General features: G+C 49.2%; 7 protein-coding genes and 4 long non-coding RNA genes across 29 annotated transcripts; 8 read left to right on the plus strand and 3 right to left on the minus strand.

Moving 5' to 3' along the window:
• Positions 1 to 2,545: 2,545 nt before the first annotated feature.
• MPG (N-methylpurine DNA glycosylase) lies at positions 2,546 to 21,780 on the plus strand. Of its 6 annotated transcripts, none has more exons than XM_077187066.1 (6): positions 8,242 to 8,263; positions 8,606 to 8,708; positions 12,191 to 12,340; positions 12,935 to 13,160; positions 16,233 to 16,437; positions 21,261 to 21,780. In XM_077187066.1, the coding sequence occupies exons 4-6, from the start codon at positions 12,939 to 12,941 to the stop codon at positions 21,653 to 21,655; spliced, it is 822 nt and encodes a 273-aa protein (XP_077043181.1). In that variant the 5' UTR covers positions 8,242 to 8,263; positions 8,606 to 8,708; positions 12,191 to 12,340; positions 12,935 to 12,938; the 3' UTR covers positions 21,656 to 21,780. The 6 variants fall into 6 exon arrangements, with proteins under 6 accessions (XP_077043183.1, XP_077043180.1, XP_054499731.1 ...); XM_077187067.1 differs by having other exon boundaries at positions 8,248 to 8,263; positions 12,194 to 12,340; XM_077187068.1 differs by lacking the exons at positions 8,242 to 8,263; positions 8,606 to 8,708 and adding an exon at positions 2,546 to 2,648 and having other exon boundaries at positions 12,194 to 12,340.
• Positions 21,781 to 23,395: 1,615 nt separating this feature from the next.
• NPRL3 (NPR3 like, GATOR1 complex subunit) lies at positions 23,396 to 67,149 on the minus strand. 10 transcript variants are annotated; one of them, XM_054643743.2, is made up of 14 exons: positions 66,981 to 67,144; positions 65,178 to 65,247; positions 60,325 to 60,363; positions 56,829 to 56,958; positions 53,609 to 53,683; positions 51,438 to 51,591; positions 50,135 to 50,216; positions 43,842 to 43,979; positions 42,177 to 42,333; positions 39,828 to 39,934; positions 38,564 to 38,693; positions 30,506 to 30,695; positions 29,178 to 29,370; positions 23,396 to 24,072 (listed from the first exon to the last, which is right to left on the minus strand). In XM_054643743.2, the coding sequence occupies exons 1-14, from the start codon at positions 67,096 to 67,098 to the stop codon at positions 23,907 to 23,909; spliced, it is 1,749 nt and encodes a 582-aa protein (XP_054499718.1). In that variant the 5' UTR covers positions 67,099 to 67,144; the 3' UTR covers positions 23,396 to 23,906. The 10 variants fall into 10 exon arrangements, with proteins under 10 accessions (XP_054499718.1, XP_054499717.1, XP_077043175.1 ...); XM_054643742.2 differs by having other exon boundaries at positions 51,438 to 51,612; XM_054643747.2 differs by lacking the exon at positions 23,396 to 24,072 and adding an exon at positions 24,087 to 26,769 and having other exon boundaries at positions 51,438 to 51,612; positions 66,981 to 67,146.
• Positions 32,326 to 43,188, plus strand: LOC143695377 (uncharacterized). The gene is made up of 3 exons (XR_013184512.1): positions 32,326 to 32,569; positions 34,515 to 34,635; positions 42,500 to 43,188. It is a non-coding gene; the product is annotated as an uncharacterized LOC143695377 (long non-coding RNA).
• LOC129127243 (uncharacterized) lies at positions 51,571 to 65,195 on the plus strand. Of its 3 annotated transcripts, none has more exons than XR_013184510.1 (3): positions 51,571 to 52,988; positions 53,434 to 58,893; positions 61,840 to 65,195. It is a non-coding gene; the product is annotated as an uncharacterized LOC129127243 (long non-coding RNA). The 3 variants fall into 3 exon arrangements; XR_013184511.1 differs by having other exon boundaries at positions 53,434 to 55,022; XR_013184509.1 differs by lacking the exon at positions 61,840 to 65,195 and having other exon boundaries at positions 53,434 to 59,005.
• Positions 67,150 to 73,424: 6,275 nt separating the features above from the next.
• LOC129127116 (hemoglobin subunit pi) lies at positions 73,425 to 75,603 on the plus strand. Its single transcript, XM_054643522.2, has 3 exons — positions 73,425 to 73,605; positions 74,577 to 74,781; positions 75,354 to 75,603. Exons 1-3 carry the CDS (start codon positions 73,511 to 73,513, stop codon positions 75,480 to 75,482), a joined length of 429 nt encoding a protein of 142 aa, XP_054499497.2. The 5' UTR covers positions 73,425 to 73,510; the 3' UTR covers positions 75,483 to 75,603.
• LOC129127117 (uncharacterized) lies at positions 74,319 to 77,828 on the minus strand. Its single transcript, XR_013184438.1, has 2 exons — positions 77,532 to 77,828; positions 74,319 to 74,841 (listed from the first exon to the last, which is right to left on the minus strand). It is a non-coding gene; the product is annotated as an uncharacterized LOC129127117 (long non-coding RNA).
• Positions 77,829 to 77,883: 55 nt separating this feature from the next.
• Positions 77,884 to 78,776, plus strand: LOC129127115 (hemoglobin subunit alpha-D). The gene is made up of 3 exons (XM_054643521.2): positions 77,884 to 78,042; positions 78,146 to 78,350; positions 78,596 to 78,776. The coding sequence occupies exons 1-3, from the start codon at positions 77,951 to 77,953 to the stop codon at positions 78,722 to 78,724; spliced, it is 426 nt and encodes a 141-aa protein (XP_054499496.1). The 5' UTR covers positions 77,884 to 77,950; the 3' UTR covers positions 78,725 to 78,776.
• Positions 78,777 to 80,770: 1,994 nt separating this feature from the next.
• On the plus strand, positions 80,771 to 81,610 carry LOC129127113 (hemoglobin subunit alpha-A). Its single transcript, XM_054643520.2, has 3 exons — positions 80,771 to 80,928; positions 81,077 to 81,281; positions 81,383 to 81,610. Exons 1-3 carry the CDS (start codon positions 80,834 to 80,836, stop codon positions 81,509 to 81,511), a joined length of 429 nt encoding a protein of 142 aa, XP_054499495.1. The 5' UTR covers positions 80,771 to 80,833; the 3' UTR covers positions 81,512 to 81,610.
• Positions 81,611 to 86,808: 5,198 nt separating this feature from the next.
• On the minus strand, positions 86,809 to 88,741 carry LOC143695332 (uncharacterized). The gene is made up of 2 exons (XR_013184432.1): positions 88,222 to 88,741; positions 86,809 to 87,616 (listed from the first exon to the last, which is right to left on the minus strand). It is a non-coding gene; the product is annotated as an uncharacterized LOC143695332 (long non-coding RNA).
• Positions 88,742 to 88,975: 234 nt separating this feature from the next.
• PGAP6 (post-GPI attachment to proteins 6) lies at positions 88,976 to 106,625 on the plus strand. Of its 3 annotated transcripts, none has more exons than XM_054643919.2 (13): positions 88,976 to 89,120; positions 93,172 to 93,349; positions 94,791 to 94,998; positions 95,110 to 95,210; positions 95,571 to 95,836; positions 97,110 to 97,435; positions 98,108 to 98,201; positions 98,776 to 98,899; positions 99,530 to 99,666; positions 101,504 to 101,682; positions 102,506 to 102,652; positions 103,042 to 103,158; positions 104,008 to 106,625. In XM_054643919.2, the coding sequence occupies exons 1-13, from the start codon at positions 89,033 to 89,035 to the stop codon at positions 104,302 to 104,304; spliced, it is 2,262 nt and encodes a 753-aa protein (XP_054499894.2). In that variant the 5' UTR covers positions 88,976 to 89,032; the 3' UTR covers positions 104,305 to 106,625. The 3 variants fall into 3 exon arrangements, with proteins under 3 accessions (XP_054499894.2, XP_054499893.2, XP_054499895.2); XM_054643918.2 differs by having other exon boundaries at positions 89,018 to 89,120; positions 95,077 to 95,210; XM_054643920.2 differs by lacking the exon at positions 88,976 to 89,120 and having other exon boundaries at positions 89,257 to 93,353; positions 95,077 to 95,210.
• A 612-nt stretch (positions 106,626 to 107,237) lies between these two features.
• Positions 107,238 to 113,106, plus strand: MRPL28 (mitochondrial ribosomal protein L28). The gene is made up of 5 exons (XM_077186669.1): positions 107,238 to 107,593; positions 107,683 to 107,835; positions 110,461 to 110,595; positions 111,964 to 112,050; positions 112,667 to 113,106. Exons 1-5 carry the CDS (start codon positions 107,306 to 107,308, stop codon positions 112,748 to 112,750), a joined length of 747 nt encoding a protein of 248 aa, XP_077042784.1. The 5' UTR covers positions 107,238 to 107,305; the 3' UTR covers positions 112,751 to 113,106.
• The last annotated feature ends 434 nt before the right edge of the window (positions 113,107 to 113,540 follow it).

The following is a 113,540-nucleotide window of genomic DNA, read 5'->3' on the forward strand; positions in this document are numbered from 1 at the left end:
GTCATACCAAAATTTATTGAAGGATTCTGGTGGCACAGGAGCTCTGGAGGTCTCCTCTCCAACCTCCTGCTCCAAGCAGGTCTGGCTGCAAAGCCACAGCAAGTTGGTCAGTGCCTTGCCCAGCTGAGTTAAAAAATCTCCAGGGATGGAGGTCCCACCACCATCCCAGGCCTGTCTGGTGCATGGCAAGCAGAATTTCCTTGGTTACTACTAGTGGCTTCCTGCATTTATGAGGTCCTTGTAAGGTCCAGAAGCAGCTCAAGGTATGATTTGATCCCCCCTCCCTTACCTCCTCCAGGGTGACCAAAACCACTCTCCCAGTGGCCACTGAATTTTGTCCTTCTCTCTCCAGTACTGGTTGCTTTACTGTTCAGAAAGGGGGAGAGAAAAGTGAAACAAATGTGTTGACTGCAATAAGGCAGTTTTAAATTTTTCTTTCCCTCTGTAGACACACTGAAGAATTCTCCAGCAGTTCAGACCAAAAAAGAAAACCCCAAACCCCAACTCTGGTCATTTTATATACACAAGGAAGAATGCAGGAATTCTGACTTACTCCAAAGTATTTTTGGTTACTGTGTGTCACTACAAATTTGTTAAGAGTAGAACTAACCCACAATCCCACTAAAGACACAATTTCAAGTTTTGATTTAAATAGCTACTGCAGCCCACAAAAGTAGCAAGTCACAGCTCCTGCTGCACTTTCTGAAACACACCAGCAGAGAGAAAACAGGTAAGTAGGAAAAAGCCATGAGCTAGGCAAGTGTGATAAATTTTCAGGAAGCAGGAAGAAATAAATTGGGAGTTTAGCTCTTTTGAAAGTAATTCCTATTTTTTCAGTGAATATTTATATTGGCTCCATGTTCCTATCTTTCCAGTCAAAATTCTGTTTCTCACCACGTGATGATGAATTTTAACATGAGGCCAAAAGGGATTCATATTCCAGCTAAAGCAACATGGATGTGCACGTTGTACACACATGATCTGCCTTCAGTGAGGCTGCCCAGAGAAAGTTTCAGATCATTGCAAGCAGATGTGGTGTCCTCTCAATCAGACCAAAAAGGGAAACCAAGCTCTGATGGGCAGCAACCCACAGCAGGGAAAAGGGATTCCTGTTTGGAAAGAGAGCACAGTTTACATCCCCTATGGAAATTCCCATATTCTGCTATGGGAATGAAACCTGCTTCTGAAGCCAGTTCTTACATGTCCTCTTTGGCCACCCATGACACTGGAGCAGATGGGGAAGCAGCAGATTCAGCAGCACTGGTTAAATTGGCTGCTCCAGTTGTGTCAGGACCTTTGGTTAGGGTAGATATGCCCCAGGGAATTGCTGATTTCAGTAGAATCACCCCAAATTGAACAGTAATGCCAGGAGAGGCTGCCTTAGCTTTGCTTGGCAGAGAAGGTGTCTTGGGTTTAATCTTGGTAACTTAGACAAGGTCATCTGAAAGCTGGTTGCAGAGAGGCTTGGATGGCCCAAGAGTTGGAGTCCAGTCACCATCTTTGCCCAGTTTCAGGAGAAATCTCAGCAGAGATGATTCCTTAGGCACTTGATTGACCTCTGAAGCTGGATAAAATCCACTTACACAGAGATCAGGCTTATCCTGCCAAGAAGCATTCCTGGTTACTTTGGAGGAATTAGTACCTCAAAGAGGGTAAGATCCCTTAGCAAAGGGACTCATTTTTCATTATCAATTACATTTACACTGGGGCTTTCCCAACATGGTTTCTTTTTTTTTTTTTTTTGGTGAGAAAATGATATTTTCTTTCTTCTTTTTTTAATTTATTTTTTACATTTCTAAAGTAAAAGACAGCTTTGCTGTCTGGCAAAGCCACAACACAGACCCATCCTGACTGAAGCAGCGGGTGAGGATGGAGATGTTAAAAATGAGTGAGCACTGCAAAAAGCATTAGTGATTTACATGCAAAAGCAAACTTTACCTATATTGTATTTATGTCCCTAGACCCTTTTTTTTTTCCCTGGGAATATGTGAGTTCCCATCTCTTCAAAAGGAGGAGTTTGTTTTCTGTGGCAGTTCTTGGAACTGGAACATTAAGTCTGATGCCAACTGAAAAATTGATATGCAGAGGGTGCACCCTGCTGCTTTCCAGTTACTTGAATTCTTACCCTGGAGCCCTGGCTGCCTGTGCTTTTCTGGGAAACAAATAATCACATCAAACCTAAGGGATTTGTTTGAAGACAGATTTGAGCATTCAAGAACCCTTTTGTTTAAATGAGGCCTCAGACAGAAACTGGAGATCCTTCATGTTTAAGTTGCTCTTTGAGCAATGGAACAAAGTACAGTTTCCTAGGCTCCTCTGCCCCATTTCCTTTCCCTTCCTTTCCACAATAACCTCTGTCTCCTCTTGCTTTCCTGAGGACCTGGTGATGCTGACAGCTGCCCTGTCCCCAGCCCTCCCACACCATCCACCTCCTGTGTCCCACAGGCTGCATGCCAATGCATGCACTGGCTGGCCAGTTCTGATCACCCAGAACACTTCAAACACTGTAGGGAACTGCTGAGCACATTCTTGTTTCTTTTTGGAAGGAGGGCGTGATTCCAGATCTTCCAAACCCCTATCCCTCAGGTTTTATTACAGAAACTACAGGAACTCAACCTGCAGATTTAAAAGAGAAGGAGATAGACAAGGTGAGTGTGTAAATTTTCTTACCCTAAGAAATAAGGTTAACAGGGAAATGTAGCAGCAATTTAAGTGACAACAACTAAACTTGAAATACAGACCCCAAGAGAAGGGCTCTCTGTCTTCTGCTCTGCCTTGTGAGCTTAGGTGAGCTTCTCTCTTGCAGCATTTTAATTTTTCATTTAACCTAAGAGGACAAGCAGGATGGAGTTACAAATTACTGCAGCTATAATTAACTTGCAGTGTATGCAGAGCTAATCCTTGCATTGGCAGCACGGATACAGGCAGGAAAGCCTTTCTCAGACCAGGTCCTCTGTGCCAACAGTTCTGGTCAATGATTATCCCATGCAAAAAGCCTGTGACATACTCCCCCAGTCACCTGTTTACATCCCAAAGCTTCTCAAGTTCTGCTATTTCAAGCTTAACTCTTGTGACCCTACTCAATGCTATTCAATCCAAGTCTCTTTACCATATCCTGCAAGGCAAACAGCTTCAGGTCAGTTTTAGTAAGCAGTGCTATGTCATGCTTGTGCTCAATGACTCTAAGTATGCCCACGCCCATATGTTTCCTAAATTTGGATGTCTGTGATAGCAAACACCAGGGCCTGGGTGGGCAGTCCTGTTTCACCAAAGAAGAATTTGGGGCATTTCTGCTCTTTGAGCATTCTCTTTCACCTTCTGAGCATTTCCTGGATGAATTCAGATTTACTAGAAGATATCAGCTAAGCAGATGAGCAAACCAATTGTGACTCCTGCAAAATGTTTCTAAGAGGTGGATGAGTCAGACAACAGATCCACAGAGCAGAAGATATCCACCCCCTACAGCAGCAAACTGTCAAAGCTTACAGACAGTATGAAAACAGATCATGTATGGAGTAATATTTCTCCTAAATACTCCACCAGACCCAGTGGTTTGTGGCTCAGGGACTTCCTGAAGCAGAGATGCTGTCTGTCTGTCTGTAACAGCCTAGACAGACTTTTCTTCCTGGTATTTCTTCAATAGGTTCTTGAACCCAAACATTTCAGTACTCAGTGTCTTGTGGAAATAAGCTCCTCAGTCTAAGTGTAAATTGTCCCTTTCTTTTTGATCCTGGCACTTTCTAGTCCACTTTCTTTCCTTTTCAGTCTTTGCCCACTCTCCATGCCAAGTTTTGTAAAGAAACTCTGAGACAGAGGGTGAGCAAGCCCCACTCACTCCTTAACTTCTGGTCTCCTTTGGAAAATGCTCTGATGTTTTATCCCAGGGGAACCAGTAACTATGTGACCAATTTTTATCCCAGTACACTCACACACATAAGCATCATCTTTGAAAGTTCCCTCCCAGCAGCACTTCTGTATTGCAAAAGGTACAGGATTACTCCTGCAAAAACAAATTATCATCAGCAGCTCAACTGCATCCTAATTTGCACAGTTTTTGATCTGTTATGAGTCACTGGAGGAGCTTATCTGAACTGCTGCTGTCTGCTGGCATGCTGACATTGCACAGGATGCAGACAAATGGTGATTCCTCAGTGTATTACCCTGACCTCAGCTTGGCACCCCATTTATGCCTGTTTCTGCTCTTACTGCTCCAGGCCATCCATGTCAAAGGTGAGGTGTTGCTCAGTCCAGAGGGCACAGACACAGAGAAGGTTGTGACCCTCCTCCAGCTCAGGGCCCTGGTTTAAGCACAGCTCTGCACGTCACTGTACTGGTACAGTGGAGAGGAAACTCTTCTGAAGGAGAGGCAAGAATAAGTGGTTAGGGGCAAGGAGCCAGAGGAATTGCTTTAATTGGCTTTTTCCCTGCATCCAGCACATTCTGAGCACTGTCAGCAGAGGGGCAGAGCTGGAGATGGCTAACAGCTCTCAGGCCTGCAATGCTCTGACTGGACAGACATTTACATATTTCTCCACAAATCCCTCCAACACTCTCATGTCTACCCTTTCTCTGTTCCGACTATTTATAAGCATGATTGCATCTTGATCTAGAAAATACTGAATGAATTGTCTTTAACCCCTTCAGAACAGGAAACTAGCATGTTTTAAAAAGCTTGGCTGATTGTTGGTACAGCTCCATCTCACCCTTCCTCACTTCCTGCTGGTTTAACTGAGCCTTTGGTCTCACTCTCTGGCTTCCCATTGCTCCTGTGCAGTTAGGAGAGGCTCCCATGCATAGCTGTCAGTCCCACAGATGTAGGGAGCAGAGCCCAGCAGCCCAGCAGTTTGCCCTGCTCACCTGGGTTTTTAGCTTTTGTTCTTTTTTAATGGTTTGGGTTGGAAGGAACCTTACAGCCCATCCAGTTCCACCTCTGCCATGGGCAGGAACAACTTACACTACCCCAGGCTGCTCCAAGCCCTGTCCAACCTGGCCTTGGACATTTCCAGGGACAGGACAGCCACAGCTTCTCTGGGCAACCTGTGCCAGGGCCTACCACCCTCACAGGGAAGAATTTCTTCCTAGTATCTCACCTATTTGTTTCTCTGCATTGAGCAATCCTGTGAAGCCAACCATTTCTGTCTTGTCAGAGGACAAAAAAGTCTTTTACACAAAGCAAACAAACAAATAAGACTGAGTAGAATCCATTAATAGGTTACTGAATAGGACTTGCTTGCCCTCTCTGGTCCAGAGCTGAGGCTCACAGAAGCTGTGTTGCTTTACTGATTTTTCCCATTGCTTGCAGTGCACATGGAAGAATTCCCTGCATCCTGAGTGCAAAGCAGGTGGACCAGAACCTACCATGGATATCCCCAAATTTAGGAAAATACACACATATCTGCTTACATAACGAATTGAATGGGCTTGGTTTACAGACCTGGACATTTGATCTGTGGCTAAGCTTGGGTGTGGGAGATACCAAAGTAGCTACAAGCACCTCTCCCTCCTAGCACTGGGTTTTGGAGTGCTGCATGTACCTCAGACACTGGTTGGAAATAGCTCTGGATAAGACACACTGGCAGTTGCGGATAAGTAGGAAGCAGCAGCCAAGACTGGATGTCAGGAGAGGCCAGCAGGGGATGTCATAAAAACCCTGTGCTGCTTGGAGTGCTTTCATCCACGGGAATTCTTCAAGAGTTGGCTCATGAAGAGTTGCAGCTGTCCCGTGCTGCTGGCAAGAGCAGCGTGGCCACGTGAAGTGTCCGGGCGATGGCGGCTGGGGAATTCCGCGTCTCTTCCTAACGGGACAGAGGAGGCTTTCAGCAGACACTGCTGAGCTTCATTTGGCACCTTACAAAGAGAAAACTTGAAAATCTGCCCCTACTGCTTTGTCCTGCTTCCATGCTGCTCTGCTGTGCTGGCTGTAAAAGGATGATAAGTCAGGGCTCTGCACAGCCTGGGAGCTGTAGGGAACCACTCTGCAAACAGTTCTTGCTCCAAGAAAAGCCTGGCGCGCTCTGTGCAGCCATTGTGCCACAGAGCCCAGGGTCTCGACCAGCCAGATTTTCTAACCGCAGATTCCAAGTCATTCCTCTCACATTAAAAAGTTTTTGCCCCACAGGGAGGGGAACTTTAATCTTCTCAAACAGATCTGCTTTTACAGGAGGCTATTTTAGGCATTGATTCTGTAACAGTGAAGTTATTGGACAAATGAAGAACATGGCATATGCTGTCGCTTGGAGCAATTTGCATTCCTCAGGTGCTAAAAGCTTTAAATACTTCCTTTGGGCATGAAATAGATCTGCTGCCAAAGAAGCCAGCATCCTGAGAGTGCCTGTCCCACAGACTCCCACAGGGGAAATGTCTGCAGAGCTGAACTAGTCTGACCCCAGGAAATCCTCCCCACAGCTCTTGTTATTGCTCAGTTTCTCCTTTAAGTTTCATAATTCGCTGAAAGATCAGTCTGATGTTTGGTTATCTTCCTTTTCACGCACTTTCCAGGTCTTCCTCTTTTATATTAATACCACATTACAGCTGGGATGTGAACCATGCAAGTCAGGAAGTCCGAGATGCTCTTTCAAAGCCACTCAGTCAACATTGTTAATCATTTTTAAATGATTGTTTTCTTTGCTAATACACAAACGGCTCGCTTCAGACTGGAGCTAAACACATCTGTGCAGCCAGCAGGTAACCTCCCTCCAGGAGTTTCTCACTCTTGTAAGCTTATTTTTATCTATTTTAACTACAACATCATAGAGATCTCTAGTATCAATACCTTTAAGATTTATTCATGTTTCCTTCCCTTTTTGGTTTGTTTTTTACACCATTACAGTAGCAGTGCTATCATGCTTTACAATGATTTAAGGGCTTTTTAGTGCATTCCTGAAGTTACTTTGGGTTCCAAAGTGTATCAGCTGCTTTTTCATGGTCAAAAAGAATGAATATTGTGTAACAGACTCTGTGTTTGCTCCACTCATGGTTTGTTTGGGTATTTTTTTACACCTTCTTATTAAACTGGAATAGTAACATTTGGAAATTCTGGGCTCTGTTCATGGTTTCCAGGAATGTCAGAGTTTTTCCTCTGGCCTGCTCACATTTGAGCATGACTCCATGCTTAAATTAACTGGTTCCTATTTCTGCCTTCATAAGAACCTTTAGCTACTCATACTCCTGGCTGCACATCCAAAGCTGTCAATGTCCCCTAAAATTATAGTCAGCAATTTATCCTTCTTTCCAAATTCACAAAAGGGGTAGACAGTAAATACCTATTCTCTGCATCACTGGATCCTAGCTGGTGCTATCCTGGTATGAGTATTTTATTACAAAAATGGGAATAAATCCACTTGAATTCATCAGACTTTTTCTCATACCCTTTCTGCAAACACTTGTTTATGAATCAATGGCCCGAGCTTCATGTCCTCAGAATGTTGTGAGGAAAAATCGTATTTTGCCCCCATTTTTACCATATGCTCCATCTGGATAAAAGCTGAAGCCAAGAATTTTTTCTGCAGGCCAGATACTTGTTATTTGGGGAACTGAGGGAGTAATTAATGTAGCTTTCTGTAAAGCCAGCTTGTGACCATGCATGTTCATCAGAATGCATGCTCATGCCTTTTTGGAGTAGAACCACTAAATCATTTGGGTTGGAAGGAACCTTAAAGATCATTCAGTTCCACCCCCTGAATGGGCAGGGACACCCCCTGTTATTCCAGGTCCTGTCCAACCTGGCCTTGGACACTTCCAGGGATGGGGCAGCCACAGCTACTCTGGGTACCCTGTACCACGGCCTCTTCACCCTCACAGGGAAGAATTCCTTCCCAATATCCCCTCAGTCAGATTGAAGCCGCTCCCCCTTCTCCTATCACTCCAGGCCCTTATCCAAAGTCTCTCTCCAGCTCTCTTGAAGGCCCTTTAGCCACTGGAAGGGGCTCTGAGGTCTCCACATGCCTTCTCTAACCCAGGCCGAACACTCTCAACTCTCAGCCTTCGTATTGATGAACTAACGATTAACATGAAAAACCGAGGAGTGGATGCTGAAACCAGCGAGAGTTCAAATGCTGTTTTACAGAGGGTCTGTGCCCCAGAAAGCAACACCCACGAGGAGACAGCCCTGAGGAAGAAGAACCCGGAGCCGGCTCTTCCCCCTCACGGCCGCGCCTCTGCGCCCGCCCCGCCCCGGCCCGCCCCTCACGGCAGCTGCGGGGCTTCCGCGGGGCCGCGGCAGGGGCTGCGCGCGCCCCGCCCGCGGCGGGAACGGCCCCGGCAGGTGCGTGAGGGGGAGCCCGGGAACGGCCGGGGAATGGCCACGAATCGCCGGTGAACGGCCGGGGAATGGCCGGGGAATGGCCACGAATCGCCGGTGAACGGCCGGGGCGGGCGGAGGAGGGAGCTTGGGTTCCCGGGGTTCGGCCGCGGCCACGGCAGCTCCCGAACAGGCCCGGCCGGCCTTGCCCGGCACTGCTGGGCGCGCCTCCCGCTGCAGCCCCGGATTCCGCTCCAAATCACGAATGTACTCAACCAATATGTAATTCTGCTGAGAAGGCTTTTTTTATTTTTATTTTTTTGGTTTTTCGTCATTGCTCGTTGTTGTCTCCTTTATTCTTTACAGAAGGATGAGTTAGGTTTCATCCCAAAAAAGCTCAAGATGCTCGGTAGGGAGTATGAGCAAGGACTTGAATTGCAGGGAAATAAGATCCCCAGCACTTAGTAAGGTGAATAAAAGCATCCTTTTTGGCTTATTTTTGCAGTATTAGGGTTGCACGTGCTGTCAGAATCTGTCTGTGGAGAAATTGACTATATTTATGGTTATATTAGCTCATGCCTGCACTCATTTTTCAGTGTGGTTTTCTTTTTTTTTCTTGCTTCTGACACTGTTTTCCAGAAAACTATACATTATTATCTTATTTCTGGTTACTAATAGAGTAGACTAGACAGGAAAGGCAGAGAGACATCATTCATGCTGAGAACTCATTGAAGGATCTGCCTTAAAATGTCTGTTTAAGAGGTTATGGAACAAAAAAGACAGGAATAACTGGCAGGAATAAGTTGCTAAACTGGCAGAAACAGGCAGGAATAAACTACCAAACCAGATGCAGCCCCCTAGGACAGTGTTGCTAGTGATGGTTTCAGCAGCAAATGTGTCACTAATTTTTAAAGAGGGTTCCAGGGGAAATCCAAGCACTGCAGACCTGGAAGTTTGACCACCACCAAGTGAATTAATAGCACGTGTAGCAAAGTAGGATTATTGGAGAGCTGCATAAGTATCATGGGGGGAAAATCAATGTGGCTTCAAAGTCATGCCTTAAAAGAATGCTGGAATTTTCTTAGACCCAGGTCTAAGTAAGCATGTTGAGTTCTGGCTCCCAGTCTGTAGTCAGATTTCAGGAAGGTTTTAAACAGGAGCCCTTTACCTGGACATAATAAGGGAGTTCCCCTGTCACAAATACACAGCTGTTGCAAAGATAGCAAAGAGGATGTGACTAAATGGGCAGCTCTCCTGATGGCTGGAGGTCACCATTGGGGTGCTGTGGGGATGGTTTGTAGATGACATGGAAAATCAGTGTTTCCAGCTGGCTTTGCCTTATTGAAGGTGGTAAAGAGGGCTGAGGGTGGTCAAGTGCAGGTGTAAACTGATTTATATGGGTGGGGAGCAGTGCAAATTCCCCACACAAAATGAGGGAGTTTTTGGAGCAGTATTAACTGATTCTGTGATCTTTTCTTTCTTGGTCAAATCTCCCTTTGGCTAGTGTTACAGGGGTTCAGGGAAGACTTTGCCTGGATCAGAAGGGTCCAGTCCAGAGACATGGAGGATGTGTGGAGGAGCCCTGAGTGTTTATTCTGTTCTTCCCCAGGCTCCTGCTCTTGACCTGGGCTGGAGAGCAGGATGCAGGGAGAGGTGTCCTTTGGTCTGACCTAGCATCTGTTCCCACTGCAAATATGTACAACTGGGAATTGCTGTGAGGAATTCTCCAGAACTGGCAGTGTTTTATGTACTCTTCATTATTCTGGCAGAAAAATTGATGTACCTGAGGAGGGTTGTGCAGGTATCTGGACCTGGGAGCCAAAAGTACAAATGCCAATTTCCAGTGGGATATATATATGTATTTTTCCCTCCTTCTTTTCATGAAAACTCATTAAACACCTAAGGAAATGCCTGCAAATGCAGTCTTGTTAGAAGGATTGAAGAATCCTGTGTAGACTCTCTTGTGCCTTGAGTACAGTGGGTATCTGCTGCTGAGCTGGGTTCTGCACAGATTTGCAGTGTCTCTCCAATTCTGCCTTGCAGGCTTCTGAACCACTTGCCTGAGATGAGCCCAGCAGCCCTGAACACTCCAGGCACTTGTGCTGATTCTGCTCTTGATCCTCTTTTTCTGACTTCCATACCCCTTTTTTTTTTTTTTGTTATGTTTTTACCAGATGTGTTTAACAGCTTGTAGTTCATTTGGTTACAACAGGATTAGTAAAAAGTGATTAAACCCATGGCTCATTATTTGAGGCCCAGGAGTAGGATTTGTTTATTATCCAAGCAGGAAAATCTAGATAGAAATGAAGAGCTGCAGAATTTGTGTGTGGGTTTACAGAAGAGGTTGAGCCTCTTGCTTTCCAAATGCACAGGGCTTGGATCCATGGTATGTGTTGCATTCTACAGTGTCATTTTTCTTGGGCAAGAAGAGATTTGTATTTGCAAGCAACATCCTTTCCAGACAGTGTAGATAGGCTTTGAGACACAGAGCTTTGTGTTTCAGATCTTGCTATGAGCAAGCAGGGACACAGAGCACATTAGGAATGTGGGGGTTTTTTTCTGGGTTTTTTCTGGGTTTCTCAGCTGCTGTTGCAGCCCCTCACTGTGCACTGTGTTTCTGTCCTGACCCATTTCTCCTGGCTACAAGGCAATTTCCTGCTGCTGTTTCCATTGGAGATGCTGAGATGTGTCGAGGATCAGCCCAGAGCAGTGAAGTTGCAGTGCCCTGAGGCTGCTGTACCGTGTCAGTGAGAGCAGCTTTGGGAATGATTTAATTGGAAGTGCAGCAGGTGCCAGGCAGCTCAGATCCTGTTTCTGATGTCACATTCCATAAGAGCACAAATTACCAGAGGAGTTGATGCTCCACTCAAGTCAGCCATGTTTGCAGCAGGTCTTTCTGTGTGGCTGATGAGCTGGAAGCTCCAGTTAATACTGTCAGGGAAATCTGGAGCTATTGTCCTCAGTGGGAAGTGTGCCTTGAGTGTTCCAGAGGCTCAGGCTGAAATGGTGAGGGCTCCTCTGCCCCTTCCTTCCTGCAGCTCTTTCTCCTGACAGGACTCACTTGCCCAGGCCACCAGGCAGTTCTGTCTGAGGCAGGCTGGTGAGTTCTGACAAAAAAATGCTAAAAGCCACAGTTCAGAGCAGAGTACCCAGCATGCAGCTGTGGCAAGTCTCTGACACCACTGAATTATTGTAATAAAGAATTAGATGTTCAGAAAAAAATGAAACCATCCTACCTCTCTGCCAGTCATGCCAATGTGATTTGATTTTTTTTTCCTACCTATTTTTATATGTTTGTGTCTGGATTCTTCTGAAGTGAAACATAACACTGTTGGGGAATTGGCACTGGTGATTCAGATTGTAGCAATGCTGAATTTCACTGTAGTGAAAATAAACTGTTGCTGGTGGAACTTCATTGTGAGAATCATCAGACCAAGATAAAGATTGCTTTTAATATTGAAAGTTTTTGTAGTAATTTTTAAATGCTGATGATCTGGTGGAAAATGAGTGGCAACAGTTAATTACTTATGTATATACTTGCTTGCAGGTTCAGCTACAGGATTCTATCTCCATTTCTAAGGCTGTATGATACTGGACCCTTACATCTACATGGGGTCCAATTTAGAATTGGTGTCTTTGCATTCTCTTGTAAAAGTCCTTTTTTTGAGGCTGACACTTGCCAAATTTAGTGCCAATGGGGGCATTTTAAAAGTTTGGTTTCAGCTTTCTGTGTATTCAGTGTAGGAAAAGTTTATTCCCCACTGACTAACAAAGGCTTAAGAGCATCTCCAGCACTGCCCATCTGGGAGATGGGCTTTTTCTGGACCAAGAGAAAACTGCAAATTATTCTGGAGTTTGATCTAATGGTGCACTCTTGGTAGCAGATCTCCAGAATCTCTTGGGCTGTTTCAAAGCACTTTATCCAGTGAATAAATGCTTGTACCTGTTCAGCAGGTGTAAGGACTGCAGCACTGAAAGGGAAACACCAGCTTTGTGGAGCTCACATGGAAAGTGGTGCCAGAGCAGGAGAACAATTGCACAGTTGTGCTGTAGCTGCCTCAGTCCATGCTGTTGGCTGGAGCAGTAGGTTGAATCTTTCTGGTAAGTTGAATCATTCTGGGGAGATTCTTACACAAGCACTTGTACAGCATGATAAATAAGTTTGTGACTGTGAATAGGGCATCTCTAAATTTCCTGTGGAGGTTTAGATTCTGATCCAGTTACATTACCTTTGAAAATGATTGATACACAGCTTCTGTGGGCTTTCTGAGGCAGCACAATTTTTGAAGTGCTTGTTTTCTGTTTTTTCTGTCTGCTTAAAAGATTTTGTTAGCTTTGGGTAAAAAGTACAAAGTACTGGTTCATCTTTGCTTTTACTTTCTGAATTTTCTAACTTAACAGCAAACTTATTTCCAATGCTTAGTGGAGCAGAGTTGCTTTTATCTGCAGTCCTTAAAAGATAAATACTCAAACTGCTGGTTTCTGTTTGCTCATCAGGAGAGCCCAGTATTTGCCCAGCCTGGTGCAAACACAGCTAAATCTGTTACCTGCTGCTGCAGTTTGCACAGGTTGTCCATGTAGTCATATCTTTCAGATTCATTGTTCTGCAGGGATGTGTAAAAACAGAACTTTGTGGAAATGAGTTGCTTTTAAATAAGCTTTATAATCCTAATGATGCTTATATCCATTTTCTAGAACTATGCCAAGAAAAAGAAAGCTGTTGTCTCAATTAAGTGCTCTTCAGAACACCAGCAGCTTCCCTCAGATCAATGCTGTGGAGCAGCTGAACGCTACACCTGGAGCAGATCCTTCTCCAAAAAGCAGCAAATATTTTGTGATAGAGAAAAAAAATTCTCCTCAGCTGCAAGAAGATTTTTTCAACCAGCCCTGTGTTAGTCTGGCCAAGTCCTTTCTGGGACAGGTAAGGCATGAGCACTGGGATTCTTGCACTGGATTATGTGCTAGCTGATAACTTAGTGTGAAAGCATGAAATTCTTTTTTGCCATTTGACTCCTAGGCTTGGCTATTTTAGGAATACAGCTCTCATTCCTTCTCTTGCTAAGTGCAGTGGAATTTAAAGACCAGTAGCTGAATCTATTCTTGATGAAGTCAGAGGAGTAATTTTTCAGATTTAGTCTGTCACATTTTTAATTGGGGTTTTTTTGGTGGAGTTTTCCTTCCTTTTTTCTGTTTGCTAAAATGTGCTTAGCTACTTGTGGTTTGAAGGCTGTTTCAGGCCCATTATCTTCCTTTCAGCAATTGCTTTACTTGTTTTTGTTTCTTGCTTAGCCCAGTGGAAAGCAATGCTCACAGTCAGCAACATCTTCTTTGCCTCCATTTTACTGTCCTGTTATGCTAAGGATTGCACAGTCCCACAGTTAGGCTCTTTTCATGCCAAATATTGCAATTCCTGTCTTTTGTTTCTGAGTTTCCAAGTCATCACCTGTTCATGCAAGGACTTCTCCCTTAGCCCGTTGCATAAACTTTGAGGAGTCTTTGGCCCTTGCTGAAAGCCTTTGGAAATCAGAGTGGTGGAGATTGACTCTCCTGCTTAGTGAGTCCTTCAGAAACTCTCTGGTTCCAGGGGAGGGAGTTCCCTTAGTGTTTTCCCTATAAAAAGTTCCAGTCCTGGACCTGCTAAACTCAACTGCAGAATGTGTGTTCAGTTTCACTGCTATGCTCTTATCTTCTCTTTATACCTTTATTGTCTGCAGGGTGAGCAGACTCTGGGTTCTCATGGCTTTAGATAACTTCAGGAATTTGTTCCACAAACTGTTGGTTTTGGCCTGTTTTGCTGCATCCAGCCTTTTTTTTATTTTCTAAGGATATCTTGCTTGTAAGTGCTCTTTGCTCTGCCTTTTAGCCCTGCTGGGTTTCTTTCTGGCGTGCCTTCACCTCTCTGTGATACTCCACATGTGTTGCTATCTTTGCAGACATCCTGCTAGAGGCTTGCCTTTCAGGCCTTAACCTTTGGCTGCCTCTAAAGTTCTTCCCAACAAGCTCCCTCACTTTACATAGTTTCCTCTTTGTGCTGGTGGGCAGGACTCTGGTAGATTATTTTTGGACTTTAATGCTTGTGAAAAGACCCTGAACTTTATCCTTCACAGTCATGATACTGGGTTGTTTTTCAGGAATAAGTCTTTGGAAAAGACTTTGTGTTTTGCTCCAGATCTGAGAACTGAGTCTTTTCTCATGAGGTTCCTGATTCCTTGCTCTGCATAAAGTTTGATGGTGTCTAAGCAAACATTGCACATGTCCTGCTCTATCTGAGGATGCCTGAAGTCTCCCATTACTGATACATTTTTGTTGTCTTAATGGCTCCATCACCCTCATGCATTCAGTTACTTTGGGCAGATGATTTTTGAGTCCTAATTCTGTATTTTTCCTATTTAGGCCTAGTATTCCAAACTACGTGATTTCTATCCTAATTTTACATTTTCTTTAAAGTATAACCTCCAGTTTCCCAGCCTATGACCCAGCCTATTCTCTTATAAATGACCTCCAGTTTCCCAGCCTATGACCTCCAGTTTCCCAGCCTATGACCCAGCCTATTCTCTTATAAAGGTAATTTAGTTTTTCCTTCATTATCTTCATTCTACCAAATTTTGGAGGCATCTGGTATATTAATCTTGCTTATCATCATGATACCTGAGTTCTTGGAACCAAAAAAGGTCAATGCAATGAATGGCCTTTCAGAGGGAACTGCCATAACATCAACATAACATCCTCAGTGAGAAAAATAATCTTTATGAAATGGCTCATTGTGAGAATGTGTTCAGAATTATCACCATTTTTAAACTTTTTTATTCCACAGAACATTTGGTGTGTCTGAAGACAGGGAAATGCCTGGATGCTTTCAAACCCATAACCTAACCATTGATTTCATCATACTGAGGAAGAAGTGCAGCCACATGGATCTGGTTTTGGGGTGTTCCCAGGCACTTGCTGAACACCAATGCTTTTTTTTTCCATAAAAAATAATAAACATATTATTTTCAACAATTTGACAAGTGCTGTAGGGAAACTGTGGTATACTGGAGCTGCAGCTTTGGAAACCAACTCCTGGAGCTTCCATTATGGATCAGATCAATATCTGCATTAGCAATCCAGCACAAACATCTGTTAGGAATTAAGCTTTGTTTTCTGAAGGTCATTTTTGAACAGCTGCATAATTAAAGTGTTATAATTAAACTGATTGCTGGTGCCCAAACAAGACTGTGCTGCAGTATTTCATACACGTTAAGTAAAGCACAAAGTTTAGAAATCAGGTCAAACCACAAATTCCTTTGTACAAAGTTTAGTGGTTGTTTTATTTTCAAAGAGAATCTTTTGACTGTCATGTTTTGTTTCCCCTGCATCTGCTTTGTTTTATTTAAGGAGGTACCAGCAGCAAGAACACACTGTAATAACAAAGATCTGTTGTTGTCTGCCTGAAGCCAATTCCCATCTCTCCTGCACTGCCCTTCTCTGTGGTGCAGAAAATACTGAAATGGCATTGATGCCCTCTCTAGAGCTGATTATCTCTGTGATTTGGGACTGGGACTTGTTTGAAACATCTCTAGGGAGGGAAACTGTCTAATCATGGCAGTTGTTTAATTGTGCCACTGTCATATTTCTTCTGATCTAAGGAATATACAGTCATGATGCTTCAAGGTTGATATCAGCAGTGATTTTTGCCTTAAACCTGATGGATTGGAGTTACAGAAAATAACCACAAAAGCACCTCCATGGGTATATGTAGGATCATAAATTGGTTCTGTTTCATACTGCCTCATCTAGACACTCCAGGCATTTTGTGGGGTGAGAGACAGGTGGGAACTCCTTGTACTGGGCTCTGGAAGCTGAAAAAGTTGGAGTTAGCTTATAGCCTGCTCACTGGAGAGGATTTACTACCATCAGGTCCTTTCTTTCCAACTTCTCTGTTTCCACAGCTCTTGCTGTGGTTATTTTGTACTGAGGGCTGGTAACTGATGCACTCTGACCTCTCTTTCAGATTTTAGTTCGCAAACTTCCTGATGGCAGAGAGCTCTGGGGCAGGATTGTTGAAACAGAAGCTTATCTGGGTGGGGAAGATGAAGCTTCCCACTCGAAAGGTGGGAGGCAAACCCAACGGAACGCGGCGATGTTCATGAAACCAGGAACTCTGTACGTGTACCAGATCTATGGCATTTATTTCTGCATGAATGTTTCCAGCCAAGGTAAGCTGAGGCTGAAAGAGATGGAATGCCAGCAGGATGGGGCTGACATTTCAAGCTACAGGGGTGCTGCAGGTCACTTGTGAGCTCTCTGTGGGCTCTCTGATTTGCTGTCACCATCCTCCCTTGGGACCTGGCCTTTGCCACTGTGACCAGAGTGTACCTGTGGACAGCACAGCAGGCAGGGCCCATCTCCAGCTGCCCCATTTGTCCCAGCTGGGAGCTGTGGGAGTTGTTCAGGCACACAAAGATTGAGAAATGAGGGGAAATCTGCATAGGATGGAGCTTTCAGTTTCGATGACCTGGGCTGCTCCCTCAGTCATATGATACAGTGAACCTTGTTCCTCAAAAGTGGTGATGTAGAGAAAAATCCAGAGTCATTAATGATAGCCTAAATCTTGGTGTCTGTTGCCATGGCAGGAAACTCCTCTGTCTCCTGCCTTTATCTTCAGAGGCTGAATGAAGTGTTGGGGAAAACAAAAAGTCTGAGAAACAAAAGTGTTGGGGAAAACAAAAAGTCTGAGATGTCCTAAGCTTAAGCAAGGAGTCAGTGGCAGCATTTTAGCTGTCTAGCTGTATCTAAAAGCCAAAAAACCCACCCAAATCAAAATACCCAGACTGTTACAGAATCTTCAGTCTTCTATTATTCTCAAGAAAAAATAATCAAGCTCTAATTAAATTATTCTGTAATTGACTGAAACTGTCCTTCACATTTCAAGACTCTTAAGAAGCATTACTGAAAACTTGCTTCTTTTTTTCTGTCCTGTAAGAATGACAGTATTTGCCTTGCAATCAATCTCTTGTTTAATTAGACACCTTGAAATGGCAGCAAGTGTTTCCTAGGAAAAATCTCAAACCCAATTTATTTCTTTTTCACTATTTCAATGCTAAAGGTTAAAAAGCTTGTGTATTCCTAAGTGGAAAGCAGATGTAACTGTGACCATGAATGCTCAGGTTTGGCCTTTGGACAGAAGCCAAGCAGAAAAATGGTGCCACGTTAATGTGTGGGGGAAGAGCCTGACTTTGCAGCTGAGGGTCTGAGTCTGGTGGATGAACACATGTGAACTTCATTACAGTGGCTCTGCCACATCTGTTCAGATTATGAAAGCACATGGTTCATTTGTCAGGATGGGATTCTCGGTGATTAAAATATTAAGAGTCATACTTTTTATTAAAAAAAAATGTTTAGCCTTTGAATTCTAGAAAGATTTCTTTGAAATACACACTTTGGGAAATTTTTCCTTATATATCTGGTTTTAGCTTTGTAGCAAAGCAGTTAAAGGGCTCCCTGAGGTGATAGAATTCATTGCATTTTTTGTTACAAACTCCCTCCCCATGCTGTCCCACAGGAGTGACACCAGGCAGAGCTGTCCCTGCCAGCTCTGTCAGAGCCCTGCAGTCAGTGCCATGGCTGTGCACGTTGTGCACCCCTGATGCAGCCACACAAACTGGAGCTGCCCCTTCTGTATTTGCCCAGTGCAGAAGTGTTGAAAGAGAGAATCTGGGGAGGAATCACACATGAGATGTTTTTCTCCAGTTATTTATTGTGCTGTGGTTTAGTCTGAGGGAAGGATTGAGGGAGTCATTTTCACATCTTCACAGAGCATTTCATTCTCTGGGTATGGGATTTTCAAAACTTTGTTTCGACTCTGGCTGTGAAAAAATACAAAGAAACCCTGGCAAAAAAAAACCAAACCAACCAAAAACCATCTCTTGTGGCATAGCTTGGTCCTTCTGAAGACAAACAGCTCCAAGAGACAAGTGTATCCTCTGAAGCAGTGGAGCTGTGACTCTTTAGGGATCACTTGTTTTCATACACAACCTCAGAGCCTCTGACTCCAGGTGGAATAAACCTTCTCTGTTTATTGGTTTATGCTGAGGTTCAGGCTCCAGTATCATTCAGGGATGGGAAGATTGTGTCACCCACAGCCCTGGGTTCATAAAACCATAATGAGATGGGGGGGATCCAGTATTCTTTGTCAGTGAGGAAGGGGAAATCTTCATGCACATCAATGACATAAAGCTTCATTGTGGGGAATTTTACTGTGAGAGGTCCTCCCATCACTGAAATACTGCAACTGCCTGAAGCCACAGCAGGCATCACTACATTTGGAGAAATCATGGGTGGCAGAGGAGAAGAGCTTATAGAAAACATATAGCCAGAGTCCTTTACTGTGCATGAATCCTGCAGTATATCCTGAGCAGCACAATAATCTCAGTGCTAGGAGCTTTCCCTAGAGTCCAGAGACATGTGGGGCTTCCCTTGCCTCAGGAAGAGGATAAATGCCAGTCATGCCTCTCTTTGACTTAGCTGTGATCTGTTTCTCTGGAATTTGCCAAGGTCTGTATTTTGCTGCCAGATCTGAAAGAACAGCTTGTAAAATCAAGAGCCTGGTGATGCTCAGCCCAGGGTCACACTGCAGGGACTTCTCCCTAACTTTCAGCTCCTAGACTAGGATTTTGGAGGAAGTATTGGGGAGCACTGAGGTGGGTGAGTGAATGGAGGAGAAAATTCTCTCCAGTGGCCAAGAGCTGTTTCCAAACCTGGGAGCTGGAGCTGGAAGCTGCACTGTGGGGGTGTGGGACTCCACTGTCATGTTATGAATTCTAGCTGCTCAGGGAGAGAATTGGCCTCTGCAGTGTTGTTAGATCCCAGCTTTTAGCCCTGAATGCTGCTCATTATATGGAGTGACTCTTAGCAGGAGAGATGAATACTCAGCATCCCCAGCTGGCCCTGCTGCTGCTGCTGTGTGCACATTGGGCAGATGCTGAACTCGGGTGACCCTTGAGAATGAACTGCTGCAGGCTGGGAGGGGGAAGAAGCCAAGCTGAAGCACTCTACAGTTGACTCAGCCACTTTTTGGGAATTGAAATTAAATTTCTAATGTGGAGGTCTGCTCAGGAGGAACCAGAGGCATGAGGGGAAGAAGGCTCATCATGGTAACCCTGCACTCGTGTCCTGCCTGCTGTCTCCACCTCTTCCCAAGGCTGTTCTCTGGGCAGAGTGGGGTGTGTGTTGCACACAGCTAGAAAGAACCTGGAAACTTCCAGCTGGAAATGCAGAAAGAGCAGCCAGAGACAGAAATTGCCAGTACCCCCTGGCTGGGCTGTGCTGCTCAGGGAGCACCTGCAGATTTCCAAGTGTTCATCTCTCTTCATGTGAACTCCCAAGGACTCGGTTCAATTCTAGTGTGACCACAGTTTCCATTTGCAGTTGAGATGGGTGAAAGCAAGCAGTGTAATGAGAGATTGCTCAGAATCCTGCAAGTTGTTCCTGGCAAGGGAGGCAGCAACATGATGGGAAGGATGTTTCTTTGTGCATTGATAAAAAGCAGAATTAGGACATGGAACATGTTCTTAAAAATCTGAAATGACCTTTGAGCTCTAAATCACTGTTAGGCCAGGGAAGCAGCTTTTGGCTGCCAGATTAGCATCAATCCCCCTCCTTGGAGAAGGGAGTGCCTGGGAACAGATTGCTGACAGCTGTTGGAATCCAGGCTGTTGACTTCACCGAGCTGCAGTCAGGGGTTCTGAGATGGTTCAGGGCAGCAGGCACACCTCAGAGAGCCAGGAACCAGGCCCTCACTGGCAGCCCAGAGGGGTAATGTAGTTTGGGATTTGTACAAAAAATGAGAGGGATTCTATTTTGGGAAATCACATGTCCTTAGGGATCTGCCAGTGCCTACACAAAAAGCCTTTGCCAGGCATGAGTGTGGCTCCAGATGTTTGAGGCTGGAGAGGGAGAGGGGACTCTGGGGAGCAGCACTGTGCAGATGCTGGTGGGAGGAAAGCTGTGGGTGGCCAGCACAGGGGGAGCTGTGTGGGGCTGCACACAGGCCCTGTGCCAGTGCTCTCCTCACCCACCAGGGACAGGAGGAGACCTGGGCCCCTGCTGGCCACCAGGGAAACGTTTCTGTCCCACTTGGGCTGGAGATCCTTGTCTGACAGGGAATGTCTGCTCAGAGCTGCATCTTTGCTTTGCTGTCACCTGGCTGCAATAGCTGGGAGGGCAGGGGACCTAAGGCTTCTGACAGGGTGGCAAATCACATTTGAGAAAAGAATTTGTCAGTTTTGTTCAGTTTTTGTCATAGAAAGGTCTCTTCTGCTAAGTGCTGCTCCCAGGGCTGTGCATCCCACAGCCCTGTCCTGCCCCAGATTCCTGCCCTGGGAGATCTTCTGTGGCACATGTGTCCAGATCCCACTCTGCTGGAGCTGTGCAGTGACCCAAGGCCGTGCTCATCCCAGCTCTTACACCTCCAGAGGGACTTTGGATTGGTACCAGCCCTGGCTGCCTCAGCAGTGACTGCTCCAGTGCCTGCAGCTCCTTCCCAGGCTTCTCTTCAAGCTGTCTCTTTCTCTGGCAGCATCCAGACTCATTCCTCCTTGCCTTTGTTAGCTGGAGTTCTTGTAATCAGAGTTTATTAGAAATCCACTGGCTTTGGGAGCAGAGCTTTGGATACCTCTGCCAAAACTGAACCAGATGTATATTTATTCCTGAACATCATGCTGACATAAGAAAAAGTTCTTGCCCTCTGGCAAGCCTTGGAGCAGCAGCCAGACTTAGTTAGCAACATCAGGTGGAGCTGGGAAGAGCAAGTCAGCCCTGCAGAATGAAGGGCACAGAGCTACAGGACACTGGAGATTTGGAGGAGGAAGGGAGTGCCCCTGGAGCAAAGGACAGGCCCATGGTTGGGTGCACCAGGCCATTCCCTCTTCCATCAGGCTGAGCCACTGGCTCAGAGCTGAAGTGCTGCTGGCAGTGGGCTGAAGGGTGAGACATTGCCAGCAAACAGCCCCATACTAACCCCAGCTCTTGTTGTGCACAGGAGAAGGGGCTGCAGTGCTGCTGCGTTCCCTGGAGCCTCTGCAGGGCCTGGATGCCATGAGGGAGCTGCGCAGCGCCTCCAGGAAAGCACCCAGCAGGCTGCTCAAGGACTGGCAGCTCTGCAATGGGCCCTCCAAGCTCTGCCAGGCCTTTGGCATCGACAAGGCTTTTGACCAAAGGGACCTGACTCAGGATGCTGCCATCTGGATGGTGCCAGGACAGGACCCGCCGGGGGAGCAGGACGTGGTGGCCACCACCAGGATTGGCATTGGCAACAGGGGAGAGTGGGCACAGAAACCACTCAGGTTTTATTTACGAGGAAACAGATTTGTGAGTGTTGTAGACAAGAAAGTAGAGAGAGAGATGGCAGCAAAGGGACATTCCCCTGGCAGCTGACGAGTCTTGCAAGTGACCAGGGACCAGGACATGAGCTGTGCTCTGTACAGTGGCCTCAAGCTGCATCATGGCAGATAGAGGGGCCTGGGGGGTTTTTAACAATAAATGTATTTTGTCACAATGAATGGGGCAAGGTGGAGCTTTATTTGCAGGAGACTGGCGTGGGCCTCCCAGCCAGAACTGAGGCTGGTTTTGGACACTTTGGACACTGAAGGCCAATTTCTCCCTTGCCAACGGATCCAGGCTTAATTAAGGCAGGTGAGAGGAGAAGGGTCACAGCTCTGGGCTGCTCCCATCGCTTCAGCCCCCAGCAGAGGCCAGTGCTTGGCTGCTGCAGGGAAATAGTTTAAAAATTGGGTGGCAGCAGAGCAGACTGAAAGGATGGGAGCTGGGAGAGAAGGATGTAAAGGGAGGATCTTGCTGTTGTCTGCAGCTACCTCAGGGGAGGGCATAGAGAAGACAGCCAGGCTGCTCTCAGACAGGATGAGAGGCAACAGGCACCAGCTGGAAAACAGGAAGTTCTCATTAGCTCTATGGAAAAAATTTTCCCCATGAGGGTGGTCAAACACTGGAACAGGGGCCCAGAGAAGCTGTGGGCCATTCACACCTCCCCAGACAGGGTCCTGAGTGACCTGAGCTAACACCTTTCCTCTGAGCAGAGACCCCTTCCAACCTCTACCTATCTCTAATGCCCAGCTTGGAAAACAAGAATGGGGTTTTGTTCATTTTCCCAGCTCTTTTGAAACCAGTTCAGAATTTATCACTGTGTGAACCCCCACTGCACTGCCCCACTGGTGCAGCAGCCTGGCTTGAGGTACAGAGAGGAAAAACCTCCAGGATTCAGGGCAGGACCTGCAGGACTGCAGCCACACTGGCTGGGTGACAGGGACACACCCTCCACCCCCACCTTAAGGTTCACATACAATAAAAAAGCTCAAGTTTATTTTTAAATACTCTTGTCCCCATCCCATGAAAGAATTGGGTTCAGCCCCTTCTGGGCAGCCTTTTTTCTGATTGCAGTAGCTCACCTTGATGCTCAGGTGCTGGGGCTGCTTTAGACAGGACCTACAGTGGTGTTGATCTGAGTTTTAGATCAGATATGGCTTTTTGCTCTTCCCTACCATCCTGCAGCTGCAGGGCCAGACTCACTGAAGGGATCCAGAAGAAGCTTCCCCAGTGGCTGTTGGAAATTAAATCAGCTGAAGTTCCCAGTTCACCCAGTTGGTGTGGGCAAGTGAAGCTGCTCATGAGAGCCTGCAGCTCTGGGAAAAGCTCCAGCCTCACAGAGGCAGGGGTGAGCTGGCTGTCCCCAAGCCCTGGCATGTCCCAGGGCTCTTGCCTCTTGTTCTGGCCCTGGCATGGCTGGAGGAGCAGTCCCAAACCAGAGCAGGAAACACAGCCCTGTATCTCACTTTCCTGCTGGGTAGCTTTAACCCAGGCCAGGATCCCTGTGTGCAGCCACAGCCAAGCTTGTGGGAGAGGGACTGGAGGGACAAAACAAGCCCAGGGGGACAAGCCTGAGTGTCCTCAGCACCAGCCTCTGGGTGGAACAGGTCCCTGAACCTGCAGCTTGGCCAGCACCTTTCAGTCCTGCTCAACAAGCAAGCTCCCACCCCCAGGCACAAACTGGGAAACATGGAACCCCAGGAACACAGAGGCTGCTTGGTGAGAGCCCTGCTCCAACAGACACTTGGCAATAAGGATATTGGGGCAAGGAAAGAATGAGCTGTGACACAGTGACTGAGTCATTCATTCATGATGATTCCATGTTTACTTGTGATACTTTGCCTTCCCACCTGTCCTTGCTGCTGTGAGAGCAAACAGAATTCCTGGGTGCCCAGGGTCATTCCCTAGGAGCCAGGCCAGCTCCCCTGTGCCCTGGAGCAAGGCCATGCATGCTGTGCCATGGGGACAGGCTCTCGTGGCCGAGTGTCCCGTGCTGGAGAGCACAGGAAGCACTCCCAGCGTCCCCCAGAGTTCTGCCAGCAGTGCCACAGCAGAACCCTCCTGTCCCACTCTGAGGATCCCTGGGAAGGCTGTGAGTGTGGCAGGGCAGGGATCCAGGCTGAGCAAGCATGTGCTGTCCTGCAGCAGCCCCGGAGAGCAGCTGGCACAACCAGGCACCAACGGGGACAACCTGCTGTGTGTCACGTGGCTGGACAGAACTGAAACCACCTCCTGCAGTCTTTAGGCATCCTTTAGACTCTCAGCATGGAGAGCATGGCAGGCTGCCTCCTCTGTGCCAGCAGAGTCACTTGAGGAGCGACTGGAAGACGGAGATGACGGGGTCCTCGTGGCTGGTGACCACCAGCACGCTGCGGAACTTGTCGAACAGCATCAGCAGCTGCGAGCGCCGCATGTTCTCGTTGTACATGATCTCCTCCAAGTGGTGCCGCCCTCGGAAGTAGTGCAGCAGCCTGCAGGGAGCAGAGCAAGGCAGCACGTGGGCCAAAAGCAGCTCAAACTCACACTGCAACCCCCAAGGTCTCCTCTCCCATGGCATGCAAATCACAAGGTTGTTTGGGTTATGTCCCTCATTTGCATGAAAAGGGAATTAAATCATGCCTAGCACAGAAATCCCCTGGAAAAGGTTGGGACTTGCCCACTGTGTGGCTCTGCCAAGGTTCTCCTTGGATCAAGAGGTTTCCCAGTCTGGGGCATTTCCCAAGACTGTCAATTTTCGACTTAGTTATAATTCCAGAAAGTGAACAAACACAAGTGCCAACGAGCCTTGAGAAGTCAGGACATGGCAGATTTATTCTGTGCTCTCTTAGCTAAGCCTACAACTGCCCTTTGTCACAGCTCTCCATCAGGGGCCTTGGTACCTATAGTAGAGGAAATGTATTTGAATATCTGTATAGAGGCTTTGCCCCAGAGGTCCCGGTTGTCCTTGATGGGCTGCAGCTGTAACCAATGAAGATAACTGGGATAAAAGGGGGTGGGTTAGCCAGTCAGGGAGAGCCTTGAAGGAGCCCTGACCTGAGAGAGAACAGCATGCAGAAGAAGGAGTCAGTGAAGATCTGCAGCCATGAGAATATGCCAAAGAGGTATGGACTTTAGAAGTCTGATAATATCATTATGGGACTCTAGAGAAATACTAGAACAACAACAGGTACCTGCACTGCCTTTTAGAATTAAGAGCTATTTTCCCTCACAGCAGCCCTAGGGGCTTTGTAACTACAGGTTCTGCACTCAGGGTTTGGGCAGCTTGGGTTGGGTGGAGCAGTCACAACAGGGAGATGGAAATTTTGGTGCTAGGCACCACAGAGAAGCTGTGGGAGTTACAAATGCCCTGAAGCCCTAGCTCAAACCATGCTGGCTTCTTAAATTCCCTGTTTTCTTTCAACAAAGACAGCAGAGATACCCCTTTGATACAGCCATCAGAAAACCATGGCCCTGCACAGTCAGTCACAGTAGTCCATGACAAACAGCAGAACTCCCCAGAGTTCCCTCTGAGCCATAACACCAAGGCAGCCCCACATGAAGCCTGAGTTCACTGCTCAGCCTCTTGTCTCAACTCCCTCCCAAGTGTCACAGCCGTGCTGTGATTCAAATACTCCCCACTCTGTGAGGGCCCAAAGGCCAGAGTCCCTTCCCAGCTCCACAGCCAGCTGTGCCTGCACGTGTGTTCCACATCACACTCTGTGCTCCAGCAGCCTCTGCTCATGTTCCATTACCCAGCTGCAGCTTCATGCCAGCTGACTGTAAAATGAGTGGAGATTACATGATCTGTTTTCCAATGGATTCATACAGCCCCCGTGCAGGAACTGCCCTCAAAATATTCCCAATACCCACTGGAGCACTCCAGCCTGTTTTGGAGGATGGAGAAAAGCTCCCGCTTTCCCTGCAGGACCAACCCCTGCCTGGCTCCTGCTGCTGCTCAGGCTGGGCATTCCTGTCACCCACCACCCTCACAGGTGACTGGGAAGGAGGCACTGTGCTACAAGGGTCCCTCCATCACATGTCCCACTGCAGAGTTTCCACCTCTAGACCAGTGCCACGTGTGTTTCTCTGCTTCCCAACTTGCCACATCCCTCCTCTCCCCCACAGCTGTCTGTGGGCTCAGAGCAGGATCCTCAGTGGCAGCCTGGGGCTGGGCAGCCCCAGCTCCTCCTGCTGTTCCTCTGCCAGCTCAAGCTGGCACCAGTGTGGAGAAGGTCACTGCTGCCACTCTGTACCTGCAGCACAAGCTCCAGTCTTTGCTGTGTCTGGGCTGTGCCTTTTGCACTGTCTCCCACTGGGTACTGACATGAGGCTCACTGGGCACCCCCTGGGCCAGTGGCACCTGTGTGCACTGAGAAGTGGTCACTCACAGGGACAGTGTCAGTTCTGGGTCTGTCAAAGCCAGACTGTTCCCACAGGTGTGAACAGAAACATTTCTATTTTACAGCTCATCTCACAGTTCACAAAGGGATTTTGGGGATTCCCTATGCCAGGCTCTTGTGCCCATGTGCTCACACCCTGCCTCAGCTCTCTCCCATGCAAATGGTACAACCTGGCTTTCCACAGCAGCACAGACTGAGCAGTTTGCCAATAAATAAATCCATCTTATATTCAGAAAGAGTCTGGATTTGTAACTGGTCAAGACTAAATACTTTCCACTCCAATAAAAGCTAGAGAGGATATTAAAGAATATCACCAAAATGCCAGTTGGAAGACACCCCCAAAGTCTAGCCCAGCATCCTGCTCCAGCAGAAATATTGCTAATGCTGTGGAGCTTTTTCAAACCCTTCCAAGATGGAGATCCCTCCAGATGCTTGGGCAATCTGTCCTGGGCTGCACCACCCTGCTCCCAGGGAGGAGGCTTTCCCAAAAGTCCAACTAGAATCTACAAGGCTGTCCTTGGGGCTCACAGCTCCAGAGAAGGTGGGCACTGCCCTCACCTTTTTGGGCAAGGAACATTTATGGGACACAATCAGCATGAGATGGCACTTCTTGGGGCACCAGCACTGTGCTTGAGTCCCTCTGAAGCTGCACAGCTGCGTCTGCTGACAGATGTGCACATCCAGCTGCAGTGATGGAAGATTATTGCCTTCCATTGCTCATCATTGTTTTCCCCTCCTCAAGTTGCAAGAGCTGCCCCTCCAACAGCACTGTTGGAGTGTTCCTACACACTAAAAAGAAAAGAATTCTCTCAGACTAGCAATTCCAATAGAATTAGTTTGTTTCTGGCCAAGGAGATGTCCCTGCCACAGCACTGCTTGAAACCAGAGCAGAATTGTCCAGAGCTCAGTGCTGCCCATGAGCATTCCTCAGTGAGGGAAGGATCTCACCCCCCAATCTCAGAGCAAAACAAATAAACCCTGAAAGCAGCTCCACACCCATGGCTTGGGAGAGAAGCCATGAGTGAAGCCTCCAGCTTATCCAGCCTTCAAAAGCACTGCTAATGTGCAGTGAGGAAGGCTTGGTGTACAGTACTGAGGATCTAGCTCAAAAAGAACTTGTCTCCTTCTCCTGGATGGACATGCCAGCCCTCCTGTAACTGCAGCTTAGGAAAGAACTTGGATTTAAATTCCCATTCCATGTTAGGAGGGTTAATACAGCCAATGCTGGAGCCAAGCTTTAGTAATTCCTTATTTCCCCTTAAGGCTTCTGCCTTCAAACATGGGCTATGCAGGGCCCTGGCCAGGCACCAGCACTCTGGGCTGTCTGTGTAACAAGGGACAGGCACTCAGAGGCACCAGCACAGGAGAATGTGCCAGGCTGAGCTTTATTGCTGTGCTGGAAATAGCCCATCCCTCTGTGTGCACACACAGCATCCTGGGAAGGGCAAACACCACAGGATATTTGGGGCACCAGCTGTGCATTTCCAGCACTTTGCTCTGAGGCAGCTGTGAGAGCAGAGCTGCTGGCAGGGCTGGAGCAGTACCTGCATGAGGGTAATGAGGGAGATCAGCTCCTGCAGGCAGCTTCACCATGGCTTTTTCTCTTTCATTGAGAGCAACAGATTTACTCACTCATCTCTGATGGTTATGACACAAAAACAGAGGAAAATACACCTACAAGTTGTGGTGTGTAAAACCAAGAGGGTCTGGCATGAACATTCCTACATGTGCACTGCAGCATCTGCCCACAGGACCCATCTGTTTATTGTTTATTTACTGTTTAATCTGTTTGTCCCTCAATCTTGCCTCAGAGCTCTCTGCACTTGTCAATTCAATCTGTAGTAGACTGGAAATTCTGACCTGGTAAGGCCTGGGGATTTGCAAAAGAACCTGGGGCAGCAGCAAACTGCACAACAAACAACACTCAGCTGGTTTCACAAAGAAATCAAATCAGTCATTTCTTGCATCTGCAATTCCCAAGCTTCCAAATGGCTCTTTTACCCAGCTGAGGGTATGAGAGGGGAGCAATCACCACATCCTTTCCTCTCACTAGGATAACAGGCATAAGAATCTGCATCGCCCCTGAACTGGTCCAAGGAGTCCCCCACAAATTCTGTCTTAAGATATTAAATATGATTTTGTTGTTACTTTGCTTCCTCAGTGGTTTTGTAATGACTTTGCTGGTAATAAAGAGAAAAACACTTCAGAGTTCTCAAGTGGCCAATGTTGCCTCCCAGTCAGAGCATAATCTCTGAAGAGTTGCAGAAGATGAAGGACACAAATAATTCAGAGAGCAGTAACTACCCACAAGTTTTGAGAGCTCTGTCAAAGTCCCTCAGCTGTATTCTGCCATAGACAGGAAAGCATCTTCCTGCTATTACAATTTCCCTGGACTACCTCCCTGTATCCATCCTAGGGCAAGAACCAGGTTTTCAGAGAATCACCAACTGAATCCAAAATACAGAACAGCTGCAGTCCTTGCCTCAGGTGGTTTTCTGCCCCACAAGTATGAAAATCAGTGGAAGTTGCATTCCAGTGATGCCACTGAGTTTTGAAATCCTTTGGAAGAAAAAGTATTTCCCCCCCCTCCCTGCTTCCCAGATGGCTGCTTAGGAAGTCATTCTGCTTTTACCACATGCAGAACCACACAGTGCCTGCTTTTGTTGAGTGCAAATGTGTAACAACAAAATGTGTGCTACTGATCACACATCCTAATGCCTTTAGCTTAGCTAAGCTAAGCAGTGAGCTCTCATCACTGCTAAACACACCTTGGGACACTCTGGAAAAGTGTTCAGGCTGGCTCTGTGTCTCATGTTTCCATGGAGTTTACAAACCATAAAATTAAGGAGAGCTGGCTTGGAAATACCAATGGACACAAAATGGCAGCATCAGCATCCCTGGGTCTCTGCCTTGCCTGCTGAGATGGGTGTTTTAGGCTGTGCAGTTTTGTGCCTGCCATGTGTGGACAGTGAAGTCCAGCCCTACTCCCTGATGCTCCCTCACACACCCAGGACTCTTTTGTTACCAAGTGTTCTTGTGCCACCAATATTAGTTTGTATTACAGATGAAATCCAGGAGCAAACCCCAAAGAGTTTCTCCTCCAAATGCCCAGGCTAACAGGATTTGCTCAGACTCCACACCAATCCTTCCATAAAGCAGGAGGATAAGGAACAATGGTTGCATCCTGCCCTGCTGACCTTGCAAACATGCGGAGATCCTCTGGATTTTGGGCAGCTGGGACATTCAGGATGGCTTCCCTCTCGTGCTCCAACAGGCTTGCCAGGAGATTCTCTGTCATCCTCTTATTTAGGGGTGAGTCCCCACCAGGTATCAGCTCAGCACTGGAGTTATCCATGCTAGGGCTTGTCAGAGTCATGTCATCACTGCTGGCTATCAGGACAAGAGAGAGACACACATACACATGAAATTTTTGTATTCCTCAGCATAAGGATGCAAAGTTTATCAATTCAGGCTGTTTCTGTGCAGCCTTTCCAACTAATCCCTCTTCTCTGGAGAGCAGGAGAAAGTGGCTCTCCAAGTGCTCCATGAATCTGCAATTAGTCATATGACAACACAGCGATTTTCTCAATGGGAAATTCAAATGTTTCAACAGAGTCATCAATTTGTGTGGAAAACTGTATTTCTGGAGACCATAAACAGTCCATAAAAAACATTTGAAAAGAGAATTCCCAGACAGCTGTGCTGGAATACCGTGAAGTGGTAACATGAAAAGCCTAACAGCACAGAAGGTGGGAGCAGGCAGAGAGGCCAAGAAGCAATATCCTCTTGTGAGGGAGCCAGAAAAAGCAGATCACAGACTCATCTGACTCACTTTCCAAGATTTCTGCCCTAATTCATGACTCCTGTAAAGCTCAAAGTTGTACAGAGCATCTCTCCCCATATCCAAGCCCAGTGGTGTTCTGAGAAGGCTGCTCAGAACAGCCCAAGCAGGAAAGTTTGGTGATTTCAGCATTAAATCTGACTCATCCTCTCGAAAGAATGCTTTCCTGGAATCACCCTGAAAAACTGGCACTGAGGAGATTAAAGAAATGAGGGGATACAAACAGAAATCAATCATGTGTGAGAACAAAGCCAGCTCTGTGTCTCCTCAGGTGGCTCTAATGGCTCTACAGCCCACAGAAACCAATGCTGCTTGAACAAATTCTCTCATTTTCTTTCTGGCCTGAAAACCAAAATCTGCCAGAGGAACACAGGGGATAATTCTGAGTGCAGCAAGGGAGGACAAAGTTACTTTTAAAAACAAAGAAGTACCTCTCATAAAAATCTTTTACATTAGATGAGAATTTGGCAAATTACAAAGCATTACTTCTTTCTAAAAAGAAGCCCAATAGCCCCTAGAACTTTCACCAGTGTCCAGCTCTAAATTTAGGAAAGGCTGGACCTAATTAGCAAGTACTGCAGCAAGAGGAGATTCTCACTACCAAGGCTTGATGGCCTCAGCAGCACTAAGGGAAGCTCTAGCAGTGAGGTGGAGTCTGAAGAGCAGAGCAAAGTGTGCTCATACTTGGGGAGCCAAAGCTGAGAGCATTGGGGGTGCTCAAACTCCGTCCCCCAACCCTGGCAGTGAAGGGCACGTCCTCGTCCTGGGCTCGGAGCTCCTCCTCCTGCGGGGGCACCATCAGGCACACGTAGGTGTGCAGCTGGATCAGGAGCCGGTGCTGCAGCATCCAGATCACCATCTGGATCAGCTGGGTCTGCAGGGGGACAAACAAGGGGTTAAACACCTGGGAAAGGAGATACAGGAGGAGAACAACACACAGAGGGTACACTCAGTGAGTAAGGAGTCACATGGAAAATGCTTCTAGCCCCACGCTGAGTTTATTTTATGTCTTTTCCAGACACAAAACTTCCTCACACCCAGAGCCTCTGTGGGTGCTTAGGCTGCAGTGGAGCCTTTCATGATCCACATCTTTGTGCAGCACTGACCAGCACAGCCTGAAGGAGCCTGCCCTGCCCCCCCCTCAGCTCCAGACCTGGTTCTGCACAAGGGCCACTAAAATAAATCACCAAAGGGTTAATCCCACATGGTCAGACTGAAGTGCAGGCTCCTCTAGAGAGCCAGAGAGAGGGCAGGGTGATGGGGCAGAGCTGAAGCAACCAGGGGATGTGGCCAGGAGCCCTTTGCTGTCAGGTGGGAAACTGCTGATTAGCCATGGGAGAGCTCTGGAGATCAGAGCCTGACAGGGCTGGGCAGTACAGAAACTGCAGCAGCAGCACAAGCCCTGGCAGGGGACAGCAGCCTGAGCTGCCAGGAGTCCCCTCTCCATGCAGAGTCACCATCCCTCATTTCACCTCCCTCTGCTACACAGGCCAAGCTAATAAAGGCACCTGGGTTTCCAGGCAGGCAGAGACTCAAAAGCAATGAGATGCATTAAACATTGCCCAACACCTGCTGGAGACCTGCACCATGGGCAGAGAGAGGGACAAGGGTTTGGGGGTCTGCTTTCAGAAATCTGGGAGGAGCCTTCAAAATGCATCATTGTGTCTTGATTCCTGCATGAAAAGCCTTTTCATATCACTGCAGGCAACTCTCATAGCAAAGGGCTCAGAACACAATCCCTGACAAGGCTGCTTGGGGATTTCATAGCAACCAGCACTGTTTTGGTGAGACAAACACATGCAGCATGAGCTCAGGCTCAGAAGGAAGCTCTCCCTGCTGCATTAATCATCAGGGTACCCCGCCAAATCCCAATAAAAGCCCCAAACCCAAGTTCATCAGCCCACATAATTTTCCTTTTTCCATAAATCTGGTAATTCTCAGTTCCTCCTCTGCTATCAAATCTCAAAAGAAACCTCTCTGTTTGCAGACAGACCCACACCCTGTCTTTTCAGAGGTTACCACTTCTGGGGGCTCAGTGGATTTTAATCTTAAAACTTTTTATCTGGGATCGCCTTCAAACATCTATTTTTTGGAAAAGCCATAATTAATTTTACATGTTTAACAGAAAATCTACAGAAGAGGAAGGTTGGCAAAAGACACCAAAGACATAATGCTTTGCTAACATCTGAAGCCAGCCTGGAAGAGTGAGGTTTACTCCAGCAATTATGTTGCTGAAATCCTTCCTTCCAGATGCAGGTCTGGATGGAAAGATGGCTCATTTATTTTACTTCAATTTCCAACCTGTTGGCACGCAGCAATGTCTGATTAGCAAATGAAAGAGGTCTGCACGTTTCAGAGCACAAAACAACCCTGGAAAAATCCAAGGAGGCAGGAAGACAGGCTCTACCTGTCTACAGAGCAGTGGGTAGGGCCTGACCCAGACCAGCCTCCCCTGGGCACTCTGGTGGTTCCATGAATTACAAAAATGGCCAATTTCTTGTGCATGGAGAATCTCATCCTGCACGTGCACCATCACCTCCATACCCTCATGGAAATACCTGGAAAGCCACCCTGAGCCAGCAGCTATGGCCCAGTGGAACAAGAAGCCAGGCAGCAGTGGTGTTACAGCTTTACAGCCACAACCTTGTGCAAACAGCCCCAGCCAAACACCTTTGTGCCATCTCTGGGAGGGAGAGCTGGAGATCTGGGGCTACCCTGAGAACCAGAGGAAACTTCTTCCACCCTGAGGTAAACTTGAGCAATCATCCCTAGACCAGAGACTGATGATCCCTGACATTTTTCTGTACAAGCCAAACTTCAGCAGGAATTTGGTACCTCTGAAAACCCAGTCCTAGCAAAAGCCCAAGTGCTGCAGCATCGTGCACTGGCCCCTGCCCATGTGATGAGCTTTGTGCCAGCACTGCAAGTGCCTCACACCATTCCCACTTCCTCCAGGGTTAGACCCATTTCTTACCAAAGGCAGAGGTGTTTCCCAGATCAGCTCTAGCAGAGGCTTTGCACACACATTCTGCTGTCTGTGTTTCTGGACACCAGCACTGCCTTTCCACCCATTGTCCATCTGCTGCTCCCAAGCTGCCATGGAGCTCACCCAGGGCTGCAGGAGCAGAGGTTTCTCTGCACCATGTGTGCTGTGCTGCCTGAAATGCTGCTCCTCCCCACAGGGCCAGGGTTCTCCCTGTGCCTGCTCTCAGGGCACTTCCTTAGAGCTGGGCTCCTTGCTGAAGCCACGTGGGCTGGGAGCAGCTTTCCAGGCAGGGCTGTACTTCATCCCAGGACTGCTTGCCTCAGTCATGCTCTGGCACAGCAGGAACCAGAGCCAGCCTTTTTTGGCTGAAACACCAGGACTGTGATGGAAATATAAAGTGAAACATTTTCTGTTGCTTAATTTAACTACCAATTCAATCTAAATTTTATCCATGTTCCTTTCATGCTTCCTGTCTGCCCGTGCTGCCTCTTTCCAGCCTGCTCAGAGGGGGTCCTGTCTGCTGCAGCAGCCACATCTGGCCTGTTCCTGCTGGCACAGAGCAGCCCAGGCCATTCCCAGAGCAGTGCCAGGGTGCTGTCATGCAAGGCTCTGGTACAATGCCCTGCTCTGTGCTCACTGGCTTCCAAAAACACAGCACTGCACATCAGCCCAGCTGGGCACTTCAGGATGGCCAGAGGAAAGCTCAGCCCCAAGTCTTGGAGGAACAAGATCCAGCATTCCTTATTCTCTGGGGCCATTTGTAAAACTCTTGAGAAATGTGTTACATTTCCTGCAAGGATTTTTCAAGGCTGTTTTCTTTCCCAGGCCTAAAAAATTATGGGTAACTGGGAGCAGCAACAGGTTCAGGAAAGGGAAGGGAAAACAGCAGCCTAGAAGCACTAAATCCCAGTTTGTTTCTCACCATGTGAGGAGACAGTGAAAATACAGCTTGTTTTGCCTACTGAAGCACACAAGCCCCTTTTCTCCAGCCTGGATTATCCAGTTATTTGATACAAATCCTCTTCAAGGTCTGACTGGAGAACTGAGGGCTGCCTTGGCTCAGGATGATGACACCTTCAAAGCCACTGGGGTGCAGGGATGTTTGCTGAAATGTATTACCTTCCTTTAGCATTCAAACCATGCTGTTTCATGGAAAACACATAAGCTATGAAAACTTCTCCCTGTTTTACAGGAAACAGACTCTGCAAACTCCTCCTGATGCAGGATGAAACATTTACTGTCTAATATTGCCATTTTAATCATTAGTTAACAGCTGTGAATTCTCAGTTTAACCATTCCCTCCATTCAGGCCTAGCATGAGATATTCTTTTAACTTACTGTGCTAAACCCCTGCTTTTATACCCATCTTAATCCCACTTCCCTACTTCTGGCAAAAAAGCTGCCTGATGTCTCGCAGCACAGCAGCCCCACGTGCAGCATGGCTCCCTGAAGACACAGCTGCCCATTCAGGGTGTGCAGGCAACTCAGCTCCCCTCCCACTCCATCCCCTGACACATTTTCCTGCCTCATTTTCCATCAGCCCTGCACAAAGCTTGACATGTTTGCAGCAAGCACAAGGCAGAGGCCTCATCTCCCTGTGCCTGACTCCCAGACTGACTGAGACAAAAGTGAAAAGTTAAACAGATTTTGTTCAGCAGCAGCTGTCTTTGCTTTCCCATCTGTTGGGTTTGGTTTTTTTTCCTGCAGTTATCGACATCCCATCAAGGGAGAATAAAAGAACCACAACAATAATGACAATGTGCATTATGATAAAGGAGATGCAGGAAGGAAATGGGATGCCTAATTCACCTGGGAACACTCCTTACAGGTGAGAAGATCCCTCCTGCTAGTCCATGTTTGTTCAAGGCAGGGCACAGAGGTGTTGCAGCTTCTGAAGCAGATAAATTGGCTGAGGTTACAGTGCAGAGGAGGGGAAGCCACAATCATCATCCCTAACTCTTGGTTTGCAAAGCACCTTGTGCACAGTAGCTGGGTAAAGAAATTTGATGCTGGATAAAGAAATCCTTATCCTGAACAGCAGGTCAAAGCCTCCCCCTGCAGCAGCAGCAGTGCCTGGGACAGATCCTGCCAGTGAACAGTGCTGACCTGAAGGCTTTGGGTCACCAGGTGCTCCTGTGCTTTCCCAGGAGGTTTGGAAGGGGTGCAGAGCCCAGTGAGCAGCCCCAGAGCTGCAGCCCAGCGTGCCCTGCACTCACAGCAAGGCTGTGACACTCACAGGAGGAGGAGAGCACAGGGGCACGAGCCCACAGCCACAGGCAGCAGAACAAGGACAGCTTCTTTGGGCTCAGGGCAGGGGAGATGCAAAGTGCTCCTCTTCCAGCAAAAACACCACAAGGCAAGGTGAGTTCCCTTTGGTGTGAGCTCACACATCTCCCCACCCTGTGGCTGCACCCTGCTGAGATCCAGGACAAACCCAGGCACTGCAGCAAGGCCTGGTGACAAAGTCACAATGGAGCTAAGGGACAACTCCCTGTGAAATGAGGAGAACAGCTTCTGCTTCCCTCACCCCCCAGCTGCACAGCTCTGCAGAAATCACCTCCCTCCCTCTGTGCCAGCCCTGCAGCTCACTGGATGTGCCCAGGTGAATTCCACCTGCTCACCTGGCAGAACCCTTCTGCAGCTGGAACAGGTTAAATGAACAGAGGCCAGAGCTCTAGGAAAGGGAAGAGGGAAGGGAGGAAGGCTCACATGTGCACACACCTGGGAGGGGGAAGGAAGAGCAGGGCCTCAGCTCAACAGCACCGAGATCTCTTGAGGTCAGCTGAGCTGGGGGCATGGGCTCATCCTCACCCTGCTGCTGTCCCAGGGAATCCAAGGGAAACACAGAGAAAGGGAAGCAGCAGGAAGCACTGCAAGGATACCAAAACCTCAACTAACAGGTGCACACTGACCTGGGTTCCACTGCAATAACTGCTCCTCACCTCAGGCAAGAAAAGAGATCAGGATGACACAACCAAGACTTCCAGTCTGTGGCACAGGGCACACTGAGAGCACTGGCAGGCCTGGCACACACCTCTCACCTGACACCTCCCACCTACCTGACAGGCAGACAGCAACAGCAGCACACAGCCATGCACTCCCAAGGCAGCCCTGTCCTTCATCAGGTTGTTCACATCTCCTACCAGCCCAAAAATACCACAGCACACCAAGTAGAAAAATGAGTGTCACTTTTTTTCATCTACCCAAAGGAAGAGAGGAATTCCACTCATGTAATGGTAATTGAACAAAAATAACTTTGTCCCCTTTCAAATCAAGCAATATTTTTGTATAAAAACAGGAAGGGCTCTGAGAGCTCTCCTATTTCCTATGGAGGGCTTTATTAATGCCTTCTGTATTCTTTACCCATCCCAAAAGCAGGGAGCCAATCCCATGCTTAAGAGAAGAATCAAATGGGATGGATGCCATGGATGCCACGAGGCCACAGCAGTTTCTGAGGTTCACCCCCTGCCACAGCACTGCCCCTCAGCACAGTGACCTTCAGGAGCACAAACAGTGCCCTCAGCCTGATGAAAAGCATGAGATAACAGAAAACCACTGGAAATCTTTAAAGCTAAAAAACCTCACATCCCCTCCTGTGCACACAAAGAACAAAACTACAGAGGGAAGTCCCACCTTTGCTATTTTTTTTCAAAGGCAAAGTGAGTACATTTTGACAATATTTACAGTTCAGAGTACAACATCTTTTATCACAGCACAGTGGAACAAAAACCCACCCACATTTCATTAGATTAATTGCTGTATTGATTAGATCTTTTGTAATTACAACTGGAGCCTGAGCACTTCAGGGCAAGGATTGGAGTCACGTCTCTTAAAAGACTGAAAAATGAAAAAATAACACAAGAAATCCTACATAGGTAAATCAGAGTAGAAGAAAATGTACTGACTGTACATAAAAACTTGCTCTAATCTAAACTCCCCTAAGAACTGCCACACTTTGCTTTATCAAAAAGCCACAACTTTTCCCAGCATCATCCTCCACCCTTCCAATAAGGCTGAAAGGAGGATGAAAGCTGTGCTGGTGATCCTTAGGACCCCACCACACACAGGTGAGCAGCAGGGGGAAGGTACACACTCTAAAAAACACTTGAGCACTCCATCAGCTCTGGTAAGCATTTACTGCACCCTTGTTTCAAGGCATAACTGCAGCAGTAAGTGACAGACACTTATTTATGTATTTTAAACAAAAGTAGGGCGTCTGAGAACAACCAGAACTATTGAAGGAGAAGTATTAAGGCAAGTAATTAATTTTAAAAGGATTACTGAGAATGTCTCCTGAAGCTACTGCAGCTATAATAAAATTAATGCTATGACTTCAGCTTCAATTTTCAGGATACTTATTTGTCTGTAACTAGAGTGGAGTCCTGCTCTTCCCCTGCCTCCCAAGGTTGCAGCTGACCAGTACATGCTACTGGAATTAGACTTACATCATTACTTATTTTTATCTCTGATCATCATCTCTGTGAACCTGTAATTACAGCCAATTCTTCCCTCCCAGCTGTGCTGGAGTGCACAGGTGATGATAATCTCTATATCTGAGCAGGGGCTAAAGCCATGGAGCCACCAGGGCACCCAAGTCTGAAGGCCAGCAACAAACACCAGGAGAAGGCAGCCAAAGAACTCTGCCTGTGCTTCCTCAGCCACACTGAGGCACAGCCTCAGTCCAGGCTCCTCCATCTGGGAACAGAGCAGAGTCAGCCAGGAGACCTCACATTATTGAGCTCCTTCCTGTGTTCCACCAGTTCCCAGAAACGCCACAAGCCATGATCGATGCACAAGCAAAACAGCTCACAAATCCCAAATCCATATTTTATTAACACAGTTCTTTGCTTTCAGAAGCTAATGCAGTGACACATGGACTTCTGCTGACCCCATGCTGAGCCTACTTCCTCCAAAAGCCTTTTAACAATTCCACTTTTACAGCAAAACCAAGTGAACAGACAGATTGCTTTTAAAAACAGATTGTGAGCTTGGAGCAGATGGAATAGAATGAAATCAAATGTGATTGTGAGGAATCCACAAACTTAATTCAGCCCTACCAACTGGTAACAGCTTGGGACAGACCAAATGGGGTTTCAGTTATCACACCATGAAAAGAAGCATTCTAATATTTCTTTTAGGACTGTGCTTTTCCAGCACAGAGCATCCTCTCACCTTGAACATCCCCACAGCTTTTTGGCACCAGGACATGAAACAACAAATCATAAAGCTGGAAACACAGCAACTGGGAACTTGTAAATGTGCAACAGCAGGTTCCTGAGCCAGTGCTCCAGGAGCAACACCATCCCTGTGGGCAGCAGGACAAGGAGCCCTGGGCAGTGCCCAGCAGTGCCCAAGGAGCCCTGGGCAGTGCCCAGCAGTGCCCAAGGAGCCCAGGGCAGTGCCCAGCAGTGCCCAAGGAGCCCAGGGCAGTGCTCCAGGAGCAGCAGCATCCCTGTGGGCAGCAGAACAAGGAGCCCTGGGCACTGCCCAGCAGTGCTCCAGGAGCAGCAGAACAAGGAGCCCAGGGCAGTGCCCAGCAGTGCCCAAGGAGCCCAGGGCAGTGCCCAGCAGTGCCCAAGGAGCCCAGGGCAGTGCCCAGCAGTGCTCCAGGAGCAGCAGAACAAGGAGCCCTGGGCACTGCCCAGCAGTGCCCAAGGAGCTCAGGGCAGTGCCCAGTAGTGCCCAGCAGTGCCCAAGGAGCCCAGGGCAGTGCCCAGCAGTGCCCAGGGCAGTCCCCAGCTCAGTCCCCAGCTCACCTCTTGCATGGGTGGTGCCAGCGGGTTCTTGAACTCGGCCAGGGACACCGGGAGGGAGAACTTGGCCAGCATGGAGGGCAGGTTGTGACCCCGGAACTGACAGGAGAAGGCATCTGCCAGGGGAGAGTACCTGCAGCAGAGAGGCAAAGGCACAGATCAGCTCTGCAGTGCTGTCAGGGTAACTGGGATCCCATTGCAGAAGTGCCAATTCCCCAGGGTAATATTGCCTGTGATCCAGAAAACCCCAAGCATAGCTGATGGCATGTTGTGTCCTGCAGAAGGCAGCCAGGAGCTCATGCACTTTCACCTCAGCCTTACATTCAAGGCATGAAGGGAATCCAGAGGAGAAAAATGAAAGGGATAAAATTCCAGACCTGTGCAGCCTCTGGTGAAAGGGACAGAGCTTGGGCAGGGCTGGGCAGGATACACACTCGACCTCTGAATGTGCCAACTGCAGCTGCAGATGTGGCTGTGCCCCCTCCCTGTGCTGACAGGTCAAGAAATATGACTGAAGTGAAGGATAGACAAGTTAAATATCAGGAAAGCTGTCTGTCTTAGCATTTCCATCTCCAAAGGTCTTCAGGAACAGCACTGCCATATTTGACACAGGCACAGTTGTTGCTGAATGACCTCAAGGTCCCTTCCAGCCCTATTTTTATACTTCCATCACCAAAGTTTTGATTTAAAACAATTTTCCTATAACTGAGTTCCAACACAGAGTCTAAAAGCATCTCAAAATCCAACAGAGGAAGGGTTGCCAATCTTCAGCAGAGCAAAAATACCCACCCCTGCCTCCACATCTTCCTTGCAGTGGCTCTGCCTCTCTCCAAATGGCCATGGTGCCTTCTGTCTGTGACAAGGCACACAGCATGGAATGGCAACATGTGAAACAACACAATGGCAACTTTTCCTACTTTTGATTCATGTCAGAGAGCCCTATAAACCACTCCTTTAACTTAATCATAAAGTATTTTGGTTTGTAAATGTTCCCATATTGGACATTCAGTGAGCAGGACTACTAAAAATACTGACAGCAGCTCCACAGGGTAAATATTGCTTCCAGCACCACAGAGGAATATTGATCTGCTCTGCTGCTCCTCCCTGCCCACACTGGCTGTGCAAGTCCAGGCTCATGTAATGGTTTGTGTTGCACAGTCTCAACCAATTCATGAAGAAAGATCCCACTCTGTATCAGTCAGGGAAGGAAAGTGCATCTGCACTCCTCAGCCCTGGGCTGCCACCAACACATTTTCCTTCTACTTACAGGCAGACACTGGCATTTGGAGAAAGCATGTAGACATTGTTTTCACAAAGAGGATAAATAATAATTGCTTTGCCCCAGTAAACAAGATGTGCTGCAAGCTGGAAAACCTGTATGGAGAAAACAGGGAAAAATTAGGGGAGCAAAATCAATATACAAACTCTCAGCAAGTGTTGCATACAACAAAAAAGTCTTATTTGAGTTGAAATGAAAGAAAAATGTTCCATCCTTTCACCCAGCCTTCAGAATAAATTCATGGTTTACTATAACATGTGGCAGATCAAAAAGCATTTGACAAGGTTATGAATTTCCAGAGATTCGCTTCACATTTCTAAGCAACTTAGTATTTCCTGCCTCAAAGGAATTCCTCCAAACTGTATCAATACAAGTTAAGTTTATTTTCATGCCCCCCAAAAACTATTTCTCTTTATGCACAAAATGCATTGTTATACATGAAAAATAAAACAAAAGAATCAGCTCCTACTATGACAAAAACATAAAGGAAACCAACACTGCCTTTTTACTGCACAGAGGTATTTCAGTAATGAGCTACATAAAGTATTTTAATGTGTTAAACAAGTCAGTGGTTGCTAATGGCTCTGGAAAAGCCACATAAATAGTGTCTACAAGACATAAAATCCAGCCTGTATCATTAGATGCATTTAACTGTGCTTTTTTGTGGAGAACAAAACTACAGAAGCAGTAGGGAATTTCCAGAGTTCATCCCATAGCCAAGTAACACCACAGAGCACTGCAGGCAGACCTGGAGTTTTATTACAAAGCAGGACCTTTCCCTTGGAACAGGAGAAGGCCCTGCCCTATGACCAGGAGAACATGTGATGATGAGCTGTGTTTCCCCTGTCACACAGAGCACAGGTTGTGTCCCTGGGTCTGGATCGACCCTTAGGAGCCTGGAGCAGCCCTTCCCTCACTGGGATCATCTCATGTAATCATCCCAAATGATCACAGTCGTCCACAGGGGTCTCTCAGTGGCCTCACAACTCATGTGAGAGCCAGAGTCTCATCGCTCCACTGGCACAAACTTCCCTTTCCAAGGGCTCATCACATCACCTTCAGCAGTTCAGATTTGAGAGCTGGTTGTCACTACTGGAAGGGCATTTGGAAAGAGCTGCTGGCTTGGGGAGACTGGCTCCAAATCTGTGCCCAAGCCTAAAATAAATCTTCTTCCCATGACTGCCAAGTCTGTGCACTAATGGATTAAGGGAAATGGATGGGAAGGTTTGTACAGGCATTCACAAGCCTTTGGTAGAAAAGATCTTGGCAGCTCCAGGGGTATTTGGCCACAGCAGCTGTAAACCTGCACCTGCATTTTGGGTGCTTCATTTGCATGTAGACATCACTGAACAGGACCAAGAGAGGCCACTGTGGTGTCAGTCAGGAGTACAACCTGCTCTGGTTTTAACTACCAAACAGGAGACACAGAGCAGACAGAGCCACTGCCCTCAGAGGGACACAGGGACAGGTCCTGAGGCAACACACATAAGGAGAACAATGGGAAATTCCCCTTAGATAAGGGGAAAGGTTTCACTCTGATGCTGGTCAGGTGCTGGACCAGAGAGGCTGTGGGAGGCAGCCCTCACAATGAGGTGCTCACAATTTGAAGAGAAGTTTTTCATCAGCCTGTTTTAATGGACTTGTCCTGAGCAGTGGTGAGGACCAGAGAGCCCTGGGATGGGGACCAGACACCCCTGGGATGGGGACTAGAGAGCCCCAGGATGGGGACCAGAGACACTTGGGATGGGGACCAGAGACACCTGGGGATGGGGACCAGAGAGCCCTGGGGATGGGGACCAGACACCCCTGGGATGGGGACTAGAGACACCTGGAATAGGGACTAGAGAGCCCTGGGGATGGGGACCAGACACCCCTGGGATGGGGACTAGAGACACCTGGAATAGGGACTAGAGAGCCCTGGGGATGGGGACCAGAGACACCTGGGATGGGGACCAGAGAGCCCTGGGAATGGGGACCAGAGAGCCCTGGGGATGGAAACCAGAGAGCCCTGGGAATGGGGACCAGAGACACCTGGGGATGGGGACCAGAGAGCCCTGGGATGGGGACTGGAGACCCCCAGGATGGGGACTGGAGACCCCCAGGATGGGGACTCCCATCTGAGACAGGATGTGGCTGCAGGGCTGCCCAGCACTGTCCCTGCACCCCTGCCCTTTGTTTCTCCAGCCTCTCCCCAGGCTCCAGGGCTGGCACCTTCTCCCTGCTCTCTGCTCACACCAGGAGCTGCCATGCTCCAGCCCCACACGAGCCCAGGGGCACACAGGAGAAAACACCTCGTGATTTAAAAAGCTCTCAGCAGCTGCTGACAGCTCCCCATACCTGCAGCAATGCCAAGTCAGCATCTTGAGCCAGTTGCTGCAAATTCTTCACAGCAGAGGTAGTTTTAATTACTCTCACCAGGGCAGGAGAGCAGTCCAACGGGAGCTCATTAAGCAATGACTTCTCATCATTTAAAAGTAATAAGGCATGGTAAGGCCTGCAGAAAAATAGAATACATTTGCACAGTAAACTGCAGCTTTTCCTGAAGGCTTTGTTATTTCTACACCATGATACCTGGGGTCAATGTAATGGTAAAAAAAGAATTTCTAATATCATCCTTTTGCTCTAACTGGGTTCAAAATCAGCTTATTTTTATGTTACAGCATAAGAGGCTCCCTGTGAAAAGGAGACAGAGGGTTATATGGTAACTGGATACCCCAGTGACAAAGGAAAAAAGACTGCACTGCATTGGCACACAATTGAGAACAAGTCTGAAAACTGCTCATCTGCAATACTGAAATACAGAATGGAGTAGAAGAAAGGAAGAAAGCAGAAGTTAATTACTTTTGCAGGTAAGCAAACACAGGAAATAAGGTATCACAGGACCTGGGCTCTCTTTCCTCCAAAAGCAGAATTACTTCTGGGCCAACAGATTAAAATGAACACATAATTCCTGGCTGCAAACAGTGCAGGCCACTTCTGCAGCATCCCCTCAGTACAACCACCTAAAGAGAACACCAAGGCTGTGGCTTCCAACCACCATGAATCCAGCAGCCCCACAGAGCCACAGCAGCAGCTCCAGGGACAACCTGGGGACAGTGTGGCTGGACAGTGCTCAGGCAGAAAGGACCTGGGGGTGCTGGTTGACAGCAGCTGGACATGAGCCAGCAGAGTGCCCTGGGGGCCAAGAAGGCCAATGGCTCCTGGCCTGGGTCAGGAATGGTGAGGCCAGCAGGAGCAGGGAGCTCATTCTGCCCCTGTGCTCAGCACTGCTGAGGGCACACCCTGAGAGCTGTGCCCAGCTCTGGGCCCTCAGCTTGGGAAGGACCTTGGGACACTGAGCACATCCAGAGGGGGCTGGAGAGGGGCTGGGAACACAAACCCTGTGAGGAGCCCCTGAGGGAGCTGGGGCTGTTCAGCCTGGAGAAGAGGAGGCTCAGGGGTGACCTCATTGCTCTCTACAATTCCTGAAGGGAGGCTGAGGACAGGTGGGGTTGGTCTCTCCCACCGGGCAGCACTGACAGAACCAGAGGGCACAGTCTCAAGCTACAGCAGGGAAGAGACAGGTTGGATATTAGGAAGAAATTTTTCACTGAAAGAATAATAAAGGACTGGAATGCTCTTCCCAGGGAGGTGGTAGAATCACCATCTCTGGGTGTGTTTAAAAAAAGCCTGGACATGGCACTTGGTGCTACAGTCTGGGTGAGGTGTGAGGGCACAGGTTGGACTTGAGGATCTTAGAGGTCTCTGCCAACCTCATCATTCTGTGATTCTGTGTGATTCTGTATGATTCTGTGATTCTGTGATTCTATGATTCTGTGATTCTGTGATTCTATGATTCTGTGATTCTGTGTGATTCTGGGAGCCCTGTCTGAGCCCAGGCCCCCCTCCTCCACAGCCCAGTCACACCATCCCCCTGCCTGAGCCACCTCAGACATCTGCAGCACCACCCTTGGAACAGGAGCAAGGACTGGCCACACTCTGAGGGGCAGAGCTTGCTCTTACCTGATGGATTTCAGACTTCTCTCAATTGCTTCTGGGGGTATGAAGTTGGTGGCAACATAGTGGATTTTGTGAGGAAGGCAGAAACTCACTTCCAGCCAGTTGTTGATGTGTAAACGAACCACCCCTGTTGTGCAGAGACTAAAACAGGAAGGCAATCAATCCATACAGCATTTACCCTCAATCACAAATGAAAACTGTGGTCCAGGGTCACCCCTGCACAGAAATCAGATCAGGACAGGAAAAGACTGAATGCACTCTGTCTGTGCCCAGGCTGGCTGAGGACCAGCTGACAGCTGCACATACAGAGCACCATCCCCTACAGCATTTGAGGGAGATTTGAGAGACTTCACCACTGACCTTCTGCTCCCTCTGCCCTTAACATTGCAGCAGTGTCTCAAGTTAAAGTAGTTTATTCAAGATCTACTGCAAGGCAAAGGAAAATTCTCTAGGCCAAAGCTGCAAAGATGAACTGGGCACAGTTTTCATCTCCAATTTCCATCTTCTCCTCCAAGCAAAAAGAAAAGAGGATGTCTGTACTGGGCAAGGGCTGTTCCAAGCAGCACATTTCCACAATAACAGCCTCCTTGTCTTCTGCTTAGGTTGTTTGTTTCCTTACTAACCTGTCCCTGCTTGTGACATGAAATCACAAACGTGCCTGTTACATGGTTTCTTCACTCCAGGAAACCACAGGGACTAAGCTAAGCCCTTCAGCTGACTCCAGCCAACAGGACTGGAGTGGAAGCAGTGGATGTCCCAGGAATAATAAAGACAATAAAGTCAGACCCTGGCAGTCGGCCTGAAAGCAACAGTAAGCCTCTTTTACTTAAAAAAAAACAAAAAACAAAAAAACAAAAATAAACAAATAAAAACAAACAAAAAAACCAAAACCCCCCCAAAAAACAACAACAACAACAACAACAACAACAACAACAACAACAAAACTAAACAGAAAAGCTGGAGATTAGAGCCAGGATCATCATTCAGGTGATTTTACAGAAGTCTGCCAGTCCAGACAAGAGGTGGAATCCACCTCAGGAGGGAACTATATTTACTCAAAATGGGGAATGTACCATAAGAAGTTAAGGCAGCACCACCTTGCAAACCCTCACAATATTCCCATTCCACAGGCAGGGGATGCTGGCCTGGGAACAGCTGTGCTGGGAGGAAGCAGCAAGGCCCACCACACCTTTTCATGAGTTAGGAACACATAAACTTATCTATCTCAAGCTCTACACCTGAGAACTGAACTTGTCAATGCCCTTCAATTTCAAACTTTCTTCCCAAAGAACACTTTTTGGCTTAAAATCAAATTTCAAAGTTTGCACTCTGAAAACTCCAGCCTGAATTTTAAATTCAAAGTGTGTTGAGATTCGCAATTTGACTTTTATGTCAATAACTGCCATGAATTTCCCCCTTTACACAAAACAGATTAAAAAACATGCCAGAAACAGGCCAGGAGCAAATATACTGCTGGAAAAGTCTTTATGTGGTGGTTTAACCATTTTTAACCAGCATTCAACTGCAGGTCACAAACTAACATGCTCTTTTTCAAGCTCATCTGCTGTGGAGGGGGTTTGGAGAGAGCAGAAATTTCAGCTTTAAACAAAAACATTGGGTAGCTTTGGCTGCTGGTGCAACTACTCACCAAACCACAAGAGAGTGGTGAGGGAGCAAACAGCATCCCCTCCCACCTCACACATGATCAGACCCATTGGGAACATCTCACTGCAGACAGCACTTCCCAAAAGGTTTTGTTCTCAAATCTTGCATGGAACTCTGGAAAATGCTGATTTTTCAAGCTGCAAAGGGAGCAGATACTGTGTGTTTTCCTCTTTCTAAAAGGCACTGAGAGGGTGAATCCAGTGTCTCTCTGGCCCCACCAGCTCTGATCTGCTCAGAGGCTCCCAGCCCTGAAGGAACATGCAAAGCACCAACACCTCTGGTTTAGTTCATTAAATGCTGCAGCTCCAGTAACACTGCTTATCCACCACAAACAACTGACAGATAAAGCTGGATTCCCTCAAAATCCATCAGGGAAAAGGGCTGAAGCTGTGGTTATCCACACCATCTCCCAGGCCAAACCCTCACAAGGGGAAACCTGCCAATAAAGGAATGGGACAAGCGAGTCCAGAGACCACCTGAAAGCTCTTGGGGTTGCAAAAACAGGTTACCCAAGAGCAGCAGAGATGCATGAAAGCATGGAACACTTGCAGGGACATTTCCCCTGCAGAGTTTAACATTCACACAAAGATCCAGTTGGTTCCTTTCATTGTTTGGTCCAAGTGCACTAAGGCAAAAGGTTTAATTATATAATTACACTCTCCACAACATAATTTTGTCTGCAGTGCGCTACACAACAAGAGCCTAGAATTAAAGACAACAAGAAAACCAGATTTTCAGTTCTGATCTGGATCTTAATTTTATTCTTCTGCATTTGCATTCAGCTGTACAATTTCCAGCCTGCATTATAGCTTTATGAACACAATTTCTCCTTCACCTGCCCCTCCTTGGATGGAAAATAATTAAGTGTCTGTAATTTGACAAGGAACAAGCTGCACCCTCCAGCAGCAGCACTTGCAACTGCCCTTGGCCAGAGAGCAGAGTTAAATAATGTCCCCAGTGTAGACACAAACATTCAGGCAATAGGATATTAAACCCTCCAAGACATTTTATTCCATAAAAACTCTGTTTCAACACTTTTTTTAATCTCTGGTTGGTAACACCTGATGAATGATCTGAGGGATATGGCCAAGGATCAGGATGATCAGATAACAGAGTTTAAAACTGAGACAGGGAGAGGCAAACAGGAAAAAGCTGTTTAATGTCTCTCCATCATAAGGCCCATGAGACATCTCATGCTACAAGAAGTAGCAAAGTTCAGAAGAAATAGAAAGAAACACAAAAAGTAGTTAAAGCATGGACCTCCTTATCAGAGGATGCTGTGGTTGTTCAATATTTACCCTGGCTCACAGGACTGTGGGCTAATTCCAGGCAGTGACATCAGCTGAAAGCTGCAGAACGTACAGAAACCCCTCCAGAGCTGCAGGAAGCTGGGGAATATTTTAGGGGCTATCACTGCTCTTTTGCTCTCTTCTGCTGTGTCCTGAGCTGTGAGCTACTGCCTCAAAATGAGAACATGAAAGTTTGCCAGCATCTCCCAGAACTGCAGCCCTTTCCATTACTATTGGCAAAACAAAGAAATCCCACTTCACATTTATAAAAGAGTTATGAATTTTTACATGTCCACACCTCACATCACATCTGTCCTGTTTATATCAGAAATTAGCCCCATGTTTTTGAGTGTGGTGAGGTGAGCTTGTAGCTTTGGAGTTTGTTTTTCCTAGAGGTTGTGACTACTCAAGAGCTTTGAAATGATTTCACATTTCCTTATAAAGGACAAAGGGCTGTCCTTTGATAAATAACTGTAGTTGGATTCTATTTTACAGCACAGCCACAGAAATAACATTAAGTCTCATAGAATTATTCCCTGAGCTGAGATGGGCTAGATTTACCACACAGCTGAGTCTCACTAGGCTAAAAATTTATAAAGGCTCTTTCTGTATTAAAAAGAAGAAACAAACAATCCAAACCTCCCCAAAAACCTCTCCACACTTTTGCTTTTATTCCAGTGCAAAGCTAAGAGAAATTTGCTAGAACCAGACAGGCAGTTAGTATCTCTCAAGCTCACATATTATCTACAGTTGCAGATAAAACTATGTGAAAGCTCTTTAAAAGAGACACATATTGTAACACCAATAAGTTTTTCAGTGCTGAAGTCCTGAAAAATTTCTTGAGCCTAGAAACCATTGCTTTCTGTTCCACACCAATGCTTCAGTTTGGGGACAAGATGAATGAAGAGTCTCAATTTTCTGAATTAATCAAAAAGAAACATTCTAGTTCTCTCCATTAGAGACAAAATGTCCCAGGAAGCAGAAGCTGAAAGGCTCTGAGCTGTCACTGTAATACCACTCCATTGCTAGTCAAGATGTCCTGGGTACTGATCCTGCCTTATGGAACTCAGGCATCTCATTCAAAACCAAGGAACACTTTGAACAGCAGAAATATTCCTCTGCTTGTGGTTTTGCACAAACCAACTTGCTCAGGGACATGCTGGGTCCTGCCTGAAATACCTCAGCACCATCTACAGGAAGCCAAGGGCTCGACAGCACCTCTGGAGCAACCCTGGAAATTGGGCTGGAATTGCAGAAATCAGCAGGCACTTGGAAATGCTGGTTGGAGCAAATCTCAAACGGAGAGCTGGGCTCCATCTGCAATTCAAAGTGCTCTCTCCACTCCACTGGCTGCTCTCCCACAGCCAAAGGCTATGCCAGAAGCCTCTGTAAATTTAGAGCAGCACTTTGTCCCTGCATGCATCCAAAGGTTTACCCTTCCCAGCACTCCCTTCTCCTTTAAAAGCAACAGAGCAAATCTTTCCATCTTCCCTCTGAGGTCATTCATACTCCTCCACACTCTCTAGGTGGCCTAAATCCCTCTTGAAATGTGGTGTCCAAACTGGATAAAATATTCATTACAGCAGGAGTTTTACAACTGTGAGCAGGATTGGTGCCTATAGTACAGACAAGACTTATTTTATGAATTCTTGTCTATCTGGTTTCTTTTTGTAACCCCATGTCTAACTTATGACTAACCCTCACTTCACAGAAGACCACACAGACTTCACTCCAGAGCTGCTGCCACACAGGAATAATTAATTCATCCTGGAGAAAATTGTATTTCTAGAGCTTTTTCTACCTTACTAAAAAATAATTTTAAATCTATGTCTGCCTGGCAAGGTGCTGCAGCTCCTCTCAGCTGATCTGACTGCAGGTATAACAAGCATATTTCCTATGCTCTCATATGAAGTATTAATAGAAAAGCCCTGCAGAACATTTCCTTATCACCCAACAACACTGTCAGCTCCTTTTCAAGTACAGCTTTCCAATCAAGCACACAGGCACTTCAGATTTTTACCAACACCAACAAGGTCTCACATTTGCTTTTGACAGTGTCATACAGAAGTGTCAAAATCCAACTTGCACCACTTCTTCCCCACTCACAATGCCTAAATGAGGGAGAAACTGCCTTGTTTTACAGCTGGGGGCAGCACCAAAGTGCATTTCCCCATGGTCTGTTTATTCCTCCTTATCTCTGGGAAGGCTCACATCAGCACAGTCCATGAGCTCTGTGTTGCTACAGTCACAGCTAAATGCCACAAGATGTCACTGTGTCCCTAAAATATTTGAAAACATGATTAGGGTTTGCCCAGTCATAAATACATAGCCCTAGAGGGAGAGAAAAATATAACTGGAATATTAGAATTATAGGCTGCATAAAAACTGCCTTCCTTAAAAGTTTCGTACTTAAACTTGAGTACTTAGGTTTTGTGCAAGGTGTGTGGAACCACATACAACATTTCTTCAAACAAGATGAAATTCACAGCTCTGGAACACAAAGAGCAGCTTAGCAGAAGTTTTCTGATGCTCTTTGCTATCATGAAACCATTTAGGCTCCCAGTGCTTTACCTTACAGGGCTCTGATCCACAGCCCAGGGAGGATAAAGGGTTCCCTGAGGAACTCCAGCCTGATTCCCTGAATCCCTGACAAACACCCCAAGCAAGGGGCACAGCATCTTCCCCCACACTGAGGTTCTGTGTCCCTCTGTCCAGGCCCTTCCCCAAGCACAACCTGGCTGCAGGAGCCTCTGGGCCCCAGGAGGCAGCACTGACAGGCACAGGCTCCTGCTAAAGTTCAACAACAGCCCCACACTGCTTTGAAAGCTCTGCCAGAACTTCTAGCCCAGTCAAGAAACAGCATGTTACACTTTTCATTCTGCTGGAAGTCTCAGCATCTCATCCAAATTTGCTGTCCTGACATGCACAAATGGGGCCAGGCCAGTACCTGACTTGCCATCAGTGCTCCTGCAGCATTTTCCCCTTAGCTACAGGTTTAGAGCATTTCCCCAGTGCTGTGATGCCCTTGGTCAGTTCTACACTTCACTTGGCAATAGGTGGCCCTGTGCTAAGGAAGAAAATAATAATTCTTAAAGCTGTGACAGGCATCATCAGCTTTTAACAACAAGACAACAAAGACAGACCAAGGTTATGATTAGGATAGCAGTTCTGCAAACATTTCACCTGAATTCCAGGCTTCACATTGCTCTGCCTGGTTTAAAACCCAAATCCCAATGATTAACAGCATAAGGAAGTGGATAATATCCTTAGGAACAAAGCCAAGTGATTTCAATGAGAAACAGCATAGTATGAGCCAAGACTGAAGGCTAAAATCCAACTTACCTGTCATATGTCTCTTTGAGATCTCTGGCCAGTTTGCACTTGGGTAGGATGTGATGAAAAGGTGACTGGGGCCCTTCTGTGGCTATGGAAAGATTCAAAACAAGAAAGCAAATAACTGACTTCAAATCAAAGAGTTTCCTCTTCCCCCACTGGGTATCAACCTGTATCTTAGGGACAGAATTTGTATCATTTTAATCTACAATTATCTTTCAAATCTTTTACAATAGCTCAAGTTACACGTTAAAATGATAATAGTGAATTATTGCCAACTTTTGCTAAACCTCAACCCAGTAAAGCACATGTAACCAAATTGGACAAATGATGACTTTAAATGCTTTGTTTTTCTAGATGTTAGCTTTAATTTTTAATGCTTGCAGCAAGATAATGCATCACTGTCAGAGTTCACCTTAAATAGTACATACTGTTATGAGCATTACAGTTACAGAGCATTGTCCAAGTACAGTCTATAAAAATGCTCTGTAACTGTTTGCTAGCCAGGTAACAGCACATAAGAGTGAAGCTTCCACATAAGGAGTCTGGTGACTCAGCAGACAGCATTAAAGCATGCAAAACTTGCTCTAGGTTGGGTGAAGCTGGCCACACAGGAGCTCTTCCATGTCAGCCTGACAGGGAGAGGCAAACATGATGGCTCAGTGCAGTCTCCAGAGATTGTGCTGAACTTAACTAGCAAAGAAATCAAAGAAACTACTTCACCTTTGTCTCAGACATGTTTTATGAAAAATCCTTTCCTTGGGATTTTTTCTCCTGAGAAGCTGAGAGGCCTCAGGAACAAAATGTAACCAATGGTTATCTGCTGCTGTAAAATGCATCAGGTGCATCTGGGATTGGTCTCATGTGGTTGTTTTTAATTAATGGCCAATCACAGTCCAGCTGTTCAGACTGTCTCAGTCACAAGCCTTTGTTATCATTCTTTCTTTTTCTATTCTTAGCCAGTCTTCTGATGAAATCTTTTCTTCTATTCTTTTAGTATAGTTTTAATATAATATGTATCATAAAATAATAAATCAAGCCTTCTGAAACATAGAGTCAAAACATAGAGTCATTCTTGTCTCTTCCCTCATCCTGGGACCCCTGCAACACCACCACACACCTCTAAAAATCACATCTCTGCATAGGGATAGTGAACTTGGCTGAGGCAAAATGCAGGGAAAAGCTCTCAGAATGCTACAGAGCACCAAAACTTGTTCCCAGTGATCCGAGGCACGAGAGAAGCAAGAAGGCACAAGCAGCACCTCTCTGAAGAGCATTCCAGTGGAGAGCCCCTGCTGCTGAAAGCACTCACTCTCTGCCATGGCAGACACCTCGTCCTGGATGGCCAGGATGAGCTTGGCCTCGCGGGTCAGGTACTGGCAGCGGCGCTCCTCGTGCTGCAGGACGATGGCGATCCTGCGCGACAGGTTGTGCAGGCAGCTGATCACCGACGGGTCCGCGTTGGCCTGCGGGAGCACCAGCAGCCTCTGAGCCATGCAAGGACAGCCATGATGGGGAACAGGCAAATGGTTTCCCACTGAGACCAAAAATCAGCCTCTTGACTGGAAAGGAACAGAATTTTCTCTACCCACGAGCAAGCAGAAGCTTGGAGGTGTCCAAATGTGATTTGGATTTCTAAGCTCGTCTAAGGGTGTGAAAGGACCACCACACCTGGACAGGGATAGCTCTATCTGGGCTGTTTTTCCAGTTGTTAACAGGCCTTCTACCAGCAGAGAGAAAAGACCTCAACTTCACACAGTGAGACAAGACAGTGTCAAGCTTTTTGAAAAGGCAGAATATCCCAGTGTTCAGGTTAAACTCACTGGCAGCACAAGGGCTGCAGTGCCTTTAACATGTCCCATTAAATCCATGTTGCCACACTGGTGTTTGTCCTATGTACTGACAAGGCAGTAACTAGGTAACAATTACCAGCTCATGACCAATATTTTCATCCCAAATCTGAATTAATTTGGATTTATGCTCCCAAAAAATTCACAAATATAGCTTATTGCCAACACTGCATTTATGAAAGTCCCAGAAAGAAAGTGCTGGAAAAATCTATCACATCAGTACAGCTGCCAAGGGGGGTGAGGGGGAATTCACTAGCTCCAGCATGAGTCAGCAGCTGCTTCATGTTTGTTAAGACATTTAAAGGAATTTAAAGTTCTGGCAAGTGACCACTTGGCACAGAAACCAGCAAACTGTGACTCATCAGTTTTTTGACTCTGCTGTTCTTGCTGAGTCACGCCACGTTGGTAGCCCTGAAGCTCAAACACAGCAGGATCAGTGCTGATTATCACACTTGGGCCTTTGCCTGCTCTGTCTGCCCACTGCAGATGGACACTCATCTTTATCTCTGAGGGCCTCCACCCAGCTACTGCACTGCTCCATCCCAGGAAAAAATTTCCACTTGCTTCTTGCCCAACACTTTCCAGAAACCCAACTGCTCCCTGTGAACTAAGAGTGTCTCATTTGGCAAATGGATTTTGTGCTGCATCACACAGACAATTAAATCACTATCATCTCATGGCTGAAGGGCAAAGAAAGCAAGTTTTCCTAGAAGCACTAGAAATTAGATTCCAGAAAAATGTGGGCTAGTCTTCACTGTGAATGAAGGAGCATTGGTTTCCACACTTCTGCTGCCACATGGCTCAGTGTGCATCAATGTGTGCGTTTGCAGGTGCATCTACACAAGCAAAGCACAGGGCTTTACCAAATCACCAAAACAACATCTTTTAACATGAGAAATCTAAAATCAACTCCTCCATTGTAAATTCAGCACTCCCTGACCCAGCAGTGTCCTAAAGCACAGCAACATTGGATTGCCAGCAGAGCTCTGTAAACAATTTCTGGCTTGATTCAGGTACTTGTCCTGTGTGAAACCTTGCTCCTCATCTGGGGACAAGCCATGTCCATGTTACCACTGCAAAGCCAGTGGTAAGAAAAGTGCCAGTGCTAAAAGAAAAAAAATTCCTTTCACAAGCATGGAGCTGGAGGTTTTAAAATGATGACATTACATCCAGTTGAGCACAAATCAACCATTTCCACAAAGATAACTATTCCACCTCCCTCTTTTATTTTTAAAAAGGAAAAGAAAGCCAGAGCTCAGAAATCAAGTAATGCTTGAACATAATGAAATTTCTAAGGCTTTATACACCTAATTAGCCAAGCCAGGACCCCTTAACACCAGCACCTAGTTAATAGAGGATGCCTGAAAAAAATTCCAGGCAGAAACTATGTATTTGTTCTAGGTTTTTGCTGAGCATTGAAACCTCTTTATTCTTCACTTGTACCTTCTTCTCATTTAGCTGTTCAGCTGCTGCTCCCTGGCACTCTCCCTTTACAGTGACCTCACTGCTGAGAGGAGGCAGCTTTCAAACACTGGCCATTAATCACAAAACAAGCCTGGAGTGTGAGCCTTCTGCATTGTCTCATGCATCCAAGGCACATCCCTCTGTCAGATGGAATGGAGACAGTTCTTACCCTTAGTGCAAACACCACGTTGAACAGAATCATGGTGGGCATCTCTCTCTTTGGTGAGGGGTCAGTTTTGGATACCTGAAAAATATTTTTTAGAAAATCCCATTGGCTAGTGTCAGCTGGAGACAGTAACAAAGGGAAAGTAATGTAAAAAAATTTTTAAAAATATAGTAAAATAACAAGCTGAGAAAAGAGAGTAGACAAATCAATATATAACATCAAATATGACTGGCAAAACATAGAACTATGCTTTTGTTTTTAACTGGAGTGTCACAGTTACTCTACAACACTGCCTTTGGTGAGCAGCTGTGAAGACTTAAACCAAACACAAGCATGGAAATGAGGGTCAGTTAAGACAGCACTCTTACTTAGTGTCTCTGTTATTACATTTAGCACCATTAGAGACCTTAGGTTTAAATGTTTTAGCACAACTGTCAGATGTACTGTCAACAGAATTGCACAGATCTCAGGCCACACCTATTCCTTCCTTTCCTAAAATCCTCATTCAAATTCCATCCTGTTACAAGCTGCTGCTTTTATCACACAAAATATGCTCTAGAACAGCAGTACTAAACTAAAAGGTTTGATTTTTTCCCTTCCTGCAGGATTTCAAACACATTATCCAGCCCCTCTATTCTCTTAGTAGCACAGAGCTCCATTCCTAAGGCAGATTCAAACTTTCCAGTGAGAAGAAACAGCTGGAGCTGAGACAAGCAAGTGGAATTTGGACAGCCAGAGCAGCTCCAAAGGGAGCACGTGTCACCACAAGATGGAGCACAAAATGCAGAGGACATTCCCACCTCCCCTGTGGCTCCCTGCTCAACACCCACCCCATCCCCAGAGCAAACAGCTGGAACCTGCCAGGCCAAACAAAAGTTGGTCTCTACCCTAAGTATGTGCAGCACCTGAGCCAGGGCAAGCACAGAGCAGCATCTGCCCTTCCCCACAGGTTCCAAGCACCAGCACTGAACTGCTCAGGACTGAACTCCAAAATCTGACTGCTTTCACTCAGGAGGCTCTACATTTAGAAAACTAAGAGGTGATACATATTTTGGGGGTTTTTTTTGTCCTAAAGTGAAAATTACATTCTGTCAGAAAGGCAGTGATGGGAGAGTGGTAAAGGCAGTTTACTGTGTTAATCTGTTCTGGAGTTACAGGTTCCAGGACATCTTGTGAATTTCCAAGTGTAAGGACTGATCCTGGTCCTTCCTTAAAATCAGAGAAACAACCACCACTAACATCAGTTGGGATGCAGGCTAGATTTCATATCAACTCATGTCCAGAAAAAAAGAAGAAGACTGAGCTGGGAAAGAAAATGCTGAAGGAATTTGAAGAGTTCAGAACATTGCTACATAAAAAGCAATCTGGCACACAGGATTAAATGTTTGTGCTCTTGTAACTCCTGAATTTCATCAGGGTAAGAATTTGCTGAGCTGTCCTGTGGATTAATTTACTGCAGTATGAACTCTGAGGAAACTCAAAGCAGAGGCTGCTGGGTTACTCCAGACACTGCCTGAGCTCCATGGAAAAGCAGCTCCATCTGGTTCCTCCTAACTGCAGGAGGGTCCCAGATTTACACTGACACAAACCAGCAGAGATGGCTGCCACATCTCGAAGATTCTGGACTCTAGAAAGTTCTGGGGTGCCTCCTAGGGTGATGAGACACACCCAAAAAGAAGTTCCTTCAGAAGTAACAAAAAAGTGTTTACAGCTCCTTATAACTTTATTTGCCCAGATGCAATTTTATTTAGACAAACTGAAGTGACATTTCATGCAATTAGGATTAAAATGATTGGAAAGAATGTACAATAATAAGTGGTGAAAAAAATGCAAATACAAATTTTCAGCCTCATTTAGAGCACATTTAGGAAGCTGAACCTTTCAGATGAGATGAATAAAAGAAAGAAAAATTATCTGAGGGAGAACAGGCCACTGCTGTCAGAGCCTTGAGGGCACCACCTTAGATGGCCCTGGCCAGGACCTGTTCCCACACAACTTCCCCCCAAGTCCATGACCTGGGAGCCCCATTTAAGCTCAGCCCAGGGCCTGGAGCTGTGCTGTGTCCAGGATGGACCTTGGATCTGTGTCTGTCTCCTGGTTTAGTACATCCCACCCTTGTCCTGTCCCCTTCTGCTCCTGGCTGGGGTCCCAATACAGACCCTGGGCCTGGTTCACCACTTGCCTTGTCTGGGACTGCTGATGGATTTGCACAGCTTGGGCACACTTGAATCCTGTCTTCAAGACAGTTTAACCTTTCAGGACTGAGTCTTGGTGATCCTTCATGACATTTCCTGCAGACTCACAACTGAGTTCCCAAAGTAGCATCTTTTGATGCTTTAGGGCAGCTCCTCGCTGGGATTAAAGCAGTCTGGTCCTCTAAATATCATGCAGCAGTTACCAACAAGCTGTTTCCACCTCTAATTATAGCCAGAAAGCAGGACAGAATTGGCAAGCAGACTTTTTCCCCTGAAAAAGGAATGACTTAGCAAATTCAATGAAAAATGAGACCAAAGAAGTTCAGTGACAGGGATCAGTGTTGGATTCAGAAATTACCAAAACCTAGTTCATTCCTACAGTTGAGCAGGAAGAAGGAACAGGACAGAGAATATCAGGAATACAGAAGCAGGTGAATTCTTTGCAGGATTTAAGCAGGGCCTTTTGCATAGCCCAGACAGCACACTGCTCTCATTCTAAGCACCTAAAATACAGGCCATAGGGGAAGGTCTCAATGCAAACAGCAGCCTGACTTGGTCCACAAGAAAATTCTAGATCTCCTTCAACATCCTACATATTCCATCTAAGTCTTGTGGATCATCTTCAGCCTCAGGAAAAGTTAAAAGCCAAACAAGGCTGACGCAGCTTTTAGCATTTGTGAAGGTTTTTGGTGGTGTTTTTTTAACTGCCACACTAATTAGAGGTGCTAAAAGCTAACTTGCAGTAACTAAAATAGTGAGAAGCAGCTTTTTGAGTTGGAGTGCCCAGTTTTACTTCTCTTTACTCACACTGCTTCCCTACAGTAACCAGAAGAGTTTCTGTGATCACTGACAGCTCCCTCAGTTTGCCACTCACTCCACTGACCCAGAATAGGTAAAAGACAGCTTGGAGCATCAGGAAGTAAAAGCAGGATCAAAAGCCAACATGTTCATTCTGAATTGCAGGTTTCCTCACTAAAACCAGGCAGTTTGTGAGGAAGGCAGGTCCCCAGAGGGGATCTCATACCTACCTGCCCAAGGGCATGCTGGAGCAAGGTGGGATGGCCAACAAAGCGAACATTATCAATCTTCAATTCAAACTTTTTGCCACACATATCTGACTTGGTAGCCAAAATTGTTGCCAGGATGACATCTGAAAACCTTGAAGGGCAGAAACAGAAGTTATTGCAGTTTTCAAAAAGCACACTCCCAAAACAGTCCTCCAAATACAGATATATTTAACTCCAAAGTTTTTAAGGCGTTGTAAATTGTGACTGGATTGCTGTACCTGGAGTACCACCAATTATGTAAAATTAAGGACCCCTCAATTACATCCCTCAGATCATCACAATTATAAAACAGGAAGCGTTCACAACAAAGACTGCAGGGTCATGCTCATTTAATTACATGCTCAGCAAAATACATTGAAAAGATTAGATGCAGTTTGCTTAAATATAAAAAGAGCTGGAGTTAGCCATTGCCTGGATTTAGCTGCAGGTTAATGAACTTACTAAGCAATTACATATTGACACAGCCTGTCACTCAAGCACAACAGAGATCTTTAAGCCACTCAGTATGGCAGAGGGGAAGGCAAAAAAGAGCTGATTCAATTAAAAGAAACACAGCCAATGCTTGTCCTTCCTTTCCCAAAGCTCATCAGTGACATTCCAACTGCCTCATTTAACAGATCTCAACCTGTGCTCAGCAGACCACTGGCACCTTCCAAGAGCTGAGCCCTGGCCTCACCTGGGCTTTCTCATTTGATAAATCACATTCATGACAGGCCAGGCCCTTCCCAGTGCCCAGGTATGGGGTTACTGAATTGCTCTGGACTGGTGAGGCCAAGGCAGCAGCTCTGAGACAGGAGGGCAAGAACCCACAAGGGGTCAAAACCAGCTAAAAATCCCGTGTGACAAGGGAGGAACTCCACAACTGCTCTCTCTGATGGCCTCAGAGCATTGGACTGGTCTCTACCAACACTTGTTTTCCTCAAGGTGTCCCCTGGGACAGTGAAGCCCAAACCCACAGGGAAGAGGACTCAGCTGCTAGAGTAAATTTGTTGCTCTAAAATAGGAGCAGTGCAAGGCTTGTTATTAACAAGTGAGAACCATCATCTGTTTTATAGAAGCTCCTACTTGACCAAATGAATTTCAGACCACTTTCTGATGAGAGCTGGTTTTTAAGAATGAAATGTTTATTGCATTTTGTGTATTTACAGCCAGGGATGTGTGCCCCTGCCAGACCATCCCCCTAGAGCAGGCAGGTAGCCCAGATAACCCAGTATCACTCAGAGAGGAGGGCAGGCATGGGTGTGTGCTGTGCTCACCTTATCTCTTGGCCACAAGTGAGCCCTCCATGCCCAGAGAAGCAATTAATGTAGCTTAGTCCTGCTTCCCTCTGAGTCATGGAGCACTACAGAAATTAAGACAAATGCACTCAAGGACACAGGGGGAATTCCTTTTATTTACAAATACTGGAGATGAAGGACCACACAGGTCCAAACTGCCAAAGCCCCTGGTGCTTGTACAAACAGGTCATGCTGACCACAGCACTCTGCTTATGTTTGGTTTATGGAAGGAGCAGCTGTGTACAAACATCCAAATCCCTGGCTGCTCTGCTCCAAACTCCAAGCTAAGGGCAAGCAGAGACTAGGCAGAGACTCCTGGGGCCACTGAGCCCATGCTCCTCAGCCACTGGGCTGCACAACTTGGGAAGTCTGGGAGCAAAGGGCAAAGCGCTGGAACAGGACCTGGACTGACAGTCCCTGGAGATCACATTCAAAATAGGAAAAAAAGTCACCATGACAGCAGGGAGCTTCTCCTCCTCCTTTTGCCCTGCTCAGCAGCTCGTTAATAGGCTCATCATGGAGCCAGGAAGATGGGAACAGCAGTGCATCCAAAAGGAGCATATGTTTTGGGGGGTGAAGGGAGAAGGAGGGCAAACTAGAAAATGTCGGCTTCCTGGTAAGAAATGAGTTACCCTTCCCTCCTCCAGCCTTGGCAAAGGATACCTGGGAGCTGATCAACTGATCATTCTGATAACTTCCACAAGGAATTACACCAGCAGATCCTTTAACAGATAAATGTAGTGCTAAAGGTAGGAATTCAGCAGTTTCCCAGGGGAGTTCTTGACACCAACAGCCCACTCTGCCCTACCTCACGTGTGGCTCTTTGGGGAGGAAGAGATTAAAGGCTGATTTTGGAAAGTCCTCAGGATTTTCTCACTACCAGGGTCTTCTGTGTATGGAGAGTACTGAACTGCAGCCAAAGGACATGCTCAGGGACAGAACCCTGACACAGGTGCACCTCCTATCACCACAGGCTCTCCCAAGAGTCACCTGCACTCCAGCCCCATTCTCCTCCTCTCACAGCCTGGATTTATAGTTTTGCCATCTGGGTTTTTTTAACCCCCAGTGCTCTACATAATTTTGACATTTCTTAGGCCTCAGGACAATAGGGAAATTGAGGAACAGCAGATGTGTTATTCCCATTACTTCAATTAGTCACCTCATCTTAAAAAATGACACTTTAAATATTTCAACACACGTTTTCCCATCTTTGGGGTATGCTAAGATGACCTAAAAACACTGACTTCTCAGAGCCCAAGAGTTTGCTAGAAGCAGATTAGGTTTTGCAGTTGGGCAGTAACCCTTCTCCTTTTATGAGATTAGTCTGAGCATTGTGAATTCCAGGGGGAAGCAAACCTCTTCTGTACTAAGGAATTCAGCAGGCAGAAAGAATATACAATAAACAAAAGCTTTGATTTCTCTAAAATATTCTACCACTCCTCTCCAGAGCACAACATTGCAACAGCACATTGAAAAGAAGGGGGGAAGATTCAAACATGAATTCATTCTTTCCCCCAAGAATGGATTGTAACTTTGTATATGCCACAGGAATTCAAAGCAAGGCTCTTATTAAGAATTTTTCTTTGAAGTAGTTCAGACAGGATCCGAGTATGTAGGTGAGGTTTATGTTAAGCAGGGACTAGGGATGCTTTTTTTTTTTCCTTCTGGGGCCCTGAGTTAAGCACTTTTCCCTCTCTCATCCCATTCAGCTGAGTGGGGCACCAAAAACAAGCAACCAGCACAGCTGTTCAAACCTGGGTCCTCTAAAGAGCTCTCCATCATTACCCTGGGATTAAATAGATTACTCACTGAGCTGTACTTTCAAGCCATTTCTCCTCAGAAAACAATTTGATTCAGGGCTCCTTGTTGGAATAACTACAATGCCAAGGCTATACTTGTTGCATTCCCAGAGCCTCCCAGTTTTAACCAGTTCACAGAGGGGACAGTGCCACACCCATTCTGGATTCCCTACAGGAAGCACAGAAATGTTAGTAGGACCTTGGTAATTATCCTGGAACAAACCTTTAGCAATACATTTCCTACAGACACTGTGATTTAGCATATGATTTTCTCATCATTCAGTGTAAAACAGAAACCAGAAACAAAAGCACAATTAAAAGGATGGTGAGAAAAGAAAGCCATTCTAGACAAAGGTGATTGTTTAGAATGTTTGGTCTTACCCTGAAACCAATTGCTCATCAGTTAGAGGACATTGGTCTCTGAAATGGGAACATGGCCATAAACACAAAACAAAACACAACAAAAGAAAATAAACGAGGCAAGTACACAAAATACAAAAGAGAAAAAAAAAGAGATAATATTAAAAACAAGGATGAACTATTAAGGGTTAAACTCCTGTAAAGGAAATATAACTGTTGAGGAGAGTCTAAAGTTAATGGAAGGTGAATTCCAGGGATACATTGCAGGCTGTTTGACAGCATGGAGAAAACAGACTAAGGCAATTTAGTCCTTGCACTAGCAGTGGCTGCTGCCATGTGTTTTCCCACAGTACACAGCATTTATGGAGCTGATTTCCAGGACACTTTTTAATTCATGCTTACCTTAAGAGAAACAGCAGAGGTTGCAGCCTGATTTAGAGCAGATTCTAAACCTCAGTTTCTTTCCTAGACTATTGCTATCATTTCCACCAAAGAACCTCCCATGCAGCCCCAAACAACCCACAGCTCTTCCCAGTTGGTTCTAGAGCTTCCATACCCACAAGACTTAGGAAAAGAGGATGCCAAGTGTTTGTTGTTGCAGGATTCTGTGAAGGGCCTGGCACACACAGCCAGCACTGCTCCTGCAGGGATCCTCCCAGCAGACACAAGGCTGGCCAGACTCACAGCACACTGAAATCCTTCCCTGCCCCTCTCTGTGCCCCAGGCAATAAGCACAGCTTAGGAAAAGGGGATTGAAAAAGCTTTCAAGGCAAAGAATCCTAAACCCTTCTTTACAACAGGTGTACAGAGCAGGACTGAGTTAGCCCCTGTACTCACTTTTATATCAGAAACACCTGTTTCCATTTTAACATCCAACTGCCACTTTTTCCCCCAATTAAGATTAAAAAAGGACTTGTTTCATAAAACAACTTCATAAATCTACTGAAAAATTAATCTGATAAAAGCTTTCTACTAACCCACATGAGAAAGGGGAGGCAAACTGAAAACCTCCAACAATTACTTAATACAAAACCCAGATTTCTGCCAGTGACAATGAAAAGAGAACCTAGAGAGCCCAAATGACAAACTACACAATGGGGTGACATTACAGGAAGGGTGTTTCAAGGAATGGGTGCATGAATGGAAAAGCACAGGCTTACAGAAAGGAAGCCTTTCAGAACAAATACAAGGAACAACACTGGAGTCCAGTGAAAGAGGGACACAGGAAACAAATGTTATCACAGGAGAACTACTGTTTGTTAGAAAGGGACATTCAAACCCTTGTTTGTCAGTAACTTGGGGTTTTTATAACAGAAGCATTTGCTAAATTTGCTAGAACTCCTTCAGTTAGTCAGCTCTGCTACTAAAAATGCAAAGTCTGCTGTAACATATGTTACTATATGTGCCTCCTCATTAGAATATTTGCTTGCTAGCTATACCACCTTCAGAAAAAACTACAAAAAAACCTATTTCAAACCAATTTAACATAGCATTATTTGATGGCTTCAAAGGAGTTATTGCCTCCTATTTTTTCAGGGGAAAGAAAGAAGACTGGCAGGCATCTCCATAAACATTGGGAGGGGGTGTATTCCTGGTAAAACACTCAGAAACTGAAGGATGTTTTGGAAAAGTGCAAATGATGAAAGGCTGAGAAGAAGCCAACAGAGACACTTGACAAGCAATTTGTTTTGACAGTGACAGTCTTCTGAATACCTTTTTGTTGCATGGCCACCATCAACACACCTCAAACACTTTTGCTGCTCAACTTGCTTTCAGCAGGAAATAAAATATGTACTCTGCAGACCCAAACACAGCCCCATTGAGCAGAAATGAATACAAGCAAACACACCCCAGGAACCTGGGGAAGGATTATCATGAATAAGCTGCCATTGTCTATAAAAAAAACCAAAAAGCGTAACAATGATCAGGAAATTGAGCCTGGAGGCTAAAAGAAATCCAATTATCTGTACAAATATGCTACATGGAAATGGAGTTAAGGCACCTAAACTGATCTGACTTTGTCCCTCCTGAGAGCATTAAGAAAGGTCAGTTCCAAAGTAATTGATCTGGGTTCCAATAGCTATGGGGAAAAAACAACAGTAAATCTTACCTAGGACACAATTGGTACTAGATTACTAATAAATTAAAGACAGGCATCCAATATAAAAAAGGATGACTCCAACCCTCTTAGGAACTACTGCAGCTACAAGATAAATTTGAAATAACCTTTGTACTGAGCATGCAGTGAGAAAACCCCAACCCTACAACATTATCAAACTTGCCATATACCACCAACTTCCACAGCCTCACTTTGTGCCACCAAAACCACTCATGGGTGCTCCTGACATGCAGGGATTGAAAAGAACCTTTTTCCAACTCTTCCTCGATGAAGTCTTCCAAAAATAATACAAAACCACTTCATAAATTACTTTATTGTGGATAATTTCAGACAGAAAATCATCACCACCAGAAAACAGACTGGACTTTGTGCTGATGAACTCTCTCCACGTGCACTGAGTGTCCAGGAAGGGAACTGCTGCACTGCAGAAGGATCTTACAGGGATGCAGCTGCCACTGAAGGAATGGCTCTCACAAAACCAGTTGCTCCATTCCTGGTCTCTATAACCTGATCTTCAATGAAAACACACACACTGAAGCAAAAAATTTATAATGTTGGTGAGGAAAAATCAATGACGATATTGGTTCCATGGCATATGAAGGTTAAACTCCTTTCCTCTCCCAGCTTACAAAGCAGGTGCATCTCCCTCCCTCCAGGGGATCTGCACTTCTCTGTCTCCACTCTCCCCTTGGAATCTCCTCTATTCCAAGGCACCAACCTCTGTTACTCCTAAAATTGCCTGACACAAACCAAAGTTGGAGCAATCCATTGCACAGTTTTGAAGATGCCTTTTTGTCTTCTGCTGGAAGAAGCATCTGTGTACTCAAAACCTGCATATTTTTTCCACCTCATCAGTCAGTGAAAAATACAAACTTTGCCAACAAAGCTTCTCTTGTCTAATTTGAATTAACAACACTCAGTATATAAAGAGCATCAGCATGTCCTTCTACTAGCAGGTACCACTGAAGAGGACACATTTAACTGCTACAGGAGTTGTGTGGGATGCAGGGGATTTAAGAGTGATGCTTACATTGCTGCTGGGAAAAAGCTTTCTGTAATCAAACTGCAAACAAACACAGTTCTGAAAGGGATTTTGAATTTCAGAAAACAGATGCCCAGCCATATAAGCAGCACCAGCAGTGTTCTAAACTCCAATACCCAGCATCTAGAATAAATAAACTTTCAGAGCAACAGAAATGCTGCTGCTCTTCTATTTCCCTTTCCATATGCATGGGAGATACGGACAGATCTGAAAAAAATCTTTTATTAGTAACAAATACCTGAGCAGGAGATTAAGCATGAACTTTCATGCCTGGTGTCCTGGACATCACTACAATGAAACAATCTAAATATTTGTTTAGTGTAGGTTACATGCCAGCACATTCAATGTAAAAATCTGCTTCAGGAAAACACCAGCAGTTTTCTCACCTGACCATCATCTGAAATGATAAAAGCTTTTCCTACATCACTGCAGTAACCACATATTGTCTCACACTAACTCAGCAACACAGGCAACATACAATAAACACAGCCACACATGAAGGGCTTTGTCCAACCTGCCAAATCAGTGTCAGACAGAAATTGGTATCATTCCAACACCTTCTTAATCTACCTAGGGAACTTCTAGAGCCAGGGCTTTGAACACTGAGCTCTCCTGCTGTCCACAGCCCAGCCTGACAAGCCAGTCACCAGTTCCCAAAGATACACATGGTTTGCTCCCCCTGCAGCTGTGCCCTGTCCATGCTGCACTCACTGCACACACAACCAAAGGTTGAGCTTGAAGGTTTCAAAGGCATCAGAATGGCAAGAGATACAAATTACCTCAAGCAAAATGTGTTTTCATAAGATCCCAGCCCTGGAAAATGAAATTAACTGATGGATATTTACAGTCATGTGGGTGATTTTAATTTCAGTTAAACCATTCTCTGTCATAAAGTTAACAACAATCTTACATTGACAAAGTGGTGATTACTTCTTTAGTACTCTTATAAAAGAGAAGAACAGCAAATACCTCTTTTTTATTAATACTGGAAATAAAAATACATATCAGAAAAAAGATCTGCTAGTGAACTGTGGGCCAACAGACAAAAAAACCTTTTTCTCTCCCAGATTTCTCTCATATCTAGTAGTGATAAATTTAGAACTATGCAGCAGATTTCAAATGTTCAGCAAAACTAATTAGAGAGTCCATCCATAAATAAACACATACTGAACACCACACTGCCTATTTTCAGTGCATTTGTTACCCTCTGATTTCCTGTACTTAAAAAACTCTCTTCAAGTGTCAGTTTCCTTTTGAGCCACTGTGTCACTCCACTGACACAACAGCAGCTCTGTCTGGAGAAACAAAATTAGTTATTCATTAGTGCACAGCAATTCCAATAGACCATTACATGAGCTAGGGAAGAAGTTGAGGCAACTGAAAAATATATCCAGTTAGGAGTAGGCAGGTAAAGAAAAGTGGGATTTTGCCAAAGGATTAATACTCCTAGTTTTGAAAGGGCAATATTGCCTTTCTAACAAGCAAGAATAGCTGATCTTGCCCAGGAAACAACAGATTCAGCAGCATTCCCTGGTGAGACAGTCCTCTTTACTAAGCACTAAGTTGCTCATAACTCAATATTAAAGAATTTTTTGCCAGGTTGTCATCTATAGAATCCAAGAAAATGTGCCTAGGAGCTAGGAGGCAAGAGAGCAGGAGGCTGCCTCTCCTCCATTTCAACCTCTCAGGCAGAAGAAATGTTTTCCCTCCTACCTGGAGTCCCCATCTTGATCTTCTGTGCTGTCACCAGAGCCATTCACAGCATATCGACTCCTTGGTTTGTCTGAAGCAAAGAATAAAGATAAATTTACCCTGGAAAAATCTGCTTAATGTGTGTGTGTATGTTTTTCTATTCTCACTCAAAAGAACATTAAAAAAAAATAGGAGAAAATTTTTATCCTCCAGGGGATGAAGAAGAGAAAGTGAAACATACACAGAAACTGACCCAGGTAACAGTTTGAAGTTCAAGAGGGAAAAGTAAAAGTCTGACCAATGCAATTTCCCTCCTTATTGCTCAGGTTTTGAGACAATTGCAATGCTCCCAAAGTCATAGGAAGGGAAATCCTTTGTCAACAAAAAGCAGGGGTGGCAGAGAAAAAGGAGGGGGGTGGCAGGGAAGCAGTCAGAAAAAAAAAAAAAAACAACCATATTTTCATATTTCACCTATAAAAATGGAAAGGGAATTAGAGATCATTCTCCCTTCATAAACTGTCTCACAACCTAAGCAGAGGAGTTAAACTTCTCCCAACACACAGCCACCAGCACACAACCCAGATCACACAGCTCCATCACCGCACAGGTACTGTCCCAAATCACATGCCTCAAAGCAAGAGGTGCAAGCAGTGCTGGCACCTGAATAATCCCATGCTCCTGTTTTCCAGGAGAAATTAAACCTCCTCCAGCACATTATTCAAGACCACAGACTAAAATTTTGCAATTCCTACCCATTATTGGTTAAAGCTTATAGGGTTTACTGAATCACTTCTTCCAAATCAGTGCCTTTCTTCTCATCCTGCCTCCTCCTTCCCTTTCCCTGCAGCTCCCAAAACGCACAGGATTCACCTGCCCCAGGTGGACAGGGACACCTGGCACTGATGTGGTTCAGTTGATGGATGAGAGGGGTGCCAGGGCACCTGGGGGGAGTGAGGGCACGGCAGGGCAAGGGCTGAGAGGTGCAGAGTGCCATGGGGAGCTGTGAGGGGGGCCAGGTCCTCATGGACAGAGGGAGTGAGGGGAGCCAGGTACCCAGAGAGGGTGTGACAGGTGTGTTTGGGGGAGTGACAGGTACCCACAGAGTGTGAGGGGGGGATGACAGGTACCCAGAGAGTGTGAGGGGGGGATGACAGATACCCACAGAGTGTGAGGGGTGTGGGGGGGATGGCAGGTACCCACAGAGTGTGAGAGGTGTGTGTGGGGGATGACAGGTACACACAGAGTGTGAGGGGTGTGTGGGGGGGGATGACAGGTACACACAGAGTGTGAGGGGGGGATGACAGATACCCACAGAGTGTGAGGGGTGTGGGGGGGGGATGACAGGTACCCACAGAGTGTGAGAGGTGTGTGTGGGGGGATGACAGGTACCCACAGAGTGTGAGGGGTATGGGGGGGGGGAAGACAGGTACACACAGAGTGTGAGGGGTGTATGGGGGGATGACAGGTACACACAGAGTGTGAGGGGAGGGTGACAGGTACCCAGAGAGTGTGAGAGGTGTCGGGGGGGGATGACAGGTACACAGAGAGTGTGAGGGGTGTCTGGGGGGGATGACAGGTACACACAGAGTGTGAGGGGCGTGTGGGGGGAATGATAGATACCCACAGAGTGTGAGGGGCACGGAGTGCCAGGTGAGGGGTGCCAGGCCCCCATAGACAATGTGAAGGATGTGAGGGCGGGTTCCGGGCCCGCACGGGCGGTTTGAGGGGTCCGCGTGGGGTACCAGCCCCCCACGGGAGGATGCCAGGCCCCGGCGGAGGCTGCTGCGGGCGGGGGCAGCCGCAGCTCCCGGCGGCGGCACTTACTGTCCTGCGCGGCGGGGTGCTCGGCGCCGCGCTGGAACGGGAAGCGGAACAGCAGCTTGTTGCCGCGGCTGCCCGAGCTCACCAGGATCACGCTGATGGGGCTGGTGCTCTCGCCCATGCCGGCTCGGGCTCCCCGCAGGAAGGACCCGGCCGCTGCGCCTTCCGCTTCCGCCGGCACACGGTGCGGCCGCCGCTACGGGCACCGGCGGGACAGCGCGGCCGGGACGGCTCTGCCCGGGGCGGCGGTGCCCGGGGCCGCCTCTGCTCGGGCCCTGCGCCCCACGGCCTGTGCCCAGGGCAGCCCAATGCCCTCAGTTCTGACCAGCATCTCATGGCCCCACAGCCTCATCCCCAGTACAACCCAGTGCTCCCAGTCCAGACCAGCACCTCACACACAGCCCCATCCCCAATACAGGCAAGTGCCCCCAGTTCTGACCAGCATCTCATACCCCCACAGCTCGTTCCCAGTGCTCCCAGTTAATACCAGCACCTCTGCGGAGTAATACCCACAGCTACATCCCCGGTTATAACCAGCACATCACACACAGCCCTGTTCCCAGTACAGCCCAGTGCCTCCAGTTCAGAGCACCAATTCACACACAGCCCTGTTCCCAGTACAGCCCAGTGCTCCCAGTTCAGACCAGCACCTCACACACAGCCCTGTTCCCAGTACAGCCAAGTATTCCCAGTTCAGAGCACCAATTCACACACAGCCCTGTTCCCAGTACAGCCCAGTGCTCCCAGTTCCGGCCAGCACCTCACACACAGCCCTGTTCCCAGTACAGCCCAGTGCCCCCAGTTCTGACCATCACCTGATGCTTACTTTCTCTCAATCACCCCAGTGTCCCATGGACACCACTCCCTGTTCCACACACTCCCAGTTTATTCCAGTGCTTCACATGCCTGCATCCAGCACCTTCCAGCTCAGCCCAGTGGCCCCAGCATGGCCCAGCACCCCCAGTTCAGCCCCACACCCAGAGAGTGCATGGTGGCCCCAGCCCTGGATCCCTCCACAGGGGCTGCTGGATCCTGGACCACCCAATGCTGTTATTTGGCCACTTTGGATCATTTGTGGCCTTTCAGACGGTTCAGTGAACTCCAGAACTTTCTGAGAGCTGGTAACAAAGAGCAGTGAGGGCTCTTCATCTCCCCCACGCCCAAAACCCCCTGGGTTATCATCCTCATGGAAGAGTGGAACTGCCCAGGGCAGTGGTAGAATCACAACCCGTGGAAGTCTTAAAAAAACATGTGGATATGGCACTTTGGGACATGGTTTAGTGGTGGACTTGACAGTGCTGGGTTAACCTAACACCTTGGAGTGTGTGTGTCAATAGAGATTTTTCAAAGTGCGCTCAGTCTGCCATGACTCTTCTCATGACACTTTCCCTCTTTTTTTTTCCGCATCAGCAACTTTCTAATAGCAACAGGGAAGAAAAAAGAGCTCCATAAAACAGTATTAAATAAGGAGGCCCATTGGTAATTAGAGTGGGAATGGAAATAAAGGAACACTGGGTAAAACCTGCTGCAATGCCTCTTTGGGACATTTCAAACAGTTTTTTGAAATAACATTTCTGCCTTTCTAGAGCTAATTACACATGTGCTGCACACTGAGGGGAAGGGTAAATTAATTGTGAGAACAAAGGGAATTTGTTGTGGGTTGGAATGAGGCCATGGATGCTTTTTCCCTAATGGGAGAGGAACTGATCACCTCTCCTGGGTTTGCCATGGACAAAAGATGGGATGCAGGGGCTGAATGTGCATCTCCACCCTCCCTGTGCCAGCCTGGGTGCCACTGAGGGTGGATTTGCAGGTGGAGAATCCCTCTGCCCTCCCTTCCAGTCCCTCTCCATTCTTCCCCCATCTGGCATTAGATTGCTTCCACCAGAGCTGCCAAATCCAGCGTGTCAATATTGCAGATGAATGATTGCAGAGGGCTTTTCCAACCTTACTGATTCTGTGACACCAGGGTGCCTGCACAGGGGCAGCTGTGGAAGTCAGACCTGTGGGCTCCCCACGCTCATGGAAAGGCTGGCTTGGGCTTGTTGCTCATGTTCACTTCACAGCTCTGACACACCCTGCCTCATGGTTCCTGTGCTTTTACTCCTGCCTCTGCATTAGGAAGGTGACATTACTCCCCTGGCAGAAGTCTTGGTGCCTTCATATTTTTTTTTGTGTTTAAACAAGATCAGAAGTTATCAGCAATTATATTTGAGGATGCCCTGGGCTTTTATGTAAATTCTTCTGTATTTCATTGCATTACTTAGATGCTTGGACACTCTGAGATATCCCCACTCTGGGTTTTGCTCTGCAGTCCTCCCAGGGACACAGGGCAGAGGTGGGTGGCTGAAGACGGAGATGAGCAGCCCCAGCAGGTTATAATCTGCAGGGCCATTCTGCACAAGGCCAGTGATAACAATTGAGCAAGAGAAGGCAATGCTGAGGGGAGAGACTTGTCCTGGGGTGATTAAAGACCAGTCGTGTTATCACAGCAGAGCACTCCTTGTACACCAGCACTGGGCTGTCATGTTAAAATTTCAGTGTGCCTGCTTCAAAATATAATTTTACTTTCTCAAATAATAAATTATAGGCCTATCTGTCATTCCCAGCTCTTGGACATTTAATTGTAGTTAGCCTTGTCATTTAAAGCAATGATTGCAAGTTCTTCAAGCCCTGGTAGGAAATCAAAGAGTAAAGCCAGGATTTAGACTCCACTTTCCAGAATTTCAAAATGTAATATGCCTCAAATATTTCAGAGTTAGAGCAGATAAATGTCCCTCCCTTATCCACAGCATTCTCCTTGAGGGGAAGGCAATTCCTGTGGATAATACAGGCCCATGGGGAAAGTTATCCCTGATCTCACAGTGATTCCATTCAATTGGATTTATAATCAGGGATGTTGGAAATTAGAATCCCCCTTTTACAATTAGCTAATAGGTCTGTTGCTTGCTTCTGCTGTTTAAAATGAGAAATTCTGGTAGCCGGCTTTTGGAACAGATTTTGGATTTAAAAAGACCTACATTAATTAAAATTTAAAAAAAATCCCCTTTGGTGATTTTGTGACAAAGATTCATGACCAGCCCAAAGGGTTGACATTCTGCAGTGGAGCTGTGGATCATCATGAGAAGCAGCAGCAAGAGAGGAAGGAGGTTTGGTGGCATTTCCCAGAGGACATGTCTTCTCTACTGGCCCTGTGACAGAGGAACAGCAGCAATCATGTTGTCCAGCTCTTTGCACCCCTGAGGCCAGGACCCCTTGTCTCACTACCCCATGGGTAGCTGGAGCACTGGAATGAGGAATTTGGCTGCGAGGTTCATGCAAAGCTGGGTTATTTTCCATGTCACGTTGTGTTGAGGAGCAGACTTCTCCCACCAGGCTTGTTCCCACAACAATCCCCAGCACAGCCCTGATCCTGAGTGAGCAATGAGCTCCTTCTAGCAAACCACTGTCACATTTTGGATACTCTGGCATTTGAGATAGTGCAGGAGTAACTCTCAGAAAAATAATTCAAATTCCATAATGATTTCAGTGATGATGAATCCTCCTGTGCAGACATCACTCTGTGTGCACACAAACCTTAATCCTGCAGTCACAGAGAAGCAATGCCCAGGTTACACAGAATAGGAAGGAATCCTCATAGTCTGTGCCTTATCCCTGTGTTTATCTGGGTCACAGCTTGGTTGAGTAACCCCTGATTAAAAGCACTCTCACTGAGGAGAGCTTGGAGCACTGCCATGAACACAACACATAAGAGGCAGCACTTTGGGGAGGAGACAAAAACATTATGTAAATGGATATTTCACAACAGCATCTCTATTTTCAAAGTAAATTTTCTATGGGAAAACTGCAGGTTTTGGGAATGTGTGTAGCAAGGGATGATGAACACAGCCTCTCTTGGCACTGCCATGCATTTAGGTTGTATAAAGTTAAATGCCATGTTTTCCTTGCTTTGGCTCTGCCCATGCTGTCAGTGGCACTTTGAACTGGACACTGCACTGCTCTGCACCTGTGTAGCCAGAGTGAGCTCTGAGTTTTCAGGGGATGTGTATGGCACTAGCAAAGGGAAGGTATACAAAGAGCCCTCTGATAATATTCCCTATGGTAAAACAATTGTCCTCCTTGTGTCTCAGATGTGTCTGCTTTCATATCCCCTCTGAAAGTGAGTGAATTACCCAGCCCGTGGTCAGGAGGACTGAGGAGGAGCTGTGGCATTGAACACAATCTGAAATTAAATCCCAGAGGAGTTGTTGGCCTCCATGGAGGGGATGATAATTCAAGATTCCCAAACCCAGCCAGGCTTGCAGACTCTGGGGCCCTAAGTGCTTTGTGCCTCCCTTTTGGGAAAGCCCAAGGTTTATTCTAATTTGTGTGACAGATGGCACGCAGAGAAGCTTAAATTAGAGCCCAGTGCAGAGTAAAAGGGATGGGTCAGAGTCCTTCTGCAAGTGCCACTTGCCCCAGCAAAGTGGGGACACCAGAGGATACAGAAGTTGCTGTCTGACCCCATCCCTGGTTCTGACCCTGCCACTGGTTCATTCCCACCTGAGCCCAGGATGCAGTGCCAGAGGCACAGCCCAGGAGAGTGGTGTCTCTTTGTAGAGTATGGATCAACTCCTCCAGGCTGTGGAGTCTGCCCAGAGAGGAGAGACCTCTGCCCATGTGACAGCACAGAAGAGATCCCTGCCATACACACACACACACAGGGGTGCCACCTCAAACCCAGCACCTTTCCAGCAGCACAGCACAGCTCCCTGTGGCTCCTGAGGGGCTCAGGGCACGCTCCTGTGTGACACCTGTGCTCTGGTACAGGTATCCATAGGCTGGGCACCCCCCAGTCCATGCACCACCCTGGGATCAGTATCCCTAGGAGGGTTTTCCCTTTAGCAGGATGGCCATGGCTGGGGAACACCCTCTGTGGCCGTGGGTAGTGCTGCTGTCAAAAGCAGACACATCTCTGCCTGAGACACACCAACCTTCTCCACACAAGGGCTGCTTGGGCAGAGAACATTATCTGAGCCCTCTGACTGCTCCAGCCAGTGCTCCTTGCACAGCTGCCAGCTCTCAGTGGTGTCTGATGTCTGAGGCTGCTGTAGTTTATCAGCGTGGCAAAGAGATTTACCTCTGCTTTATGTGCTGGCAGGATATTTACTCCCAGAGCTTCTGCAGCAACCATCTCCAGTAGGGTATTTCTTTGACACTTTGCCCACTTATCTGTGATTACAGACCTGTGCTGGTCTTTGTTTTGCTTGTTTGGTCCTGCACCCAGGCAGGGCCCATGCCCTGATGGTACCAGCCACCTGCTGTGGGACCAGGAGCTCTTGTGCATGTCCAGCACAACACAGCCAGCACTAACTGGAGTGCTGAGGGCTATTTTACAGTGCAGGGAACTGTTGCCCTGATTTTTAAAGATTTTTCTAAGCTTTCTGATGTTTGCATTCTTGTATGTAACACACTTTCTCACACACTTTATGTAAATAACTTATTGTTTTGCATTCTTTTATAGAAAAGAAGAACTTTGATAAACTGCTGGTTTATCCAGTGTCATTGGAGAGCTGGCACTGTCACCCTCCAATCCACTGTCACTTTTAGAAATCTATAAATATTAAAGTCAAAAATTAAAAAACTCTCTTTTACCTTGAAAAGAGCAGCATGTCTGCATCATATTATTTCATGTCCTATAGTGAGGGAACAACTAACAGTAAGATCACATCATTAGAAATCAAAGATGTGCAGTTTGAGGATTATAAAAAAAGAAATCTGACTGGGCTTTCTCACACACACACTTTTTTCTAGCACGATACTCAATTTCACAAACTCTCTATTCCTGTATCCAAAGTAATCCTTACTACCAGTGTTATCACAGGCAGCAATTGTGAAGTGAGTCCCTAATTCTTTGCAAGAGGCTGGCAAAGTGAAGTCCTGAAGCAAATGGCAAAATCTGCACTTACTCTTAAAAAATCAAGATTTCATTTCTCCTCTGAGCTGCACTACAGATCTCCCAGCCTGTCCCTACCACTACCTGCAAAGCATTTTATGTGAAATGTTACACATATGCTGGAAGTGGCTGGGTCAGAAAGGCCCAGAGTCCTGTGTTCACATCTATGAACCAAGGGAGGAAATAAATGCAGATTCCTCTCCAGGCTCCTCAGTGTGCTGGAGCCCACACGCTCTTCAGCTTAGAGGTGTGTCCTGAAGCTTCATCCATGGAATTTTGCAGCATTATCTCTCTGCTCATGTATCAATACATGTCCAGACAATTTCTTTGGACCACACAGCTGCTAGGTTAAGAAGCAAGAAGCTGATAAGGCCAGCAGGCAAGGAGGACAGTGCGCTGACCCTTGCCAGGGTAGCCATTGCTTCTCGGCAGATAAGTGTCCCCCAGTCCACAGTGGGCCTCTGCAGTGACCAATGAGTGTGGACAGGCACCAAGGTCCTCTCCCCCCTTCCCCTTTATAACCAGGGCTGCCAGGGGGTGAGTCCAAACCTGCTCTGAGCGGTCACTGCAAGGGGACAGAGCCAGCAGCTCCTGCACAATGACGCTGACCCAAGCCGAGAAAGCCGCCGTGGTCACCGTCTGGACCAAGGTGGCCACCCAGGCTGATGCCATTGGGGCAGAATCACTGGAGAGGTAAGGCCCCAGCAGGCCTCCAAAGAGGGCTTTGCTGTTGGGATGCATCTCATGTAGAACTTGGGTGAGTGAGAGCAGGCTGGGACCAGGGAGACTTGATGAAGGGTTGTGCTGTTTGATATCTAATCTTCAGGAGTTATAGCAGTGCTATTAAATGCTTCACAATCTAGCAGTAAACCATGATTTTTTTTTTTAGCAATTTAATAGGGCTTTTTTTTCTCCTTATAGCCTTACAGAAGAATTCATAGCCAGAAGCACTGGTGAGGAATTCAAAGCCATTCATACTCAGTGTCCTAAACACCATTATCCCTGTTAGGGGATAAACTTGAAGTGGTTTATTGTACAAGTGATGCACTTTCTCTTACAGTTTTTATGCATTAAGAGAATAGCTGTCCACTAAATTCACTGGATGCTCAGTTTTCATTGTTCCAGTTGTTAGGTAACAAACTGTTAGGAAACAAGACAGCTGGACCCCCTGCATGAAGCATGGCACAGTAGTTCAAAGTCCATACCAATTAAGCAAGCTGGCAATAAAGGGTCTGGAAATTATCAGACATTTTTATGTTATTCAAAGTGATTTAAATGCTATTTACAGCTCAGTATAAAGTACTGTGATCCTCCTTTCAGGATTCTGAGTACCATTCATATAAATTCTTGTTTCTTCATTTTCATTTGAAGGTCCTGGAAACTTCGTTATAACATAATACAGGAAATTTGGTGACAAGTTGGGGCTTTTATTTATTAAAACAAAACCAAACAAAACCAAACCCATAACTACATTAAGTTTTTAGTAATTTTTAACATTTAATTCTTCTTTAATAATTTTTAACACTTAATTCTTCTCTAGTACATACAGATAAACCTGCTGTCTAATCTGCTTGTGCTGCAGAAGGTTTACACTGCACTTGTTCTGAGGTTTTACCATCTCATACCACTTTTCTGCTGACCCTGTTCCTCGTGTTCTCCTCCAGGCTTTTCTTCAGCTACCCCCAGACAAAAACCTACTTCCCTCACTTTGATCTGAGCCAAGGCTCAGCTCAGCTCCGTGGCCACGGCTCCAAGGTCATGAGTGCCATCGGGGAGGCTGTGAGGAACATCGATGACATCCGCAAGGCTTTGGCCAAGCTCAGCGAGCTGCACGCTTACATCCTCAGGGTGGACCCCGTGAACTTCAAGGTGAGTGAGCACAGAGACTTTCAGGGGTGGAAAGGTGGTCCTGCCATCACAAAGATGGTCCTGCCATCATGAAATTAAGAGACCACGGGTCATGTGGGCTAATGGCAGCTTGATCCCTCACTGTGCTGGTTTCTCATACAGTTTTTAACCTGAGATTGGGTCTTTTAATGAAAGTTCTGACCCAGTGCAGGCAAAGAGCTCCTCAGGGAGCTCCTGTGGTTTGTGTTAGACAGACTCAAATCTCTGCTGGTTTTGCTGTAATTCATGAATCTGCTTCACACATCAAGCTACATCACCTGTCTTGAACTAAGTTTTAACAAATTATAAACAGTCCCATTTTGTTGCACTTGAGGAAGGAAAGGGCACATGGAAGAGGGAGGGGGATCAAGCAGTGCCTTTTGCCCTATAAAAAAGACAACTGTGCTTCTTCACTCCCATCTCAGGCAGCAGCACTGCCTGGCTGGGACATGTAGCTGTCGTCCCCAAGCACCCTGGGCCCAAGGTCCATTGCAGACCCCTACACTGATACCTGGCACTCACTGTGATGGAATTCATGCTGCTTTCCCTTACAGCTGCTTTCCCACTGTATCCTGTGCTCCGTGGCTGCCCACTATCCCAGTGACTTCACCCCAGAAGTTCATGCTGCGTGGGACAAGTTCCTGGCCAGTATTTCCTCTGTTCTGACGGAGAAGTACAGATAAATCACCTCAAGAGAGGGAGAGGGAGGCCCCTCCACAGCCCAGCCCTGCTGCCAGGCTCTGGGATATCACCCCTTCCTGGGCAGCTCTTTAAATCCCTGCTGCAGGGGCTCAGTCATCTGCAAAACCAATAAATAATTCAAATGTGAGCTATGGTCTCTGTGCTTTCTTCTCAGTATGTTCTGCCCACACCTGACTGTTCAGGCAGGGGTGTTCTGAAACGTCTACACAATATGGAGGGGGAAATATTAAACTTTAGAAACTCATGTACTAATTCATATACTAATGAACTCTTACTAATTCATGTGCCAATTCAGTGGGTATAACATAACATAACATAACATAATATAACATAACATAACATAACATAACATAACATAAACATTAAGTGGGAGCAACATAGCATTGAGCAGAAGCCCAGAGTGGGCTGGAGCCCTGGGACTGCAGCTGCTCACCAAGGTATATCTGCCATAGTCTGTCTCCAGGCTGACCAGGAAAGATCTTTTACCCTGCTAGGACCCATCCAAAACCCATCCCAGCCTGTTGGGAACCAAACCTGCATTGCAATGCAGTGCATTGTCCTCTCATTGTGCCTCTCTCCATGGGGTAGGGATGTGGTATCTGATGTGTTTCTTCTGGGCGATAACCCCACTGTGCAGCCACTGCACCCCAGCTGCCCACTCACCTCCCCCCTGCAATGGGATGAGGTGAAGGGCAAAGGAAGATAAAAGCAAGAAAAATTGGGGGTCAAGATCAAACAAACACACAGAAATAATTGTTTAGTAAGTGAAGACTAAGTGGAAGTACAAGGAAGAAAAAACAGGGGATGCAAAGGCAATCCCTCACCACATCCCATAGGCAGGCTGATGTTCAGCCAGTTCATGAGCAAAAACCATAAATAACCCCCCTAAAACTCCTTCAGACCTCTTCTGTTCCCTTTCATTGCTGAGCACGGTGTTATATGCTATGAAATACCTTTGATTAGTTGGGCCTATCTGCCTGGCTGTGTCCTCTCCCAGCACCTCAAAATCCATTCCCTGAGTGGGGGCAGAGTGAGAAGCAGAGACAGTCTGGATGCTGTGCAAATGCTGCTCACACAAAATCTGGAACATCAGCCTTTTACTGGGGCAGTTTGGCCAAAAACCTGAAGCACAGCACCATGTTAGCTCCTGTCTCAGAGACTTGTGGCATGAAACAGTGGGTGGAAAGCCTTCAGCCTGCTCTGATGGCCACCCTGAGCCAGCACTGCATGTGGCAGTCCTCGTCTCATCCATGGAATTTAGGGACTGTGCTTGGACAAGGGGGAGAAAGGTGATGTGAAAGCTCTCAGGCCATCAAATGGCTCCAAACATCTAAATGTCACCACAGCAGCTTTTAAAGCTTTCTGCATCCATTGGTTTCAGGTAACCTGGAGGTTTAAATCCATGACTGATGTGCTAGGTCAGCATCTGGCGTGTCCCTTACCCTGTGTTTGCACCAACTCCTTCCTGCAGAGGCTGAGAGAAGGATGTGAGAGTCAGAGGAAATGGCCTCAAGTTGTGCCAGGAGAGGCTTAGGTTGGATATTAGGAAAAATTTCTCCACTGAAAGCCTTGTCAGGCACTGGCACAGGCTGTCCAGGGCAGTGCTGGAGTCTCTGTCCCTGGAGGCATTTAGCAGATGTGTAGATGTGGCTCCTGGGGACCTGGTTTAGTGTTGGCCGTGGCAGTGCTGGGGGAATGGTCAGCTCGAGGATCCTAGGCACCTTATCAACATTAATAATTCAATTATTCTAACATACTGCTCTTGTATGACCAGCCACCATGCGGCCTGAGGGAGTTCCCAGCATTTATGGGGAGAGGCAGGAGCACACCTTGGGGTGGGAAGAAGGGAAGGAGTCCAAGACTGACAAGCATCACAGGATGGACTTTGGGAAAACCATGAACCCAAAGAGGAGGCTGTTCCCTGGCTGGATTCTCTGGGAATCTCCTATCCAGAGACCATGGGACTTGGGGCAGAGAGGGGCTGGCTGTGCCAAAGTCTGGAGGGGACATGGGACACTTGTGGGACCTACCTCAACACCCTCAGAGCCAAGGAGGACCCTGGCCCATCCGTGGAGAATAATGGATCACAATAACAGGTTTGAGGACGTGCCAGCCAGGGTGGACAAGGCTGTGGCACCCCTGGGACATGCCTGGGGCTGCTGCTGTCCAAGAGGCAGCCTGGAAAGGTGCTGCCCCCTGCCCCATTTGGTGTTGGGCTGGTGCAGTGGGGCAGGACGGGCAGCTGGGGCCCCCAGGGGCCTCCTTAGGGCAGGGCCCCCCCCGAGGCATCTGGGGCCCCCCAGGCAGTGCTGCAGCCGCTCCCAGGGCCCGGCCATCCCCCCGCCCCTCCGTGTGATAAGATAAGGCTGGGTGGAGGTGCCAGCAGCTATAAAAGGCGTCCCTGCAGTGCTGCTGCCACCGATCCCTGGCCACTCTTGCAGCCGCCACCATGCTGACCGCCGAGGACAAGAAGCTGATCCAGCAGATGTGGGGAAAGCTGGGGGGCGCCGAGGAGGAAATCGGAGCCGAGGCCCTGACAAGGTACAGACCTGGGGACCCCATGGGAGAGGGGACAAGGGGGTGGGAGCCCCACAGAGGGGGGGTCCAGCTGGGGTCAGCGCCACTGACTGTCCCACTCTGCCAGGATGTTCTGCTCCTACCCCCCGACCAAGACCTACTTCCCCCACTTCGACCTGTCCCCGGGCTCTGACCAGGTCCGTGGCCATGGCAAGAAAGTGGTGGCTGCCCTGAGCACTGCCATCAAGAACATGGACAACCTCAGCCAGGCTCTGTCTGAGCTCAGCAACCTGCACGCCTACAACCTGCGTGTGGACCCCGTCAACTTCAAGGCAGGCAGGGGGAATGGGGAATGGGGAATGGGGACAGGGATCAGAATGGGGGGACAGGGAGCAGGGGATGGGGAATGGAGACTGAGGGACAGGGAATGGGGCACAGGGATCGGGATGGGAACCGGGGGATGGAGGAAAGGAGATGGGGGAGGGTGGACCGCAGGGGATGGGGTACAGGGGGTGTGGGACAGGGATGGGGACATGGGGGCTGGAGTGGCGGTGCTAAGCCCCGTTTTTCCTTGCAGTTCCTGTCGCAGTGCTTGCAGGTGGCGCTGGCTACCCGCCTGGGTAAGGACTACAGCCCCGAGGTGCACTCTGCCGTCGACAAGTTCATGTCGGCCGTGGCCAGCGTGCTGGCTGAGAAGTACAGATGAGCTGTCAGCCGTGCCTGTGTACCATCAATAAAAAAAAGATTCTTTTGCTGCAGCAACGCGTCCGTTTGTGCCGGGGCCGGGGGCTGGGCCGGGCTGGAGTGTGGCGGTGTTCCCGATGGAGGGAGGGGGCTGCGGGTGGGGTGGATGAGGTACGGGAAGGGCAGCACCAGCCCTGGGCTCCCTGGGTGTCCCCAGGGCCCTGCTGGCTCCCAACCCTCCCCAGCACGGGATGCAGCCGATGGCAGCACCCAGGGAGTGAAGCTGTGCCTACAATCCTCCAGGGAGCAGGGCAAAGGCTGTGCCAAATGTGATCCTTGCATCCCCTGAAGGATTCCTGGGGGGTGATGGGGGTGTAGGATAAATCCTGCCTGTCTCCATCTATCAAGATGGCTTTTTAAGGCTTTATTAGGAGTGCTGCAGGAGCTAAGTGCTTGCATGAGCTCCAGAAGCAATCTGAGAATTCATGGAGTGAAAAAAGTCCACCGCAGACCATTAAGCACAAAGACTGTTCTGGGACTCAAGCTCCTGAACCACAAATCCCAGTCAACTGCCAGGGAAGAACCTCCACACCTGCCCCAGGTGTCTGCTCTTCCCCTGGGACCTGGGCAGGGTAGGAATGGGATGGGCAAAGCTGCAGTCCAGTATTGGGACACTGGTTTCAGGACTTTGGAGCCTGAATTTTAAAAGAATCAGTGATCACAGGTGAAGGGCTACGAGGTACTAAATTAGCCCTGGGTCCGCTCTGTGCTGTGACACCAGAGGGAGGAGATGAGATCCTGCAGGAGAGAGGTGCCTGAGTGTCCAGGTGTGGGCAGGAGGCAGGTGGGGGCATGCAGGGACCCTGCCTGCTCACAAACAGGCCTGGCAGTCCCTGAGCGTGGCAGCACCTGCAGGTGAACCCACAGCACTTGTGCTCCATCCTCAAACACACCCCAGTCCACATCCCAGTGGGCTCATGTGCATTTCCACCCGTTTGTTTTTGTGACACCAGTCTGAAGGGCTCTGCTGCCTTGGCAGCTGTCCCCATGCACACACATGCAGCAGCCACTGCCCTGCTGCTGCTGCTGCTGCTTCCCAGAAAATCAGCCCCCCAGCCCTCCCTCCCCACTCTGAAGCGGTGCCAGACCGAGCTAATCTCCCCCAAACACAAATGATAAGAGCCTCAGCCATGGAGGAAACACGGGTGTGAGCTGTCACTGCTGGTCTGCGCCACCTGCCGAGCCCACCGTGAGCTCTGCAAGCCCCCTCACCCTCCCTGCCTTCCTCACCACCCTCATCTTCCTTGCCCTTGTTACATTCCTCATCATGTGGAGCACACGGGGCTCACCACAGACCACAGAGATCCCTGGTATCTTCCCAGAGCTATTGCAGTGCCCAGTGCTGACCCCGTGGCTCTGCCCAGTGTCCCCCCTGCCAGATGTCAGGGTCCCCAGTGCCCCAGAGCAGCAGGGCAGTGCAGGGCAGGGGCTGGGGCAGGGCAGCTCCGGGCTCTGCTGGCCTGACAGTGCCTCGAGGAGCAGGGGCTGCAGAGAGCACACACTGTGGGGTGGTTGGGGCACACGGGTGTGGGGTGTGCAGAGGAACCAGAGCAGGGAGTGCAGAGGGGCAGCCGTGCACAGGGATGTGTTGGATGGCAGAGGGACAGCACAGGGTGTGCAAGGACGTGCAGGTGGCAGCTGGCAGTGCCTGGAGGGGCAGTGTGTGTCCTGGGGCAGCTCGGGGGGTGTGTGCAGGCTGCTGGATGGTCAGGCTGTGCATGCAGGTGCACACGGGGCTGTGTGGGGCACAGACTCCCCCACGCTGCTGTGCCAACACCCGGCCAGAACACATCCAGGCTGTGCCAGTCCCATGCCAGGGGACACACACGGGCTCCTCCGCCAGTGCCAGTGCAGACCCTAACCACAACCCATGCCAGCCCGGGCACCGGTGCCGGTGCCGGTGCCGGTGCCCGGGCGGAGCGGAGCGGGGCGGGGAGGGCAGGGCGGGCGGCGGCCCCGCCTGGCCGGGGTCCAGCACCCCCGGGCCGGGCGGAGCCCCAGCACCGCATATAAGGGCGGCGGCGGGCAGCGGGGACACCCGTGCTGGCGCTGCCGACTCGGAGGTGACACCATGGTGCTGTCCGCCGCAGACAAGACCAACGTCAAGGGCGTTTTCGCCAAAATCGGCGGCCAGGCCGACGAATATGGCGCCGATGCCCTGGAGAGGTATCGTGGTTCTTCCCTGTGTGACCCTCTCTCTTCTCTCCAGCCCCGACTCCCTCGCATCTGCCCCCTCTTGTCGCCATCCGCAGCTGTCGCTGTCCTTTGCCACCTTGTCCTGTCTCACCTGTCTCTGAACCCCTTTGTTCTGCAGGATGTTCGCCACCTACCCCGCGACCAAGACCTACTTCCCCCACTTCGACCTAGGAAAGGGCTCTGCCCAGGTCAAGGGGCACGGCAAGAAGGTGGCGGGCGCCCTGGTGGAAGCTGTCAACCACATCGATGACCTTGCTGGTGCCCTCTCCAAGCTCAGCGACCTCCACGCCCAAAAACTCCGTGTGGACCCTGTCAACTTCAAAGTGAGTGTCTGGGGAGGGGTGACCAGCCCAGCTTCCCTCCTGCACCTCCTGGCTGCTCCCTTGCCTCATGCCCTTGCTCACCACATCGTTTTGCCTTCCAGCTGCTGGGCCAGTGCTTCCTGGTGGCGGTGGCCACCCGCAACCCCGGTCTCCTGACCCCTGAGGTCCACGCTTCCCTGGACAAGTTCCTGTGTGCCGTGGGCACCGTGCTGACTGCCAAGTACCGTTAAGGCGTGTGCTGTGGCCAGAGCTGGAGCCAACACCCCACCAGCCCTCCGACAGCCAGCAGTCAAATGTTCTGAAATAAAATCTCTTGCATTTGTGCTGCAGCCCCGGTGTCCTGCTCTGTGTGCTGCCCGCGGGAAGGGAGCGGGAGGGATGTGCTCTGGGGGTCTGAACTGGAGGTTTCCCCATCAGGTGGGTACATGGAGGAAATGGGCTCTGGTTTTGCTGTCCCTGAGAGGAGGCAGAATCTGGGGGTGGTGTCCAGCAGGCAGACACTGCCTTGCTGCCATGGGGCTCTGGGAGGAAACAGAGCATTTCTAGGCACCAGTGCAGGGGAGAGACTCATGGAAGATCTGGGGCTCCCTGCAGCTCCAGGCTGTCCCACCAGAATTCCACATTGGGATCCCCTCGTGCACCACCAGCCCTGGGCACCTTTGTTCAGGACAGAGCTGGAGGACACCTTCTCCTGAAAATCTACACAGGAGTACAGGGGCTCCTGGCACCTGTGACTCTCTGCCTGGCAGCAGAGTGGGAATGGCCTGAGGACCTCCCTGTGCCAGGACATCTTTCCTTGCACACCCAGCACGCAGGGCTGTGCAGGGGTGCAAGACTTCTTCTGCCTCCACCAAATGGCCCATAGCTGGGTGTCACTGTGGAGGGTCCTGGGGAGCTCCAAGGGGAGCAGATGGGGCTCAGCCCCAGATCCAGCAATGTGGGGAGGTGACAGGGCCCCACAAAAAGGAGCCCAGGAGTTGTGCTGGTGTCTGCACCCCCCAGGCCTTATCGCAGCCCACAGCAGGGTGGCCGTGGTGGGGGCTGATAAAGGAACGTGTGGGCTCTCCTCCAGCTGTGGGTGTGGTGGGAGACTGGGCAACAGATAGTCCCAGGAGGCTACAACCTGCCAGGTGCTGAGTAAGGGCTGGGAGGTCCTTAGTGAGGAGGGGAAGGATCAAGGAAGCCCCAGGGTGGCTCACAAAGCCAGCCAAGGTTGCCACAGGCTCCTCTGATCCTTGGCACTGGCAAGGATGGCCTCTTCCATAATCCCATGGCCTCCAGGCGCTGTCAGTGAATGCACAGAGACAGGAGAAACTCCAATAACTCCAAAGAGAGGAGGAGGCTCTTCAGGGTCTCTTCTGCAAAGCACCACAGGTGCCATGAACCCACACACCCTCTGTTGCTGAGCACAGTGAGGAAGGGAGGAGAAAGCCAGTCAGGGCATCGCTGGCCAATCTCTACCTTTGTATGGAGCAGGTGTTGGAGCAGGTTCCACCCTTCCAGCCAGGAACATCACCCAGGCAGAGCTGTAGCACAACTTCCAGGGGATGTCATGGAGAACCAGGATACGGTGGGGACTCAGGGCACACAGGTGTGCAAGGAGGTGTGAACTGGTGTGGAAAGCATTGGGAAGGGCCAGCATCAAATCCAGCACAGACTTGGACTCCTCCAGACCCAGCCACTGAGGGCCCTCATGGTCCCCAGCATGGTGGGTACAGGAGAGAAGGTGTGAGAGCAATGTGGGGACAGTGTGTATGTGAGGGGTGAGAGCTGTTCCCAGCTTGCTTCAGCTTCTGACTTTCCTGAGCCGTGCTGTGACCTCAGGCAGGACACTCGGGTGGCAGTGACAGTGTCCTGCCTCCAGCACTTTGCCAGGGCTCTGCCTGGCCGGGGAACCACTGAGCTCGTGTTGTCCCAGCCGTTTGTCCCTGCTGCCACAAGATGGGGACCTCAAGCCGTGGTGCTTTATCGGGGCCAGCCAGAGGGCTGGGAGAAGCAGGGCTGCCAGCCAGGGCTTCCAGCCAGCCCCACATCCCCAGGGCTTTGGGGACACTGCTGCCAGCTTGGAGGGGGTGCAGGACCCCTCCCAACCAGCCCCTGTGCCCTGCTGAGAGTTCCAGCCCCGAGCCCCCCTGCTCTGGCTCAGAGCACAGGGGTCCCCTCACTGGGCATCCCTTGGTGGCCGTGGCTGTGTCCCAGCCCTGTGGGACACTCACACTGACCACAGCTTGGCACTCCCTGAGCTGGCATCCCTGCCCAGCTGCCTCAGGACCCACCAGCCACACAGCAGCCGTGCTCTGGAGCACAGCAGGGCAAATATTCACCTGGTGCTGTCCCAGGCTGGTTTTGCAGCTGGCATTGCTGCAGCTCCAGTGCTGAGGAGAGAGTTGGAGGCAACTCCTGCATTGCCACAGCAGCAGCAGCAGCCTGAAACAGCCCCAAGTGACACTGGGGAGGTGGATTTGGACACAGAGCCCTCTGATCCAGGCATGGCAGCCCTCAGGAAGCTGAATCACACCAGGCAGCTTCAGCAGAAGAAAGAGGATGAGTATCTCCAGGTCATGCCTGCTTTGATGTCTCCACTCTCTGCAGGCCTTGCTCAGCTCTCATTCATTCTTGATGGACAAAGCACCCAGGGTTCAAAGATACCTCCAGTGTTCTGCTCTGTGGTGACACCAAGGCAAGTGGCATCTCAGAGCTCATTTTTATTGAGAGAGGAGTTAAACAACATCAGGAAATGAGCTTGATGGTAATGACTTACCCCATCACAGGACTTCCAGCAGGCTCTTGAGGGGCTGCCAACAGCATTGTCCAGATAGGTTGGATTCTAATCTTATTATGTTGGCTAGATAGTCATGTCCCTAAGGAGTGTGTCCTGGAGAGAGACACAGAAACACACACTCCTGGAGGAGGTCAAACATCCTAGGGGACTTTAACAGGAATTCTCCATGAATTTTCAATCTTCCCAGTAGCAAGGAGGATCTAGCAAACAAGCAGTGGGAAGATAGAGAATTAATTCCTCACTGGAAGCTGATCTTAGGGGATCAGGTGAGAGATCCTCTTGCTGGAATGAGGAGGGAAAACATCATGTGTTTTACAGCCTGTTCTTGTTTATGCATCCCATATTGGAATTCAATATGGCAATAGTGTTACCCATGAGTGGTGCAGCCAATAGGTCTTCTGCTTCTTTGCTGTGTATTTGGACAGCCAGTCTTTCCTAAATGTCAGATCTTTCCTGCTGAAAAAAGATTTTTCCTCCCTGATTTGTCTGAATTCTTTTGAATTTTAAGCCAGTGCCTACAGCCCCTCCAGCTCAGGAATAATAAGGATGTTCTCCACTACAAAACAAGTTATTGGTGACAGAACAGTAAATAATGATGGTAAACAAAAAACTGGAATCTGTTATGGAAGGAAAACAGACTCATCTGAAAGGATTCATTCTTGGCAAAGGCCATGATTATTACTCATCTCTTTCTTTGATTAAAAGTCCCACTGTTTGCTTTGGGTTTTTTTTTACTTGAACCCAACTGTTTTGTGGTTCCTTGGTTTCCTCCTTTTACCCTGCTAACAATAAGAGACACTAAGGTCTTGTTCCTGTGACCCCATCCCCCTCCCTCTTTTCCCAGAGATATTGAATGTTTGGAGGTGGCTTCCATCAGTTTTTGAGGTAGAGGGGATTTTTTTCCTCAGGAAAGCAATCTGAAAATAAGGAATGATTGAAATATACTTTAATTCAAACTTTTTGGAATCCTCCCACCTCCTCCACTGGCTGTTTTGCCAGTGGAAAAAGGAAAAGTGGTAGAAGACAGAAAATGAGCATTGATTAGATTTTCACTACAGAGATGGAAATTGAATAGAAATGCAAAATCTTTCTTCCTGCTGGTTGCTCTGTCTTCCTACCACACAGCAACCACCTGGGAGATCTGATTTTGCTTGGAGCTGAGATGTAGGCAGTGCTCTGCTGGTGACATCAGTGCTTCCTCTCTCCTTGTGTTGTTTTTCTGCATTTTTCAGCAGCAGGAGATGCCATCTGGGGAGGGCCCAGCTTTGGTTGTGTTCCTCCAGCTCCCACACAAGCAGTAACAGCAATTCCAGAGGCTGCATTCCTGCCTGTTACCTTCAGCATCTGTCTGTTGGCCTGCTGCTGCTCATGAATTTGCTCTACCTTTTATAAACCTGCTGATCCCATTTGTTTCCACAACCTCCTGTGGCAGTGAGTTCCAGAAGTTCATTCTCCCACCTGCTCCAAATAAAGTCCTTTTTACCCATTTAAAATCAATCTAGCAGGCTGATCAATGGCCTCTAACTCTCATCATGCACCAGGTCCACATTCTCTTTATGATTTTGTAGGGCTGGCATGTTTTGCTCTCCAGAGAAAAATTTCAGCCTCCCCAGAACCCCTTTGTATTGCAGCTACCCCATCCCCTTGATGTCAGTTGCCCTGCTCAGGGCTGTAAATCCACAGTGTTCTCACATCCTAAGATGTCCTGTTGCCATAGGATAAGGGGTGATGGCTTCAAACAAAGAGATTTGATTTAAATTAGATGTAAAGAAGAAGTTTTTACAGCGGGGGTGGTAAAACATTGGCAGAAGTTGCTCAGAGAGGTTGGGATGCCCCATCCCTGGAAACTTTCAAGACCAGGGCTGGATGGGGCTCTGAGCAACCTGACCCAGTGGAAGCCATCCCTGTCCATGGCAGAGGTGATGAACTACACAACCTTTAAAAGTCCATTCCAACCCAAATTATGCCATGATTATAGGATTCCATGATCAGAGGCCAGACCTGCACAGATGTGGGTGCACCAAGCTGTTACACAACAGGCAGGAGATGCTCTCTTTGTTATTTTGCAAGCCCAAGCCCTTCCTGATGTCACCACTGTATTTTTTTTTCTCTGCACATCAAGGCTACAATTTTGGCAAACCATCAGTGAGGACTCTAGCATCTTTTTCCTGAGCTGTAATAGCCAGTTTAAGTTCAGCCTCCTCTGTTTTAGATCACATTTCCCTATCCAGGTCACCCTCTTTATCTACACTGAAAGGATTGACCTTCTGTTTTTCCTTTTGTGAGTAACACTGAGAGCTGCACATAGCAAAGTTCCACAGAGTACATCAAATATCCTTTCAGCAGCCTCCTGCAGTGATGGAGCATCATTTGACTTTTCTGTCCAAAGCTAAAACTGTGCAACTCTAACAGCAGAGTTTTGGTCCCTAATCCTGGGGTACAGTTCCTCGTTATTCTCTTCCTTCCCCTGTCACAGTGACTTCAAGTCAAGCTGCTGGGTGGACACAATTCAATGCAGATCTAGCTGAAAATAGTTAAAACAGAGTTTTCCAGTCAGTGACACTTTTTTTTATTCCTTGCACTAGGATCAAACAGAGGTAGGGGAGCAGACTGTGCCAGCTCTGTGCTCTCCAGAGACCTTTGCACATGGCCAGGAGGATCCCAGCTATGGATTTATGGAAAGCAATACAGCAAAATGTGCATTGCAGCTGCTCATCCAGAAAGCTTTTAGACATCCCTCAATAGTTGAGCAGCTCAGTGCCTTTATTAATAGTAGAAATGTATTTATCAAAATTCATGGGTCAGCACTGTTAAAGCTCCATAAATCCAATTTGCACAGGCCACCATTATTTATTTTTCCAGGTTGTTGCCTCAAAGAGGGATACTTCCAGTATCCAATCCAGACTTCTCCACAGGCTTGTTTGAAGCACTGTAGGAAGCACACTCTCCAGAACAGGGTCTTCCTCTTTTGTCTGACTTCCTGATGTGAAGGGCTGTGTTCAGGACTCATGGACCACAGAGCAGGAAGCAGAAGTGGTGAGCCCTGACCATCACAGGGACACCGACACCACTTTCAGAGTGTCACTGACTCAGACAGAAGCCCTGACCCCAGCACAGCCACGGTTCCTGAGGCTGCAGCACAGACAGAATCCCCTGTGTGATTTTCTGAATCCTCTGGGCTCTTGATGCCGCACAGGATGAGGCAGGTGCCACTGTACCTTCTGCCTGGCTGCAGGTCTTTGTGATGCACTGACTGGGCAAGTGGAGGAAGCTTCAGCTTCTCCAGCTCCAGCTTCAGCCCCAGCTCCAGCTCTGCAGCCAAAGGAGACCCTGCCTGGCCCAAACTCACCCCTTCTGAGGCTGCAAGGCTGCTTAGCCAAAGGGAAAAGGAGCAGCCCAGACAGTCACTGAGCCAGTGACAACATTTGCACGTCCCCATGTGTTTGGAGCAGCTGTCACTCTGGAGGTGGCATGTCCTACAGCATCCATCCACACAGTTACAGGGAACACTGGAATGCTTCTCTTGGGAACAAGCATCTCCAAGGGACCCAAGCTGTGAAAAAAATAGATATTGTAACACATTGTGGATCTATCTGACTCTGCATTGTGTTAGATAAGCTTAATTTATGCTCAGGTCTTTGACTTTTTTTTTTCTCTTTTAAGAGGAAAATAACTAGAAATGGCATTTCAAGAAAGTAATTCATAAGTGCTGATTGGAGATGAGCTGATATCTTTAGAAGTGGAGTTGAAGGCTAAATTAATGTAGAATGGGGACAGAAGGGTTTATTTGTTTTTCTCTTAGAAGGAGAGCTCTGAAAATCCAAGGATAGTATCACACAGGGGCAAGGGGAAATGAACAAGCAGTGAACAAATTGAAGCTGGAAATTAGCAGAATAGTCATTTCCCATCCCTTGAGCTTTATGTGCTCAGCTTGTGGGCTGACTTCAGGGAAGTCTTCTCCTAAATCAGGTGAGGACATTGCCAGCTTTGAGCACACAGCCTGCTCTGACTGGGATTTTGGTGGTGTCAGAGCTCCTGGAAAATGGCAGGCACTTCCCCAGGGGATTTCCTTCCCATGCCCCAAGAATTTATTACAAAGAGTAAAGTCTTGTGATAGCAAGCAGCAAAGACTTTGAGCTCCAGAAGAAGAAACTCCACCTCCAGGGAGCTCGTGGCTGACTGGAAACAGCTCTGAAGTCCTCAGCTAAGGAGGACTTGACCAGTGAGGGAGTGGTGGGATTTTTGCCTGAGCAAGGACTTCGAGATTGTCCCCAAGCTGCATTATTTCTGCTGGGGAACACATCAGACGTATGCCAAGGAAAACGCAGGTAAAAGAAAATCCTTGACTCTTTTGAAATCAGCTGGAAAATCAGAGAATGACTTGACCGTGCCTATGAAAGCCACATCTCCCGTGAATCCTATGAACATGGCAGATCCGTGAGAGCAGAGAAAGCAACGGGCTTTGCAGAAACGAGCATTAAATCACCCATCAGCTGAAGGGCTGAGCCTCCGCAGTGATTCCCGTCTGAGCGGGGGCATGGTGGGCTGCCCGGTCACGACCGAGCCATGTGCATGTTTGTGATTCCAGTTTCAACTGATCTCCAAGTACCAACTACCACCTTCCCCGGCCTTCCCGGCGCTCAGAAGCGCAGCCGGGAGCCGCACCGGCACCGTGCCCGGGATGCTCCGACCCGCCGGCCGCATCCCGGGGCTCGCAGGACGGGGCGGCCCGGGGCAGTGCGGGGCGGAGCGGGGCCGTCCGGGGCGGTGCGGGGCGGGGCCGTGCGGGGCGGTGCTCCCCGGCGGCAGCTGCGGCCCCGCGGGCAGCCCAGCCCCGCTCCGTCGCTCCGGTGCGGCGGGGGGCGGGCCCGGGGCGGGCCCGGGGCGGGCCGGGCGGCGGAAGCGGCGGCGGCGGCGGCGCTGCGGGGCGGGCGGGCGGCGGGGCCGGGGCAGCGGCGGGCGGGCGGCCATGGCCGGGGCAGCCGGGCCGCCCCTGCCGCGGCTGCTGCTGCTGCTGCTGCAGCTCCTGGCGCTGCCCGCCGGCCGCGCCGGCCCCGGTGAGTCCCGGCGGGGCGGAGAGCGGCGATCCGCGGGGTCTCGGGGGGCAGAGGCGGCGGTGGGACAGCGGAGGGTGGTGTTGAGGGGAGCCCCGGGAGCTGCCCCGGGTGTCGCAGCTGCTGCCGGGGTGGATCTGCGGTGACTTTGGGGCGGTTCGTGCTTTCCCGAGGGAGCCGGGGGCTCTGGAGCATCCCCGGGGAGCAGCGCTTGTGCCGGCCCTGCGGAGCAGTGCCAGGTCAGGCCACTCGCAGAGGGCTCTGCTGTGTTCGCAGCGCTTGTTTTCCTTGGGTTTGCCTTGTTTTCAGGTTACTTTACTTCCAGTGCATGCGGACGGACCGATGGGAACGGGGCTTTTGGGAGAGCGGTGGGTCTGGGGTCCCGCGGGGATTGTGCCCCCCCTCCGGAGCTGCTCTGGGGTGGAGATGTTTTTTGGGGAGGCGAGGTTGTTCACCTGCCCGCTCCGTCCCGGGGGTAGGCTCGTTGTGCCCGTGGTTGTCCTGTTGATGATGGATGGTGCTTATCGCTTCCTCACAGTCCGCAGAGCGTGAGGCTCCCGGGGAGCCGCGGGGACGTGGCCCCGTGCCCCAGGCCCACCCTGCTCTGGCATCCTGCTCGCTGGGTTCCCAGCCCTGGAGAGCTCCCTGCGCCTCAGGTGTGGTGCCGGCTTTGTCCCGGCGCCGTCCCGCCGGCTGTGGGAATGGCTCTGTAGGGAAAACCTCCGTAGGGATACGGCTGGGCGCTGGCAGAGATCAGCTGCTCCGCCGGGGAGCGAGGGGATCCTTGCCCTGCAACATTTGCAGGTGGATTTTAAGAGCCGGGATAAAGGAACGGGATTGCTGTTACATTGTAAGTGGGCAAACATCCTGCAACACAGCCCAGCCTTTTCTCGAGTCGGGCTCATCAACTCTGTAGCTTTAGACGGTGTCTGCTTTGAAATGAGGGCTCCATCCCTTTGATGGGGCGCCCTGTGAAACCCGCAGCCAAGGCATTATGTCCTAAAACTACCATGAGATCATCTTTGGACAAACAAACCCAAGCTGTGGCAAGTGACTCTTTACTCTGAAATTGAAATAATGTGTCTCCTCCGTGCATCAGGGATTCTACCGCGTTCTGTTCCTTGTCTTAAAACACCTCTGGTTTTTGCACAAAACCTTTGAAATCTGCTTATGCGAGATCTGTATGGAAGAGGATGGAAAACAGCATCCACTGGATGGGTCTCCTGCTCAGTTTAAAGCTTGTTTCACATCATGGAACAGTCAAGTGGGACTTTCCAGGTGTTGCCACGCTGGCGTTGAGCAGACTGAATAGACAGGGATGGACACAAAGAGAGCACAGCACATGCCAGAGAACTCTCTCTTGATGCAAATGGGCTGCCAGAGCTCACACTGAGCTGCCAAAGCACACATTGGGCTGCAGTGACCTGTCTTTCAGGCTTTTCTGTGCTGATGTCCCGCTTATCTGTGGTATTTCCTTGTCACCCTGGGTGGAGGAAGTCACATACCAGGCTGTGGTGCAGCTCTGGGTGCCCAGCACAGCCTGTGAGCAGGGGCTCAGCCCTTGTCACCACAAGCAGCTGTTTGGCAGTGGACTTTGTCCACAGCCCCAGCTGGTGCTCACCTGGTGACAGGCAGTGCGTGGGCAGGGCAGGGCTGCCTGCTCTGACCTGGTAATGCTCTTGAGCTCGCTCTACATAATTGACCAGTCCTTAATAAAGAGCACTGCTGATTGCTGGGGTTTTTAATTTTGCACTTGGCCCGCCCTGTCCTCCCCCAAACCCACACAAGGGGATCTTTGGCTCGGTGAGGACGTGCAGGATGGGTGGTGGCTGTGGCTGACGGCTGGTGGGCTTGGGGCAGGTTGGAGGTTGTCAGATGGGACCTGTTGCATGCAGAAGGACCAGGGCTCTCCCAGCTCTAATGATGCTTTGTGTCCCTGCCTACCCTCCTCCTGTGCCCAAATGTCCCCATGGGCTGCCAGAAATGAGAGTGCCAAGTGTGTATGGAGTGTGCTGGGGGTACAGACAGCACTGATGAAAGCTCCTTTCCATAGCCCCAATGAGGGAAATGTCCCTGGGCTTGCAGGGATCACAGCCAGCTCTTGTCCACAGTACCCACGCACTGTGCTGGCGTTTCAGCCAGGGAGATTTGGTTTGAAAAGCCCCTTTTGTGGTCTCTGCTCCTTGCTGGCTGGAGAGCAGTGTGTCCCCGGCCTGGGGACTGCAGTGGGACAGCTCTGCCCAGGGGCTGTGCTCTCTTGGCTGCCCTGCTCAAGGCTCACTTCTCCCTGTGGCCTTTCCTGGCTCTGTGCACGGAGGTGCTGCCAGCTCTGTCCCCCGGGGCAGCCCCTGCGGCAAGGTCAGAGCCAGGCTCTTCCTCCCGGAGCAGATCCTCCAGCTGCCTTGTGTGGCTGGTATTTCTCGCTTTCCTGTCTCCTCCTTTCCCTGCTGGGCTCGCAGGATGCCCGCAGGCTCTGCCTTGGTAAATTGCCAAGGAGTTAAAGCCATGATTACCGTTCCTGTCTCCCGGCCCTGCCGTGGGTGCAGCGTCCTCCTTTGGGGCATGAATGAATCGTAGTTCCTGTTAGGATTAGGTTCCTCCCGGCAGGAACTACGTCCCAAGGATCTGCTGCTGCCTAAGGATTGTTTTCCTCTTTCTTTGCTGTCTTTCTTATACACAGTTGTGTATAACATCTCTGTGTTTGTAGCACGACCCTGTGCAGCTTTGAGGGAAGGCCAAGTTAACTCACCCTCACTGCTATTCTATGATAGAAACGAGGAATCTGCCTCTGAAAGGTGCCACAGTTTCTCCCCACTCCGGGGATTCCAAAGTAGGAAAGGAGCATCAGGAAGATGCTCCATCATCTCCACAGACACATGAAGACATAACCCTCTGCCCTCTTGCTGAGTGTTACAAACCTTGGTTTTGGATGGCCTTGACTCCGATGTCTCTGTGCAGTTTATCCCTTTCTCAGCTGATGTGGTGCTTCTTTTCCAGCCCTGAGCTGCAGTCCGGCTGGTTTGGTCATTTATATTTTGCTGGGGGTGATCTGTAGGTGTGTGGCTGGGCAGAAGGATGGGGGATCTAGTTCATCCTGATGGCACTTTGGCTGAGTAGCTGTTGTCCTCTTGCACACCCTTTCAGCCTACCCTGGGGCTGTTCTCACTGTCCCAGCAGCCTTTCTTCCAGCTAGGAAAATCACTAGGCTTTAGAAGGCATGTCTGAAAGAGTTACATTTGCAGCACATGAATTTGCATAGTGTTGTGTATCACAGGAAGGCAGCACCTTGTGTCCTGAGCTGGGTAAATGGATAACCACAGAATGGTTTGGGTTGGAAGGGACCTTTACAGATCATCTCATGGGCAAGGACACCTTCCACCAGATCAGGTTGCTCTGAGCTCCATCCAGCCTGGCCTTGGACACTTCCAGGGATGGGGCAGCCTCAGCTTCTCAGGACAATCTGTGCCTCCTCACCCTCACAGGGAAGAATTTCCTCCTAACATCCAATCTAAATCTCCCCTCCTTTCATTTTACATCATCCCCCATCCTTTCCCTCTCTGCCCATGTAAAACATCAGCCCATGTGCTCAGCAGCAGACAAGGGCACAGCTCTTGCCTCCTGGCACCATGAACTGCTGCTGGGGCAGAGGGCACCCCGTGCTGCCTGCGCCCATCTGCTCTGTGCTGTGCCCAGGGCTCCTGCTGCCTATTCCATCACCTTTCCTTCTGCCATCAGCCTTTCCTCCTGACCTTTTCCTCCTGTTTGGTGTCTCTGGTGATCTCTTATCTTCAGGGCACGTTTCTCAGAGTGAAGTTTAGGCATCTGTTAGTGCTCTCTTGTTCAGGGTGATGGTTTCATAGTAGGCACGTGGGTGGTTCTGGCTGGAGGTGCATGGATCACCACATATCTAATGGGACTGGAATGAGAAATCAGGGACACAGAGTGCACTGTTCCAAGAAACATTAAACCTCCTGTGAGCTTCTGTGGGTGGATAAAGCCCTGCAGCCTGCCCCCAGCAGCTCCCCCACCAACTGCTGTGCTCTCTCCCTCGCAGACTCCCTGTATGTGTCCGAGTACTTCTCTCAGAGTGCACAGAAGCTCTCCTTCTACAGCTGGTATGGCAATGCCAAGCTCTTCCACTTCCACGTGCCAGAGGACACCGTGCTGCTGCGCTGGCTCCTGCAGGCATCCCGGGGGAAGGGCCCTGAGTGCACCAGCATGGAGATCACTGTGTATGTATGTCCTGTGTCCCTGTGCCAGGGCTTGTCCTGTGGGCTTCTTGTCCCCTCGTCCTGGTCACTCGTGGCTGGGGTTGGTTGTGGAGGCTGGGCAGTTCCTCATGTGGTTTCTTCATGCAGCAGCAGTGAGTCTGTGTTAAAACCTGTAGGAGTGTTTGGTGTTCGTGTTACCAGCGGGTCTGGGGCTGCCTGTCAGGTGTGGTGTCCCAGAGAGCCCTTAGGAGTCTGGAGAGAGCTTCACAGTGAGGCAGGTGTGCTGCTCAGAGCTGCTCCTGGCCTGGCAGAACCTGCACAAGGTGCCAAACGATGTGGCAGGGCTACAAGGGACTTGAGCAGACCCAGCATGGCTGGAGATGGGCAAACTGCCCAGTGCAAAAGAACTGAGGAGATCTGGGGGCACTTTGTGAGGGGCGCGGCCGAGCGTGGAACAAAGATAGGAGAGGAATGTGGTGTTGTGTGGATACAGGAGCATGAGGAGATTGCAAACTCACTGTCAGTGAAAGAAATGCTGCTTTTAAAACAGTGCTTGACTTGTTGAAGGATTTGAGGTCCAAAACTTGGCAGATTTTGAGCTTTATCTTTGGAGGACACCAAGCTTCCTCAGCAAGTTGTGCCCATGGAGTCACACGGGTGTCTGGCACCCATTCCACAGAGATCTGGGAGTGACTGAAGCTGCTTGGCTTGTGCCTCCTTGGTCTGTCCTGGGGAGACTGGCACTCTAAGTTGCTCCTGAGCAGCCTGGCACAGATGATCTGCCTGCTTTCTGCTTCCCAGAAAGGTTTCCAGCAGTCTGGGGACGTGAGGGACAAGGCAGCAGCTAAACAATAATCCAAGAAATGATGGCTAACCCAGATAAGCTCCAAGGAGTAATAACATGTCACCTGTCATGTCTGCTTGCTGAACCTGTTGCAGTGCAGTCCAAAAGCAATCAAATTAAATGCCAAATTGACTGGGTAAATATCTCCTACGTTCCTCAGCTGTGTGTGTTTCTGCTACTTCAAATGCTGGGCTTATCTAGAAAGCAGAAGTGCTGCTGTACTGAAGTCTGTAATAGGGGCCTTCCTTGGAAAGTGTTTTTAGTCTGTCTGTTTGCCTTCCTTAAAAGAGGAAATGGGAAGATGCAGATCTTAGCTAGAAAATTAAAGTTCTTTGTAGATGATTTTCCCTATATGGGGAATTTGCTGATGATTATAAAGCAGAATTCTGTAGGTGGGGCTTAGCCTTAGCAAGTGTTGGAAATTTGCTCCCAGGCTTGATGGAACCATGTAAATCTTAATAAGCTACCAAGTAAAACCAATCTCTAAATAAATCCTAGATAAGCTAATAGCAGCCAATCCTCCCCAGATGAAAATGATGACTCCACTTGAAAATGTGGGGTTTTCCAGCCTGCTCCCATTCCAGTCCCAGGCCAGTTTGTATCCCCGTTTTCTTGCAGGCACTTTCGGCACGGAGCCCCTCCCGTCATTAACCCTTTGGGCACCCGCTTTCCTGCCAACGCCACCGTCCGTCCCTCCTACAACATCAGCATCACCCTGAGCAGTGCAGTGCAAAACACCACCTTTGTCAACGTCACCACCCCTGCTGCTGGGGACTGGTTCATTGCTGCCCACCTGCCCCAGGCTGCGGGCAGGATCGAGGTCAAGGTGAGGGTCCTGCCCAGAGCCCTGCCCCTCGTGTCTCATCACAACCACAGCTGACCCCTGTGCTCTCCCCTCCTGCAGGGTTTCTCCACTCCATGCCCCTATATGTTCCAGGCAGATATGTTTGTGCTCAGACTCACTGATATGCCTGTCCTGGAGCCTGGTGTGCCCATGCCTCACACCGTTGTCTCGCCTGCTAAGCCACTGCATGTCAAGTGAGTGGGAGCAGCGGGTGGGCAACTGAGGGCATGGCAGGGTGGGACTTCCCACACGAGCTGCTCAGGGGAAGGCAGTGTTGTTCCCACGTGGGGCTGGAGCTGGGGGGTCTGTGAGCCTGCTGCTGAGCTCCCTGCAGCAGTGGTAGGGTCTGCACGGGGAGCACACGAGCACCCTTCTCCAGCTCTTCCCAGGTGGTCACAGATTCAACTGCAGGAGTTTTAGTACTTCCAGATGTTTGCCTTGGGAAGGATTTTCACAGCACCAACCAGGGCAGTCTAGCTCTTGTCACAAAGCCCTGGGGACCTGGCTTGTGTTGAGAGCACAAGCCCTGCAAACTGCTGCTCCCTCCCCTGCAGGGTCTTCGTTCCCAAGCACGCGGCGGCGATGCGGTTCCAGCTGAGCAGCTGCGTCACCAGCGAGCAGAGAGCCTGCACTGTGAGGGTGCTGCTGGGCTCCATCACCCTGCCCCAGTCCTTCCAGAGGAGCCTCACCTGCACAGGGAGCACCAACTGCAGCCTGGCCCTGGAGTCACCACCCTGGGAGAAGTGGCTGCAGATCATGGTGGAGAGTCTCGGCACTGCCAACGCCAGCGTGTCGGTGGAGATGCTGGCTTCTTTCACAGGTGGGATTCCATGTTCTTTAGCCAAAAGAGAAGGACCAGAGGGAGCTCTGTGTGTGCTGTGTCCCCCTTGGGTCTTTGGGTGCTTGGCTGTGGTGGCCATGCTCCCCATCATGCTGGTTGCCTCCTCTTGGATGCCATAGTTTTTGCTTTGGGGACAAAATTGAAAACTCTGGTGTTCATCCCAGAGAGGCTTTTTGTAGAGCTGCCTGTTTGGAAACACGTGAAAAGTTCAGTGTTATTGTCCTAAAGGTTGTTTGGGAAGCAGTGGCTGGCTTAAAATTTGGTGGGGAAAATATTTTTCTGTGGTACACCAGACTAAGTCTGTATTGACTACGAATTGGCCAAGAGCAGGCTACAGGCAGGAAACCACAGAGGTTTAGCTGGGGAAATGTCTGGTGTTGTTGTAAGGGTGTCACCATTTCCAGTGACACCATGTGGCTCAGGTGGTCACAAGGTCCCTGTGGCTGTGATAGGCACGTTTGCACCTGTTACATGACCATAATCCCTGTTTGACTGCTGGAAGCTCACCAATTAGGTACATTTTGGAAGTTTTCTTCTGCTGGGGCTTCTGCCACCTCCTCTTCAAAGCAGAGCCTCATCCTGTGTGCTGGAAGACCTGGCACTGGCAGCAGAGGTGTTATCAGAGGGTAGTACTGGAGTCTGTGGGAGCAATGGACAGTCTCCAGCAGTGGGACTCCAAGTGTCCCATGCAGATCCATCTACCAGGGTGCCCATTTCCACTGGGTTGGCTTCTCCCTCCTGCTCAGCTTTGTTTGCCCACATATGGGGAGCTGGGAGAGACTTTTGTGCAGCCTGTGGGACAGCTGAATGCTGAGCTCTGCTGGTGCTGAGCGAGCACTCCCTGGGCACCTTGATGGTGCTGTGCTATCCCTTCTTCTGTTCCCTCTCCCCTGGCAGCTCCAGGGTGCTTCCACCCACTCTACCACTGCCTGGCTCCCAGCAGTGTCCCAGCTTGTGGGTGCTCCTCCTGCAAAGATGGCACTTCAGGGACAGTTCATGCAGGGCATGGACCTCCTGAAACCCCCAGTTTGTGCAGGGCATGAACCACCTGAAACCCTCCAGTTCATACAGAGCATGACCCACCTGAAACCCCCCAGTTCATAAAAGGCATGAACTACCTGAAACCCCCCAGTTTGTGCAGGGCATGAACCACTTGAAACCCCCTGGGGTTTGTGCTGCTCCTTGGAGCACTGGATCTGCTGGGTGAGGTGCTAGACCTGGCTGTGCTGATTCCTCTCCTTTTTCACTCTAGTTTGCAGACCAGGAAGCACCAGCTCCTTCCTTAACTTCATCAGCCTAAACCAGAGCCAGTCTGCTCCCCACAGACCAGGAGCAGCAGGCAGCTCTGCTCTGGCTGCAGCAGAGGCTCTGCAGAACACGTCTGGGCAGCGCAGCAGCTCCTGCCTGCAGAGCCAGCCCGTGGTCAGGGAGGACCTGGACGTGGTGTCCGTGCGCTACCGGCTCCTGAACGGCCCCAGCGTGCCCGTGAGCTCCCTGTCCCCCACCCTGCTCCTGCTCAACCTCAACACGGGCATGGACAGCGGGGGATCCCTCGTGGTCAGTCTGCTGCTCAACAAGGTGAGCAGGGTGACAAACGGGATTGTGTCCCCTCGGCAGGGCTCCAGGGGTTGTAGGCACCAGTGGGACTGTTTCTCTTTTTGTTGTTACAAAGTACTCTGAGCCTTTTTTAGCTGCGTGCAGCGTGTCCCACCTGCCAGATCCCATTCCAATGGCACAGCCTGCAGCGTGTGGTGGCAGTGACGCAGAGGAGACAAAATGGAAAGCAGCTGCAGTGCTATCCTCTCCATGGGAGCCTGGCACCTTGCCACCAGGAGAGGAGGCTGGGCAGGGGAACCCAGGGATGTTCCTGTCCAAGTCATTGATTCCCAGCCTCCTTCAGTCTCACCCCACCACCACCACCACCACCAAAATCAGCCCCCTGAAATTCCATTAAACTTCTTGAGGGCTGGCCCAGGGCTCAGCCCTGATGTTCTGCAGACTCTGACTCGTGTCTCCCCTGTGCTGGTGCTGAAATGATGAGTGGGTGTCCCAGCTTTGGGGCAAGGTCCCCCACGAGGATCTCTTGCCTCTCATCCATGACACAACACAGTGGCAGCACAAACAGAAACCTTCTGAATTGATGGGTGACTTGACCTGAAGGATTTATTGTCCCTGGGCACTGTGGGAAAGGGATGGTGCAGGGGATGGCACTGGGGCACTCTAACATGGGGCACTGCTCTGTTTGCACAGACATCTGTGAGCCTGGCCAATGCCACCGTGGCAGCCTGTGTGAGTGCTGCTTCTCCAGTGCTGTCCCTCAACGCCACACAGAACTGCAGCACAGGTAGGAGAGATGCTGGCACTGCCACCAGCTCAGCTGTGTCATCCCAGGCTCTGCTTTTGGACCTGGCAAGCTGTTAACTGACTCAGGACTTCATGGTGTGTCCCAAAGAATCCAGTTTTTGCACAAACTCTCATGAGGTTTTTGTGCTGGCACATTCCCAGGGTGCTGGGGTGCAGGTGGTGTCCTGGCACCACGAGATAGCCTCCACCAAAGGAAGGTCTGGTTACCAGCTGGGGCTCTTCCAGCCTTGTTGCCAGGAGGTTTGGGGATGGTGAAGGTACTGCTGGTGTGCAAAGCAGTTAAGCTGTGCATGGAGGACCAGCCAAGACAACAGGCTGTTCCAGGTGCCCTGTGCTGCCCAGATATGTACCAGGAACTGAGATGAAAGAAAAAGTTGAGATCTCAAGAAAAAGGATCTTGAGAGCAGGGGTGCTCTCCAGGCCACTGGTGCCTCCTGAGCATGGGAGCAAGGAGCCACAAGAGCCAGCTGATTCCTGTGGGGTCAGTCAGCCTGGGATTGCTGTGGGCCCTTCTCCTCAAGCCCTGGCACATCACAGCACTCTCCTTTTTTCAGCTTTCTCCCAGGGCTACCCTCTGAGTGTGAGCACGTCCTCTGCAGAAGCCATGCTGATTGTCCTGTACCCACAGACCGATGACTGGTTCCTGTCCCTGCAGCTCCTCTGCCCCAGGGGACAGGGGTGAGTCTGGATGTCACCTCACTACCTCCCACTGCCCTTGTGTGAGCAAACCCTGTCCTCCTGTGTGGGCCGTGGGCTCCTCTCAGCTGGTGGCATTGCCCTGTGGCTGCAGAGGGACAGGGAAGTGGGTGGCCCTGCTCCCTTGTGAGCACCCTGCAGCTTGTTTGATGCTGAGCTGGCACAGCTCACATTGGCTGCAGATGGCAGAGTCTGCCTAGGGGAGCTTCCCCTTCCCCAGGTGCATTCAGAGGTGATAAATTGGGAAATAATTGCTGCTGTTACGCTCCTGGGAGGTCTCTAAGGTGCAGAATTCCTGCAGTTTGCCTTCCTGCTGATTTTCTGTGTAAGGAGCTAAGTGCACGATGCAAAACAGCACTGGTGATGCTGTCCTCAGGACCAGCCATGGGCACTGGGGTCTGCCAGGGGGTCTGGGGACAGCTGCCACCCACCTGCACATCAGTTTGGCAGCCCAGGGGGCGAGGGGGCAGGCTCTGCTCCTGGCTCTAGGAAGGGATGGAGCAGATCCCGAAATACCAGGGAGTTGCAGGCAGGAGCACGGCCTGGCCATGGGGAGCAGGGAGGGGGCTGTCCCAAGGGCTGTGGCAGCAAGGGGACGTGCTGTCCTTGCAGGGGATGTGCCGGTGCTGAAGGCAGAGTGTCCGTGTTCGCCTACCTCACCCCCTGCTTCAACGACTGCGGCCCCTACGGGCAGTGCAGCCTCCTGCGCAGGCACGGCTTCCTCTACGCCGGCTGCAGCTGCAAGGCTGGTGAGTGCCCCCTCCTGGGAAGCTTTGCCATCCTCCCCGAGGGGACAGCACAGTTCAGGGGCGCGGGGTTGGACTGGGGGAGCCTGGGGTTTGCTGTGGGTGGCAGTGTCACAGTGCCCGGGGAAGGAAAGTTCTGGGAAGCACCCGGGGTGATGGGGAATTGGGATGAGGACAGCTTGGAGCCCCCCAGGGTTTGGAGCGGTGCTGGTGAGCATCTCCAGAGAGATCAGGGTGCCTGAAATGCCTGTGTCAGAGCCTGTGCCTGTCAGGGTTTGCTGTGTGGGCTCCTGGTACGAGGTGTGATGAGGCTGGGCTGCAGTCCCTGTGTCTCCTGCCAAGAGCCCGAGACTCAGAGGTGCCCCTGGAGGAGGAATATCTGTGTCAGCTCCTAATTATCTTAATGGCCTGGGAAGACTGTGGTGGAGGGAAGAAGAGCTCTGCTGTGCTTGGGTGGGTCTGTGCACCTGTTCTCAGCACAAGGACAAGGCAAAATGTGGTTCCCTGCTGCTCTGGGCCTGAGCCAGGACCTCCCTGCTGCAGTGCTGCTAATGGGTGAGGAGGGAGATGGAGAGCAGCATCCCAATTTCCCCGGGGGCTGCCAGATTCTGGGAAGCACAGAGCACCTTAAGGGAACTGGAGAATCAGGCTGAGGACAGCTTTCTGCTGAATCACCCCGAGCAAAGTGCCCCATCTGCATATTGGTGACCCAGAAATAAACCAGAGAGAGTAGGTTCCCTGGGCTCTGCCTGGCAGGGAGCCAGCACCCGGGGCAGAGCTGCTGCTGAGGGTTCCAGTCCCTCTGGAATGGGATGGATGCCACTGTTAACTCTGCCTCTTGACCATGGAGTGCCTGCACATACCCCAGCTGCCCTGTGGCTGACCTCCTTTTTTCAAAAGGAGGGCATGGGCACCTTAATCTTTAATTAAAATAATTTAAATAATTTTTAAAAAGAAGAGGCAGATTTGTGTTCATAGAGACTGCCTCAGTTCAGTCTTTGATATCCAGTCAGGGAGTGAGTTTTGTTTTGTGTCAGGCACTGTCCTTTAGGAAATTAGGGCTCTTTGCAGCCCTGGATGTCACCATGGGCTGAGGCAGTGGGTTTGTTCAGCCAGTGGAAGAGGAGCTGCAGTGCCACCAGTCACACTTTGTGCTGCCCAGAGGTTACAGGGACCCTGGAGCCAGCTATGCAGGGTGTGCATAGGGAAAGGGCAAAAGGCCACAGACATTGGCTGCAGCAGGAAATTATCACCTAAATTGAAGAAGACACATTTTCTCCCCCTTCAGAGCTGTTTGTTTTTGCACAGGTTCCAGGTCTCCATCCTTGGAGATCTTCAAAAGTCAGCTGGGGAATGTCCAGAGCAGCCTGACCTGGTTTGGGGTCTGCCCTGCTATGACAGCTTGTAGGAGAGGAGCCCAGTGGCTTCCTCAGTGCTGGGGATCACTCTCCATCCAATTCCTGGGATCTTGCACCCAGCTTAGACCATCACGTGAAGCATCTGACCCTTGAGTGCTTGATGTTCCACCAGCAAGTAGTACATGTGTTGAGTTACTGCAGGGATGGAAAGTACCAGTGTGGATGTAGGATGGCCTCTGCTACATGGGAACAACCTGGGGAATGTCCTCAGGGCAGCCACGGGGCTCTGCTGGGCTTCCCCAGCTTCCCACAGCAGAGTAATGAGACACCCTGAGAGCAGGAGCGTGAGAGGCTGATGCAGAGAGAGGTTCAGGGACAGTCTGGTGTGGGATTGCTCCTTCTCAGGCACCCCAGCTCCTGCTGGTTGCTGTGGGAAGACAAGGCAGGGCCTTGGAGATCCACAGAAGCCTCTCTGTCCGCAGGTTGGGGCGGCTGGAGCTGCACAGATGACAGCAAGGCCCAGAGCGTGGGCACACAGAACCTGGCCACGCTCCTGCTCACCCTGAGCAACCTCATGTTCCTGCCCGCCATTGCAGTCGCTGTCTATCGCTTCTACCTGGTGGAGGCCTCTGTCTACACCTACACCATGTTCTTCTCCACGGTAGGGGCTGCCCTGTGTCCCCTCACCTCCCCCTGAGCTCTGGCTGTGCCAGAATCAAGTCCTTGGTGGAGCAGCCCATCCTGGAGCTCCACAAGGAGCTCCTGGGATCATTGGACAAGCACCTCCTCCACAGGCACATTGTAGTATCCAAGAATGTTAAATGTTAATGTTAAAGTCCATTCCAACCCTTAACATTCTTGTAGTATCCAAGAATGTTAAAGGGTTGGAATGGACCTTAAAAATCACCTGGTTCCATGGACAGGGATATCCCCACTAGACCTGGTGGCTCAAGGCCTTATCCAAGCTGGCTTTGAATACTTCCAGGGCTAGGGCATCAACAACCTCCCTGGGGAACCTGTTTCAGTGTCTCACCGTGCTCACAGTAAAAATTTTCTCCCTAATATCTAACCTAAATTTCCCCTCTTTCAATTTGTACCCGTTAGTCCTTGTCCCATCACTCCAGTTCCTGAGAAGAATCCCTCTCCAGCTTCCCTGTAGCCCCCTTCAGATGCAATGAGTTCTCCATGCAACCTTCTCTTCTCCAGGCTGAGCAGCCCCAACTTTTTCACAGAGCAGGTGCTTCAGTGCCCTTGTCAGCTGTCCCTCCTCTGGCCCTGCCCCAGCTCTGTGTCCTGCCCTTTCAGAGCTGCAGCCTGCCTGCTCTCACCTGCTTTCCACAGTGCCGCTTTGGTGGAGCTTCCTGGAGCCACTGCAGGAGGGATCCAGCCTGTGGGCTGAGCCCTCTCCTGCCTCCCCTTCCCAAAGAGCCCTGTGGTGCTGCAGGCTCTGTGCTGACCTTTGCTTTTGTCCCCTTCTGTTGCAGTTCTACCACGCGTGTGACCAGCCGGGCGTGGCCGTGCTGTGCATCATGGACTATGACACCCTGCAGTACTGCGACTTCCTGGGCTCCGTGGTGTCCATCTGGGTCACCATCCTCTGCATGGCCCGCCTCAAGAAGATCCTGAAATACGTGAGTGTCAGGTGTCCCCACACAGCCCTGCCAGACCCCAGCCAGCCAAGCTGAGTGACCACACCGAGCCCTCTCACCTCTGTATTTAATGACACAGCTGGGTGACACAGCCTGTTTGTCACCCAGTGCCACCCTGGCTTGTTTTGTCCCAGCACTTTGGCTTGTGAGCCTGCGTGCTCGTAGGGGCTGGGCCTGAAATTTTCCCCTGAGATTTGGGGTAAAGGTTTGTGGCTTCTGTGGTTTCTCCTTCTTGAAGGTGTTTTTCCTGACTCTTGTGTGGATGCAGAGCTGGGAAGCCAGAAGAAGAGGTTCTCCCTGCCTCTGGCATGTCTGGCTGTGCTCTCTCAACAGATGAGCTCCCGCCAGTGGTGGTGGTGTCTCTTTTCCAGGTCCTTTTCGTCTTGGGGACCCTGTTAATTGCCATGTCCCTGCAGCTGGACCGCAGAGGGGTGTGGAACATGATGGGTCCCTGCCTCTTCGCCCTCCTCATCATGGTTACAGCCTGGGTAAGTGAGGGCAGCCAGGCAGGACCTGCTGCCCTTTGCTCCCCGTGAGGAATGGTGGTGGTGGAGCAGACCCAAGGCTCCAGCCCATCCAGGCATGGCTTGAAACCCTGAAACACCCAGGTGGAGGGAGCAGGGCAAGGGATTCACCTTCCAGCCCTGCAGTAGCTGAGAAACCCCTGATTCTGGGTCTCACACCTGGAGCTGCAGTGCTGTCCCAAAACACAGGCTGTGGCTTGGCCTTGGGCAGGAGCTGTAGCATCTGTGCCAGGCTCTGGTACCACCAGCTCCTGGGGGGCTTTTGCAGAGCAGAGGTGGGCCCAAGCAGCAGGGGGGCCAAATTCCTCAGGGACAGCAAGCACCCTGGTGTAGCAGTTCGTTTAGGGGGGTCCCTGGGGGGCCCCCTAAGCTGTATGTTCACTGGTAGCAGCAGGCGGGCAAGGAGACTCCATACAGTTCTGAGGGTGTTAATTAGATGAGGTTTATTGGGGGTCCCACCCCAGGAGCAGCATGGTTCCTGAGGGGGAAAGGGGGAAGGGGAAGGAGGGGGAGAGAGGGAGATCCCAGGGGGAAAAGGGCCAAGACAGCCTCTGTGGTCTCCCCCCACAGCTTAACAGGGAGATTCAAAGTAGGTGCAGAATAAGACTTGGGCCAATGGGGTTACAGATCCATGATATTTCAAGGCTTGGAATAAACCCTACGTTTTCAAGGGGTGAGACAGAGCATATCATTTAACTCAAATGTAACACCACACCCTGGGAGGCTGGCAGATGCTCTGGGGTCTGTTTCCCCCCTGCCCCAGCCTCTGCTGGGCTGCTGAACCCCCAGAGTGTGCTCTGACCCCCCCTCCAGGTTCACCACGGAGCAAAGCGCAGGCACTGCTACCCCTCCTCGTGGAAGCGCTGGGTTTTCTACCTCCTCCCAGGCATCACCTTGGCTTTCATTGCCATCTCAGTGTACGCCTTCATGGAAACCAATGAGAACTACTACTACACCCACAGCATCTGGCACGTGCTGGTGGCCTGCAGCGTGGCTTTCCTGCTCCCTCCTCGGGACAAGCATAAGAAGCCCTGGGCCTGGCCCCAGAAGCTCACGTGTCGCTATCAGATCTGCCAGAACGACCGTGAGGAGCTCTATGCTGTGACCTGACCTGGCCTGGCCTGGCCTGGCCTGGCTGCAGGGATGGGGAGGCTGCTCCTGCCCGTGGCTGCCCCTGGCACATCAGCACTCCTCTCGTGGGCTGATCCCCTGGGCAGGAGGGCGCAGCATGGACTGGGTTTAAAGGTGAAGATGGTCTGGGCTGGTCTTGTGGAGGCAAGTTTGAGGCCACCTCTGCTTTTCTGCTGGGGTGGGGCAGGCTCTCCGTGGTTCCAGATCAAGGAATAGCTTGTCCCCCAGCTCCCCATAGCCCTGGGGGAGATCGCCAACCCTTCTTCCCCTGCTGCTGCATCCATGAGGCTTGGGCTTAGCCCACACTGAGCTGGAGCCAAGGCTTTGGCTGCTGGGCTCTTCTCTGCACCCCGTCCTGGCAGAGGATGTGGGGCACCCCTGCCATCCTGCAGCCAGCACTTGAACTCAAGAGAAGAACAGAAGTTTCTTCTGCTCTGGGGAGCAAATGCTGCCGAGTGCCCTTGGTGCTGATGGGGAGGGAGGAAGCTGATCCCAACACGTGCTGGGCCCTTGGCTGCCATCTCCCTGGGGGTCTGCAGCCTCTCTCCCTCTGAAACAGGTGCTGCTGCTCTTACCTGGTCCTGATTCTGTGGGGGAAGAATGAGGCTGGGACTTGGGCCGTGGATTCAGGATCAGACCTGGCAGGAATGTGAAAAAACCCACGTGGGGACATGCAGGAGGCAGCAGCAGCAGCCTGTGACACCCACAGCAGTGCAGGGTTTAGTCTGAGTTTAACTTCAGCTCTGGGAGGAGCCAGGCTGATGGTGTTCAGGGATTCACTGTGTTCCTCCTTTTGGGGGGTTTGGCAGGGCAGGGCTCTCTCTGGGGCAGCACAGGTGGTTGGGGTGGTGCCTGAGCTGCTCCTCCAGCCTGCTGTGCCCCAGAGCCTGGATGTGCTGCAGGCTCTGAGGCCTCAGCAGCCCCAGCCCAGCCAGGAGCATCACCAGGGGCTCCCTGGGTGGCCACGGTCTCCTTTGCAGCGTGTCTCACCTTAGCCTTACTCCAGGGCACGCAGAAAGCAAGGGCAGAACTTGGCAACCAGGGAAGTTGTCTTTGCCCATCCTTCTTGTACAGATAAGGGCTCAACTCCATCCTTCCAGCTGTGTCAGCCTGGTGTGTGCTGCTGGGAGCCCTTCCTCAGGTGGCTTTGGGGAGGAAAGAGCTGTTTATGAAGGATTTGCCTCCTCGGGGTTCTTTCTCTGCTTTGAAGAGCACCCAGCTCAGCTGTGCACTTTATCCCTCTGCCTCCCCTTCCTCTGCAAAGTCCCCCTTTTTAAGCAGGCTCAGGACAAGTGAGGGACACTTGTCCACACCCAGCAGTGTCATCCCCCTGCCACCCATGTCCCCTGCCTTTCCTTGTGCTGCTGCCATCCAGGGTAGCACGGTGGGAAGGGGGACACGGGGCCCTCAGGGCTTCCTCCAACTTTTACCACTTTTAGGCACTTTTTTTGTCCCCTGTCTTGGTTTGCACAGTGGTGCTGAGGCCCCAGCACCGTGGCAGGGGATCACTGCTCCTTCACAGCCGTGCCGTCCATGCCGGGCCACCACTGGAACCTGGGGGCCACCGGTAGGACCTGGGGGCCACCAGACTGGTCTGGGTACTGCCAGCGTGACCCAGATGCTGCCAGTGGGACCCGGGCACCACCAGTGTGACCTGACTGCTGCCAGTGTGACTTGGGTGCCACTGCTGTCACCTGGGTACTGCCAAGGTGACCTGAGTGCTTCCAGTGTGACCCAGGTGCTGCCAGTATGGCCCAGGTGCCACCAGTGTGACCTGACTGCTGCCAATGTGACCTGGGTGCCACCAGGGTGACCCAGGTGCCAGCAGAGTGGCCCAACTGCCCCCAGTGTGACCTGGGTGCTGCTAATATGACCCAGATGCCCCCAGTGTGACCTGGGTGCCCCCAGTGTGACGTGATGCCACTGACATGGCCAGGTATTGCTGGTTATCATAGAAAGCAATAATTCCTCATCGGGCCTTTCCCTTCAGGGATTTCTGTGCTGGAAGCAGGAGAAGCTTTGGGGCAAGAAATCCCGCTGACATGATTGTTTATTTTATTTTTATTTTATGTATCATTCATTTTTGCTTTGCCCCCTCCCTGCTGACGCCGGCCTTGGTGCCTGCAGGAGGGAGGGTTAATTATTTTGGGTAAAATCTGAGCAAATTCCTGCGTCTGGGGAGAAAAAAAAGAAAAAAATGTTATTTTTTTCTTTGCTGTTAATACCTGTGATTATTTTATACAGTAAATTTTAAAGCTTACGGTTTTATAATTTAATAAAGGTGATGGTATTTGCGGGCAGACGCCTGGTGGCTGCAGTCACACAACCACAGGGCTGGAAGAAGAAGAAGGGGTGGAAGGAGAAGAAGAAGAAGGGGTGGAAGGAGAAGAAGAAGAATCTCCTGCAGCCCCTTGCCCAGGCAGGGTCACCTGGAGCCCCAGGGCCGTGCCCAGGCAGGCTTTGGGATGGCCCAAACACGGAGAGCCGAGGGCTGCCCTGCGCGGCTGCTCCCGGGCTCTGCTCCCTCCGTGGGTTCTTCCTAACAGGATAAGGGGATATTTTGAGTGGGAAGGGACCCTCAGGATCATCCAGGGCAGCCCCCGGCCCTGCACAGACCCCCCAACACTCCCACCCTGCGCCTGAGCATTGTCCAAGCACTCCGGGAGCTCTGGCAGCCTCGGGGCTGTGCCCATTCCCTGAGGAGCCTGGGCAGTGCCAGCACCCTCTGGGGATGAACCTTTCCCAAAATCCAGCCTGGCGCGGCTCCAGCCGTGCCCCCGAGTCCATTGGGGTGGAATTCCAGCGGTTCCGTCCCTCTTCGGGCCCCACCGGGGCCGCCCCGGGACTGCCCTCAACGCTGGCCGGGACGAAACGCGGGCGCGGCGCGGCCCCTCCCGGCCACCGTCGCGCTCCGTCTGCCCTGGCCAACGAGCGGCGGAAGCGGAAGCGGCGGCGGGGCCGGGGACGCAGGCCCGGGGCGATGCCGCTGCACCGCTTCCCGCCGCGGCTCTGGGCCGCCATGCGGATGCGGGAGGGCATCTGCGCCCGCCTGCCGCAGCACTACCTGGCCTCGCTGCAGGACGACACGCCGCCCACCCCGGTGCACTGGGAGCCGCACGGCCTGCGCTACCGGCGGAACCCGCGCACCGGGCAGCGCGAACGCGTGCAGGACGTGCCCGTGCCCGTGTACTTCCCGCCCGCCGCCAACGAGGGGCTCTGGGGCGGCGAGGGATGGGTGCGCGGCTTCCGCTACGCGCGCAACGACAAGGTGAGCGCTGCGCCCTTCCCCGGGCCGGGCCGGGCCGGTGTCAGCGGGGCCTCCCCCGGGGCAGCCCCTGATGGCCGGGCCGTGCCCAGCTCTCCACCAGGCTGCCCAAGACGTGGAAGCCGCAGCTGTTCAAGCGTCAGTTCTACAGCGAGATCCTGGACGCCACGCTGACCATCACCGTCACCATGCGCACGCTCGATCTCATCGACGCCGCCTTCGGCTTCGACTTCTACATCCTCAAGGTACCGACTAATACATCCTCAAGGTACCGACTAATACATCCTCAAGGTACCGATTTGTACATCCTCAAGGTACCGATTTCTATATCCTCCCGGGCTGTGCCCACAGTGCCCTCAGCCTCGGCTGGCAGGCACGGAGTCCTGGAATTGGGCACAGACAATCACAGGTTGGAACAGACCCCCAGGGATCATCCAGAGCAGCCTCCGGCCCTGCACAGACCCCCCAACACTCCCACCCTGTGCCTGGGCATTGTCCAAGCTCTCCTGGAGCTCTGGCAGCCTCGGGGCTGTGCCCATTCCCTGGGGAGCCTGGGCAGTGCCAGCACCCTCTGGGGGAAGAACCTTTCCCAAAATCCAGCCTGACCTGCCCTGGCCCAGCTCCAGCCATTCCCTGTCCCTTCCCAGAGATCAGAGCTGCCCTGGGGAGGAGTTGCAGCCCCCCTGAGCTCTGCCCTCAGTGTCCTCTCCTCCAGGCTGAACAACTGCTGCTGTTAATGCTCTAGCACAGTTCTAATGCTCCCAGCCTTTAATTCTCTCTTGACTGCAGCCCTTGATACAAAAACTCAGAGCTGTGATCAAATTGCCAGAACAAATCCAACAGATCTTTCCCCACGTGTGTCCTGGGAGCCTGTGCTGGCTGTGGGTGAGCTGGCAGTGCTGGCAGTGTGCTGGGCACTGCTGTGCCCCCTGGCTGGTCCCTAACCCTGTGGGAGCCCAGGGCACAGGGTGTTGGGGTTCCTGTTGCCAATTCCCCGACTTCTGGGACTCTGGCTGGGCCCTCCCAGGGGGCTCCCCTGTTTGGGAGACCCTCTTGGAGTGGTTTTGTGTCAGGAAAGAGAGATGCACTGGATCTTTTTGGTCTTCAGGTTCTTGTTTATTATTATCTTATCTAGAGTTATCTATCTTATCCTGAGTTTTGCATGCTGTCCACACCAGGCTCAGCACACTGGAAAAGCACCACAAAAATGGCCAACAATCTCTTCTGACAAGGTCTTTTAAAGCTAAACTATCCAATTAAGAACTGACATCTAGGTTATTTTCCCTTTTAACCCAATAACTGATCCCAAAGAGCCTCCAATGCAGACTTTTCCATCCAATTACAAAATGCCACCCAAACCCATGAAGAAGAAGGAAGAAGCATGAAGAAGAAACCCAGGATGACACCCTGTGCCCTCCATCTTGCTTCCATCCACAACATACTAAAAAATCCCAAAACCTCAATTTCCCACCTAAGTGATACACCTACACTACTCTCTACAATCTACTTCACACCTTAGTGGATTCTGGTCTATTCTGGGGTCTAGGAAACTTTCTCCATGAATGAGGGTCAAAGTCAGTGCTCCCCTGGGGGTCAGGGCACCCCAGAGCAGACAGGGAAATATTCCCAGTGTCTTGAGTTTCCACAACAGGGAATATTTCTCTGCTCTGAGGGGTTCTGACCCCCAGAGAAACACTGCCTTTAACCTTTGTCCATGGAGAGGGCTTGCAAGACTTTGAGATAGACTGGAGTCTGCCAAAGTGTGAAAGAGATGATAGACAGTAGTATAGTTTGTCACTGGGTGAGAAATTTAGCTTTTGAGATTTTTAGTATGGATGTAGACCAAAGCAAAATGGAAGATCTTGAGCATTGTCTCTGTCTTCTTTATCTACTCAATTTTCCACAGTGTTAGTAGCACAAAAACAGTTAGGTGAGTGTGAAAAACGCCAATCACTTGTTTTTAAAATTTTAAAAGTTTAATAGTAATAAAATGGTTATAAAAATAATAATATAATTAGAGTAATAAAAATGTGGACAATTTGGATTAGGACAATATGAGACAATAAAAACAAAGAGTTACAGACGTCCAGGTACCTTTTTCTGGGCAGAAAAGAAGCCTGAAAAAGGATCCACGTTAACAGGGGATTAACCATTAAAAACAACAGCCTGTTGCATATTCATACACCTCATACATGACGCATAAATTCCATTCAAATACAGGATTCTGTCTGGTCAGTGTCAGCTTCTTCCTCTGAATCCTGACTGCATCTTCAGGGCTGAGCAAGGCAGGAAGAAGTTCATTTCTTCTGATAAGAGAGCAATAAATTCTCTTTCTCTGAAAGATTCAGGTGTCCTGTGGCTGCTATCTCACTGCAAATCCTTTCTTTAAAAAAGTATCTTACATAGAGTAGTCTCTATTTTAATATTGTGATAACCTAAAACTATATTTAACACACTACTTAAGAAAATTAATACAGCCTAACTTTCTAACATAACACATTTAATATTCATTTTAATATTTGCAAAAAGCCAATCATAAAATCCACATTTTTCACAGCGAGGAAAGCCACAATGCAAAAGTTACATAAACAGGCAAGAGATGAGTTATTAGTAGAAAAGTAAAAATAAAGTGCCTTTTAAGAGTTAATTAGATGAAACAACTTTAAAAGACCTTGAAGCTGTACATCTTATAACCACTTTGCAGTGCTCTCCCTGTGTGGTGAGTCTGGTACAGACAGCGTGCCAAAGCTTTAGATAAGATTATAAAAAACAACAAGCTGCAGACCAGCAAAGTCCTGTGTACCACCAAACTGTTACAAGAGGGTTTCCCCCCAAGCAGAGGGGCCAACACCTGTGTGACACCTTTGCAGACTCCCAGAGCTGACATGTGCTCCAAGCTGGGCATGGACCTGAAGAGGACGATGCTGCTGCGCCTGGCCCGGCGCGACCCCGCGCTGCACCCGCACGACCCAGCCCGCAGAGAGGCCATCTATGACAAGTACAAGGTGGGCTCAGCTCCTGGGCATGCATTGCTCTCGTGCTTCTGGCCAAGAGACAGGGGGACATGTCAAAAATAAATTTGTCAAAACTAAATTTTTGAAAAATTCTCAAAGCCTAACAAAAATCTCACATAATATACATCTATATATAAACCTTAAGAGAAGTGTGGTGGTGTGAGGTCCTCAGGACCAGGTGAGAGATGAGAATTTGACTCCATGTTCTCAGAAGGCTGATATATTATATTATATTATATTATATTATATTATATTATATTATATTATATTATATTATATTATATTATATTATATTATATTATATTATATTATATTATATTATATTATATTATATTATATTATATTATATTATATTATATTATATTATATTATATCATATCATATCATATCATATCATATTATATCATATTATATCATATCATATCATATATATTATGCTATACTAAAACTATACTAAAGAAAGAGAAAGGATGCATCAGAAGATTTAACAAGAATGAATAAAAAAAACCTGTAACAGACTCCTCAGAGTCTGACACAGCTGGCTGTGATTGGTCCTTAATTAGAAACAATTCACATGTTTGGATAAACAATCTCCAGACCCACATTCCAGAGCAGCAAAACATGGGGAAGCTGAGGCTTCTCATCTTCCCAGGAGAAAAAATCCTGGTGAAGGGATTTTTCAGAAAATATCACAGTGACAAGATAAGAGACATGAGCTTAAAAATACCATAGAATAAGAAACATTGTTAAGAGAAATAGAACTAAAAACAAGTTTCAAAAGTTAGCCTTACAAATAAAAATATACTAAATTTCTAAATACTTTAGAAAAATATAACTATGAAAAATACATTATAAGACCCACAAAGAGTAATTTTAAATAATTAGCTTTAAAGCATTTACAATATAATGTAACAAAAACTGATAAACAAAAAAAACCTCGATAATTATGATATTTATAATAATACTATTTATAATAATATTGTTTATAATATATAATATATTATATAATATACAATACCACCTAAACCTATGAAGAAGAAGGACTATCTTCTGTTCTAAAACTTCTGTCTGGTTTTATATATATTACTATAATCTAAAACTTTAAACTCTTAAGTTCTGTACTATGTGATATTATACACTTCTATTTAAAATACACAGTTATAATTTTGGTTCTGTCATTAAATTTTGGAAGCTTTCTCCACGGCCTCAGGTCAAATGCAGTATTCTCTTGGGATCAGTGCCTGTGAGCACAGAAAGTCTGAAATTCTCAGTAACCAGGATTCCAACACTGGGCATAGAGAGGATTTGGATCTTGGTCACCTGCAGAGACTGTGCTACCTTCTCCTCCTTTTACCACAGGAGTTTGTGATCCCAGAGGAAGAAGCTGAATGGGTTGGCTTGAGTTTGGAAGAAGCCATAGAAAAACAGAGGCTCCTGGAAAAAAAGGTGATTTCCTGAGGCAGTGCTCAGCACTGAGGTGTTGTGGCTGCACATGCAGCTTCTCCATAGGCTCCAGGACACACTGATGGCAGGCAGTGTGAGAAGGGAAGGGAAAAGAGAGGGAAGGGAAGGGAAGGGAAGGGAAGGGAAGGGAAGGGAAGGGAAGGGAAGGGAAGGGAAGGGAAGGGAAGGGAAGGGAAGGGAAGGGAAGGGAGAAAAAGAGAAAGAGAGAGAGAGAGTGAAAGAAAAAGAGAGAGAGAGAGAGTGAAAGAAAAAGAGAGAGTGAAAGAAAAAGAGAGAGAGAGTGAAAGAGAGAGAGAGTGAAAGAAAAAGAGAGAGTGAAAGAAAAAGAGAGAGAAAGAAAAAGAAAGAGTGAAAGAAAAAGAGAGAGAGAGAAGGAAGGAAGGAAAGAAAGAAAGAAAAGAAAGAAAGAAAAGAAAGAAAGAAAGAAAGAAAGAAAGAAAGAAAGAAAGAAAGAAAGAAAGAAAAGAGCTGAGCTGAGCAGCAGCTGTGGCACAGCAGGTTGCCTTGTTCAGCCCCTGAATAAAACCCAGTCACATCTTCCCCGTGCTGCTGCTCAGGCTCACTCCTTTCACATGATTTATTCTCTGCTTTGTTGCAGGATCCTGTTCCCCTCTTCAAGGTGTATGCTGAGGAGCTTGTCAGCCAGCTGAGAGAGCAGCAGCAGGCAGTGCAGAAGCAGTAGAAGGAAGAAACCTTGGCAGCAAAACCCCTGCTGCAGAGAAAGCAGTGGGGTTCAGGGGCTCTGCTGCCTGAATCAGGCTGCTGGGGAAGGGGCCATGTGAAAACCACATTGCTGAAGTGCCATGAGAGCCTAAATTCACTGAGGACCTGGCTGAAGTGCCATGAGAGCCTAAATCCACTGAGGACCTGCTCCTGTGGGCTGAGGAAAGAGTTTCTGTGCTGTGGCTCTGAGAGTCCTTGTCAGAACTGACTCAGTGTGGATCTTGTGCCTGTACCAGCAGTTGGCTGCTGTTGAGAGCTGATCTGTGATACAAAATACACATTTTGGTATCAGTAGCAGTAAACTTCTCTCTGATACTTGTTTTATCAGTGTGTTGTAGCAGGGGCTGTGAGACACAATGTAACTTAGATCAATCCCCAGCTTCATCCACCTGAGGTGGTTGTGCCCCAAAAGTGTGACCCCAAACCTCGGCTAAACTCCCCAGCACAGCTCATTAACCCCTGGGCTACAGCCCTGTTTCTATTGTAAGTTGGTGACTTTTAAATCTTATTTTGTAAAGATGTGGCTGAAGTGGGTGTTGAAGTCTTTGCTGTTGTCTGGCAACAAGGGACTGCAAAGCACTTGCCATAATTAAAGGCTGATGAGCAGCACTGGGAGTCCCTGGTGTTGTCTGGAAGCTTTGTGGTGGTGCAGTGAGTTTCTGGGTGGATCAGAATCAGCCTCTGCCCTTTTCCCCTCAGCTCTGAGGTGAGGGGCAAGCACAGAGCCTGCAGGCTGAACCTTGTGTGGC

Source organism: Agelaius phoeniceus, chromosome 16 (genome assembly GCF_051311805.1).
Source record: "Agelaius phoeniceus isolate bAgePho1 chromosome 16, bAgePho1.hap1, whole genome shotgun sequence".
Lineage (NCBI taxonomy): Eukaryota > Metazoa > Chordata > Aves > Passeriformes > Icteridae > Agelaius > Agelaius phoeniceus.

Bases quoted from the DNA above. Each gene is read 5' to 3' on its own strand.
- MPG (XM_077187068.1), top strand. From the start codon at position 12,939: ATGCCAAGAAAAAGAAAGCTGTTGTCTCAATTAAGTGCTCTTCAGAAC. The intron at 13,161-16,232 runs GTAAGGCATGAG...CCTCTCTTTCAG, and splicing joins CCAAGTCCTTTCTGGGACAG to ATTTTAGTTCGCAAACTTCC. The intron at 16,438-21,260 runs GTAAGCTGAGGC...TGTTGTGCACAG, and splicing joins CATGAATGTTTCCAGCCAAG to GAGAAGGGGCTGCAGTGCTG.
- NPRL3 (XM_054643742.2), bottom strand. From the start codon at position 67,098: ATGGGCGAGAGCACCAGCCCCATCAGCGTGATCCTGGTGAGCTCGGGC. The intron at 42,334-43,841 runs GTAAGAGCAAGC...ATTTTTCTGCAG, and splicing joins AGAAGTCTGAAATCCATCAG to GCCTTACCATGCCTTATTAC. The intron at 29,371-30,505 runs GTATGAGCACAC...TTGTCCTGATAG, and splicing joins TCTCAGCTTTGGCTCCCCAA to CCAGCAGTGATGACATGACT.
- LOC129127116 (XM_054643522.2), top strand. From the start codon at position 73,511: ATGACGCTGACCCAAGCCGAGAAAGCCGCCGTGGTCACCGTCTGGACC. The intron at 73,606-74,576 runs GTAAGGCCCCAG...GTTCTCCTCCAG, and splicing joins GGGGCAGAATCACTGGAGAG to GCTTTTCTTCAGCTACCCCC. The intron at 74,782-75,353 runs GTGAGTGAGCAC...TTTCCCTTACAG, and splicing joins TGGACCCCGTGAACTTCAAG to CTGCTTTCCCACTGTATCCT.
- LOC129127115 (XM_054643521.2), top strand. From the start codon at position 77,951: ATGCTGACCGCCGAGGACAAGAAGCTGATCCAGCAGATGTGGGGAAAG. The intron at 78,043-78,145 runs GTACAGACCTGG...CCACTCTGCCAG, and splicing joins GGAGCCGAGGCCCTGACAAG to GATGTTCTGCTCCTACCCCC. The intron at 78,351-78,595 runs GCAGGCAGGGGG...TTTTCCTTGCAG, and splicing joins TGGACCCCGTCAACTTCAAG to TTCCTGTCGCAGTGCTTGCA.
- LOC129127113 (XM_054643520.2), top strand. From the start codon at position 80,834: ATGGTGCTGTCCGCCGCAGACAAGACCAACGTCAAGGGCGTTTTCGCC. The intron at 80,929-81,076 runs GTATCGTGGTTC...TTTGTTCTGCAG, and splicing joins GGCGCCGATGCCCTGGAGAG to GATGTTCGCCACCTACCCCG. The intron at 81,282-81,382 runs GTGAGTGTCTGG...TTTGCCTTCCAG, and splicing joins TGGACCCTGTCAACTTCAAA to CTGCTGGGCCAGTGCTTCCT.
- PGAP6 (XM_054643918.2), top strand. From the start codon at position 89,033: ATGGCCGGGGCAGCCGGGCCGCCCCTGCCGCGGCTGCTGCTGCTGCTG. The intron at 98,900-99,529 runs GTGAGTCTGGAT...CTGTCCTTGCAG, and splicing joins CTCTGCCCCAGGGGACAGGG to GGGATGTGCCGGTGCTGAAG. The intron at 102,653-103,041 runs GTGAGTGTCAGG...TCTCTTTTCCAG, and splicing joins TCAAGAAGATCCTGAAATAC to GTCCTTTTCGTCTTGGGGAC.
- MRPL28 (XM_077186669.1), top strand. From the start codon at position 107,306: ATGCCGCTGCACCGCTTCCCGCCGCGGCTCTGGGCCGCCATGCGGATG. The intron at 107,594-107,682 runs GTGAGCGCTGCG...GGCCGTGCCCAG, and splicing joins GCTACGCGCGCAACGACAAG to CTCTCCACCAGGCTGCCCAA. The intron at 110,596-111,963 runs GTGGGCTCAGCT...CTTTTACCACAG, and splicing joins CCATCTATGACAAGTACAAG to GAGTTTGTGATCCCAGAGGA.